This window comes from Abrus precatorius, unplaced genomic scaffold, assembly GCF_003935025.1.
Source record: "Abrus precatorius isolate BTA unplaced genomic scaffold, Abrus_2018 Scaffold8, whole genome shotgun sequence".
NCBI lineage: Eukaryota > Viridiplantae > Streptophyta > Magnoliopsida > Fabales > Fabaceae > Abrus > Abrus precatorius.
In genome coordinates, this window is record NW_020874428.1 from 34,454,340 (window position 1) to 34,576,611 (window position 122,272).

Genomic DNA, 122,272 nt, shown 5'->3' on the forward strand with positions numbered 1-122,272 from the left:
AACTTTTCTCTTTACATCCTCAAATTCCTCATCCAACCTTATTCAATCACAATACGTATTTACTCTCTGTTGTCCCATTTTCACATTCTTAACTTATTAACCTTAGCATGTTTTCTTGGGCCAGAAGATTCCAATTCCACCTCTCTCTACGGCATAACACAAGGCCGTTCTGTAACCAATCACAACGCTCCACATCGTCATCATCGAGCTCCTTTGATGGGTCCAGATATGGTGACAAGAGGGTCGGAGACTTGGAGTCTTTTCTTAGATCAATCACTTCTGGTGTTGTTGTTGTTGGCTCCACCTTAGGCTTTTGGTATTGGTCATCTTTATCTTCTCCAGGTGCCAATTCTCTTCGCTCTTTCGCTGATTATGCAAGCCAGGATCAACTTCAAGATAACTATCAAACCAAATCCAAGTTTTTGTTTAAGGGTAACCCTCCCTTTTAAGTTTCCCTCATGATCTAATGCACCCTGCTTTATATTGCATTGATTTTTTTAGTGCTTAAAATTAGTTTTTTTTTTTTAATTATTTGAATCTACAAAGTATTGAAATGGAAGAGAGAAAAATAATATATGTAATGAATGATTGGATGTGACCAAAGATAGAGAGACATGATGGGTGTTAAATAAGGTGTTTGCAAATGAAAATTATTTCTTCTTAAGCTAGTCTTTAATCGACACTGCCTACTTGGTTTAACGTTGAGCAAAATTGATTTTTTGAGTAGTTGAACATAATTACGATACATGTCTAAATTGATCTGAATAGTATATTTTTGTTAAATCATGTGTTTTGCATTGAATAATGTGAGAAGGCCATAGTCATATGTATCACGGAATAAATAATAGACTTACTAGCTTGTTGGGATTGGATAGAACTTTGCATTCCATAGATATTAGGGATATGGACATAGGATTACTGTAGTTTAACTTGCAAATACTTAGATTCATGTGTTTCTCATCTGATGCAGATGGCTATAGAAGAAGAGTCTTCTTCAATTATGAAAAACGCGTACGCTTGCAGAGCCCCCCTGAAAAAGTAACCAATCTTGAAATTGTGTTTTTGTTTAATGATCAACCGTGTTTTTCTTTTACTTAAAAACATGGGAATTGTTACCATAGAATATTTCATTATCTAGGACCATGTTTAACTGCAGGTCTTCGAATACTTTGCATCTGTTCGAACCCCTAGTGGTGAGGTTTTTATGACGCCAGCAGATTTGATGCGTGCCGTTGTTCATGTCTTTCCTTCTTCTGAATCAAACCGTGTTAGAGAGGGTTTTCTAAGAGGGGAGCAGATTCCTGGCCAGTTGCATTGTGAACCTTCTGAATTTTTTATGCTCTTTGACACTAACAATGATGGACTCATTTCTTTTCCAGAGTGAGCGTTTATTGTCTTTTTTATTTGTTTGAAACTTTTCTGTCATGGGAACTTCCTTTTTATTTTTTTAAAGATAGCTATGAACCACATTGATTCAGAGTTCAAGTGTTATATAATTTGGATAACAAAAACTTGTCTTTCTTGACACACTAGGTACATCTTTTTTGTTACTTTCCTAAGCATACCGGAGTCCAGCTTTTCAGTGGCTTTTAAAATGTTTGATATTGACAATAACGGGTAGGAATCATCTTTCCTTCCAGAATACAAATTACATGAATCTTCAATTAGAATAGGACTAGTAAGAATTTGGACTTTTGTTTTAGGGTTTTAAACATCTGAATCTTTTAGCAAGAGTTTATCAACAGGGAAATAGACAGGCAAGAATTCAAGAAAGTGATGGCCTTGATGAGGTCCCAAAACAGACAAGGGGCGAACCACAGAGATGGAAGACGCCTTGGCATTAAAGCTTCTGTAGAAAATGGGGGCCTCTTGGAGTATTTTTTTGGCAAAGATGGAATGACTTGCTTACACCATGATAGATTTGTTCAATTCTTAAGAGAGCTGCATGATGAGGTGTGTGTGTGTTCCCTATTGCCTCTTAATCTAGTGATTTTGCAGCACATTCTGCAAGATCTGCTACCTATTTGTGGCTTTTATGCTTTATAATGTTACATTGATATGTATTGCTATGTCATGTATGTTACAAATTCTACTCTGCTAAAAATTCTACTAACTTCACCAAAAGATGTAGATAACTTTGCGAAATTTTTAGTTGGAGTCAATGTATTATGCATCCTGAAAGATTGCAAAGATCTTCTATGATTCTTAAGAGAGCTGCAAAATGAGGTGTGTGTGTGTTCCCTATTGCCTCTTAATCTAGTGATTTTGCAGCACATTCTGCAAGATCTGCTACCTATTTGTGGCTTTTATACTTTATAATGTTACATTGATATGTATTGCTATGTCATGTATGTTACAAATTCTACTCTGCTAAAAATTCTACTAACTTCACCAAAAGATGTAGATAACTTTGCGAAATTTTTAGTTGGAGTCAATGTATTATGCATCCTGAAAGATTGCAAAGATCTTCTATGATTAACATTGTGAATGTTACAAAAGATCTTCGCAACTGTAGAGCTGTGCTCTTATACTTTAATTTGCAGATCTTGAGGTTAGAGTTTTCCCATTATGATTACAACAAAAAAGGAACCATTTCAGCCAAAGATTTTGCACTGTCCTTGGTTGCATCAGCAGATATCAATCACATAAACAGACTGTTGGATAGAGTCGACAAATTAAACAGCAACACGGATCTAACAAACTTAAGAATTACATTTGAGGAGTTTCAAGCTTTTGCAGAATTGCGCAGGAAGTTGCAACCCTTCTCTCAGGCCATATTCAGTTATGGAAAAGTTAATGGAGTGTTGACAAAAGCTGATTTTCAGAGAGCAGCATCTCAAGTACTAATATTCCCTATGCCAAACTAAATGTGCAGTAAGCTATTGAGCATTTCTTATTCGAGAAAAAACTTCTAACGGTGTTATGTTGTATATTCATGCAGGTATGTGGTATCTGTATTACAGATAATGTGTCTGACATAATTTTTTATGTGTTTGATGCTAACCGTGATGGAAACTTAAGTGCAAACGAGTTTGTGAGAGTTATGCAAAGTAGAGAAAACAATTCAACATGTTATGGCAGTTTAATATCTTGCTTGTTGAACTGTGCAACTAACTGTTCATCAGCTAAGCTTCTATTTTGATGGAGTACGCTCAATATGCATCCATCTTCACCCCTCAGAAACTAAAGGTGGGGGAGATATGCATCTTATTATTGTAATGAATTCAGTTATATGCAGCATCACTAGGGAAACGAGCAGAAGATTCATTCCTTAGCAATGGAGATTTGCTATGACACTGTCACACCATGCAATGGCTGTTGTCTACTCAGAAATGTACAGTGTTCAATTTTGTTGTCTAATAGCATTTTTTGGGGGGCTAAGTCTTCATGTGTTGATATTTGTACATACCCACATTCTGGATATTATTTCTTGCTTTTCATGGCTTGGTTTTTATTTGGCCATCTTACGCAGTAGTGTTAATGCTTGTAATATGAGTTAATACTATAGTAAGTAATGACTAAATTAATTATGAGAAATTTAATTATATTTTTTTTCTTTGTTACTTTAAAACGTTCTAAAGTCTTTTTTTTCCTTGATGAATACAACAGTCTATATTTGTTTAGCGTGAATAAGGGAAAGCAAGTGTTTGGAGAGAAATGAAGAAGATGACTCTAACAAAAAAATAAGTACGAATCACCCAGGCTTAGATATTTAGTGTCTACGCCTACGCCAAGAAAAAGAAGAGAGTTGTCCTTTTTTTAGTTTACTACTAATGCCCTCCTATCTTTTTCGTACTTCTCTGCTCAGGATCTGACATTGCCCTGCCATTCTCATTACTGAAGGAAGGATACATTGACAATATCTCCATGTAAAATTTGAAAATAAGATTATTATTATTATTATTTGAATGATTCAATTGAATACATACATAAATTGAAAATTAGATTAAGAATGAATTGAAATCCTCTTAGATCAAAGACAACTGTTCATGATAATCATCAATTTAGCAAAAATGTAAGACTTTCTACGCTGAAGGATACCTCTTCCGCGGTGATGCTAGATCTTAGCAAGAATGTAATAAATGGCAGGATTCAAGATGTAACTGGTGCAGGGTTTCATTTTTATTTCTCTTTTGGCTTTTACAGCGTAGATGCCAGTTAATAATTTATTCTTCCAGTTTCGAAAATCCAAGCATGGGTAAAATGCATCCTCAAATTTGCTACCTCTTGGCCCAATTAAGCTATGGATATTAAAGATTTGGAAGAACAGCACCGTTTTAAAAAAGCAGACTTCACTAATCACTTCAAAGAAAATATCCAACATACACGGGGCTAAACATCCTAGCTTTTATGACTTGAACAACAATTTATGGTAATATTCCACCCAAACTTGGAATTATGACAATGATATGAGCAATGAACACCTGTTTTACAACTACCCAACAGACAAATCCAAGCCACATTCTCCAATTTGAAACAATGTGTTTGGATATCTTTTATGTAACAAATTATTGAGCAGAATCCTTCCCCATCTTTCTGGATTAAGAACCCTGGAAGAATTTAATGTGGCACACAAGTGACAACTTATTAGGTTCAGCGCCTGACTTGAAAGGCCAAGTCTTTGATGTAAAGTAGTTAGGAGAGCAACCCTTTTCTTTGTGGACCTCCACTGCACAAAAGTTGCACTTTTTTTGAGGGGGGCAACCTCCAAATGACAAGGATGGTGAAGGAGACACCAATGCTGATTTCTGCGGGCTTTGCAGTGTCTTATAAATCAACTTAGTTGGTAATTGCACATATTCAATACATAAATCCTCATTAGAATTTAGAAGCGAAATTGATTTTACTTGATAGAATTGATCCTCATCAACTGCTGTTACATAATAGAATTGGAAATATCTAGCTGTATCTGAATGCTTGTTTGTTTGCTCACCGAGTTTAAAATAAAAGATGCAAGCAAGCCAACAATTCAATTATTATGTGCCAAATTTTCAAAATAACTCATCAGCAATAAAGAAATATGAATTTCCAGAACCTATAATTGAAATTTTTATGTTGATTACAGATTTCGTTCTATTCATGCACTTTGCTTAACTCTGTTACACCTCGGCCATTCAAAAAGAAAATTTTGATAACTTACTCCTAACAAGCCGTGGTTTGTAGCTCCAAGGATGGTTTCCAATGAATGACAAGTGACAACATCCTATCATTGCTATGTAAGTAACCAATGAATCCAACTTAGTCGAACCCATAGTCATACATGGTTTCCAACTTGTAAGTGACACTTGCCAGCAATTCCCAAACATGTTCACCAATCAAAACGCCTAGAGAATCCATTAGTTGTACAAAAACAAAAAGATAAGCACCTGGTTCCATATCATTCATCTTCTCATGCTCACCCTACTCAAGTGCAAAGCAAGTGCATCCCTTATCCTCATAGCACTCTCATTCACCATTCCATCAAAAGCAGCAAGACCCTCTTCCTTTACCACAGAACTAGCTCCTTTATCAGGAATTGGCTCGTTACACTTCATAAGAAAATTATGCAACAAACAACCAGTAACAATCACAAACGGCAAATACTCAACACACTCTTGTTTCCATCGCCTTGAAGCAGATAGAAGCTGCCACCTAGTTCGAAGCCTCCCAAATGCATCTCCAACGAACCCCATTGCATTACTATGTGCACAATTGAAAGCCCTTTCAGCTGAACCAAAACTATCTTCCTCGTTCACCCTGTTATAGGGTGTCAAAAGCCAAGGCAAAAGGGGAAAACAAGAATCTCCCAATATATACTGAGGAACCAAACAACCATCACTGAGCTTATAAGATGGTCCTTGCAACAACTCCTTCGATTCCTCAACCCCAACATAGAGCTTACTCTGATGCAAAACGGTTTCAGGTTTCATCGTACTAGGCCACCCTGCTGACACATCCAAGAACCTCCCTTCAGAGTCCACCAATGCTTGAACCATCAAAGACCCATTTTTACCCAACGAATCGCTATCAATCCCAAAACTAGCTAACCCCAGAACCCCAAAACAATTGGGAAGCGAACTCCAACCAAAACCCACTACAACCCTCTCCGAATCAGTGCGAAGCTGGAACAAATGCCCCAAACTACCAGTGACCGCCTTGCACACCGAAAAGAAGGCTCGACAAGCCTCCCCCGGGGAGATCCCAAAGAAGCGCGCCACAGAGCCGTAGGTGGCGCCATGAGCCAAGCGGAAAATGGCAGCGCCTAGGGCACAATCTGGGGTAATATTGGGAACGGAAGAAGAGAGGGAGGGAGAGAGGATATTGAGGAGGTGGGAGAAGGAAGGCTTGGACATGCGGAATGCGTGAAGCCATTGGGAATCGGAAACGGAACGGAAACGGTGGAACCAGCAATCCCGTTGCGGCAAAGAGAGCGAAAGGGGGTGCGAGGGTTTGGGGAAGAGAGAGAGGATTGCGGAGAGAGAGTGAGAAGTTGAAGAGATTAGGGTTTGGAGAGTGAGAGACTGGGAAGGGAGAAGAACGAGGTCGTTGTCTGAGAGGAAGGAATGTGCAGTGAGGGTGACTGTGGAAACTAAGTCAGCAAGGTTTTGGTGGTTCAATTTCAATTTGTTTCCGTTCTGCGATTTCTTAGCTTTCCGCGTTCTAACGCCGCCTGCAACCATGCCGGTTTCTTCCAGTGACTAGATTTTCAGCTGTGTTTGCTTCAAACTTGTTTCTCTTTTCTTTTTTACTTCGTTTTTTAAGGTCTTTCTTGAGCTTTTGCTATTATATCTAATAAGAAAACTTTAACTTGTATTATGGAATAACTTAACTATCAATATTTCATCAAAGTTATAAATACAACTCTTTAAAAAAACAATTAGCTTTAAAATGTGCATAATCTCCTTAGCTTCACTCGTTCTTCCCTTATACTTCTGATAATAACAGAGGCGCAACCATCCTCGTCAAACTTAGGAGACCTTGCTGTCGCTGATGATGCATGGACAAGGCACTTGTTCACTTGTTAACTTCTTCATCGCTCTGATACTTCTGAGTCATTCGCCATTAAAAATGAAGTGAATTTATTTAAAAAAATGTCGAGTAATTGATAAAAAAAATTTATTGAGAAAAACATTTGTTTAAAATAAATAAAAATATTATATAATATATTTACATAATGTTATGATATATTTTTTAAAAATTATCTTTATATAAAAATAAATAAATAATATATTATATATATAATTTAATTTGACTCAATTTAATTTACATAATAAAAGTAAAAATAAGACTGAGTTGCATCATAAAATATAATATATTTCATTTTTAATTAAAATAAATTTATTTTAACAATTTTTTAATTTGTACAAAATAAAAATTATAACATTGTAATTCAATATATTAGATGCATTATATATTATAAATAATAAAAAATTATATTTAATAATAAAATCTCATTTTTAAAATTATTTAAATTAAATTTTTTGATTTTATAAAATATTGTTTATTTTATTTTTATATAAAAACAATAATACTTTATTAAATTAAAAACTAATATTATTTTAAATTTTAAGAACTATAATGTTTAATTTATATAACTTTAAACACGGACTTGAATTTTTCTTAAAAATGTTATTTATCTTCTTCTATAAACTTTTCGATCATGATGCTCTTTCTTCTCCCATGAATGCCTTTGTTTTTTTTAAACCCATACCCCAAATAAAAAATTTTCTTATTTAAACTAAAAAAAAATTTAATTAAAGACTTATTTAATAATAATGATAATGATATTATTAAGTAATTAATTTGTTTATAGATTTAATTATAAAGTTTATTAATATAAATATTTTTTTAATAAATTATAAATCATTTTTATAAGTTATTCCAAAAACATTCTAAATCAATAACCTTATATTGACTTAATATTCTTAACATTAGTAGTTAATCAATAAATAATATATAGCACACCTAAAATAATAAATGAGTTGAAAGCTCAAGCTTTATATGGAAAGTTGAGGGAGGCTTTAAATCCATTTAAAAGCACAAATAGTTAAAAATGCTCCACGTGTATGTAAAAACTCGATAATTATTATTGACACTGAAGACTAATCTCACACTTAAAAATATTATCTAAATCATGATTAAATTATAAGCAATAGAAAAAAGTAGTTAAATAATAAAAAAAACCATCAGAATTATCATAAATAAAAATAACATGATTAATTATTTATCATTCTCATTTAATATTAACCATTATTGATTTTCTTACTTTTCTTTTTAAACGCATTAGGAAACTTAGCTCCGAAGATAAGGAACTTTAGTGATCTATAACATTGTATGTTGGGTAAAACCAAAAACAAGAAAACACTAAAAACTAAGTGATGGGGAAATTGAAGATTGGTGGGACATGGAGTGGGGTGCTAGAGGCAGAGCTAGATACATGGAGTGTAGCCATGTTGAGGGAAGAAGTGGCTAAGCGATCAAACTGCAACCCTGACTCCATCAAATTGATATGTGGGGGCAGGATTCTTAAGGATGGTGATGGTGATAGTGATGCCCAACAAAATTTGACTCAATTGGGTATAAAGAACAACGCCAAGATTCTTGCCACTCCTATATGTGCTGAACAAGGCAAAGCCATCAAACAAGAGATCATGGCAGAGGAAGAACGCTCTCTCAGGCTTGCCAGGGTCAAGTATGTGTTCTTACATTCTTCTGTTCTACACTCTTTTTAATCTGAAAGTATTATTGGAAGTTGAGCTCACCAACTTTGAATTTTTCTAGCACTTGTAATTAAAATTATAAAGTTTTTATTAGAAATAATGTTGAAATCTGCTACAAATTATGGTAACTACGAGAGAAGGTGGATTGATAATATTTTTTTTTTATTTCTTACTTCGTAATTAATGTCTTCATTAAAAAGAAACAAATCTCTTTCACTTTAAATCAAGAAATATTTTCCTATATAATGGGGCAGCGTACACTATGTTTAATTTAAAGCAGATTGAAGATAGAATTTTAATAGAAGAGAGAAGAAAATTTAAAAACTAGTTACGCTTGATTAATTTAGTTAAAAATAAGAGATGAAACTTTATTTATTTATAAAATAATGTTTAATTTAAAGAAGATTGAATTGAAGTGAGAATTTTAATGGAAGAGAGAAGGAAAAACAAAAATCAGTTCGTTTGATTAATTTGATTGAGAAAAAGAGAAATGGAGCTTTATTTACTTGTAAAATAATATGCAATATATCTGTGTAGGCATACACATATATTTGTAAATATTGAATGTTGTAAGAAAAAAATGAGATAAAATATTGATAATTCACACTGAGTTATAATTAAAAAATATTAAAATTATTTTTTAATGTGTTTAAAGATATATAATACAAAATTATATAATTTTTTTAAAAAGAAATAACATAATTACATTAAATGTCATATATTTTTAAAAATATTCATTTTTTAAAAATATATAAGATTTAACAATTAATATACTGAGTAAAAAGATTAGAAATTAACAATTATATTTAAAAATATAATTTTATTAATTTCAATTCTTAAGATTGAAAATATACAATTAATAATAGTAAAATTTTATTAAAAAGAGAAGTATTTATAATATTTTTATAACTTCAATATAATAATTATATATTTTTTTATAAAATTTTTTTATTTGTGAATACTTAAATTCATCCCTAAAATTGAGGTTAAACAAACCTTAAGAATAGACTATTTTTGTATTGTAAAAAGACCCACTTAAAAGGATTACTCCCCGTAGAAACCACTACTACTAACTCATAATCCTTAAGCAAAGGGGGATATTTGAATCTATGTACTTGCGTTGGTTGAATATACTATTTTGAGTGAATTTACTTTCGACTTATTTAAATTGATAATATTTATTTTATCTATATTATAATACAGAAAAACTCATAAATATATTAAATCTCATTATTTCAAATGTGTTCTAAATATAGATTAACTCCAAACTTGATAATTATTTCTAAATTAATTTAAATCCAGTTAGTTTATTCAACACATAATGTTCCTTAATCTTTAAATTCACACCATATAGTCTTATCATAATTGAAGTTCATTAATTTAAATCTTTTTAAAAATTTTAATTTGATCAATTTCGAGAATGCAATTTATGGAGGACTACAACTAATAGTGTTGAAATAAATGTGAATTACCTCCATTCAGATATGAATATAAACTCTTAATTAATCCAATATGATATCTAATGATTGGTAACTCATGGGGGTGCAAATATTGGTTGGCATCTCTATATTTAATCTGAAACAAAGTTATATTGGCTACAATCTTTATAAATTTGACCTCTACCATTTTCAAGCCTAGTAGTTTTGATTTGCAAAATGAACATTTGAATTTTGCCTTCACTTTGATGCTTTGTCTGCATGCCTTTTTCAATTTAAAACTTAGTTGCATCATGCAAACAGGGCTGCTGCTACTGCACTGGCAGAAAGGCATGCAGATGGTTTATTACCTGTTGAAAACTTCAATATAGAAGTTGAAGATCAAAGTGGAAAGAAAGTAAATTTAGGTTCCGAGACTGATCAGAGGTATTTATCTGCCGTCACATTGTCATACAGGTGTTTAAGTTCTTGCCATTTTTAAGTAAATTAAGGTGACATTTGGCATTGGCAGGGCCATAATGATGGGACTAATGTTCGATGCAAATGGAAAGCGTCTTATTCGACAAGGAAAATACAAAGATGCACTACAAGTCCTCACCATGGGAGAGGTCAGTTCCTCATAAATTTCCACATATTTTTTAACTCAAAAGAGTTATATAAATTTGCTATTTCAGAGTGGTGTAGCTCCAAAGGGAAATAATGCTATCAATATACCTGATCATGTTTAGTATCCTTAACATTTATACTTGTTTAATCGTTGAGCATCTTGGTAACAAAGTCTTTTAAATTCATTTACTTTATGTGTTGCTGTGCCTGGGTTCATGAAGCCACATACATGATCTCTTCTCTGTCTTATCATGTTTAGATTTTTCTTTTTTCTGAAACTGGTTATTTTAATTTGGGTCATGCTAATCAGTGCCCTTAGGAAGTTAAGAAATTGGTGGAATTTTTGGAAAGTGTTGAATTGAACTATACTAAAAATAACAAAAAGAGGTATATTTTTTATAAAAAAATTCGACTTTTAATTCCTAAATCCGTACCTGTTTAGCATTTTCCTTTTAATTTTTAGCCATGAAGTTGATATTCACATGATGTAGCAATTTCCTTATTATTATCTGATATGACAAATTCACAAAGTCGAACCCCACTTTGTTTTGCAGGAAGCATTCTCTCTATGTGATCCTAAGGTCCTTGAGGTGAGTGATATAATAATCCATATCCACATTTGATCATTTGACAGAACTTATGAGAATAAGTAGGCTGTTCAAAATCATGGGAGCAAACTCTTGTAAACCCCTTCACTTCCAGAAGCATAAATTGCTTATGTATAATTGCCTAAAAGTAGTGCAATAAACTCTATTAAGTTGTAAGCCGCAGGAATAGACTCTTGGTAAGTGCTTTGGATAACCCTGTATAAGGTCATAAATTCAGTTAATTGTGTACCTTGCTCTTTCAAGATTATAAAAGTGATTCCTAAATCCTATCTTATTTTCTAATTATGTAAGTTTGAACCAATTTGTGCCTTGCTATGCATTCAGCTAATTGACAACGTTCCAATATTGCAAATAAACATGGTGTGGTGCTACTTTATGATCCGAGACATTAGTTGGTTATCAGAGGCAGGAAGGCGTCTTGAAATGGCTAGGACAGGAATTGAACGGGCTCATGGCAAGGATTCTCTCCGCCTCAGACTTTTACTGGGTGGCCGCTATCCAGAACTAGCACTGTGAGTACTTATTTTTTGTGTATTTAAAAACACATTGAAAAACATGAATTTAAACATGCCCTTGTTTTTATGAATTGTCCTACTTAGAAAATCTCATTGACATAAAGCTTCAATTCAACGTAGATTAACTTTTAGCAATGATTTCTTGAGTTGAGCATATTATTGTTAAGATTTTTTTTAGTAAATAGTATTTGGACTTTGTATATAGGCATTTGAGATTGGAGCTGCTTGAAGGAGTGGTGGCCTATCATAGTGGTCGATTGGACAATTCAAGAGAAGCACTGACTTCTGCAAAAGCAAAATTTGAACAGGTAAAATGAACTAAGAAGGTCTGTTGAGTAAAAAGAAATCTGAGTATCATATTTGTTTAAAATATGATTAACTTTAGCACTTATGGTTGAATTTAAACATCTAAAAATAGTAAGTTTTTATTGAAAAAGAAAACATTTATTAAGATGTAAATTTGTAATAAACAATTTCCTTTCTAATAAAATACTGCAGTTATTAGCTTCTGAAACTCAATTTTAAGGGCAAAGGTTAACATTATTTTTCAAAATACATAATTTCTATGAGAAAAAAAAAATAGTGAAGCCCAAGCTGCTACAGCCTTAAGAAGCCAGCATTAAATGTTGAAGATTGTTTGTAGCATAACATATATTCTTTTTATTTGTCTTTGGTATCCTTGGAAACTACTCTATTTCAGCTGCAAGTTTCGGATGAAGCCTTATCCTCTGTCATGAGCATGGGCTTTAAAGACCGTGACGCAACGAGAGCATTACGAATGAACAATCAAGATGTGGAGGGTGCCATTGATTTTCTTATTGAGGAGGAGGAAAAGAAAGAGCAAAAACAGAACGAAGATATTCAGAGAAGAAATGAAATTAGGGAGCAAAAGCAGTATGGGATGACACCCTTAAAGAAAGCTGTGGATCTGGAAAGATTGAAAGAATTGACCTCATTTGGGTGAGCATTATTTTGTTATTGTTCCTATTACTTTGTGATTTAAAACAAAATATTTGTGTCTTGTAAGATGATCAAGATCTTATTAGTAAGTAGTTATTACGTGCCATTGTTTATGCTGTGACATTTGTTATACATTTATACGGTTAACATATAATGATCTATGACTATGAAGTTGCTCTGAAGAACATGATATAAACTAGACAAACATTATACTCTTGATTCTATCAGGTTTGAGAAGGAGCTTGCTGCAGAAGCTCTTAGAAGAAATGAAAATGATTTTCAGAAATCATTGGATGATTTGACAAATCCAGAAACCAATTATTCTTTACAGGTTATAATTTATTAATAGATGTCTTACCAAAGTTTGATATAATTTAAACAATATTTATTTTTTACTCTCGTGAACATGAAGACTCGCATCGAGTCAAGGAAAAGGAAGAGACAGAAACAAGCAACAGATTCTGCAATTGAAAGATTTTTACGGATGGGTTTTGAACTATCAAGAGGTACTAAAGTTGTTTAGAATTGCTTATGAAATTAGCTTACTCTTATAAGCTATTTTCAGCTTATTCAAAGAAGTTTTATGGTTAAATTATAGGACAAGTTCTCATATATTAATCGTTTATTGAATAAATGCTTAATTAAATTGTATTTCTAATTGCATTCTAATTCTTATTTACAGTAGTTGCTGCTTTTGAGGCCGGAGGCACCACAGATGAAGTAATGCAAAGGCTGATTGCACAATCTGAAGCAGATCCTAACATGCAACCTGCAGCTCCCTACAACGCAAATTCATCATCTTCTTTACCACACAATGTTAATACTCAGGGCTTAATTGGTGATGTTCAAGGCCCATCTCATCCCAGTAAAGCAGAAGAGAGAGATGTGCAAATGGAAGATGAGCTTTCTGCAGATATAACTGAATCAGATGCCTTGGCTGACTATGACATTGAAGTTAACATAGAAGGGGAAGCTATAACTGAGTACTTCTCTTTGTTGGAGTCTGCAACAAGCAACCTTCAGTAATAAGAAAGTGATTCTGTTGAATAATTATCTATTTATATATGTAATTAGCAGAATGATATATGATCAATCATATAGGTGACATATGGTCTATCATATATCATAGAGTTCCATTAAATATTTGATTAGAACTTACAACTACTGATAAAGAATTGCTCACTTGACAATTTATTAGCACTGAATATTTGTAGAAAGAGTTTAGAAGGTGTGGCTTTGTTTTATGAGAAAAAAATAGAAAATTTTTAAGGCTATAGACTTTAAGTGTTGTATAAATTATAATCCATTATTTCATGTAGTTGTTGATTTCATTTTCATTAGTGGAGTTTGAATCAATAAACAGTAAGTGTGCAAGAATATTAAGACATATATGATTTGTTAAAAATTAAGGAACAAGACCACAAAACAAAAATTGTATTTCATATTAAAAGAAATACCAAGGAACACAACAAAACTTTAATAAATTAAGTGACAAGAGTTTTGTTTGATACAAAATTTGCAAGTAAATATTTAGAAAATGATGAGCGGATAACGATATATAATTTAATTTTTCCATCATCTCCCTCTATGTGTAATTTTTAATTTTCATTTATTTATATGTAAGTTATATTATTTTTTGACCTTTTCTCAATGGAATGCAAAAAAATAAAAAAGAAAAGGAAGAGAAGAAACCAATGTTTCCCCTAGCTACCCGACACCCCTCCTCCACACGTACACAGTAAACCTTAATTATATATGAATAATTAAAATTAAATAAAACTAATCTAGTCAAGATTTGTTATTTCCATAATAACAAATAAAAATAATTCTAATTTGAATCGTGTTATGTGAATGTGAGGATAGTATATTATACACACAAGGTCACGTAGATATAGGATTTGTGTTGGGTTGTATTCTTTTGTTGCTTATTAATATTATTTTTAAAAATTTAAAATACAAAAATATTCCATTCAATTATAAACCCTCATTTAGAACTTCGTAGTAATCTTTAATACGAAATAATTTATAATTTTTATGAAGTATTTTGTATTATTATTTACTTATTTTTAATAAATAAAGTTGATAAAAATTTAAATTAATAAAGATAAGAGTTTTGCTTTTCTTTTGTCTAGTTTTTTAAATAATTTTCCTACTATTTTATAGAGTAAATATTTTTTTTGGTTATCTTTATAAAGTAAATATTAAATGAATAAGTGCATATATTTATCATCTTAAAAATTTTTAGAATATTTAATATTTTTTCATTTAATAATTAAAAAATTTGTAAAAAAACATAAAAAATAAAAATTTTTAAATTATTCACCTCTTTTAATGAGAACGTAATTTATAAACTAAAAAGCAACAATCTTGGGAAAGACAACATATTCAACTTGTTTGACCTCGTAAAAATGCAACGATTAGCCCAATGCAATTGTTCTGAGTAGAACACGAGGCAGCAGTGGACACAACGTATGAAAACAAAACTCTAATCTTATAAAAGAACACAGCACAAGTGTCTGAACAATTTTGGTTCTTCAAAGTACATTTATTACTATACACGAGTGTATGATATTACGAGTACATACAGGCCCCAAATATTAATCTAAGAAAGAAATAGAAAAATTAGAGAATGGCTTCATGGCTTCATCTTAGTTGATATTGGGTTCTTTCGTGGAACAAGGAAAATGGAAGGTGTATAATGGAGAATGGTATAGAACTGTGAAGTTAAGTGAAGTTATTAGTTATTACTTACTTTAGATGGAAGCAAGCATTCACATTTCACAGACGCGATGCAGAGGTACAAGGTGGGATGGGTCCCATCCATTATCAACCAACATTGTTACAATGTTACCACTGTGTCTATATTTACTTACTTGGTTGGCTCCCTTTTCTCTTTCTCACCTCATCACTCATGTGCCTTTCAACTTTTCCCATCTTTTCCCTTTTTTCTTGACATGTTTTCTTATGCGTGGGGTCTGAGTTGGGTTCCAAAACCTTATCCACCAACCAATATTTCTTTTCTTTTTCTTTGGCACCACTGAATAATCCAAGAAATATTAGATTCATATTTTTTATTATATTATTAATCATATTTCTACTTTTTTATTTCTTCTTTCCTTTATCTATTTTATACTAAAAAATGAACATTAACATATATATCTCTTTACAAGATTCAGTGAAGAGAGACAAGGAGATTGAAAAAGAGTTGGTGTCCATCAACTCACCAATGCGTTGAGAATGTCTGTCCAGAAATATAAATTTTGCTTGGAAAAAAAAAACACTAGAGTACGAAAATTTTTGCTGTTTTTTTTATTTATTAGAATGATGTGTTATGTTTATTAAATGTTAATGTTTACATGGGTGGGTAATTCTATCACTCTATTCGTTTTTTTATTTTGTCAGAAGTTTAACATTTTTTCTTTATTGCATGGGATTATATTTTGTTTGCTTGTTTTTATGTCTTGTTATTATGTCACAATCATTTTGTCTTTATTTTTTTTAGTTATTCTTTGATGTTATTAATATCAATTTATATAACTAAATTTAAACATACTATATTTTTTATTTAAAAACTGTTTATGTTAAAAATATAATAAATATTTTTTAAAAAAAGTATTAAATGGAAGGAGGAGAACTACATGAAATCATTATTACTACAAATTAAATGGAAGGAGGAAAAGAACAATTGTACACTTTATGTGAAACACTAACCGCCATGAATCCCCTGTGTTCTTGTCACTTCCCATGATGGTGATCAATTACTGGTTAATTCATTAACACTTAAAATAGGGCCCACCAAACACTATAAAGGGTTTGGAATCACATCAGCAACTGAATTAGCGCAATATATTTTGTGAGTTTTATAAAATGTATGTCTTTTTCTTAACGCATTTGTCCAATAATTGAAGAATATTTTTTGTGTAAAAGGTCGGCTAACTATGCATTTTTAAAACATTAGTTAAAACTTAATGAATAATTTTTGTATTATAGGTTATATTTGAATGGGTTAAAAATTATAAAAAAATTATGTATTATTGTAATATATGTTTTAGTTCTTTAAGTAAAGTGTTAGGAATATTTATTAAAATTTCAACTGATAAAAAAATGGAAAGAAAAAGAATAATGTATGGGCATGTGGGATTTCAGATTCTCTGTCAGTTGAGATACCAAGTTCACGTTATGTGACTTTTGTCCTCTGCTTTTGTGGCGTTAACGTCAAGGATGTGAAAAACCGTTCTTCTACATTACAAAAGGACAATAACACCACCACTTGTTCTTCCAACTTCTTGCTGTTTCATCGTGTTTGCGTTTTCCTTGCAAAGTTTGAAGCTTTTTCCCATCACCCAGATAAGTTTCTCTCTCTTGCCAAATTCTGGGTTCTTGTCTTTTGTTTTCCTTACAAAACCAGAGCTGAATTTCCTTCTCCTTCCAATCCCTTTTTTGCTGTCCATCTCCCTCTGTGAAATAGGATTTGTATTAGCATAAACACATCCTAATCGTGAGAGAAGGACACATTTGTGTTTTATGTGTTCAAATTCTCCGACTTGACCCATTATGGAAAGAGAACAACCTAGTCAATCTTCAGTCACACCACTTTGAGATTTTGAACTTGTTTCAGTTAAGGATTTTGTCCTTTAACTTCCATTTGGGTTTTGTATGAGCCGTGTTCTATGTATAAAGTTGGCCAGCTTGGTTATGATAAATACTTGTTTGTTGTATATCTTATCCACCATTTCATTGGCTTTTGGACACTGTCAAGTTAATTATATCTGAAGTTATTTCCTTTTAAATTGTCTTTCTTTTTCTTTGTTTTGGAAGGCCTTGTGATTGGTTATCTTGTGCGTGCACCTGAGTTGTTATAAAAAAAGGTATCTCTCTTACTTCTTGGCTTGACTGGTTTAAGCTGAGTATTGTGGTATAAGAGAAGTGGTTGTTTGGATTAGTTTCTGTACTGTTGGGGGTGAAAATGGGGAAGAAAAAGAAGCAACTAGGAGACACAAGGGAAGATAGTAAAGACGGAGTTAGCTACCCTAGAGCATATGACAATGATACTATGGTTTTTATTTCCATGTCTCGAGAATTGAAGAATGAAGGGAACAAGTTGTTCCAGAAGCGGGATCTTGAAGGAGCTATACTAAAATATGAGAAAGCCCTCAATTTACTTCCCAGAAATCATATTGATGTGTCCTATCTTCGAAGTAACATGGCTGCATGTTACATGCAGATGGGACTGAGTGAGTACCCTAGGGCAATTCATGAATGCGATTTGGCTCTTGATGTAACACCCAAATATAGTAAAGCTCTGTTGAAGAGGGCACGGTGCTATGAGGCTTTAAATAGGCTTGATTTAGCTCTGAGAGATGTCAATACTGTTGTGAAGATGGAGCCAAATAATGTCATGGCATTGGAAATCTCAAACAAGGTCAAAAAAGCACTTGAGGAGAAAGGATTACAAGTAAATGATACAATAATTGAGTTGCCTCCAGATTATGTTGAACCTCCTTCTACTTTGCCTCTAGTAAAGTTCACACGCAAGAAGAAGGGCAGTAAAGAGGAAGAGAAGGCTCCTGATAACAAAATTCTTGAAAAGCAAGCTGAGGATAGTGTTGTAGTCATAGAGAAGAGTTCCAAAAAGAAGAAGGCCAAGGAAAAAAATGATGAGAAGAAGGCTGATATTAAGGAAGTTATAGAGGAAAGATGTACTGGTAGAAGGGAAGATGTACCTAAAAAAACAGCAAAACTTATTTTTGGTGATGATATAAGATGCGCTGAAATGCCTAATAATTGTAGCCTCTTCCAGTTGAGAGAAGTTATTCATGATCGGTTCGCAGGCCTAGGAGCTGTTCTTGTCAAATACAGGGACCAAGAAGGTGATTTGGTCACAATCACTTCTGATGATGAATTAAGATGGGCTCAAAAAGAATCACATGGTTCTATTCGCCTCTACATAGTTGAAGCCACTCCCCAGCAGGATCCATTTTTCGAGAAACTTAAAGTAAAGGAAGGGGAAATGGTTGGCATTAATGATGCAATTGAGAATGGTTGCGTGAGAAAAGCAAAGGATATTATTAGCTCTTGTTGTGTTGAGGATTGGATAATTCAGTTTGCCAAACTGTTCAAGAACCATGTTGGGTTTGAATCTGACAGGTATTTGGATTTTCATGAACTTGGAATGAAGCTCTATTCTGAGGCTTTGGAGGAGACGGTTACAAGTGAAGAAGCACAAGGCCTATTTGACATGGCAGAAGATAAGTTCCAAGAGATGACTGCTCTAGCATTGTTCAACTGGGGAAATGTGCATATGTCTATGGCAAGGAAGAAAGTATATTTTACAGAAGATTCTTCAAAGGATTATGTATGTGAACAAATCAAAAGTTCTTATGAATGGGCACAGAAAGAATATGCAAAAGCAGGAGAAAAATATGAAGCAGCCATTAAAGTTAAGTCAGATTTTTATGAAGGCTTCCTGGCACTAGGGCAGCAGCAGTTTGAGCAAGCAAAACTTTCTTGGTGTCATGCACTCAGTAGTAATGTAGATTTACTGACATGGCCTTCCACTGAGGTTCTTCAGCTTTACAACAATGCTGAGGATAATATGGAGAAAGGAATGCAGATATGGGAAGAATCAGAAGAGCAGCACTTGTGTAAAGCTTCTAATTCAAATGATGTTAGATTACATTTGCAGACCATGGGATTGGATGGGCTTTTTAAAAATATATCCTCAGATGAAATTGCATCACAGGAGGCAAATATGAGGTCTCAAATAAATCTCCTATGGGGTACCATGCTATATGAACGCTCAATTGTAGAATTCAAATTAGGGCTACCAATATGGCATGAATCTCTGGAAGTTGCAGTTGAGAAGTTTGAACTTGCTGGAGCTTCTCCAACAGATATAGCTGTAATTTTGAAGAACCACTGTTCAAATAATACTGCAGTAGACGGTATGTCTTCAAGATAATTAGAAACTTTAAGCCAAGTGGTAATGATATATTATATATATTCACATATGTTAAACTTTTTCACTGACAGGCCTTGCATTCAAAATTGATGAAATAGTACAGGCATGGAATGATATGTACAAAGCTAAAAAGTGGCAAAGTGGAGTTCCATCATTTCGTTTGGAACCATTATTTAGAAGGAGAGTTTCAAAAATTTATCATGCCTTTGAGCTTGCATGAGTTTGCGTATTTTCCTTCTAGTACTCAAACAGTGACAGAGCTAAATAGTCACTTAGGCTGCTTCCGTGTCTGAAATGCTATTGTCATCAGAAGGTAAATGAGAATTTTACACCTAAACTAATATCGATCATTTTAGTGATTTTCTCTAAGTAGTATATTTGGTTGTCTATGTCTATAAGATTTTATAATTTGCTTCATTGGTTTACCGATGTATCTATTTGTGTAGAATGAGTCTAGAAATAGATGGTAAGTGTATCTTCAAATGAATGATATCTGCACATTTTTAAGTGGTAGTATCATAAATAAATACTTCCTTTTTGTACTGTTGACATTGTTTATGGTTCATTTCTCTGTTATGGACCTGAAATTGTGTCACACTTGTTGAAGTGATGTTCGCCACTTGATTTCAACTTAATGCTCACAGCTCAAGCTTTAGTTATCACATGACTGCCATTACTAATTTATATTATTTACCCTCCTTCAGTCTTATGCTTCTTTTGTTCATAATATTGATGATAGTCATCTTTCATGACAACCTTGGTTTGTCTATTCTGCAGGTCATTGTTGCTACTTTAAGAAATTGGGTTCTACATTATACTTAGAGAAATTATTCTTTTAATTGCGTTTACTTTTCCAAGGACACAGGATTCCTTCACACATAGGGAAGATGGCGTTGCGGGAATTACCTTTTACTTAGTTTCTGCCTTTGCTCATGTTGCCTTCCCTTTAATTATTAGCTTTATAGTTGCTGGTAGGATGCTGAATTTGTATCGAAAGCAGCGGGAGATATATGTTGGTTTTTCCTTTTCTGTTATTTATCCATTTGTAACTACTCTTTGAGCGTGTTCTTTGTTAAGTTAGTCTTTCTAAATGAGTTTTCTTCGTATAAGTATTAAACTTACTAGTTGCAACTACCATTGTAACTACTTTTAATTCTGATTGGTTCACGGTGTTGATGGGAGTTGTTTGTTTAAAGTAATTTTACATCAGAATAATGTATATTGAACAGAGAAAATTATCTATGCCTTCTGTTTTTGAGAAAAGTCATTACATTCGCTCACCTTACTTTTTATGTGCAATTCAAAAAATCTTTATTTAGTAACATGGTTAACATTGCAACAACCTATAAAAGGTTCCGTGGTTTAATTTGCAAATCTCTGTTACCTGTAATGTAAAGATTTGAAACCCAATGGAAGCAATTGTAAGAAGGTTCGAGTCCATGAACAAACATAAGTCTCACCCTTTTGTGACAATTTGCGCTTTACTCAAGAGTCCAGTGGTCCCATCTGACTATGTGCTTGAATCAAATTCATCCACTCGGGTTCTTGTTTGCATAGTTTTGCAGCTAGGTGACAGGCAAGTTGTTACACTACTTCAGAGCTCTACTACGCATGCCAAAAGACTGGCATCGACAAATTGATTGACAGGGTAAAGTGAACAATCACGAGTCAAATGATAAAGTATCAAGGTCCAAACTGCCTCACTATTGTAAATATGATTTTCTCAGGAACATGATTATCATTCATGAGCACACAACACAATAAAAACCAGTCAACGTACACAACTCTGTTCTAGGAAGATATAATTATCAAACAATAAATTTACACAACTATAATGAGCCCCGTCACTCTTGTCCGCATCTTCATTGGATCCATCAGAATGTTATGACATAATGCACATCCAATATAGATAGCCTCACCAGGCTGGATTTTTTTTTTCGGGGGGGGGGGGGTGTAGAAAAATTCATGTACAAATATTCTTAGACGGGGAAAATACAAACATGCAAATAGAGTATAATTACATTCTTGCACGACAGTTGTATGTACATTTTCTAGAATCACTCCTTCTATTACTTAAATTGTTATTTATAACTACCCAAACAGTAGCCATAAATATGTACAGAGAATAGTTCCCCAGGCAGATAACACAATTTTATTTCTCCTGGTCTATTCTGGTTCTGGCCGAAAGCTTATCAAATTTGGAAGATCAGCTGACTGAAGCTTCTTAATTTCAGAAGCCGTGACCTTGCAAAACTCCAAGGTAAGAGAGCGTAAATTCTTCAAAGGCTTCAAATACTGCAGCCCCTCATTGGTTATACGAGAATTTGAAACATTTAGTGACCTCAATGCAGTCATTCCTGTGTTCAGATAACAAGATTTACGAAGATGTGTTACAGAAAGAACAAACTTTTATTTCACCCAACTACAGAGCAAGGACAGGAATCAAAAACCAATACAACAAAATAATATTTTCCATATAATTTTCTTCTCTTTCATATTTAATTCTGACTATCCAGGTACTCGGCTGCCAATGATCAATGGATTGCCTTTGTTCCTGTGGTGCTTACAGCTAACAACCTTTTTGCACAAAATTGAATTGAATGTCCTATTGGTATACAAACTACACGTTCATTATATGTGCCACATTGAATTTGAATGCGGAAATAGATCATTGACTAGGCATTCAGGTTACAGTCTTTCGTCTGTATTATATCTGCCAAACAGTTATTTTCTAAAAGAAGTTGCAAGGGGAATAAAAAGTAATGAAGACAAGCAGAAAATACCAGATATCAATTCCAAAGTTTTATCTGTCAAGTTGCAATTCTGAGACAGGTTTAGCTGTGTCAGGGAGACAATTTCTCTGATATTTTTTATGCCAGCATCAGTTAATCCTCCACCACATATTTCGAGGGATTGCAACTTCTTGAAAGCTGCAGGATGAGAAAAAAGAGGAACTAAAATTTAAACCAGCAAGATAATTTTATTTTAAGCAAAAGGTTATGTATATTCATAATTTCTTAATATTACAATCAGCACTCATTTTGTATGATATACCAAATCAAATGAAAAATAATCAAAAGGTAAGCTGGTTTGAATGGGATTTTTGAGCAGTAGTGTCTCCATTTATTGTTGCTTTTGCATTGGGTCCTTGTACTGTCTACTCTCAACTATAGGCACCAAAAAAGAAAAAGCCTGAATTTATTAATGATTTTGGTAAGTTAATGATGACATTATAATAACTAAAAGAAGAGAATTTTTAAGAAAATTACATACACACCCAAGAGTTTCCATCAGATTTAGATCAAGTCTAGAGAACATGTAAAACATAAGACTGTCATCAAAGTCTAAAGGAAGAAGAAATTTCAATATTAAATGTGTAAGCACAAAGGAAAACATTATAAAACAGAAACCACTTGTAGTTGTAGATGGAAGATTGCTTGGGTTGGCAGTGGCACTCCTAATTTGGTTAATAATTATTTTTTAGAGTTTTCATATAACATAAATATATAAGAAAAATGCTAGCAACACACTCTCTAACATACTTTTTTTAACACAATTCTAACTATTAGCTAAAATTTATTAAAAACTACAAAAGTTTAAGAAAAAAATTAATTTAAAAAAGAAAAATGTGAAACTTACATAATTTTTTTAGTTTTCAATAAATTTTAACCAATAATAATAATTAAAAGCGTGTTAAAAAGAGTGTGTTGCTAGCATTCCTCAAATATATAATAAAGAACAGAAGCACGTCACAATATGTAGATTCACTTATTCTCTTTACTGATTATATAATTTTCATGTGACAATCAAAATACAGCAGCCCAATAAATACATGAAAATCCTAAAAAAATAGACCATGGAGAAATGCCAAGAACAGCCATTGTTACTCAAGCATGCCCATCTCAGATGTAGACTACTCAGTTATATACAAGTTAACAAAGTCCACTTGCCATCAGTTGGGTTAAAGAAATCTCCTGTTAGCATACACCAAAATGAACAAAGGAAATCAGCTTTAGGCTAAAATTGATAAACACATACATCGTAAATATGCAGTTCCAGGGTCTGAAATGCGTGCTCCAAAGAGATCCAATGTTATCAATCCAGTCAGACCTGTAACATACGAGCCAATTAGATGGCTAGATTTGCAGCTACTGATAGAAGCAAAATTAATTACAGATTGCACAAATTACATATTAATATGGACAATCAAACAGTGTAAAAAAACAATATATCTTACCACTGGCACCAAATACAAAAGGATAGCATGATAGCTCAGGGTAAACACAGTATATGGTTGGTTAATTTGGCATACAGATTTGGATTGCATCCACTGTATACACGGTTGTGTCAAAATTAAAACCTTTATTTCAATCAACAATCTAATACGGTTAAGTAGAAGAGTTGCACCTTGGAAAGATCTAATACTGATGCTTGCTCACCACAAGGTACTCTATACATGTACAAAACCATTCATACAGCAAAAGAAGAATTTGAAAAAGATCCCAAGTGCCACATTTATGAAAATTTTTGAATTGATACATGAATATACAGAAGGAAATGCTTACTTGTAAGATTTTGAAGTCCATCATCAGAAATTTGTCGGGCATCCAAATTAAGTGATTTAAGATGTGTCAATCCTGACAGCCTTTTCAGGCCATTATCAGTTACTGAGGTGAATGACAAATTTAAATCTTCCAGTTTGTTTAAACCTGGATGAAAGCACAAAACATATAATCAATACATGCATTTAATGTACTATCTGTACTCTGTAACTATCTCCGACCACACACAATCAGATAGATAGCTACGTGTGTGTGTGTGTAGATGCAACTACATTCATATTTAGACAGTGAAGGAAGAACTCATGAAACCATGATTGGTTCAAATCAAATTGAAAAGTCACAAGCAGCAATCTCATCAAAGCACTGGAGGGGGGAATTGGAAACAGAATAATTAAAAAAAAAAAAAACACTTATATTTAGCTTACTCAAAAGGTTTTCAGAAACTTATCTTCCAACACAGCAGTCTGGTCACATTCCAAGACTGAGCATCAGATGTAACGCAATAATCATAGATTAAAGTATACAATTTCAATTTTCTTATTAGAAGCTGGCAACATGTGGTAAGAAGGTGCTGAATAATATTATATGAAATATAGAAGACCTCATAGTAGACATAGCACTAGCACTTCAATATTTTGTAGCAGTGAAGCATTAACCAACAAATATAGTAACAAATCAATGATCTAATTTGAACTCGCCTGACAATAAATTCACAATAAGATTGACTTTAAATTCTTATTTGATAACCACATCTAGGATTGGGTTTATCAACCTGAAATGTAACGCAGCCCGCTATTCCCAATTTCAGTGTCAGACAAAACTAGGCTTTTCAAGAGAGTGAGTCCTGAAAGAACAAATAACTATAAATTTCATACCATATGTAATACTTCAGATCAAAATATTTTATTCCTAAAATCTCATAAGATTTTCAGAAGAATCAGAACACTTCCCCCCCAGATAAAACATTATGATAGAACATATTATGTTAATTAAAGGAAAAATCACAAGCAACACTGAATTAGTACCACCACATTAAGCATTGCAGTTATCTAGATTCTAAACACAAGGTCAAGGCCAAATGCTAGCTTAAATTCCTATGGTAATGTTGTAAATCCAAGTCAAATATTCCAGTTGGTTTATGCCAAGTTCTATATGACTCTGTTCCATCCAACTTTTATGGTCTCACAAGACAGGTGGATTTGAATCACCAAAGTAATGCCATTCAGCAAGGTATAAAGCCCCAATGCCTCTTGTCACACATCCCCCAGCACAGATCAAGAAATATTGAAAAAAATATAACAATTCTTTATAAACTTTGAAGTTTGAACAATGTAACGGCCATTCAAATCTACAAAAGTGAAATCTAGTAAAAACCTGTCAAATTGGCAAGCCCTTCGTCACCTATCTTGCAAGAATCCATATTCAAATACTCCAAATTTGTTAAACCTGTCAAAAAAATTATTGATATAAAGGACAATTGGAAAAAGTAAAATGATAAACAAGTTGCAAGTAGCAACTTGCATGTATGATGATGATAGTCAATGCCATAAGAACATTAATGACCCAACTTGTGGAGTATGAAGCTAGTTGTTATCCCAAAGGCACTAGAGAATGTAAAGAGTCAACAGCTTTAGATACCAAATGATCAAAATTTTGAGAAATTTGAAGACTGTTTAAATAATATGGACCTAATAATTTCTAGGCTTCTCTACTTTTGTTTCCTTTTGTAAGAGAGTAAGTACAGTATGAGAGAAGGATAAGACATCCTCCAAAACAGATGTACTTGTGGCAGGATATTGTGCTAGTGTTTTAGGCTCAGCTTTTTTTGGACTTCTCTTCACCTTAAATGAAGCTGAGTCAAATTGAATTTTAAGAAAATGAGTGTTTAAAAAAGCAATCTTTTTAATGGAGAAAATTATAGAAAAAAGGAACTTCTAAAAATTAGTTTTAGTTGCTTTTGGCTTCTACTCCTCTTTTACCTTTTTTATTTCAAATCCAAAGATTCAAGAATACACTACCCAAGAAATTTAACTTCAACTTTTAAGATTAAATTTTATAAATTACCAATCAACTTTAAAGTAAATTTTAAGCTTCCAAAAAGTCAGTCAAAAACTCCCTAAAAATACTAATAAAATTAATGTACCAAAACAAAAAATATAGTAATGTACAGTTAAAAGGGATATTTGAGGATAACAACTAGAAAAACTTATAGTTTTAATACTTCATATATATTTTACATTTACATAAGAAATTTCATTAATCCATGTAAAATCTATTAGTACATGAAGGAATCTTCAAGAAAATTTAAAATAACCAGTCTCATGTTTTGGTAGCAAAGATTTTCTTTGACTCCTTTTTGTCTGTATCTAATGATAACTTAGAATGCCAACATAAAATTATTGAAACCAAAAGGAATTAAAAAACAAAGAAGGGAAAAGTCCATCTCAAACAGTTTTCAGCATCTGAAAAAGGGAAACAAAATTCAAGAGATAAATCCACAGAAGTATTTTACAAATCAAGAGTCTTCTCAAATTAGGGAAGTAGCATGTGGAAAAAATAGTGACATTTATAAGATATTAAGGGCTTATGTACCTTTCAGATGAACTAAACATGCATCTGTGATCAAGTTAAAAGCCAGACTTAACCTCTTCAAGCTTTTAAGACCTGCAGGAAAGGAAATGCATACTGTAAAACCACAAATTTGTTGCTTTGTCATCTTTAGAGCAACAAGTGTGAATATGACATGGGAAGTCCTCAAATTTGGTCATTATATAAGTTACCAGAAATTTTCTCAAATCCATCATCAGAGAGACCACATCTGTTGAGATTTAAGCATGCCAAGGAAGCTAAACCTGCACCAAAAATAAATATATAATTGAAGAACTAGCTCAGAAAACTTTAGGCAATGGAGTGATAAGCAAATATAGGTTTCCAAGTTCAAACATAGTCTTAGCAGGTATAGCAGCATTTGGTTGCATGGTGGACTTGTCAAACCCTTAATTTTCCAAATAAAATATGACAGAAAGTTCATGCATTACATAATGACTTCCAAAACAAAAAAAATAAAATAAAATTGCTGTCTAAAAATAAGAATAAATAAATGAAATGGAAATTTAAAGAATAAAATGAGATTTTTTTTTCACCAGAAATAGACTCTAAACATGCAGCAGTGATATTGCATCCTTCAACATTTAATGTGGTAAGCTTCTCCAAACCTGTAAACCAGAGAGCCAGAGAGGAATACCCAGGTAATGTAGACAGTAGAGAACAGAATAACACAATATATGAAGCAAAATATGCTATGAACTTATTCAATAAATTAAGTCTATTTTGATGATAGTAAGAGAATGATATTAACTATTGAGTGGACATTGACACAATTAGAGATGTGCTCATGTTCTTAAAATAGAAGCATGCTAGTCATGTTAAGAAACTTGTAACGGATGACAAACACTATGGAATATACCTCTTAAATAGGTAATCCCAAGATCAGTGATATTGCTGTTGGAAATTTGTAAATCCTTCAAATTTATAAGCCCTGAAACATTATACACTGAGAGTCATCTCAAACATGTCATGGCCTAGCTTCCCACATCTAATAATGAGGAGAAAGAAATTGAGAATAAATAATTTCATGCATCTATTGATTTAAGTTGCAAAACCACATGTTCCAGTAAAACTCAATTAAGAAAAATAGGATCAACCTCAATAGCATTTTACTAACCCAAACATTACATAAGAAATAGCAACCCCACAGCCAAAGAGACATCAATGAATATTAGAGTATTATTTTGAAAAATACGGAAGACAATATCATGGATTGTGTAGTTTAAGTTGTTGTCTGGTGTATTTGGTTGAAGCAAATTACCCACATCTTCAAGGGCATTTCTTCATTGCAGAACATATAATCAATAGATTTTTGTTTATGGTTTCTCTTTAGTGTTCCACTCATGATAGCCCTTTAAGGGGGGCTACTTGTTGACTTGCAAAGAGATTGGACAACTTTGAGAAAGGAAAATATCAAAAATTATTAAGAAACTTAAGTCTACCTCACTCCCAAAAGTTAGCTTATAGGAGTATTCTGACTCTATTCTTAAGAGAAGGACTATTCAAATCCTTATAAGGAGTATTCTGACTCTATTCTTAACCAATGTGGAACATCTTAACACACCTCTCTCACGCCCAAGACTACACATCTAGTGCGTGAAATTTACAGAACTGAACATTTGCATGAGTGAACCCAATAGGATTGGACATCTATGGGGCAGCTCTGGACATCTATGGGCAGTCCAACGTTCAAACTAAATAATCTCTTATACCATATTAAGAAACTTGGTCCTAACTAAAGTAATTGGAGAAAAGCATTCCCCCACCCAATTTTTGGTTTAGCCATCTCAAATTTGCCATTGGGAATAAGAACTAAAGCAAGTAAGACACTGGATATCATAAATATCATACGAAAGCTTACTTCAGATAATTAACTCATGAATAATACACAATGAAGAGAAACAATAATACTGCCCTTTTACAACATAAATAAAACTGAAATGCAATAACTATGATAAAAGTCATGCCATTTTATGATCAATACCTGAGATAGACATCATGTCTGAATCCATAACACATTTACAGCATCCAATATTAAGAGACTCAAGCTTTTTCAAACCTGTATTTAAACAAAAGCCGAACTAAATTCATTACCTAGTAATTCCAAAATCAAGTTTCTGTAAAAGGATACTTTAAGCAAGATAACATTTGATAATATCTACATAATAATTTCCTGCCTTGACTCAAAGGTCTAGGGATCAATGCCTAGGTCAACCTAGCCTCCCCAAAAAACATTTTTTGTAGCTAAAAAACAAGGTTCATTGAATGAAATTACAACTTATTGTCACCAAGCACAGGCAACAGCACCAACCAAACATCCTCAACCCCCATTAACCAATAATGATGAAAAATCATCTAAAATCAACTTCAAAGACTAGTGTAACTTTAAGTAGTTGATACTATCTACTCAAACAGGAGCTATAGATCCAAAGACCACAGTAAATTCATCAAATGCATTTATAACTGCGATATATATATATATTGGTAGGAGAGTGTATACAGTATGAAAGGAAAACTTAAGATAAAGTTTATAAAAATAATGATCATATTTGTCTTCTAGCCTGATGAAGTCTCCACGTCAGGCCACCCAGTCAGCCATTCATGTCTGACACCTAACTATATATTAACAAATAATGGAATTTGTTTCAGATCACCAGATGCGAGGTTGGTTTATAAAAACATCAATTACATTAGGAATAAGTTTACTTTTAGCTTATAACTGAGCAAGACAGCAACGATAGAAACCTTTAAGATGAACAAATCCACCATGAATCTCTGAACACCTCTCAAGGTCCAACTTCTCCAAATTAAGTAAGTTGGAGAAAGCACGCATTCCATCAGGTTTGACTGTACTGCTCTTCTTGATACTCAAGGAAGTTAAGTTTGAAAGACCTACGCAAATAGCATGAGCATTTGATATCAGAACAGATAATGTTAATATTATGTTGATTGCACATAACTCCAACAACAGTACATATTGTTCAATTTGGGTTTCATTTCAAAATTTAATTTCATTATTCATAATTTCATATCACAACAATTGCATGAAATATAATAATAATTGATCCCTAAGAATATTTCTCCACAGTATGCGCACACTGGCACAAAAGAAAAGAACAGTGAGAAAATTTACATAGCAAAAATCATCCTTTAAGAAAGTTTCCACGTGCCAGCTATGTAAAATAACTCTATATTTGGCAATGCAATCACGATATACTGGTATAACCATTGATTACTTTTGGGGCATGAAAAGATCAACCCAATCATAATTAAGGTGAACTCTATTTTAAACATGAATGAATTTCTCCAATTTTCTTTTGTAATATATACTAAAATCTAGAAGACAATAGAATTGGTTGTTCATGTGAAAGAGAATGATGAAACCAATAACAAATGATTTATAGTTTTTATACAGATAGAATGCAACATTGATATTAAATACCATTAACCTCAGCACAAAGCCCACCTCAGCACAAAGCCTGTCTCATTTGTGTGATTTTGCTATGTTCACAAAATAACAAACGCATTCTGATCAGAAAATTCCAATCATAAGAAATAGTAACTATACCACTAATGTTTTTGAGCCCGTGTTCTGAAAATTGGTCGCAATAATTTAGAGCCAATGCTTGAAGATTTGAGCAATCCTTTAGGAGTCGCAGTCCATTATCTGTCACGTGAGAACCAGAAATATCAACTGAAAGTAAAGACAACCCTTGCGAAGAGATGACATCCATCCAACCATCATCCACTCCAATATAATCACCCAAGTAAATATCCTGCCACGCACAACACGTATTTGATAAGTAATGTCATTATTATTGTAACAGAAATTTGAGTACTGAGTACTCAAACCTAAGCAACACCTCCAATTCCACCAAGCCTCTTGTTCAATACCTGAAGAGCACAATCTCTAAAAGCTTCAAGAGACTCTTCCGTTAGGCAATGAGAATCCACCAATTCATTGAATATTTGCTGACTTATGTCTCTTGGAAGAATTGAAAATGAATTGTATCTATGAAAATCCTGTTATAACTCAAAACAAGAGGATCATGTACCATGTGAAAACAAAAAAAAAAAAAAACTAGAGTAAAACAATTAAGCCGGATAAAACATGTACCTCGCGTATCTTATTTATGCATAAATCCATGAGGGAGGGGCAGGTACCCCCTCCAGGGCAATGATCAGCCCTAGAACGTAAACTTCTTGCACCCAACCATTTTGTGCTGCCACTTCTACAATACATTCCAGAGACCCCTCTGCGCAAATCATCTTCAATGACTTGTTGATTCCTCTTCCTAGAACAGATACCCCCCATTGTTGATACCCTTTATCACATCATGGATGCATGCAATACGACAGAAAAAGTCAAATTTCCATTTCAGAGCAAAATGCTGTTGGACAGAACTGCATGAAGAAATAAATAATAAATTAACAGTTCAGTAGTTAAAGTTTTGGGGGAAAAATCATTACGAAATTGTTCATACTAATCAAGCAAACTAGGCGACGATTATCATCAAACAAATAGAATGCCATCATCACAAAACACTAACAGTAAACAACAATTAGAAAAAAAAAAAAAACCATGTTGATTAACTTTGCGGTAGCAGAAGATTTTTTAACACTATTTACTCATACGAAGTTCTGTTACAAGATAGAAACACACAGTGTATCATGTAACCCACCTGCATATCCCAAATTGCACGATCATATGACTACTTCATTGAGATTCCTTTTTTTTATTAATTTTTTATTTTAAGTGTACACGGATAGTGAACCTCTCTTTCATGAGAAACTTGAATCGTTTTACGCTTTATTTATTGATCAAGTACTAGTGGAAAAAAAAAAAAAAACGAAACAAAAAGTATGGATAAACGAAAAAACCAAAAAAATTGCATGGTGGCTTTGATCAGAGACCTTTGTTAGGACACGAAGGAGAGAGAGAGAGAAAGGTGAGTGGTATTGATGGTAGGGAGAGAGAGAGAGAGAGAGAGAGAGAGAGAGAGAGAGAGAGAGAAGCGTGAAGGAAGAAAGAAGATGGAAGATGGAAGAAGGAAGAAGGAAGAAGGAAGAAGGAAAAAAGAAGCAGAGAGAATGGTGCTGAAAGACACGTGGCAGTGAGAGCGGAGTGAGAGTGGAGATAAGAAGAGAGAGTGACGAGTGGGGTCACGCATGCGGGTCCCACGTCCGCTCCTTCCGCTGCATTCCCTATCCTTCTTCTTCTTCACCATTCTTTTTATCTTCTTTTAAGCGTATTTTCCTGTGTAATCGACCCCATTTTTAAGTTCCAGTAAATATAATTCTTTTTTTTTTTTTGTAGTTTACAAATTTTCATTTTTTTCATTTTTAAAATTGAATTTTTTATAATATGACATGCATTTAACTATTTCACATCACTTCTTTTTTCGACAATATTGTTAATATAACAATATTAAATGTATCACGTGTCATTATTAAATAATGATAAAGATTTAAAAATTTATAACAATTACAATTTTTAATTTAATTATATTTATAAGAATTAAAATATATTGATTCTTTAAAACCGTTGATTCCTTCTTAAGGATCTAGCATCTTCGCACATAGTTTTTCCTTTTTTTAAGTTTGTTGTCATAAAATGGGCAACTTAAATACTTAATTATATTTAATTTTTATAAATTAGTTAAATTAATTTTTAATATGAAATTAGTTAAGAGAATTTATTTACTACCCACTTTAATCTTTTATAAAAAAAATATAATAAAATTTTGAGAGTTTATTTTGTCAATCAAATAAATTTAAATGAACAATTTAATATACAAATTTTAAAAAAATTAATGCGATTACAATATAATTTTTTAAAACATTAATTTAATAATTAATATTTAGATAGTGCATGTGAGTTTATAATGTTTTTTATGCCTAATAATTAGGTTAAACATGAGAAGCTTTGAATTGTATATTTAGTGTAAGTTAATATTCTTATATAGGATAACATGACATCATATAAGCAAATAAGCTTATTAGCCTAAAAGTTTTTCTAATTAATAGTTATTTGACAAATGAAAATATTTTACTATTTTACATTATATTTTAAAATGACATTTCCTGTAAAATTTAAGTCAACGAAGTTTTTAATTTATTTTTTACATTTTTATCGGTGTTGTATTGTAATTAAATAAGATTATATTTCATCAATAAAAGTTGATGATTACGTGTATGGATTTGTTAAACTTAAAAAACTGCTGATGTGTCTAAATATCTTAACTAACAACCCTAAACCCTAATTATTAAAAAAAAACATGTTGTCATACATTCGCATCTTAAATATTCAATTATATTTTGATTTGTTTCTAAGTTAAAATATTACGTTTCCACTTTAGTCTTTTATACAACAAATAATAATAAAATTTTAAGTTTATTTTATTAATATATTAATTTTGAATTAACTAGTCAATAGCATATATAATATATAACTATTTTATTTTTAAATAAATATATTTTATTTTTAAATAAATATATTTTAATAATTAAATAATATAAATTTTAATTTTAAATATTTATATATAATTGATTTTTTTTAATAGCATTTGTGAATTATAAAAAAATAGAATTTTATATAAATTAATAAGAAATAATTAAATAATATATTTATTTTTAACATTTAAAATCGAATTAACAAAAAATATAAATCAAATATATTTCACACACCACTCTTAATCAATTTTAGACTTAAAATAATTATGAAATAAAGTAAATATAATAAATGTCCCACTTTCTAAATATAATACAGGTATTTACAATATAAAATTTGATTAATTTAATATATTTTTTAAAATTAATGCAATTATAATTTTAATATTTAAAAAATTATTTTAATAATTAAAAATTAGGCAATAAATGCAAGTTTTTAGAGTTTTTTATGCTCGATAATAGTTATTTGATGTAACAGTGAAGTTAATAAGACTCTAATAAATTTTTTAAAAATTATCATTATTACGTTATAGTAGTAAAAAAACATTTCACTAAATATGGTCAATCACACAATATTATAAAACTTAGTCAAAAATTACATTATATAAATATTGTTCAGCCTTAAAAAAATGTCAATTTGTGTAATTACTTTAAATAATAAATATATACTTTTAAATTTTTCAAAATCATAAAAAATACTCACATATCTAATAATCTTAAATAATAATTCAAATAAAATAGAAAAACATAACATAATATTTTCTTAATTATCCTAAATAGAGAGTAATTACATTCATTGAACAATGAAAAGAAAAACATATAATTCTTCCAAAAATATTAACTTACTATATAAAACAATGTTTTTAACTTACACAAAAAAGGTTAAATTAAGTTTATTCACATCATGACACAAGTTCCTTATTTATGTAACATTTGACAGGTTTATCTTTAATCAAAGCGATAATATAAATATTTTTAAATTTAAACTTACCCAAAGTGTCTTAAAATAAGTTTATTTAACTTTTATTTTTAAAATTTTAACTCCTACTGTTATGGTAGGTCACTCAATTTAACTTATTCCATTTAATTTTTTGCAATCTTTAAGTAGTTTTAACTTTTAATTATCACTGTATCAAACATGCTCTAAGTCTTTCAAACATCAAATTGACCTTTATTCTTGATTTACAATAATTTAGTATATAGACTATTTTTATGTCATTTAAATTCTCTATTTAGTATTTTTATTAATAATTAAATAGGCCTTTATTCTCTATTTAAATTATCTATTTAGTGTTTTTATGTCATTTAATACTAGTATTTTTAATAATTAAATTAATATCAAGTAAAGTTTTAAGATACTAAAAAAATAATTCAATATTTATTTTATTCAGTGAGTTACAACAGTCTCTTTGTTAAAATATAAGTACCAATGTAATTAAAAAACTATTTAATTATACTGTTAATAAATTATGAATGATTAATGATCTAAAAAAATTAAACATATTTTATGAATTAATTACTCATGCGAATATGAAATTTAATACTTATATTAAATGTTTATACTTATTTTTAAAAAAACTAAATATGAAATATTTTGTTTCAAATTTAATTACAGTTAAAATTATATAAAATTGACAAAGACTTGAACTAACACTTATCTCCTACTTTTTGTTTTAGTTTGAGATATAAAAGAAAGAAAGAAAGAAAAAATTGAGTAAAAATAAGTAGTAAGCAAACTTTAAAAAAAAAAAAAACTGTCTGGCATAAAAAATACAAAAAAGAAGAAATGAAAGTTTTGTTTTCATAAATAGGAAATTATATCATTAAAAAAGTAAGTATTATAATACAATATTAAAGCTTTTCTTTATTTTAATTTAGTATTTTTAGTATAATTGAACAAATAATAAAAATATTATTTTAAAATTACAAAATAAAACAGTATCTTTAATTAAATAAACAAAATAATAATAAAAATTACAGATCTGCAATGCACGGAGGTAAGACCACCATTAACGATGAAACGTTTCTTATGATAAAACTATAAAACACACCCAAAAAAAAAAAAAAAGATTAAACATATTTTTAGTTAATGAATTGCTTATCTGAGAATTTGAAAAAGGTTAAGAAAAATATTTTCCTCCGTTTTTTTGGCATAAATGTTGAGATCAAGATTTTTATAGAATTAATATATCTATTTTCTCTTATACTTTTCTTAACTATACCAACTTAGAGAGAGAGAAAAATTACATTTTCTTTATTTATCGCATTATTTTATTTCTAAAAAATCATTGGCACAGACCAGATTCGAGATTTGGTCACTTCTAATGCAAGAATGTCTCCATATATTTATTAAGAGAAAAAAAATGAAGTGTGTATTTTTTTTTCCTACCACATGATGGCGAAACCAAAATTGGGTTTTTGGATTCAGATCCGAATCCATTGAATGATGAATGATATATAAAATCCACTTTTTCCCTAACTTTGAAAAAGGGTGACTGCGTAATCTACACTGCAGAGTGGAATGGCTTAAAAGTCAGAACTTTCAAACTGGTCATTATGCTTTTCCCTTCCTGTTCGGTGCATGCGTAATATGTTCATTTCTTTTATTATTTATAATAATGATACATATGCGTTCTTCGTTGACATTAATCATTTCATTTGTGTATTCTTTTGATCAAATCAATTCAGTTTTGAAGCAGAAAATATCACAATATTACTTGGTAGAAAGTAGAAACTGACCGGATTTTTATAAAGTAAAATCTTGACAGCATTTTGTCTACATAATCAAATTAATATTGAGATCCTTATAGCTTGTCATTTTGTCTATAAATTGTACATTTTGATTTTTTTTCTTTATTGTTATTGAAAAAATATATATCTTATGAATAATTAATTATAAGAAATTTTAATTAAACAGTTCATGCCAAAGTGGTCTAATTGTATGTAAATTTTATATGATTTTGTTAACTACAATCTTTAGGACTCATTTTAAACATACAAAAATAGCTTTTTTAATTTAAAATGTATTTTTTAGATTTATAATGCAATAAATATTTTTTAATAAAAATTTATTAATTGCAAATGTTTAAAATTAATTAAAAATAATAATATTAACATTTAATAAAAAGTTTTAAATTTTCAACATTTACCTAAGACACTATAAAAACTTATATAAAATAATTTTTTATTAAAAATAATGATATAAAAAAATTAATATATCAACAACATTAAATATTATAATTTTTAATAATATTTATCAATATTTTGATTTATTAGCACGTTTCTTTAGATATATATTAAAAAAATAATTGTTAAAATAATTGTTCAACATTTTAGAAGGAGTGAAAACAACAATGGATCATTTCAACTTTTTCCCAAGTACTCTTGCCAGTGGGCACTGGCAAATGGAAAAGTCACCTTCACACTTCATGATGCTTGAAATCAATGTCGAAATAATTATTAATTAGTGATTGAGCATGTTTACACTCTTAGTTCAACAAGTAATCTAACTTGTTATAACTTACACATTCACGGCAAATTTTATTGAGACCTTACCTCAAAATTTTTCATGATATTCAATCCATCTGCGCTAATAACTCCAACTTCGAGTGTAACCTTAGGATGGATATATGTCTAGAACAATTTTATTGATAAGAATGTAAAATACTGATAATATCCACGTCTTAGATACCTATCATTGTAAGGAATGACAATCGATAACAGCGACACCCCAAAGCGGATAGCAACAAAAGGGCCGCAACAGTGTACAGAAAGAGACACAGCGTCAAATAATCCGGTATTACAAATTTTTTTTCTAGCTAATTCCTTGTTATTTCTTAGGAGCTTATTAAAGTTTTAAATAATTTATAAATTTTAGAAAATTTTATTATGATCTATATTCTTTACAAATTCAAATTAAGTCACTGCTTAATAATTATTATGATTTTATTAATTTCTATCCAATTATAAGAACATATTTGAAAAATTGAAAGAACATTAAAATTTTATTTGACAATTAACATAATTTAATATGCTCTTATAAATAATCTAAGGTTTAAGACAAATCTCTATACCGTAGTCAAAAAAATTACTGTTCATAACGAGGGACCTTTTAAATATGTACGCATACAAGAAAGAAGACAAAATACTTAAATACAACATTGATGATAAATATAGTTTTATGTATGGGTATGTATGTATAGAAATTAATAGGAATCGGATCGAACTTCGTTCCTCCGTCAAGGGAAAAGGGCAGAAGAACACCTCTAGCAAAATACATATGAATTTCATATTAATTTCAAGGCTTAACAGCTTTTAAATGCGACTCTAGTTACAAAGGTACAGAGAGAGAACGAGGGAGAGAAGATGGCTAAAATGCAACACCACAAAATTGCACATGGGGATGGTAGAAAAGAGCCACAATAAATTGAATTAACGTAAACTAACCCAGATGTGTGCCTATGATACATTACAGGTTAGGTTCAGCCAGACATGTAGATATCATGATGAGGATGCAACAGCTCTGGTGTTCCGTCCAAGGCCAAGACCTAAGCCCAAAGGAACGTTGTCATTTCTGGTTTTGCCATGGTTACTATGGCTACAATGCGAAGAATGAACATGACCATTGATATGACCATGATGTGTTTTGGAGTTGGTATTGTTGCAATTCACATTAATAACATGATGGCCATTTCCAGTGCCCCTTGCATATTCAGAATGAGTATGCGAGCCTCCATTTATTAAGTTTGTGCTCCTTGCAATGTGCGTCATTCCTATACCCTCCTCTGAGTGACCTAATTCTTCAACGCACTCCACATCTTCATTGTACCCATTGATCAAGAAATCAGAACAGTTCTTCTTGATACCATGATCATACGGGTTTCTGAATCTACCACCTGGGCCTCGGAGATAACTATACCGCATTGCATTTGCCATTTCATTTGTTGTAATATTGCGAGATATCTGGGGGAAGAAAGGAAAAAAAGGGCACATGCTTCAGATCAGAGGAGAGAATTTCTGGTGCACCAACTCACCCCAACCACTAAACCCACACACACATATATAAAAAGCTAAATGAGGCTTTCTTCAATGACATACCTGACTAGCCTGTACAACCGTCAAAGCAAACACACCGAAGAAGAGGAAAAAATCAGCAATTAGAAATGATACTGCACCGATGTGATTCTTACCCACATACTGAATCCATGCCCCAAACGAAGGAGGAGCTATCGGATCAGTTAATACTCCTGCACGGAGAAATTTAGTTTCTATTAGCAGTTTAAATTGCAGAAAATGAACAATGTAATTGTCTCAGCACACACACATACTTGCAAGACAAACTCCACCAGTAACCAGCATTGCTGAAACTTCGAGAACAAGAAAAACAAAGAAATCCCATTTGTTCTTCTGCAATCATAAAGAGTAACAAAACCAGGTCAAATCAGATCAATTCAATCAGTCAGAAAAAGAATGGTTGCTTAATTAAAATTAAGGATAATGAAAAAAATATGGCAGTGAGATAGGATTAGTAACCATCATAACTCTAGGAACAAAGTGAGATAAGATTAATAGACTAACTAACCTATCCTACAAATATGATTTACTGAATATAAATGGAATTGTAATTTTTATGAACAAACTCTAATAATTCATCTTAGACAAATGGATAATTTTATTTGAGGCTTTAAACTAAACAGTCACTAGCACTTCTACTCAATCAAGATTCAAGACCGATCAATATAAAATGTTTGCACTATAAAAATCCCCATGACGCATGTATCACCAAAGATGGACTTTTGTTTGGCATAAAGAGAAGCATTTATTAATACACGGCAGACCACATGCTTGAGGTTCATGAGGTGGCATGCTCCACAAATAGGGAAGAGCCCAGAGGGTAACAAAATAAATGTTACATATTAAATTCCTCCCGTCTTTTTTCCATTAACGTAAATGATAAATTAATTACTTAATATATTCATTATTCAATTAACAGTCAAATGCAAAACATGTAAAACAAAAACTCATCCAGAAGTACCTTGCCAATGCAATTGGATACCCATGGACAATGATGATCAAATTGTTCCACACAACGATCACAGGTAGAACAGTGTTTTGCTCGAAGAGGCCTGACAATCTAAAGAAAAGGCAATATGAAATTGTGCACAAAATAATTCGTAGCAAAGAAAGATGGGCGTGTGTAATCTGTGTATGCAAGACTATGATCACTGGTGAAAATGACTTCACAGAAAGAAGTCAATCATAAGAAGCCAAGAGAACCTTGCATGTTGCACAAAGCTGGGACCAATTTCCAGCTAGCAAAGCAGGATCATTTATCCCAATCTTCAAGAGAGGCTCCTGCCATAATCCATTCAATCTTGTCAGAGCTGTATACTATGCAAAATGAAATAACAGTGATAAAATCATGGGGACGAATGCTGAGTATCAAGGTAGAGATTAGGTGGCGGAACAAAACTCACATCATCTTTCATATTCTGAGTGTCATGCACATTCATACGGATATAACCAGGATCCTTGCTGTGAAGAGATAGACAGAGAAAGATTACAAAAGCAAAAGTAGAATAATTAAATAAAACAAAGACTGTTTTCAAAGAATATGACAGGCATTTAGAAACAATCTGAAACTAGATAATCACAGAATCAGCAACAAAAAATTAACTATGATAGACAGTGCATGTGAGTTGAATAATGCGTAAGCATGATTAAACTTAAATATGGCTACAAAATAATAGTTGCATGGTTCAAACCAACTGAAGTCAACTAATTTCAAAATCATGTCATATCATTCAAGAATCCCAGTCTCAGAGAAATTTTACATAATAGCACTAAAAACCTAGAAAAGTCTCTTAAACCCATAAAACATTAATCAAGGTTCAGAAAATAAGATCTAATCCTAATACATATAATGGCCTAGAGGATATTCTTGAGAATCTATAACGCTTCAAGTCCATATTAATTACCTGCTACACCTGTAAAACATCACCAATCCAACAGTTGCAAGTAAAACACCAAACCATGCAAGAAGGCCGGCTGCAGCTGTCAGCTTTGGCATATTTGTGGCTACAGAAAAAAGTAGCAAAAAGATAGAAATGATAGTAAGACAACCAACAAATAAATGGATAAAAATGTATGCAAGTGTTCACACACATAAGCATTAGTGATTCCAAACATGAAAGGTAAGATAGATACCCAAGATGACTGAATGAATATAGGTGACCAAGAGCACAAAAATTATGCACCAAAGGATAGGAGCAAGTCCTAATTTGGAAATTTTTCCAAGCCGGCTGTTCCCATCACAGCGTTTGTCAAGCAGCCTTCGGGCATTTCCCTACACAATAAATTTGGCAAGAAAGAAAAGCATCTTATCCATAATTGATCAATAAATGAACCTAACATAGAGAAAATGTTCAGTAAATCTGCAATCATTCATTATAACAAAGGTAGCAGTATTTGTAAAGTGTATCTTCAAAATCAGCAAAATTGTATAAGCCATAAGACAAATGTAGATGTACCACCAACTAACTACGTGTTTACCCACATGAAGAAGATATTCTATTATTTAGCATATGCACTTTCAGCAATTACTTCTTTTAATTCCAGAACAGCAAGGCTGTATATTTTCTAAAGGTTGAGTTAAAACACCATAAAAGTTTTTAGTAAATTTTGTCAAAAACATAATCAATATTCATCACTTGCTCATCTAAACAATAACTTTTAAAATGGACAAGGTTCATGTTGTGATATGTGAATATTTAATAGAAGAATTTCAAATTTTCAAATACATCATCATTATCAGCGATTCAGATGTCAATGTGTATTGTGGCAGAAGGATGTATGCATTGCTAAAACCAGATTATGAAAGGATGTCAAGCAGAATTAGCACATCAAAACTCAAAGAACATTTCATCATAAGGGAAACACATAAAAACTCTACTCAAGCACCTATCCTTATAAATTCAATGAACACAAATGCTTTTCAGGAAAGCAAGCCAAAGCCAGTCCAATTATTGAAACCACTGGGGGAAGGAACATTTGGAAAAGATGGAGGGAAAACTTGGAACTTCCATTCAAATGGTATCACTATTCACTAATACTAAATTGATTATAAAACACCTACAAGGAAAAAAGCAACTTGTCTGTGATTCTTATCAGAAGCAAGCTGTGCTGGGGTAAGGCCAGTATTATCAGTCACCATCAGGTCTTCCTTCTTGCCAGCCTGTACTAACACAGTGCAGGCCTCCAAGTTACCCCTAATGGCAGCCCAATGAAGAGGAGTGCAACCTGAATAAATTAAGGAAAATAATAAACTAGAATAATGCTCTGAAAATCAAAGACCAATCCATTGTATATATCATTGCATGAAAAGTTTGAGGACAAAAACAGAGTTCATGATAGAGCGTTAGAACATACCCTCTTTATCTTGACGTCCCCTATGTGCATCAAGAAATAACAAAAGACGTATACAATCGGCAAAACCTTTGTAAGCAGCCCTAAAATTCAAGTCAGAAGGGGAGAATAAAAAAAAGCACTTAAAAAGTGAAATAATAGACAAATGTTTCACCTAGGCAGAACGATTTGAAACTTCAGTTTGAAGGGAAAATAGATATGTGAAATATATAAATGGCATAAAAGAAACTAATTTATTAACAATGTATTTATTAAAAAAAATCAATTACAGAAAAAAATCTAAAAGGAAAATATTATAGTAACTTTGTATGATATCATCCTTAAAAAAAAGACACAAGCAGAATTGGACAAGATATGACCAATATATTACTGAGAGAATTCCAAGAATAAATATAGTGAACATAGCTAACTAATTCAAAAATTATCCATCATGATGGGTAAAATTTCAAAGACAATATCCCAGTGGAAATTACATGATGTGCATAACAAACATTCTCATATTAGATTAATTTTTCAAGACCAATTAAACATCAAAAGAGTTTCCATGTTTTCATTTTCAATTTGGGAAAATCGGGGCCAGTTTTAGGTTCATTTTCTGTTTTGAAAGAACAAAACAATCACTTGCAGTTTGCTTGAGAAAAAGAAGACATCATAAACCAGCAAAAACATGCCAGAAAACACATAATCAACAAAGAATTTGTCAGTGTCTCATCTCACATGCAGAGCAAAGTGTTGCAAACAGAAAAGGGAAAACATCCATTTCAACAGAATGGTTGGTTGAATTACAATTCTTGTTATTACCAATGCAAGGGGCTTCTTCCGTCGTTATCCGCAACATCAGGGTCGGCATTCCATTTTGAAACAACGTGGTAAAGAAAAGCTGTCTGGCCATATTGTGCAGCAACGTGCGTTGTCTGCATCCAAGTTAATTCAAATTAGTAAAGTCAACGTTTTATAGCTGCATGCTCGTGCTTCATGAGACAGGAGATTCTGAAACTACCAATTTGACATACATAACCACATACAGACAACCACGACTAAGGGCCAATAACTTACTTGAAATGCCTTACCCCAAAATGTCTCGAATAAAGGGGGGAAAATCATATCATTCTAACCTGATATCCATTCATATCGGTAGCACCCACTCGAGCACCCTCCTGAAGCAAAAGCTCTGCAACCTGGATAGCACCCCGGACTGCACTCCAATGTAATGCTGTCTGACCAGTATGATGATCCGTTGCATTTACATCCCCCCCATGCTGCCAACCAATCAATTTTGCACATCACATAAACAGAAACAAACTACAATTCCACACTTACTGCCTCGACAAATTTTGATACATCCATTCATTTTCAACACAACTAAACAAATCATTCAATTTCCATTTCCATAACACAAACACGACCAACAACCGGAGGTAAACATACAAATCCGAACCACAAGCAAAACGTCAATTATTCCCTCTTCCTTAAACAACAACAACAACTAGCTCTTACATTTATTTTTTTTTGGAGTAACCAATCCGCAATTGAGAAAGTTCTAAAACAACGAACACATTCAAGAAACAAACAAAACCAAAGCAACGGCGCGATAGAAACTCGAAAGAGCAAAGTAAGCAAACGCAAATTCAACAAACCGATCAAAGAACCTCAATGATGTACTGAGCAGCCGCAGTGCGATTGTTGAGTGCGGCCCACTGAAGCGCGTAGTAACCCAACCCATCGGGTTCGGAGACAGGGCAACCCTCTTGCTCCACCAATCGCTGCAGCTTCTCCAAATCCCCGTAAGCCGCCGCCGTGTAGACATCGTTGCGGAGGCTATCCTCGGAGGCTTCATCGGCGCCGGCGGACGGCGTCGATTGCTGATCGCGGGATTGAACCTCCTCAACGACCTCGATCTCGGATGACATAGATCGAGAAATTAGAAATCCGATTGATTGGGGCGTTGACTTGGAAGGGGGAATTGAGATTGAGAATGTTTGGGGGAATGATGATTAAATTTCTAGGGTTTTTCTGAGAAGGGAGAAGGAGAGGGTTTGGGTCATAGGCGTCCCTGTTGACCCTCTCTCAGGACGATACGAAGGTATGAAAGGCACAATACAATACAATGCAGCCTCGATAAGAATGTAGATATGTTAATTCATGACGAGGGTCTACGCTTCGCCACTTGGTGTCACTTGATGTACTCTTTCCGAATACCCTTTTTTAACTTGTTTCCTCTGTTCTCTTAAAATACCCTCACCATTTCTTCTCCTGTTATTTTTGTCCATCCACTCTAGACACACATTATAAACACTTCCATTTTTTAAAGTGATAATTTCACACAACCAAAATCAATATATAACGGTCTCTTGACTAACCATCCAATGAGCCAATGAGTATAAATTAAACTAAAAGTGTTGAATTTTTAAAATAAATAAAATAATATAAATACTAAATTAAAATACACAAAACAAATTATGTAAGTAAACTTTTAGATATCACACCAAATCCGATACCCCGTTTGAGCCAATCTCCTTAAAAACAAATGAGGAATTGTGATTGATGCATCAACAGTTATAAGCATATTTAGATATCTCATCCAAATTGAAACATTACAATTTTTGACTTGTATGTTTTTATTATTTGTATTTTATTTAACTTTTATTATTATTATTATTGATGCGAGACTTTTTTACTCTATGTTGAACCTTAATAATATAAAAAATTTAATTTTAAAAAATTAAAACAAGTGAGTTATATATCATTTATTACCATATGTTTTAGCACGAAGACTAAATATATATATTTAGGGAGTGTTTGGTAGGAAGATTTTAAATTTTTTCTAAAATTCTTAAATTGAATATGTTAATTACTCATGTTTTGTATGAATATTTAAAAAAAAAACATTCTAAAACATTTAGCATTCGCGTTCGTGCCTTTTTTTTTTATTACATTTTGAAATAAAATATTTCAATAGAAAATGTGATATTTTAAATATTGTGTGAAGATAAAAAAAAATATATAATATATGACTATTGTCACTTTTATAAGAGATATAGTTATAAGAGATAATATATATTTTTTTTAACCATACCATTCATGAAGGGACAATGTCATTTAATATCATTATTATTGTTGTCGGTGTCGAAGTTGTTTCTTATATTATTTTTTATTTTAAACTTTATTTTTCCAAATAAAAATAAACTCTATTAATAATGGATATAAATTTATCAATTGTTAATTATATAGAATAAAAAATATATATAAAAAATACAACAGACGTTAATCCGAATGATAAGAGGCTAAGATCCAGATTAAACAGAATGAGAAATAAAAAAACTATATTTATGAAAAATAATATTTAAAATAAAATAAAGAATGAAATATTCTCTTAAAATATTATATAATATTTTTAGAAATATATAAGACATAAATTCAAAGTATATTTTTTATTAAACATGTATTATTTGTTAAAAAAAATTATGTTCCAATTAATGTATTGATTATTATGAATAAAAAAAAAACAAGTATTTAATACACAAGTAAGAATGATAAAATTCTTCATGAAAAATATTTAACTTGATTATATTTAATAAAATTTAAATTTAAGATCATAAATTAAGTTAAAATAGTTTCTTATTAGTTAATCTATATGTTCCATAATCACCTACATGTGCACAAAATAAAATTTTTAAAAAGCATAATTATTTTAAACTAAAAAAAAAAAAATCACACACAAGATGCTTCCTTAATATAATTTGTTTTATCAAGACTAGTTCAATTATTTATTAAAGTCATTTTTTTTTAAATTGAACACATCATTAATTGTTTGTATACAGAACAAGATAAAGTTTAATTTTAATGTATTATTAGAGTTAAAAAAATTATATTCTTAATTGATCAAAATAGATATTTTTATATTAATTATTTAGAAATTTTGTATTGATATAATAATTTATAAATAGATAAAAAATATACTATTAATATGTTTTAAATAAATTTATTAAGATAAAAACTTATTCTATTGATATATATTTTTCAAACAGAGATTGTAGTATAATAATCGGTGGTAGTAAGAAAATTGTTTTTTTTTATTAATTTGCGGTGACTAGCAATTTTGGAAACAAAAACCCTAACTGGACCAACCCAAAGGGTTTACTTACCCTAACCGGACCGAACAGCATCCTTCTCCACTTCTACTCTCAGTATCTGTCAGAGTCAGATACTCCAACGTAACGTAACCTCTTTTCTTTTCTTCACTCAGATAATTGCTATTCTCTCTTTAGGGTTTTATTTCACTTATTATTTTCTTCATTCAAATTTTAGTTTAGGAATTAGCACTATGGAGGAGCTATCTTCTTATTCTCTTAGCTTCACGGAGAAGAACAAGCACATACTCTCTGTTGTGGAAGCCATAGCGGTGGACACTGTTCTTGCTACTGCCAAATCTTTCCTCTGCCTTTTCATAGTGGTATTGCTTTCAAACCCGCTTCTTTTATTTTTCAGACTTATATACCTTAACCATGCTGTGTAATTCTCGTTAATGGCGTTACCAAGTGGTATTTTTGTTCTTGAATCTTATGCTGTTTCATTCTGGTTTCATCAAAATTACGTGTATTTTTGTATAGGTCTGGTTTTCAATTGCTCTTTATTCGTTTATTCATTGTGTGGGAAGAATTTAAGATTATTTTGATACCTTGTCGTTGTATATTTTTTGGTCAACTTCAATAGGCTGTTTATACCTGGGGAAAATTTTCCTTTAGGTAAAGGAGAAAATAATGTGAAGCATTGCTTCTTTGTACAGATGGAGCGTTGATTTGGTTGTAGCAAAACTATTGTTTATATTGTTCTTCCTTGAAGTTTCTAGGCTGCAGGGTGTGATTAATTGCAGAGGTTGCCCTGTTCATTTGTGAGCAAAAACTGTTTCTCAGTTAGCTGCTAGAATGGTACTTTGTTTGTTGTTTGGGTAATTTATCATTGTTTTTGCTAATTTGGAGCGTTTCAGGTGCTTCCGTTCTTTCTTATTTGTTCAGTTTGAAAACCATTGGATTATTATTATATTTTTATTGTTTTTTATGTTTAAGCTTATTTCTTCTGCACTGATTGTTCTTCTGCTTAGTTCTCTTAAGTACTGTGTATTTGTGACCTTGTGTGTTTGTTTCTGTGCATAAAAACTTTATTTCTCCATGCTTAATGATACATTAGAAGCTGAGTTTTCATATCAACATTCCATTGGCCAAATTAAAATCTATGCACTTTGAGAAATTAACCACTGATTCAAGCAACATATTTTGGCTAACTTTAGGGGTAGAATAGTTTTGCTAATACGAGGTCTCGTCATCTCATACAGATTATGTCTGCATTTGTTGCTTTTTTGTTTAAGTTTCTTCTTCTTAAATGGTGCAAAATTTATGTCCTGTGTTATAGGCTTAGAAATGGACATTGTACTTGCTTTCCCTTTGTCTTTTTGTCTGGGTCTTGACTCTTGTACTTGAGACTGGTGTTATAACCTGAAACTGTTGTCTAGTTGGAAACTGTGTTTTAGAGCTAAGTTTGCGTCATTTCTACTTGCTTGTGAAGCAATTTATAGAGCTTCATATTGCAATAATAAATCCACAATGTAATTAGGTTGCATGTTATGATTTTTGTGTATGTCACAGGCTTAGTTTGTTTTGGTTCATTTTGATGAGCCTCAAGTAAAATACCATTAGTATAGCACTAGCTTTCAGATGGAAGTGGGTACAAACTACAAATCATTATGTCTTTATGTTTGTTTGTAACCCAGACTGGATCTCTGCTGACTGGCATCAATCATTTAGTACTGTCAAAATTGACCACCATGGATGGAAGGTGAGAATAAATTTATGCTTCTCTTTGGAAGGTATTGTGCTTTATGATTGGAATGTTTTGTAGTTCTGATGTATGTTGATTCTTCCTTGTCAGATTTCCCTTCGATGATCTCTGCAAGGGGAAACATACTTACCTTAAGAACAAGGATGCTGCTGATTCAGATGAAGATGAGGATGAAGAAGATGAGGATGCAAATGATCAAGATGATGAGGGAGATGAGGACTTCTCAGGTGATGAAGGTGAGGAAGAGTCTGACCCTGAGGATGATCCTGAGGCAAATGGTGCAGGAGGAAGTGATGGTGAGGATGGTGATGATGACGACAATGATGGTGATGAGGATGATGATGATGGAGGAGAAGATGAGGATGAGGAAGAAGACGAAGACGAAGAAGAGGAAGATGAAGAGGAGGTTCCACAGCCACCTGCCAAAAGGAGGAAGTAAAATAACAGTAGTAGGTACAGTGTTTTCTTTTTCTACAATGTAATGCACTAGTCAGTCTTAGTTTTTAGAACAGGATTTTCTTTCAAGTGAACCCATCTCTCCATATAAAAGTTTAATTTGTTTGTCGTTATTTTAGTTAATTTTCGCCAACATTATTCAGTGATATGCTGTGGTAGTTAGCATCATTATATTATTGTACCCTGATTGTAGAAAAAGAAAAATGAACTGACATTGGCTCAAGGAGGCAGCGATCATTTTATGAACCAATATAAATACGATTGTATTTTAATACTATAAAGTCATTTGCTTGGTTGTTCAACATTTGCAAACTTCCCAAGGTTTGGTTGAGAAGGTTGGGTACTTAATAGGTGTCGAGGATAGCTGATTAAGATGAATACTAGTTACCTAGGGTATGTTTGTTTTCAATTTTTAAAAGAGTTTTCTCTTTTTAAAAACTAAAAATATAAACTTATAGCTTTATAAATAGCTGATTGAATTAGAAATGTTTGGTAAAATTAACTAAAATTTATTAAAACTCTAAAAAAGACATGTAGTATTATTAATATAATATAATATTATAATCAAATGCAGAGGGAGATAGTTATGATTTTCAACTTATGTGTACTTTGTTTAAAATGATAAGGATAAAAATAAAATAAATATTAATAACTATTAAATTAAATGTAACTTCGACAGGTTTTTTAATAGCTAATTTTTTAAAAGTTATACTATTTTTTTTTTGGTTATGTTATTACTAAATAGTTTTTTTAGCTTGTTTAAAAAAAAGTTATAAGCTTTTAAATCAACTACAAGTTCATGTTATTAAATACAGTTTAAGGCTCTATTTGGTAAAATTAAGTGAGCATATAATGTATAACGTGCATCCGATAAGTTAATTGAAATTATAATTGTATGGTCAAATTAGTTAGAATGATTTAAGTGATTGAAAAAGCATATAATATTATATTAATTTAATATGAATTATATGAAAGAAACATTTGAAATTTATTTAAAAAGATAAAGATAAACATAAGATAAAATTTTGGTAGCTAGAAGTTAGTTTTGAAAATTTATAATTTTGTTTTCTATTTTTTTATTACTAAACAACTCTATTAATTTATTTTAAAAAAAAATAGTAAATAGCTCATATAATGCATAAATAATTTATTTTAAAATAAAATACACATATACAATTTAATAATTAAAAATATATAAAAAATAATGTAACTAAGTACATTGATATTATTAAATGTTGTATTTTTTTAAAAAAGTTATTATATATAATTTCTGTGTAATATTAATCATGATAAAAAAAAGTGGTTATTATTCAAGATGTCCCTTCTCTGAGTGACGGAACGCCGTGTTGCCTATTATTTACTGTTTAGGCTCCTCAAACCGATTAAAAATGCTGCCGTTGCAGTATTTTCTCATTCATTGCTTGCAATGCCTCCAGAGCTATAATGGAAAACCTTCCGAAAATAAACAAGGAATAATGTCTTAGTAATGTTTTGTTTGCTTAGTCTTTGCTAATGAATATCTTATAAACTCCATGAGATTTGTTTCTACTTGAAGAAAGAATGACTTTCAGTCCAAATAAAATATGGAAACAAGAATATTAAATTATTTTTATAACGAACTCCGAATGCTCGACTCGATAAGATGATTACTCCATGAGCGAGTAGATTGTACATACGTCACTAGCATATGTATTAATGTTGAAGGATACGATGCAACCCTTCATGAGTCAGCAATTACAACTACTGATATCTTGGATATCACCATAATTGTAAACCTTGTTCAGCTGATTTTTCATATTAGTTTAAAATGTACATTATGCTTTTACGCTTGAAAATTAGAACTAAAGCAACATCATATATTGCCAAGTCAACATATATGTAAGCACAATTAGAGGGAAGTTCGCTTTAAGAAATCAAGAGACCCATATTATACCGTCACTCGGTTAGGGAAGACCGAAGACAGTTAACTTACCACAAATTGCTAAGCAATAGTGGATATAACATTTGAGAGCTGAGTGCTTTGCCAAAATCATAGTGATAGTCGCATATACACTTCATTGACATTCATAACGTAGCACCCAAATCCAAAACAAATGTCAAATAATATATGTACTCCTTATTTACTTTAGACACAGTTTTTTAATTAGAATGAGACATATCAATGGATTGCTTGTCAGAATATAAATATAGATATAAATGGTTCTGTGTAAGAGTTGCAGAGCACTTGCCTGTCTAGCTATCCATTCAACCAACGGTGACCTACGAAACAGACCATCATCACAACAAATCATATCGGCAATGTCACAATATGCTCTAATGACAAGTTCAAATACAGGGTTGGCTTGATAATGAAGTAAGACAGATAAGCCAAGATTTGTTAAAAAATAATGGGTGTCTTCTCTTTATCCCAGTTAAAATAACGTTTGCATATCAAGATTGAAAAATGTGTGAGGAAAGAAGGATAATGAAGAGTAGACTAGGGAATCATTTGTGTTACGATCATTAGCCTGCTAGTTTATTCACCTGATTTCCTTACAATAAGTCATACAGACACAATGAAGGACCCGAATGGCTCTTTAACTTACCGAATGTAGTTTTCTTGCTTTACGCCATTAGATCAAAATTCTTTTATTTAGTTATGGCTGTTAAAGTGTCCTTAGATTGAACATCGATCGACAAGACAAATAATGACATCAAGACCCATGAATCTTGTTAAATTTTGTTTGCCTCTACACCTTAAAATAAATTGTATTCAGCAGTCTGCTGAAGATCGTTTCTTAATCAACAAAAATATAAGACTTTTTCTTAAAATAGATAGCTGCAATGATGCCTACCAAGGTCATTAGTTACCTAAGATTAGCACACCATCAGGTCAATCTAATGACAATGACGCATTGATACGATAAATCAAACATATGTAAACAAAAGAAATAGGCAAATCAGATTAGCATTAACAGGAAAGTGATAGGTGATAGATCTAAACCTTAATTACGCTGCTAACTACAAGATCATAAATTATGAGATCTCTCTCTCACAATTTCAAACCCTTATACCAACGTGTCCCATTGTTATTACGAGTGAAGGTGTGATTAGGAATTTAGGCCACCACAAAGATGCAATAGCTATTGATGATCATGGCTCCAAGGATGAAGTCCTTGTTGTTAATTTCATAATTGTGCTTTTATTGCCATGATGCTAACCACAAACTGATGTCTTAAGAGAATAATAAACATCAGAAAACTGTCTTCTATTTAGTAATGGTCCGAGATAAATCTCCCAATTATATAAACGTAAAGAAAGCAAATAATAAAAAGACCAAATGAAATAGGATACTTTCAAAGTTCAAACCAAATTTATAATTGTTGAGATAAAAGATAATGGAGCTAGAAACACAAGATACCACATCCCAGAAACAAAATAGCCATGTCTTAATACAGGATGCAGAAGACTAATCACTACGAATATAAATAGCATCCGAACCACATCGAAAAATGAAAGAGTATACAGCAAACAAAACAAGCTCAATAAAAAATGACTCACTAGGGAAGTTTCCCAGATCGAAAGATCGCAAATTTAGATGCAGTAGAGTAAGAATAATCAATGCCATTTTCCTTTAAGAGGTCCTCGAGAAGCCTCTTAGCTCCTTCAGGATCAGCACTCTCACACTCGATCTCATACAAAGTCCCAGAATCAAACTTGGTCTCATCCACCTCCAATTTCAAACCTTTCCACTCATACACACTCCTCACGTTCCCAAAACCCCCCAAACCCACAAAACCCCTTTCACCCACAACCCCAAATTCATCCTTCACCCTCCCCAAAACCCTAGACTCCACCGAACCCAACTTCCCAGGCTCCGCAACGCACTCGCGACCAACTGTGGGCTCCAAATCCTCCTCATCTTCCTCCACGCGGCTCACGCCATCGACCAGAACCGCCTTGGCTTTGAGCGAAACGACACAGCGTGTGTCGTCGTCGTAGAAGCGAAGCCGAAGAACGGCGCGGCGCGAGGAGAGCTCTGAATCGGCGCCGTCAAAGAATAGGTTTTGCTGGCGATGGGTTGTGACGTGGAAGGGAGAGAGGAGGGTAGTGACGTGGCGGTGGGCTTGGGCGTTTGCGAGACGGAGCTTAACTTCGACCTCCATTTGAGAAGGGGAGTGAGAGAGGATGGCCAAAAAGGTTTTAGGAGGAGAGCCCAATGCGATGCGCTTTGGAAGAGGGATCTTGAGCGCGATCGAACTGACGGAGGAGAGTGGCGGCGCCAGAGGTGGTAGTGGCAGCGGCGTTGCGGCGGCGAGCTTCCTCGAGTTCTTCTCTGTCTTCGATCTTTACTTCGATTTTCGATGGCTTTCTTCTAAGCATTTTGTGACTCTGATTAATGATTAGTGATTCCTTTGCAGTTTTCACGGATTGGATTGGCCCCTTTAAGTTAACCCAATATCATTCACACTCGGGTCGGGTCCAAAAAATGTTAGCAAGTACCGTTGGCATTATTGTGGAGTTAAAACATAAAATATAAATTTAGATATAATTTTTTATTTAAAAATTATTCAATTTAATATTATTAAATAGTATACATTTTTTATAAAAATTTAATGTTTTAAAATTTTTAATTTGTGTGATTAAATATGCATTTAAAAAATAGTTTAATATATTATTAACTTGTGAAATGAATTTTATCTCTTTCGGAGGACTTGTAATTTATAAGATAAAATACAATTTTCAATAGTTAGAGAAGTAACTTAAAAAATCTAAAAATTAAAAGGTTAAAAATTATAAAAATAAAAAAAAGTAAAAATGTCAAGTTAATAACAGAAAATTAAATGAAATAAATTCAATTTAAAAAAATAAAAAATTATTTGTCAATATTGATAGAAGAATTTTAAAATTATATACATATTAGAATTAAGGTACTTAATAATCTTAATTCATTTTAAATTAATGATAAATTCATACTTACATCTTATTTTACAAAGATATTCAAGTGTTTATATATATATATATATATATATATCTTAATAAAACGTGTATAAGTGTGTATTTAACTCAATTAAATTTAAAAAAAAAATACTTAATCGTTCAAAATTGTCTTAACAAATTTTAGTGTATTGGTTAAATGCAATAAAAAATATTTTAATTAAATTTTTATTTTAATAATATATATATATATATATATATATATATATATACATATACATATAATTGTTAGTATTAATTATTGAACCATAGATTTTTAAAATTTGAAAATTTAGACTATATTTAAAAAAAATGAATAAAAAGTAAGTTTGTGTATTAAAATTATAGAATTTATTGTTTAAAGCTTATAATTGTATAAGAAGTTTATATAATTAAGATTATTTTAAATAACTTAAAAAGATATATAATATTATATTAATATAATATTAAAATTAATTAATTAATAATATAAAAATATTATATATATATTTAAATATAAAATATTATAAATTATATATATTTTTAATATAAAATACATTGATAAAAAAGGAAAAAAAAACAAATAAAATGTTTAGTGTATTTATCAATAAAGTATAAGTTACCAGTTATCTTTAATGAACGTTGCTTTAAAGTAAGTTCGTGTAATTATTAAAAGCTGGACGAAAGATGACGTGGAAGGAAATAATTTGGTGTGGCGACATTAATTTGAATGCGAAAACCCTAACAGCACAGAAACCAATTTCCCGCATACACACTCACTTTGTCTGAGTCACGGTATAGCAATGGAAGTTCCGAGTCTGAGCTCTGACGAGAAGACGACTTGCGTAACCTCTTTTGCTGTGCTTCACACTCTCCTTCCTTCTGCCATTTCCCTTGCTTCCTTTCTCATCAAGGTATTGCTTTCAAACAAACACAATATCCCCTTTCCTTTCTCAGTTGCACAACTTAACATGTTGCTTGCTAGAATTGGTGCCATGTAATTATGCATTGAGTGATTTGTGATGTATCTTCGTACTTACTAAATCTACTGTGCCCTTTTGTTCATCACTAGTCGTATATTTCCAGTTTCAGCTTCACAAACAGGGAACCTTTTAGTGGGTCATTGTCCCCCATTCTCCTTCTGTTCCTCTCTTTTCGTTCCAAGTAGAAAACTCTTTCAATAACTTTTATTGGAATTTACAAGATCTATTTCTGCATCATTGATCCTCTGCTTGAAGCTGCGCACAGATTATCAAACTGCAATGATGAGATCATAGTGTAAATGCACCTCTGCTTTGCATATGTCATTAGCTTTGTTACTGATCTGTGTTTCAATAGGTTAAATCAAAACGTTTTCTTCATTGTACAAATTACATTTGCATGGAGTAAAAGATTCTTGTTTGTTCCTTTTGCCCAGACCGGATATCTTCTTGCAGATGTCAATAATTTAGTGTCACCAATGGATGGAAGGTAACAATGAACATATATACCTTGCTTGCTGGTGTTACTCTGTGGTTGTTTTGATTTGGATAATCCAATTGTTTTGATTTGTTTTAATTCTTGGTTAGGTTTCCTTTGGACCAACTGTACAAAGGGACACATACTTCTGAAGAAAACAGGGATGCTAGTGAAACAGAGGATGATGAGGATGAAGAAGACATGAATGATGGAGATGATGATGATGGAGATTACGAGGACTCCTCTGGTGATGAAGGCGAGGAAGAAGGAGATCCTGATGATGATCTTGAGGCCAATGGTGGAGGAGGAAGTGATGACGACGAAGAGGATGATGATGAAGATGATGATGGGGAGGATGGAGAAGACGAGGAAGATGATGAAGAGGAAGAGGACGATGACGAAGAAGAGGAGTCTCCACGACCACCTTCTAAGAAGAAGAAGAAGTGAGAATTATACTAGTAGGCTAGTTGTTCTCCTCCTACCTTTGTAATGCTTTCTAGTTTCTAGTCAAGTTTAATTAGCAGGATAGAGATTTGCTAGCTTGGACCTGTCATCTCATCTTTTTGATGTCTAGTAATTAGTATCATATTTTGTAAACGTTATAATTGGTATGTTCTCGGTGTTACGATGATGTTGTTAATGGTGTATGGTGGCAAGCCAAAAATCGGGTATCAAAATATTCATTGCGATTTATGGCGGAATCATGATGGTTATAATAAAAAATATAATAAATATACAAAAATATGCCAAAAAGAAATTACAGTATATATTAAAAGTGGTTAAGTAAATAATGGAGAGAATAAAGAGAACGAGGAGAGGTTGTTAGCAACAATATTTGGAAAGAAATTAATGTTAAGCGATAGAAGGTCATTAGAGAATGGAATTTGTCAGAGATAGGGGGTTGTTGGCTGAAGGGGTTGAACGTTGAAGGGTTTAACGGTTGAACAGCGATGCTGGTTATTAGTATTATCTTATATATAAACTAGATGCATGATGTAATCGACACACTGAAATTGGAATCGAACTTGTAATAAACATGGAGCACAACTAATTATGCTACAAGTGCAAAATTGAACTACGATGAGAAGCACTTCACCAAGTTTACCAAATCAAAGTTGGGATTTCTTTTTTACCCTCATTTTTATTTTCAATTTTGAAGTCCTTTTCAGTTTCATTGTGGTAAAATTGAGTGGAACACAGAAAACATAAAAGCAAGTGATATATTGTTCTTTTTCTGAACTGATAAAGATAAGCAATACTAATAATTTGAATCAATATAGGGAGGTGATTTACCACAGATAATGACCTTTAAGAGTGGGGTTAGATGGAAGAAAACTAATGTAGATATTTGAATTGATGTGTCTAGTTTTAATTGGAAAGACAAAATAAGGAACACAAAGAGGGATAGGGTATTTCAAATCCCATTTGCATAGATTACCGTAAAACAAAGAGAGTTTGTTGGAAAAAAGAAATCCTTTCAGAAATATTACATCGGGCCATCTATCTTTTCTTTTTTGAATGGAAAATGTATAGAAGTTTGTTTTTGAAAAGAAAAACAAACGTGGTTTGAAAAAAGTTAAATAAACATGTCATCAATCTTCAAGGAAGAATGCTGAGACACAATTTTTTTTTCCTAAAAAAAGACTTAGCAATATAGTGAATAGATCATTGAATAGTTGCATGCTCCCAGATAGGTTAAAGTCTTTCTTTTTATCAGCACTAAATAGGTGAAATTCTGCTTCAGTTCGGATTGTAGAGCTATTTTATCTCCTACATTTGAATAACCATCAAGCCTCACGTACCAAAGTCAATTTGGCAGAAGAGAGGACACCATTTGATTTGAAGTATAGTATTTAAATTTATTTATGCTTTTCAATCATTTTCAATTTCATTATTTCATATATGGTATAACCGTGTTTAGCTCTTTACAACAGGTTCTTTCATTAATGAATAATGTAATTCATACGTTACAGTAGAAGCAAAATCAAAATATGAAATTGAGTTTGAACAATCACAGGGGAAATAGAACTTCCTGGCACATGACAATGCAATCAATATCAGAATAAATTGCGTATACAACGCTTTCAAATGATATTAATATCCCTTCTTTATCTATATGTCTCTCTATACACACACAATCAGTCAAAGAAAAAAAAATACTAATAATACCATTTGACTCAAATGCTGCATTTGCCTTGGTGTCATGCTACTTGTGATTTAGGTAGAAACTATCACTCCCCATCTGTGCCGTAGGCAAGATCCTAACATTCAGGATCCGGATTCAAGAGTACCTAGAATTCCTCAATAGCGTGCAGAGGTGTATCCAAAAGGACTGGGTGGAAATTTGATTGGAATTCTCTTAAGTCTATTATTAAGTAATATGATATTATTATGTTCCAGGGAGAAAGATATAGTTTTTATTAAATCTAATAAAAATCAATAATTTTAATAGATAACCTAATGAATTTTTTACTCTCCCTAAAATAAAGTTCTCACTTAAAAGAGTTTAATAATAAAATTTAACAAGTTCTTTCCATATTTTAATACTTATTCCATAACCATCACAATCCGCTACTCTGATTAAGTAGCAATCTAAAAATAAAAATATTGCTACTTAAAGTTTCGATTAAATTTATATTAAGTAAATGATTTTTTTTTTCAGATTTTTCCCTAAAATTTAATGTATAACAAGACATGTCTTCTCTTGCGGGCATGTATGATTTATTTTAAGCTAAATAATTACTCATTAATTTATGTTAAGTTGTTACGATTTAAAGGGGTTAGTATCAAATTTTTTCATCATTATTTTTAGTTAAAATTTCTCTTTTGTCAATGGAGATCAGTTTAGGGAAAGAGTTTAATGTCTCCTAACGTAATCAATTATAATTTTTACTCACAATTACCTTCTCAAATGATCACAAAGGTGCCGAGCTTCATATGGAGCTCGTGATGTAACTTAGATTCAATATTCATTGTAACTACCTTGTAATTAGAGTTAAATAAGATATAAGAGGGGTTTTAGTTTCACCTTTGGAATTTTTTTTCAGCAGAGTTTCACTGTTGGTCTTGGACTCTACCCTTTACCACATCACCCTCATAACATGTTTTTGTAATGGATATTGGAGCAATAGAGAAAGTGCCTAAGCTCACATACCTGTTGAAAAATAAGTCTATCGCCGGGAATTTCCCTCTTAAGTTCTAAATTAATATAGTAGTAGTCAATATCAATGTAGATTGGAGCACAAAGTTGAAAGATGTATATATGTATCCACCCCCCTTTCCTTTACTTGAAAACCCCAATTTGTCTCGCTCAATGGCTTTAGAGCTTAAGCAAAGAAAATTGTAATTTTTTTTTTTATTAGGTGAAATTTGTATAATTTTTTTTTACTAAATCATGTCAATCACACCCCTTATTCAGTAAAGTCCATGTAAATTTATTTAATAATAAATAATAGACTAAAAACCAACATCAAATTATGTTAAGATAACATTTCTCATAGTTTTAAACTTATGTCATGTGTCAAGGAAATATGCCATGATATATACTTTTCCTTAATAAATTTTCACCTTTTCCTGAATATTTCTGGGGTCTATAGTTCTTCAATTCATTAATTTCCTCGAGGTATTGGTTGAGAATAATGCTTCCAAACAAAGTTAACTTCAAACACAAAACTATTGTGTTTGCATAAATTGCCCTCTCAACTAGAAAGTCAATAAAAATGATTGCTGTCTTCTAGAACCGGTTAACCCTGAGCGCCATGACAAGCATTTTGGTTGAAAAGATTTTTCCTTCGAAGTCAAGTTTTTTTTTTTTTTTTTAATTTGCAAAATAAATAAATAAATTGAGGCCTTTATTTTTTACTTTTTCTAAACATCAAAGTATATACTAGTACCTAGGTCACTGGGCAGCTGGCACAAATAAAAATCTAATTAACTCATGGGTTCCCCCAAAGTTTCTCCTTTTGGGTCAAAGGTTTAAAAAACCGATCCTAGAGAAAGGGAAATAATGGGTCTCCAAAAACGGCAAGCATTAATATGCGTTTTAGATACGATACTGTATATTGCTGTTAATGTAAATTTATGATTTATGAAGCTTAATGTGGTTTAGTGGGTGACAGGCAAAGTAGGAAAATGAACCATAATTTTATTCATTTTTTAGATTGTAACTTTCAAGGTCAGATTGGAATGAACTAATACTTCACCAAACAATGATACCTTTTTATCTAATCTAAGAAAAAAACAATGTGTGGTTGATTGCCTAGGTCTTTTTCTCATTCATCCTAATCCTGAAAGTGTCAAGTTGCAGATATGGTACCATATGGACCCCCATCAACCAATTAAATCCATCAACTCTAGTTATATAGATGTTTATTTTAGGGGGTGCATATGAGAAAGTATAGTAGCTCAACAAATTAATGATTTTGACCTCAAACTAAGGGTGACGGAGTGATAGCTGCATTTTCTGGCATGCATAGTTGCGAGTGACACATACTAAACTTGATTAAATTTGCACACTTTTGGGCATATAATTTCCACCAAATTAATTACATTTATATCTTTGCATTGATCCTGCAAAACAACAAACTTTTGGTGGGCACGCCACAAATTGAGCACTTTGTGTTTCGTGGGGCGTTAGCTTTGTTGATATTTTGAAGCATTACGTTTCTGAATTATTGATTGGTCTTTATTCTATGCCAGCTAACTATTGTTCAGATAATTTGTATGTTGCTGAGGGAGGCATTTGGTGTTAGACACATGTGAGGAACGCAAATAGTTTTAGTTTTAAATCTATTCTACAATTATAAACAAATGCATTAAGGTGTTTGCTTTCAGATAATTTTATTTATTAGTAGACAATTTGTTTTTTCCGTACGTAATACTGACATCACGTTAATCATTTGCCATACTTTTATAAGTTTCCTTTGAAATTTGGCATGCAACCACCAAGAAAATTATATGAACTGCATATTACAAAACAAATTTAAAACAAGCAGTTTATTTTGTTTAAGGGTTTTTTAGATCTCAGTCTCACTTGTGAATTGAATAATGACAGCTGGGTTACAAACTTTAAAGTTTAGTGGGATAAGGAGTTTAATTAACAGCTTCCTTAAAATTATTTTACAGAAAAACGTTTTCCGGTGGAAACGAAGCAAAGAGTGGGTACGAAAGCAATGTCTGAATCTAAAATGGAGATTGGAGAGTGGCTATGAAAGCAATGGCCGAGTCTCAATTAAGCTTTCCTCGCTTAGTTCATCCCTAGTCCATGTCATTACCAGCTACTGACATAAACCGTTAACCCCAGCCCCCTTTAAGCCTACGTATTATCCAAAACTATAATTAAAAGCATAAAGAATTTTTTAAGTCACTTCAATACCGGCCAATAAATAAATAAATAAAACTTAAATAAAGTTTTAATCTTTTAAATATATAAATTTTTATTTTTTTATATAGTTTTTTATTAATAATGATTATTTTTTATTTACTTATATGGTACTTAATTTAACTCATATAATATGACATAAATTTGATATAGATAATATTTGAAAATATATTCTTTTTATGCTTTTAAATTTTAATTAAAAGATTATACCTTTATAACCTAAAATTTCATTAAAAAAATATAAATGATATGATATTGTTAATAACACTTCATTCATATCATATTTCAATTAAATTATATAAGTAACTCAGATAACAAATTATTAATGAATAAGCTAAATAAAAAAAATATTTATTAGACCCTAAATTTAATAAATAAATCATATTTTTTAAAAAGTAAAGAATTTATTTAATAAATACAACTAAAACTATTACATACTAATAATTCAGAGGAACCATCATATCTTTACAACACGCAATTATTTTCAACTTAGAAAGTCAAATGCTTAGACTATAATATCATTAAAAATGTATTTAAAAAATTAAAAAATAAACTTTTTAAACTTATTTCAATAAAATTTATAATGAAATTAATGCTATAAAATTGTGTATAATTTTTAAAATAAGCATTTAATCAAGCTAATTATCCCAAACTCATAAAAAAAAAAAGACAAAAACGATAAAATAACAAAAACTAAATGCAGGACACAAGTTGCCGAGTGAACTATCATTGATCTATTTTCCATGCAAGTGGTCTTCTTGTTGTTTTCGCTCGGATTGTAAAAAGAGAAACTTTCTGTGTCCACTGTTAACCATCTTGGTACTTATTTTCAGGAAAGCAGATCCTTACCCCACTAGCAACAAACATCTCCAAATTCTAAGGTTCCATTATCAATATTTCAAATTAGAAAAAAAGAAGTGATCTTCCTCCAACCAATCCCTTTTCCTGGTAATTAAAAAAAATTCAAATATCCAGCTTACTTTCCTTTATATATATATATATATAACTCTTAAATTCAATCTGAGTCATTCATTTAATTTAAATTTAACATATTATAATTTATTATTTTACTCACTTTTATATTTAAGTTAAATAAAAATTTCAGATTAAATATAAGAATTTTTAGATCTACATTAAAAATTCTTTCTTTTTATATATATATATATATATGATTCAATGACACTAAACTTATATCAAATCTATTTTAACTGTACAAATCAAATAATCTAATTATTAAAAAATGACCTAATTTAACTAAAATAATAAATAAAAATATATAAAAAAAGTTAACTTTTTAACATTTATATTATTTAATTTATACACTCACTGTAAATAAATCTATACTCTTTTTTTATATATTACTTGATAAATATAAGTGACGCAAATAGTAAGATTGGATTACATGAAATCCTTACTTACTGTCCAATTTTTTCTAATGCTAATATGGAAAATAATTATACTCTAATGAATGCATTATTTTAAAAATAACTGTCCGAAATATTATTTCGACTTATTAAATTGGCTTAAAAAAAAGGTTATTTTGAAAACCAGAAGGAGGAGAGGGAAGCATTCTCAAGTTTATAAGTACCAAATGCTTTAGCCTGCAATGTAAGTATATACATATGAAATGAAGTGTCTTTCAAACAGCCATCTGTACAGACATAACTTTCCTGCGAAGGAAGTTTTATGTCATTAATTTATCAGAACTCGTCTTTGTGGTCTGCAACTGCCAGCAAACTCTGCTGCTGTAACAAAACCTCAGTCGTCACCTTTATCTCTATGGCTTCATAGCCCATTTGTGAAAAACCAAAAAGATCTTGAATTTACCTGATTCAGGAAATGGGTTGCCTGGTAAGGCTTCTGGGTCTGTGTTTATGGATTTACTTGGTAAGCTTAAGCTTCATTGGAGTTGGTGCTGTGTATGGAAGAGGAGGTGCTGCTGTGAAAGGGATTGTTTTAGTTCATGGGAAATCTTCTATTGGAAAGATTGATGATGATTTTGTCTGTGCCACTCTGGATTGGTGGCCTCCTCAGAAATGTGATTATGGAAAATGCAGTTGGGGTCATGCTTCTCTGCTCAATCTGGTATATTTCCTTTCTTTTTGTTCTTTGGTCCTTGAATCTGTCAAAAATAACTTTTTTAAATGTTTCATTCATTCCTGCAAAATATTCCAGAATAATAACATGGTTTTTGCTGCTTTTTTTTAAAAAAAATAAAAATTGTTTAACATCCTCTGCATGGTGACGTTCTTTTCCTTTTCGGCATGATGCTCGAATCAATCTAGAATGCATGCTTAGGATGTTCTAGCTAAGCTGCAAAATAATTCCTTAAAAAACAACTTTTATGTTCTTTTTTTTAATTATAATTTCCTGACCACTTAATGATGAAATATAGTGTAAACCCCCCTCCCCGCTTGCAATTAATAAGAGGTTCTAGTCATGTCACAAACTTACAGAGTCTTGTACAGTTAGTAAAGGTGAGAGAGTTTACATCTTATAATTTTCATCTCATGCAGGACCTCAACAACAAAATTTTGTTGAATGCAGTAAAAGGTAAGGAGAATTCACATCTTGGTTGTTTACACAGCAATTGACTTCATTTTGCATCACTTTTGTTGGACGATTCGTGATTGGTTTGAGAGTTTATTAAGTATAAATTATAATTTCCTTTGAATGTTCTGCAGCCTTTTCACCCTTAAAAATTAGATTAGGTGGGACTTTGCAAGATAAGGTCACATATGGGACAGAAGATAATCGGCAACCCTGTACTCCTTTTGTTTGGAGTGCTAATGAAATGTTTGGTTTCACTCAAGGGTGCTTACCAATGCATAGGTGGGATGAGCTAAACAGCTTTTTCCAAAAAGCAGGGTAAAAATCAGTTCTCCCTTTTGAGTTGTTACCCATGTATTTGTTTTAGGACTAAAAGATTCATCTTGTTGATTTGGTAAATGTGTTTTTAACAAGTTTAACATTAATGATAGGTATATTTCAGGGCTAAGGTTATCTTTGGATTAAATGCTCTTGCTGGAAGGTCTGTAAATTCTGGTTCTGCTGTTGGACCTTGGAACTACACTAATGCTGAATCTCTTATACGATACACCGTAGGAAAGAAGTACACCATTCATGGTTGGGAACTTGGTGAGTGTATGCTGCTCTCGTTACAAATGCCAAAGTAGTAACTAGAAAGTGCTGCTGGCACAATAAGACTAAAATTGAAAATAGGATTGTCTTTTATCACAAGCTAGAGTTCACTTCACTATGACAACCATTCATCCACAAATTTAATTTTTTTATATAAATATCTTTGCTTTAGTTATCAAATGTTTTTTGTTAAAAGAAAGAAAAATGGCAATTTTCGTTCTTCAGAATCAATGTCCTGTTGTATTAGCCATAATGAATAAACCCGTCTTTATTGAAGTGTAAAGTGTGTAAACTAACTCCGAGGAGGTCTTTTTTTACGGGCAGGCAATGAATTGTGTGGAAATGGAATTGGAGCAAGTGTTACTGCAGATCAATATGTTTCTGATGTAGCTGCTTTGAGAAACATAATTCAAAATGCATATAGAGGGATTGAGCCGAAGCCACTAGTCATTGCACCTGGAGGCTTCTTTGATTCAAATTGGTTTGGGGAATTTGTAACCAAATCTGGTAAATCTGCAAATGTGGTCTCCCACCACATTTATAACCTTGGGCCAGGTATCTACTACAAAACTGGATAAAAATTTATGTTTTCCTCATTTCCTTGTATTTGATTATAACTGAAAGCTACTATTTACAGGAGTTGATGACCATTTAACTGAAAAAATTCTTGACCCTTCCTATCTGGATGGAGAGGCTAGCACATTCAGCAGCCTCAAAAGTATACTTCGAAGTCCACGAACCTCAGTAAAAGCATGGGTTGGTGAGGCAGGAGGGGCTTACAATAGTGGCCATCATCTTGTGTCTGATGCATTTGTCTACAGCTTCTGGTTAGTGTAACTTCCTGTGCTTTCTCAATATATCAGCATGGATTCTTTACAAGTGTTTTCTCTAATATGATCATATTATGCGCAGGTATCTGGATCAGCTTGGTATGTCAGCTATTTATGACACCAAAACATACTGCAGACAGAGTTTGATAGGAGGAAACTATGGTTTACTAAATACTAGTACTTTCATGCCAAATCCTGACTATTATAGGTACCAAATATTGAATTTCGTAGTTTAAGAATGGGCAGCATAAGCATTATTTTATCATTATTCCTGAGATGATTTATCAGAATTTGTATTCCCATGTGTCATGCTTACTTCATTAATTGCTTGCCATTTGGTTAAGTAACCTATTTCTAATAGAACAAGGGGTTTTATTAAGGGGTTCCATTTGAGGTATTAGATTCATAGTGCCATTTTATAACCATTCTCTGATTGTGTTTTCTTCCTTGCAGTGCTCTTCTTTTCCACCGACTCATGGGAAGACGTGTCCTATCAACTAACTTCTTTGGGACAAAGAAGATAAGAGCTTATGCACACTGTGCAAAGGAATCCGTGAGTGACATTCTGTATCATGTGTATTATTATATAGTTGATATATTATTTGTGGAATCTGATTTGATACTGTCTTACAGAAAGGAATCACAATACTATTACTGAACTTGGATAACAGCACCACTGTTCAAGTCAGAGCGGCCTTAAAATTTAACAAGTTACCCTACCGTCGTGTGGGAGAACCCTCCAGAAGAGAGTATCATTTAACAGCAAAGGACAGGGATTTGCATAGCCAAATCATGTTACTAAATGGAAAAATTTTAACTGTAAACTCAGCTGGTGAAATTCCTCCTTTCGAGCCTCTATATGTAGACTCATCAAAGCCAATAATAGTTGGTCCTCTCTCTATTGTATTTGCCCATATACCAAATGTTGTTCTTTCAGCTTGCAGCTAGCTCATTGACTCTAGGTGAAACCAAAAATTGGTTTCACTTGGTGGTTGATAAAATAAGAGAGAGAGAATACATGAAAATTCTATTTTAAGTTTCTTGGTGATAGATGCTAATTTTTTTAATGAAGGCTATGGGATTTTGATTTACTTTGTTTTCCAATGCATACCATTCTGTTCTTACGACAGTTTTTAAATTTATACTATCTTTATTTCTTTTAACAATTATTTTTTATTTGATTGTCGTTTTAAAATATTAATACTTTTTTCTAATTTTATCCTTAGAAATTGATTAATGTATATTTTTTTATAGAAATTAATTAATATGAAATACGAAGAGTATAATAAATAAAATAGTAAACAATTTTCACAAAAATACTTAAATAGTTATTATTTTTCTTATTTGCCTTGTAATGTCAAACAAAAAAATAAAAAATAGAGGGAGTAAATTGAAAAGTGGCATTCGATTTCGCCTTAGGAAGGTTAGACATTTTTTCCTTTACATTTAATGCTTGATAGCTTAAAAGCTGTTATGAGTTATGAGTTATTCTAGCGGAGTTTTATTTTAGTTTATTCAGAATGAAAGTTTCAATTTCCAAAGATATTCCATGATCCTTTGTTAACAAATGAGGGTCAAAGAGAACTGTCAGAGCCACCAAAGATAAGGCCAAAAACGAAATACAAAGAAAAACTATTGCATGGGGAGTTTGGTGAGATGTTAATGGCTGGAGATTATTCAAACGGTCATAAATATGGTCATTTTGTAGTTAGAAACTTGCAACAGAAGGATCAGAGCACCAAAAGTTGGTACAAAACAGATTGTTGACTTCACAAGATTTACAATACCCTCAATACATTTTTTGGTGACCAACCAGCATCATCTATTAAAAATATAAAACGGATACAATAAGCTACAAATAATAAAACAAAATATACAGATCACCTAAAAAGAACAAAAATAAATACAGTAATATACCTATACTATCATTTCTTTGTACTTAAATTCTTATTTGTATGTCAAAAATCAGCCTAAAATGAAGGTTTTATCAAGTTTCTGGGCTGTTTTCAGATTCTTCAGAATAATGAATGATTGGAACATGGATCAGTTTTGCTCAGAAAAACTTTGAGGCTTACTGCTGGCCAATGCCAACCATACGATGGTACCAGTCACATAGAAGAAGATTGATGGCGCAAAAAGTGACAACTGCATGGCATAGAAATGAAATATAAATCAAATTCACATCATGATCATACAATAAGAAAAACACCAAACATTTCATGCAACTTACACTCCATGAATGAGTTAAATCAAGAAGATAACCAGTGAGAGCAACACCCACAATTCCAGGAATAGCCCCAACTGTATTAGTTATACCCTGAGAGAAGACACAATATAATAGAAAGTTAGATGCAATTAAAATCAAATATATATTTTACTTTTGCCAAAATGTATGGATATGGCTCCAACCTCTCAGGAAAAAATGGAGTTGATTTAATCTAGAAGTAGCATTTTCAAGCTAGTCCTAGACAGGTTACGTGAAAAGGAATTTTTTTGGTTCAGAAAATTGGATAGTCTTTAAACTTGGGATTCGGGCAGAAGTCGTCAACAGTTTATCTTACACATTATAACTCACAAGCTAACAACATGAGCTGGATAGCTGAAAGATTGAAATTCTTCAATCAGAAAATTTTAATCAATGCAGTTTTTAAGATGCAGAGAATAATTGTGTCCCTTTTCTGAATTTGATGGGAAAATGATGCTACAATGTTTAAGATTTTTAGGCTTTATGTCAGGGACTCAAAAATAATGACAGATATGCAGAAGCTACAAAATGAAATTAGTGCAAACAAGCATTTGAATCAACATTAGCCAACCAAGGATCTTGTTCTTCCGGATATTTCACCAGAATACCTTCTCACAACCTTCAATTATATGATATAAGAACAAGAAGTGTAAGCACACATACCAGAAGTATACTTGCATATTCTGGTGACATGTCTTGATGGGTACAATAGAGTCCTGCAGAAGCAGATAAATACACAGTCAAGGCAAAGAAAAGTATATGAATCAAATAGGGTATATTTGATGGATTAATTAGTACCTGATAAGGCAAAGCTTGAGAGGGCTAAACCACCTGTGAGAATACCCACAATTTCCCAAGGCGGTAACCCTAGATCCAGCGAGGAAAGAGTCATGCAGATTGCAGGGGACAAAAATGCAATTGATTGGCAGATCTTTCGAACCTATTTATATTTTTAAAAGAAATTCAGGCAGCCAAGAAATTACGTATTAAGGTCAAGACAGGCATATGACAAATAGTTTGTAAGCTGTCAGTGACATGTCTGCATTGGGTCTAGAGCCTCAAATCTACTGTTTCTACATCCAGCAAGGCATAATCTTGTCTATACCATAACCTGTATTTGGTCTACAACCAATTTGGATGCAAAATTTAGCATTACTGCATTAGAGAGGGTCATGGACTCATGGCTCCAAACCATGAAATTCCACTCCTCTATTATTATGATGTCAACAATATAAGGCATTTGATGAGAAATGTTAGCAATACATTCTCTTCCACATTTTTTCAAACATTTTTTATTATTGACTAAAATTTATTAAAAATTACAAAGATCAAGTAGTCTCACTTCTAATTTAATTATTATTATTTATATTTTTGTAATTTTCAATAAATGTGAAGTAATAATAGAAAGAAAGTATATTAAAAAGAGTATTCTTATCATTCTTATACATTTGATATCAATATCATAAGCAAACGGTATTCATATAATAAACAACAAGAATAAGTGATTTAATGATGTTTCAGCAGCTCTCATACCGTAGTGGTTTCAACTCCTCTTGAAATCAAGTTATCAGCTAATTGTGCAGCAAGATTAGTCACAAATATTGAAGTCAGTGGCGGAAGAATAGACACCTGAAATTATGAAGAACCCCCACTTGTTAGTGCCTTGTCATAGTCTTGTTTCCTTTCCTCACAAAAGAATACTTTTAAGAAATATTTTGAAAAAAAAAAAAAAACTTCATTGATAGGAAAAGTTGCATTCATCAAGGGCAAACCTTGACAAAATGGTAAGGTTGTTACCTTGTGACCTAGAAGGTTATGGGTTAAAATCCTAGAAACAGTCTTTATGCTTGTGGAGATATGCTAAATATATCTACCCTCTCCACAGTGTCCACACCCTCACCAAGTCAGAACGTTGCACATTGGACCACCCCTTTATACATGTAATGCTCCTTTCCTCTTTAAAACTATAAATTTATTAAGTTTAAATAGCTTAATTTTATTTAACATACATAATTTTCAATTTAGTACTGCTATTTTTTATAGGTCAATTTCTGTTGGGCCATGTGAAGGAGATTACCTGAGGCCATTGAAGATTTATGTTAGGAAAAATAAAAGAAAGATTGAGTAATTCAGTAATAGGTAGTTATATTTTATGGTGTGCAATTCTAGAGTTATAGGTGTGGTATGACAGACTTGTGAGAAGTAGTTAAAGAGTCAGTTTGTGGTGTTATAGAGGAGGAAACTCCTTGTTAGGAGGAAATCTAGCGTAGTTGTATTGTTCTTCAAATATGGTCAATAAATAAGATTATTCTACTAACGGAGATTGGTCCGAGTGGTAAGCAGCTTAGTATCGTTTAAGTAAAGCTTTATATTTGAATTTTTGTGTATGTAAAAAATTTTCAGTGATTGACTCACCCACCACATTTAAGTACGCGACCCGGATCAACCGGATGGAAAACCAAAAAAATAAAATTAAATCAGATTATTCTAGCAAAATATAACCAACTCTGTGGGTTCAATTCTTGAGCCCTTATATATATATATATATATATATACTTTTCTCTCTTCGAGATGTGAATAAACTGGTTAGCAAAAACAAGAAAGCAAGATAATTGTCTTACCCATGCAGCTTCTGTCAGATTTAGGTTCAGCTCCTCACTACATAGCATATAGATGTACAAATTAGATTCTCCATTGGGCTAAAACTAAATTTTCTCTACAAATTTAAAACTAATTTTAAGAACTGATAATCATGTAAACCACAAAATTGTCTAATTCCTCACAAGAATTTTTCATACATAACTAGGCTTAATAGTAATTGATGGTCAAAATGGCAATCAGTAATCATCATTATGCACCGATACAGTATGTACAAAGTAATGCTGAGAAGTCACAAACTAAACTTTGAGTTCTTAAAAGGCATTATAGAGGTTTTCCATGGTTCAGGCAGTTTCAACCACAAGGAAGTTCAGATTTGATGCATAAATATGTTAAAACCGTCACCAAAGCACCATAAAATTCTAAATTCAAAACTACTTTCATATGAGAAAATTCCAAAGCTGAAATTCATTCATTCAGATCAAGGAAGGAAAAAAGACAACTTTATAACTTCAAAGATTCCAGAAGACAACTGTGAAACCTTATTTATAATTACTTTCCTTTCCAAAATTTATCAATATTAATAAAGGAGGATATTTTAATAAAAAGGAGCAGAAAAGTATGGTCAGCAGACAAACATTGTATTGCCTCATCCTAAAGCAACATGAATTATGTAAAGTCAAAAATTTCATATTGAACTTTCCTCACAATGTAAAATTCGAAAATGCAAAACTAAAGTTTGGTTCCACCTTATGTGTAAAAATTAAAGGTGAGTCCAGCTTCTTTATATAAAATTTATGATATGATAATTTAATTAAATATCTGTACGTAAAATATGTCACAAATAAGAAAATGTTAAAACGAATTTTTTAAAAAAAAAAGATCAAATCATTAGTGCGAAAAGTCTCAACCAACTTCCAGATAACTTGGTTGCAGTGAAAGCATAAAGTAGAAACAGGTAAAGCATTAAATGCTCATAAGTACCTAAAAAATGTGGGAAGCCATGATAGACAGTTATAGTGACCCCAACTACCACAGAAATGAGCATATATCATTGCCCACACAGCACGATTTTGGAAGAAGGCCTTCCATGGTACATCCTGTATGTTTAGAGCAACACACAAAACAAAGTTCCATTGCTGATATTGTTAAGGATTCAGTAAAGAAAAAGAATCTAACCCAGTGTAAGTCTTACAAACACACAGAGAAGCAACATGGGTTCTACTATTTCTGAAGTTAAAAAAGTAGAAACTTGTAAAAGAAGAAAGTAAAAGAAGATACTATTAGGGAGTGTAACATCATGCAAAATGAAATGATATCTAACACTTGAACTCATCAGAATATGTTGAATTGCTTGAGAAAATTCCTCTCAGGCCCTGTGAATTTATATTTAAATTTGACTACAATTAAACTCTTTTATTAAGTCCTAAATTGTAGGAAGAAGAGATAAGGATATTATTATCAACAATAACTAACACTGGCATACAGGTATCAAAAAATAAAATACTAGAATATCAGAATCCCAGCTATTAAGCAGAACTGCTATGTCATTCCTAGGACACTTGAAACTTTGACACAATAGAATGAGCTCCCAAACTGTCAAAGGTTTTATCCATACCTTCAAAGAGCTATTCAATTCTTTTAGAGAAGCTTTCCATGACTGTGTCAGGGTTTCTTGGGCTGCGGCGAGACAATCAAAGTCAAAAATGAAAAACAACCAATTAAACCACAAGGCTCAATGTTAGACTGTTAGTACACTAAAAAGAATGAGAAAGCCTTGAACTGAACAGCAAAGGCAATTTATATACAAATATGCAAGCTACCTTCAACGCATGATGTATGAAGCATAGAAATAAAAGTATACATTATGAGGATTAATCCACTTATTGACATGTCAAAGTAAGAGTGCCAAACTAACATTAATTAACTCCTTAGTCCATGAGAATGAAAGCAATGTTCAGTTGAACTTTCCATTTCAGAGAAGCCAAATTTAGAATGATTGGCATTGACAAAAACAACAGCAAATATAAGCCGGTGCATCAACTATCATTTCACAGCAGTGTGGATGGAGATAGAAGTGAAAGTAACACCTCTGTTGTGGCCAAGGATTAAGCAGGAAGATTAGCCCCAAAATATTTTTTAAAGAAAAGCAAATGTTTCCAACAAATTGGATGATAAAGAAGACATTTACTTAACAAATATCAATTCCAACAGCTCATGAAGCTTAATTGATTGTAAAACTTTTTTCAACTAGAAAGGCATCATCTATCATCATTCATTTAACAACAATCTATTTTTTAGCTCAAATCAAGAAAGCACAAAAAAAAAAAAAAAAGAAGATTAAGATCTCACATGAAAGAGGTTCTGCATTTAACTGTGTTTCACCTCCTTCAAGAACTTGAAACCCCAAAAACCTTCAAAATTCATGGCAATGACAGAAGTAATTTTAATCAAACAACCATATTTGCAGCTCAAGATGCCCACTGGAGGAACTTCATTACTTTAAACTAATAGGCATGTGGAAACTCTGAAAGATTAGTCATTTCTACTTACCAAGCAATCCCCAAGAGACCAAATACATAGAATACTGATTCCCAACCAAGATTTTGGATAAGAGGTGGAGCCAAAAGAAGCCTGACAAACATTACAGCATTAAAATTCAGAGTAGATAATTAAAATGAAATTACAATCATCGGTGACTCCTATTTCTATCTGTATCTCACTACATGCTGGAAAATGCATACCCCATGACACTTCCAACACTCAAACCACCAAACACAAAACCTACTGCCCGTGAACGCTCCTCCAATGGTATCGACCTGCACATGGCAACGAACTTTACCAATCAAAAAGGTGAAAAATACTATAATTGGATGAAGAAATGTATAGTATTTGTCAGAACAACTCCTTTGGCCTATAACTTAGAGGACTAAGAAGTAGAATTGAATACACACACACACAGGACCAAGATCTAGAATTGAACATAAACACACATATACGCCACCTTAATTTTAACTTAATAAATACTTGGCGGAGGGAGGAACCAACTATTTTACTCAGACATTGGGTTTTACAAAACATTAATTTTCTCCACTCAAATTGCAGTTAGCAAAAAGACTTCTTTTTTATAAAGAATGGCCTTATAAGGAGAAAAGGCATGCTCATGAGGGAGCTAACCTAAAATCCTAAAGCAAGAGGTTTTATCAATTTTGGGAGGGATCTGAGTTAAGTGAGTGAAATGATTAAAACAATTTTGCCCAGCTTCAAACTATTCTTCTTCGTGCGTTGGACTCAACAAACAAAAACAACAGATTCTGAAAAAATTATAGAAACAATCTAGTTTTTTTTTTTTTTTTTCACATTTTAATACAAACATCAAGAAACACATGGTTTCCCGCTAACAAGGAGTTTCCTCCTTCAAAACACAATCTAACACCTTAACTGCCTTCTACGCGTCTATAACACACCCTATATATCCTTATAACCATCAAACCATAACCTATGACAGCTTAATGTGAAATTAATTAATAAAAAAATAACTGCCCAATAACTTCTTAACAGAATTATAATAATTCAGAACTTGGACTATCATAGTCTTCTGCATCTTCATTTTGCTTTGGATTATTATTTTCCAACAAAAAAATTCAGTTTCCACCAAAAGACTTTAAATAGTTTTAGTTTAAAGGGAAATAATCTAAAAACTTAACATGCGTACTATAAAGTAAGTAGAAGATAAGTAAAAAATCAAGTCATAAAAGAAAATGAAAATCAACAAAACATCAATTTGAACCCCAACATATTTGGATGTTTACATGCCTTGCAATTAGATCAGTAGCAGCAGACGGTGAAACACCTTCTCCTATCCCAACCTAGATATGAAATGAAAAGGAGAGCTTAATAGTGTTGAAGAAGAACACGTTCAAACCAGGGTTATTAAATAGCAATAAATGTACAAAAAGAAACACAAAATAGACACTAGTTGTACAAAATTCCATGGAAAGATAAATACAGAAAAACATTTTGTGAGACAAAACAAAGAATCATGCATATAAGTAGACATTAAATCTGCAAAGTAAGGAGAAAAAATGCATTGTGGAAATTACTGACCAAAATCCTTGAAAATAGTAACCCAGGCATATATCCAGAAAGAAATGGAACAAGAGCTGTAGCCACTGACCATATCAATACTCCAACCTCAAGAACATTTCTGAAACATAAAGATAGCAGTATAAGATCATAAGCCTGACAAATAAACTGAAATGTTTAGTGCCAACACTGAATGAGGTAATTGTCTAATTACTATTCTTTCTTTAAGACTTGAACATGAGTTGCTCAATTGACTCTCATTTAATAAAAGGAAGTTAAAAATGGATACATTTGCCGACCATAGATAAAAGAAGGTTCAGTCAATGGTTTGATTAATAATATAGTAGGTAAATCCGTAAATACCATCTTTTAGATATCTTAATTTAAGCTTGAATCTGTTGCTAAGCATTTCAAAGATTTGGTTCTTTCAAAGTTGGTCAAACTTTATCTCACACAAGGAATGGATGCCCAAATTTGGCATTTTGACTGCTCTGTTCCTTCTACAATATAAATGCAGACACGACAAAATTTTCTGAGTAGAAAATAATAAATTAAATAAAGAAAGGAAAATTAAATATAAAGCAGAAATAAATGCAATATTCTTTTGACAATTCTACATTGATCAAATTAAAGTGGCCAGCTTGATTTATGCTTTGATCTCTTAATTCCCTACTAATTCTCCAAATAGTTTTCATTTTATTTTGGCAAAGAAAACCTACAACACCTAAATAAGCCATTTAAAGCCATCAAGTTCACTTCTCATCAGACCCGTGCAGTCATACTTTATATAACTACATGAGTTAACTTAGTCAAGGATAGAGAAAAAAAAAAAAGAGCAATTGTATTGATTCTGGTGACTAACCCGCCACCAAATATCTTGGCTAGCCAACCCCCAGGCAATTGACTCAATGCATAACCCCAAAAGAATGAGGACTGAACCAATCCTGCTGTTGAGGAATTCCACCCAAATTGATGCGACATTGGAATTATTGCAACACTCAAGTTCACCTGCACCCCATTTAAATAAAATCAAATCCCATGCATAATTTAGGCCTATTATACTCAAAAAGATGCTTATTATTATTATTATTATTAAAACCGTCACTGTGAGTCCAAATAAAGTGCTTCCATTTATGCTTATATTGATCAAGAACCAGCTTTTGGTTCAGGGGTTGCAATAAAGAAACAAGAAAAGGACCTTATCCATGTTACAAATTACGAAGGCGAGTGATGTGGTGCCGATGAGCTTGTATCTTTGGGGAAGATTCTTCCAAGGTGGCCAATTCCCAGACATGTTCTCAGGTTGCTGTTCCACGTCATCCACTTCAAGCTCTGATAGAGCCTCGGCCTTAGACACTCTCCTTGTTTCTTTGACATTTTGTTGAGCGCTAGAAACTACTCGGAGCCTGAGGGTGAGATTGGAAGGTGTGAGCTGAAAGTGAAAGCGTGGAAACGAGGTTCTGATAAAAGGGGTGTGGGAGTGTGTTCTGTTAGTGTGAGTAAAGAAGCAGGAACTATCTGGTCTTAGCGTGAGCTTGGACATGTTGGGCAAAATATTTTTCAAGTTGCAGTTACAGAAAGAAAAGGAGAAAAACGGAACAAACAGAGAAATAATATTTGGCCGTGCCGTAACAAGACACGCAGCATGTGTCTAATATTTATGCTATACTAGATGGCCACGGAGGTTGTCGTGCTTGTGGCTCACAAATTCGAGATTTGGAATGCACAAAGCGTAACGTTTTTATGTTCAAAAGCATTATATGGTCTCTTTTTTTTGTCATGATTTGTTAACGGTTGGGCAGGATGGGCCGGACCATATGTTTCAAGCCACCCAAATTTGGGCCGACCCTGGCACTCATATTGTGATAACAGTTGTGTTGGCCCAACCCGTTTGCTTGTGGAAATCTTTGAATTGGATTATCAAACTCACAGTTTTGGCACCAAAAAGAACTGAGATTTATTCAAAATGCATTAAAACAGGTCTCTCGGCATACTCGACAAAATAAATTCGACATGCTAAGTTAACTCACTGGGCACAGATTTGGTAAAAGACTTTCTGGTATGAAAAATAATAATTTAAAAAAATTATACATGTGAACCTATTGACAAAAAATTGTCTCAATTTCGAATTCAAATTTCAATAAACTTAGTCATAGTAAAAAAAAAACTTTGCTACTTATAATAATCTTTATTTGATTTGGATATCTTGGAAAAGATATTTATGGTATAAGTAAAAAAGTTTTAAGAAATAATCATTTGACCAATGTGCGTATATTAAATCACTATTTTGCACAACGTAGACGTGAAGTTGAACAAAAAAATAAATTTTCCTTTCACGTGTGGAGTTGAAGGGGTGGTGAACAGCCAAGCTTTGGACGGATAAACAAATTAGGAAAGAATTGGCAGTGTCTCAGAAGTTATTGTTTTCTTATCAACGCTTTCATCTGTTGGTTAGCAATTCACAGAGACAGAGACAGAAGAGATGGCCAGAAATGTACTGGTTTCGGAGGAGAAATCAGTGGCCAAGAGCGTCAAAGAAATGTCCATGGATGGTGATGAACCACCTTCAAAATATGTAGTCAACTTAAATAGCTTTGGATCCAACGATTCTTCTACAGTCATACCAATACCCATCATTGATGTAAGTCTCCTCTCATCACAAGGGGAGCTAGAGAAGCTAAGATCTTCTCTTAGTTCAGTTGGATGCTTCCAGGTACGGTTTCATAAAACCTTAAACACAACAACTTCGGATAGTAGATGTTGTATGCTATATAACTGGTAGTGCTAATTGAACAGTTATTAAGACCCAAATAGTATTGAATCTTATGTCAGCACTTCTAGACTTGAGGGAAAAGGGTCACATCTACTTGAAACAATTCTACAATATGTTCCATGTTAAGATTATAATTAACAACCTCCATAAGTGCAGTGTAGTATAAACTGTATTAATTGCATATCTAAGAATTGGAGGGGTATGGCAAATCTTAACAAGGGCTCCTTCGAAGATTTGAAGATAGGTTTATGTAGATAACTCTATGTTTAACTCTTCCTCCTTGGACTTGGTTTTATAAATCTTACCAACAGGCAATTGGTCATGGAATGTCAAGTGCATATCTGGACAAAATACGTGAAATTGCAAAACAATTTTTTGCACTTCCAGAAGACGAAAAGCAGAAGTATGCCCGAGCTGTTAATGAATCTGAAGGGTATGGGAATGATAGAATAGTTTCAGACAAGCAGGTTCTTGACTGGTCCTATCGCCTAACTCTTGGAGTGTTTCCCGAAGCAAAACGAAGGCTTTCTCTTTGGCCAAAAGATCCTTCTGATTTTAGGTACTGCCCTTTTCTCATGGTGAATTTAAGTGTGTAATAACTCTTGTCTTGTAAAGATAACAGATAAGTGAGATATTGATGAATAAAATAGTGAGAGATATAATAACAAGTTAAATAATATTCTTTTAACTTGTGTAACATTATACATATATAAGAAATCAATAAAATTTCAGTCACTCCTGGCATTCCTAAAATAATTATTATCGAATTATGCTAAATTTATCTGCTAGTTGGAAGGTTTCTTAAGAATGTTTTTTACTACAATAATCTGAGAAATTGTTATAACAAACTCGTATAGAGTAATTAATTATTGAGCTTGATATTCTCAATATTATGCATATGCAGTAAAATGTTAGAGGAGTTTTCTACGAAAGTGAAATCAATGATGGATGATCTCTTGAGATGCATGGCAAGGTCACTGGATTTGGAAGAGGGTAGCTTCTTGGACCAGTTTGGGGAACAACCAATAATGTTCACAAGGGTCAACTTTTATCCACGTTGTTCCAGGCCTGATTTGGTTCTTGGAGTCAAACCTCATACAGATAGATCAGGAATCACAGTCCTATTGCAAGACAAAGAGGTGGAAGGTCTTCAAGTTTTGATAGATGACAAATGGACCAATGTCCCCTCATTACCTGATGCGCTTGTTGTCAATCTTGGCGATCAAATGCAGGTAACAAGGCTCTATCTTATTTAGTACCCTAGAGGTTGATGCTTAATCGAAATTCATTTAGCATAGAAATTATATTTTTTACTTATTTTCTTGTGATTCATGATATAAGACCTAGTTGTTATTTTTTTTACTTACCCATCATAAACTAGTTTTTGAGGTGAAATTAGTGTTCAGTTTGGAGAACATTAAATGTAGTTGGGCATTGTTGCAGATCATGAATAATGGAATATTATGTACTTATTTTCTTGTGATCCATGTACCCAACTTCACCTAGTAAAATAATACTTACTTGTTGTTTTTTCTTATTTATACTTCATAAACTAGTTTTTGAGGTTGAATTAGTGTCCAGTTTGAAGAATATCTAATACAGCTTGGCATTGTTGCAGATCATGAGTAATGGGATATTCAAGAGCATAATGCACAGGGTTGTGACAAACACAGAAAAGTTGAGGATGTCTGTTGCAATGTTTAATGAGCCACAGCCAGAGAACGAGATTGGACCTGTGGAAAGTCTGATAGATGAGACACGGCCGAGGTTATACAGAAACGTTAAGAATTATGGTGACATCAACTACAGGTGCTATCAAGAGGGAAAGATAGCATTAGAGACGGTCAAAGTTACAGATCATTCTGATCAGAAGTGAAAGTTTGATGTTTGCATTCCCAATGACAAAAGTAGAATTAACACATTAATGTTGCTGCTAATAAGTCAACGTATTAAAAGAGGTGGAAAGCATGTTAGGCTTAGTTGCTGTGAAACCTAGTCATATATTTCAATGTAAAGTAAAAGATTCGAATTCTCAGCTGCAACCTACCATTTAAATTTGCTTAATTGAAATTATTTTTATTTAAGTGAATTTCACAAAAAAAAAATATTTATTAATTTAAATAAAAATTATTTTTTCACTGCATTTACTTAAGCAAATTTTTTTAACTTTAAAAAAATTATTTTTTATAAAATTCACTTGAACAAATTTAGATATCAAAAAATCTAAATCCCAATTAAAATGATATATTACCTTACTTTTAAGTTATTCTACTTAATATTTAAATCCGTTTTATGTCAATCCTTAAAAGTTATAACAGAAAAAGTAATATCTTACGTTTTTCCTCGAGTCCGAACATTGAACTGCCACCTAAAAATTAATTAAAAATGCACCAGGCTAATATAAAATATGCCTCTTTAAAATCGCCCTTAAAATGCAGTGGGCGGATGAAGGATGATAAACATTATTTCAACTAGAATAAATTACATTTTCATGATCATGGCATCATTTGGCAAGGCAATTTTTCCACGAATTTCATATCCACGTAGATCAGTCGGTCACATGGTCAGTATCCTCACTCGTATCACAAGATGGAAACGTACAAGTTGGTATAAAACTCAAAGAAATCCAAAACCAGTATTTAATTCACGCCTCCAGCACTCAGATCTGAAAATTTTCTTCCACTCTAATATAGCTGGATCAATACCTCCTCATCAATTAGCTCAATGATGTTATCTTCCTTATAAAATAAACTACCAAATGATCTCCATTGGCCACCCGCGGATTGCGGCAATCGCTCAGTACAGGGACCACAGATCTGCTAACCTATCTTAAAAGAGGTCAAACAAAATATTTTTAAAGTAGCTCCTTTCAACAACTTTAAATACTCCAATTTTTTTTTATTTTAGAAAATATTATAAGGGCAATAGGAGGTTAATCACGTTCGCATCACAATCACAAATAATGTTCTCTGAACACACACAAGCAATAAACTGCATTAATCAAGGTTATGAAAAGTCACAAAAATGTAAAGAGTTGCTTTTAGCAAGGTATCTGAAATCAAATGAACAAAGATATAAGGCAACCTAAGGTCCTAAACTAGCGATAATTAGATAGAAGTAGAACTATTGCAATAGAACTATTGCAACTGAAATTTGGTATAAAATGGGCAAGTTAACTCGCTATAATGTATATCAAAAAGCATGAATTCGTTTCTACCAGAATACAAACTAGAAACAAGAGAACCATTAGTTCAGCTTGATAAAAGAAAAATGGGATAAAGCCCTCTGTAAAATAAAATAAAAGACGACTACATAATTGAGGAATTATTCCAAAAAGAACAATAAACACAAGTAGAGATGAGCGCGCACACGCACACCGAGACAAGCAACTGGAGATAGAAATCATACTATGCACACTTTGGCCTCTCAAATAGATTAATTTTGCCAAATCCAAGATACATACTGCACATAGAATCTTGGTGACCATGTACTGCAAGCATGAATAGCAGCCTTTTATCAAAAAGAAAGGAGGGGAAAAAATCTTGCATTTTTAGCATTGTTTCCTCGGTCTCCTGTTTAAACTTTATATATTCTTTTACACCAGCAATGTGCATGATCATACCAGTTTAAAAGATCCTATATAGCCTTCAGATGCACAACAACAAGTGAATATTTTCATTCTAAAATCATTCCTAGAGTGATCAAACATTCTTCATATTTCATATATTCATAACTCTGTTTCCTCATTGATTATCTCTCTTCAGATTGAGAACTTCCAAGTCTACATTCATAGCCATAAATAACAATGGGACACAAAATATGAACACATGAGCTCCCCTTTAAGTGCCAATCCAGGAAGCTAGAAATAGAAAGTAAAAATTATTGAAAAGTCAAATATCTGACAATTAAAGATGTATATCCAAAATTTCAAAATCATTTTTTTTTTTCATTTCAATTAAACAGATCAGCATAACTTTTAGAAAGACTGGATATGAAATTTTTGGAATGACAAATATATTTAAACCTACTAATGAAGTAAGCTACGTCTACAATAATTACCAATGAGAGGCAAATCTGGAAAATCGTTTTCATTTAGTGTCCACAGTATTAGAAAAAGATGATACTGCATTACTATCTTCAGATATCTCAGGTAACAAAGACCTCTCGGGCAAATCATGGAGCTTTTCTTCATGTTGAAATACTTGCTTTCGGTAGACACCATGCAGACGGTCAAAAAGCTGCTTCTTCAATGACTCAAACGCCAGATCGAATTTTTCTAGCTGCTCCATTGCATTTATATTATACAAGAACAAACCATAGTACAGATCAAAACTATCCCCAGCAGTATTTTCCACCAAACTCAACAAAGTCTCATAGCCCTTTGTGTCAATTGGTGTTGCCTCCAATTTCAGCTTTTCTAAAAATCTTCCCGTGGTATGTGTGATAAACTGTGATCCAGCTGCATGACAATCATGTTCAGCACATGACATTTCAACCATTCGGCACCCTTCGCTAGAAAAAATGTCAAGAAACCGATCACAGCGCGATGTTCTACATTCATCTCGTCCCACCCTAACTTTATCATAAACAAAAGGAAGACCCTTCCACCCATTTTTTCCACTCTCTGGTCCAAACATAGGATGAGTGCAAAGAACATCAAAATAAGGTGGCAAATGTTGAAGAAACAAGTTTCTAGGAAATTCCTTGACAGAAAGTACGTCAACAAACAAAGTACTTCTCTTCAATCTCTGCACAGGCAACGATTTAAGAACTTTCTCCGTGGAAAGGATTGAAGTGCAAAGTAAAATCACTTCCGGATGCTGTTCACAAAGATCATCAGCATCATTGAAATAAGAAACCCCTAATTCCTGAGCCACCTGAGAGTAGTCTGATCTAGAGTATGCCAACACTTGATGACCATGACGGGCAATAGTTTTAGCAAGAAACTGACCAAAGTTGCCAAAACCAACAATTGCAATCTTCAGCTTTAAGTTGTCATCAGATTGGCTGGACCCGTTTGACTTGTATTTGTCAATTTTAGCAACATCACAGGATCTGAATATTAGCATAAAATGCAATTATAAATTAAACTTGATCAGAGATAGCAACCCCAAAGAAAACAAAAACATAGTAGTTTCAGTGCTTGCTGCAATGTAAATGGCCATTACTCATTAATCAACGCATTGCAAGAACAGTATTTATCCTCACACCATCTCACGAAGATTAAGCCAATTCAAGATAACAAAACAACAGAAATCAGACCAACAAAGGTAAGTTACCCTCACCGTACACTCCTCCCTACCTACCCACAAAAATAATAACAATAAAACCAAACCCATGTCCATATAATGTACTAAACAACATTGAGATTATAGTAAACTTTAAAAACAAATAAACACCTCTGATCTTTGGAGGACAGAACCAGTGCAGATCCATTCTGAACATCCTGCGGTACTGCATAGGTATCTTGGAAACACTGCACCTTTCCAGCATTCTCAAACAACTGCTTCCTCACAACACCATGCAAACGCCCAATGAGCTGTTTCCTCAAGTCCTCGAAAGCAAAATCCAACCTCTCCAACATCTCCAACGAATTCTTATTAAACATAAACAAACCATAGTAAAGATCAAAACTATCCCCACAAGTGTTCTCCACCAAATTCAACAAAGACTCATACCCCTTCGTATTAATAGGAGTTGACTCCACCGTCAACATCTCCAAAATCCTACCAACAGTGTGCGTTATGAACTGCGACCCCGCCGCAAACCTATCATGATCCGCACAACTCATCTCCACCATTCTACACCCTTCTCTCGCGAACACGTGAAGGAACTTCTCACACCGTGCAATTCGGGGCTCCTCGTTCCCAATTCGAACCTTTTCGAAGACGAAAGGAAGGCCACTCCATCCTCTACTGGCACTCTCGGGTCCAAACATGGGGTGCGAACAGAGAATGTCGAAATCAGAGGGAAGCATTTCCAGCAAAAGGTTTTTGGGAAACTCTTTAACGGAAAGCACGTCGACGAACAATGTGCTACGCTTCAATCGCTGAAGAGGGAGCGTGAGAAGCACGTGCTGCGTTGAGATTATTGAGGAACAGAGCAAGATGACTTCGGGGTGTTCCTCGCACAAGTCGTGAGGGTTTCGGAAGAACGTTACGCCGAGTTCGCGTGCCACCTTGGTGTAGTCGGAGCGGGAATGGGCCAAGACGGTGTGGCCCTGATTGACGAGGGTTCGGGCAAGGAACTGCCCGAAGTTCCCGAAGCCTACTACGGCAATCTTCAGTTTCTGAGCGTCGTGGAACTGTTGGGCCACTTTGGATTCGTAGTCGAAAAGTTGGGCCGCGTCGATGGCGTGAATGCGGAGGGGTCTATGGTAAGAGGCACCGTTTGTAGGGGAGAGGCTGAAAGAGAAGGGAAAATGGGGTTTCAGACGCCGGAAAGTGGAATGTGACGAAGGGTTGAGTTGCGGTGGCTGAAAGGTTGAAACGCCGAGCATGGTTATGGTTATGCTGATGGTGATGGTGATGCTGCGAGTCGCAAACTGTGAAAGGGACCAAACGAGGATCACGGAATTCGTAGAACATGAATGAGTTCAGACTTCAGATATTAACTCAGGTGTTCGGCTTATCGCTAAGTTACACAAACCATCTTTTAGGTTTCAAAAATCTACAACAGTACATTCGAATACCCCTCATAATTTCAAATCTTTGGATCTATCTATACACACTATGTGCATTGATATTTACTGTTACGTTTATTACGTATAATATATAATAATTTAACATGAAAAATTATTTTGAATGGTAACAAAATGCCATGTTTATTAGATAATTATTTTTACATTAAATATTTATTACTAAATAAAGATAACTGTTAAAACATCAATATTTTACATAAACATAGGCAACGCATAGATATTACATTTAGTTGTTTTGAAAAGTCATATGATTGGTTTAGGGAAATAATTTACTGCCTCGTAAAGAACTTTTCATGTCAACATTTGTCATGGAAGAGATAAATAGGTTATAATAAGACACCTTATTTTTGGAAGTTCGAATAATGTTACTTTTACATGTGTTTTTCTCTCTTCCAACATAATATTGTTTTAACATGAAATAACTTGAAACATTTAACGATGAATAAAAGTTTTTAAAAGGTTAACTTAGTAACTAAATTTGTAGAAAATTAATTGTAATAATATTTTCATATTTTAAAAATAATTTAATGATTAAAAGAACTAATATGATAGAATTAAGTGTAACATTAAAAAACAAACCATAAATTATAAAATGAAGATTTATCTCCTTTAAAACGTGGTATTTACTTGAAGAAAAAAAGTAAAGGTTATCACTATTAAATGAAAAAATAGCTATTTTACTTTAAAATTATACTCTCAACATTAATTTATGACTCATGTCTCACGAGGTTTGTTTTATATTTAGTATATGTAGTTGTAGTGTTTGATTGTTGGCAGGCACGTCAATAATCTCTTGCATACAGGCTATAGCATCATTGGCATATTGACATTTCTAGACGAAAATCAAAATTAGAAGGTATTTGGGGAGGATTTCAGCACAACCGTTTTCGAAAGGGGAAAACAAGTGTACAAATTAAATTAGTTTATCTTAAGAAAAAAAAATTCAGTTTTTGGGGAAAAAAAAAACTTATTTTGCCGAGTTTAAACCAAACATGTGTAGAAAAATATCCAATTTATCAATTTTAATTATTATTATGTTAATTTAATTTAAACTATATAATTTGTTCAATTTATTTTGGTTTAAGTTAGATTAACTTTTTATGTGCAAATTGGATTAACTTTTAGTTTTTATTAGATTTTTTCACATGTAAATTTCCAAAATATAAAAATAAGAAATAATTTTATCAAAACATATTAAATACAAATTTTAATCATTTCATCAATACACTGAATAAGTTCAAATTAATTAAAATATTATGGAAATAAACTTTAACTTTGAATATATGTTAAATAGTTACTAATTTACACACTACATGTTTGAATTTAACTTATAAGTAAATAAAAAATTTCAAATAGGTACCAACAAACAACTTGACAACTTTTAAGAACTTTAAAACTACATAAAAATAGAAAATATATAACAATAATTTTAATGATAATTTTAGTAAAATTTAACATAAATAATTATAATTTATTAACTTATGGTAATTTATACCAGCATATACTAATTCTTCCTTAAAAGCATGTGTATATTTCAAGTATTATTTGAATTACAAATGACTTCGAAATTTAAATCCAACATTCTTTACTATTTAGTAATTATTTTCAGTTTTAATTGAATTAGTTCAATTGCAAACACCGACAGAAACAGACAACATAATAAAAAGAAATGGTAAAGAAATATAAAAAATGACCATATCGATAGCCTAGCTGTTCTAATGAAGCAACAGCTAAGCAGAAAATTGTAAATATCATCATCATCAACAACAACCTCCACTTTACAAGGAAACTTTTCTCTGCGGATTCAGCCTAATTAAGTATCTTAAAGCTACATATGAGAGACAAAATACTACTGTTTTTTTAAGGTCGGGAAAAGAGGGAGGGGAATTGACATGACAACTGAGTTAAGACTAACAAATAAAAAGCATGGTAGTAAAAGGACGGTTTTTCCTTGTTCTGCCATTGCAGGAAATTGATGGACGATGATGCTCTTTTCTATCAAATCTTAGATCTTGAAGAGTAAGCCACCGTGTGTAGCAAAGAAGGGAGCAAACACAAGAGACTCAACGGCCATCAACTTGATAAGGATGTTGAGTGACGGTCCAGAGGTATCCTTCAATGGGTCTCCAATGGTGTCACCAATTACAGCTGCCTTGTGACAATCCGACCCTTTTGGACCAAGGGTTCTTGCATGCTCAGTAGCACCAGCCTATCACACCAAATATATCCCATAAAATAAACATCACTAATTTTATTAGACATAATTAATAATACAGCTCAAACTACCCAACAATATATTTACCTCAATGTACTTCTTGGCATTATCCCAAGCACCACCAGTGTTAGATGCAGAGATAGCAATCTGTAAACATGGCACACAATTAAGCCTTAGAAGTAAATAATAAAAGGGAGAAAGAGTGAAGGACAAAGAGAAACAAGTTGTTGAGTGAAAACTACTAAAATAATAAATCGGGGGTGTGTGAAACATTACCTGTACACCAGACACCAGAGATCCAGCAAGGACACCAGAAAGAGTTTCTACACCAAAAAGGATCCCAACGACAAGGGGTGTGAGCATGACAAGAGCACCAGGTGGAATCATTTCTTTAATTGAAGCATCAGTGGAGATCTTAACACATGTAGCATAGTCAGGCTTAGCAGTTCCGTCCATCAAGCCTTGAATGGTATTGAATTGCCTGCGTACTTCCTCAACCATCTTCAGAGCAGCACTTCCCACACTCTTCATGGTCATGGCAGAAAACCAGTAAGGAAGCATGGCACCCACGATCAATCCAATAAAAACCTTTGGAGTCAGCACATCAACTGTTGTAATATTAGCCCGGCTCACAAAGGCACCAAACAGGGCAAGAGACACAAGGGCAGCCGAACCAATCGCAAAGCCCTAAAACAGAACAACAAGATATCAGGCACCTAGCAGGAAAAGTGATGTTTCCATGAACTCAATGAATTGGGTCTAAAGAGAGCTTTTAAAAACAATCCACACCTTCCCTATGGCGGCAGTGGTATTTCCTGCAGCATCAAGGGCATCAGTTCTCTCTCGAATTCTGTGACTCATCCCAGCCATTTCAGCAATACCTCCAGCATTGTCACTGATTGGACCATATGCATCAATAGCCAGTCCGGTGGCTATGGTACTAAGCATTCCAAGTGCAGCAACGGCAATACCATACATTGCAGCAAAACTGAAACTAACAAAAATACTAATTGCAATAGCAAATATCGGAATAATAACGGACTTGTATCCCAAGGCAAGGCCAAATATAACATTAGTTGCAGCACCAGTCCTGCAGGAGTCTGCAACATCTTGTACAGGACTGCAAAATCAGACGAAAAAAAGTAAAGTCAACTTAAATATCTGATGGTACAGATGCAGAGGTAAGAATGTAAAATATGACCCAAAATCACTTACCTATACGCATTGCTAGTATAGTACTCAGTCACAAATCCGATAATAAGCCCCGCCCAAAGACCAACAGCAACACACAAGAATAGCTGCCTGCAGGCCAAAATCAATCCCCCATGGTATGAGTCCTCAAAAAAAAATTTACCATTCATTATTCTATAAATAGACAAGAACCCATCCTTGAAAGTTTGCTTCGCTAGAAAGGTGATTCCTAACAGTAGTTATGAAACTTACCAGTTCTTGACGACCTTTTGAGCTCCAAAATTGAAGATAGTGAATGACGACGGGAGTGCAATCCAACTAACAATTGCAATCCCAATAGTCATCAATGCAGTGGAAATAATGAGCTGCTTTTTCAAAGCTGGTTCAATCTCCGTTACAGCCTTAATCTCAAAAAAGTCAGTTGCAAATAAGGTGGTGAGCAAACAGACGAGGATGCCCACAGAACTGATGAGCAGAGGGTATAACATAGCAGTCAACTCATGATTCACCCCGAAAGAAGAGATGGAAGCAACAACAAGAGCAGCACAGGATGACTCAGCGTATGAACCAAAAAGATCAGATCCCATACCAGCTATATCCCCAACATTATCCCCAACATTATCAGCAATCACCTGAGTACACAATTATTTATTCAGACATAGGCAAATAATAAAGAATGTTTGATAATCAAATAAGGGAACTAGTTATAGGGGTTCTATTCTTACAGCTGGATTTCTAGGGTCATCTTCGGGAATGTTTCTTTCAACCTTTCCGACAAGATCAGCACCAACATCAGCAGCTTTAGTATAGATACCTCCACCAACTCTTCCAAACAAAGCCATAGAAGACCCACCAAGACCATAACCAGTGATGGCCTCAAATAGACCACCCCAGTCATCACCATAGTAAATCTTGAACAAGTTGATGGCAATGTAAAGAACCAATAGACCGTTTGCAGCAAGGAGAAAACCCATAACTGCACCAGATCTAAATGCTGTAATGAAAGCCTTCCCAACTCCCTTTCTTGCCTCCAGGGTGGTTCTTGCATTGGCATAAGTTGCAATTTTCATTCCAAGGAATCCAGAAATAAGCGATGTGATGCCACCAAGCAGGAAAGATACCGTGCTGAATAGTGCAGTGGCAAGAGCTGGCTTACACATTTTAGTCTGATCATAGGTGCAAGGCTGGTAGCTAGTGCTGAACCCTTCCACAGATCCAAGGAAAAGGAATATCAAAACGGCAAAAGCCACCATGAAGATTCCCACGTACTTGTATTCAGTAAAGAGGAAAGAGGTTGCTCCTGTTTACATTCAAACACCAGAAATAAATGAACCAGCAGCATAGAACATATCCAAAAAATTACAGGTCGAGTAAAATGCAGAGTTCTAGCTAAACAATGGATGCAACCAATAGCAGCTCGATTAACATTAAATTTAAACTGATTAGAACTAAGAGATTATCGGGCAAAATATTGTAAATTATTGGGAATGACAGGGTAAATATGGAAAAAAGTCAAAAAAACTCGTCTAGAAATAGGGACTGTAAGGTCCACTAATAAAGCACTCATTTAGAGTGCCTCTTTTGTCTCTAATAAATTCAAAATCTTCAAATTCAAAAACAAGGATCGTAGAACCTCCAGTCTAAGACAAATAAGATCGCAGTATCCAAGACCACACAAACTTTTTCAACAAAGCCACCAACAGGTAAATAAGCAGCACAAACACTGCTCAAAACGGAAGATCAAATCCAATTGCAAATGAAATGTTATAAAAAACAACTTCACAAGGCCAGCTTATTATCAAACAACACGTACTTGGTCTCATATACGATTTTTCTTGCTTATGAGCCAAAAACTTTTGTGAAGCAAAAAGGGGAATAAGAAAACCAGAGGAAAACAATACTGCACCAAACCAATTTGATTGCAAATTACTTACAACGGGACTGAAACGTGTACCTCCAAATTCCATAACCAAGATAGATCTTTTAATAGTTAAAAACATAAGATTTTATCCATGAGATGAACACAGATGGCACGTTAAAAAAATCACAGTAGAAGCTCTCGCAGTCGAACTATAAAAGAATTTTAACCCATTAAGGAAAATTCAAATCAATAACTTCTGCGATCAAAATCCAAACAAACCATGCAGAACCACAAGAAGATCTACCCACAAAATTTAAAACCGCACCGACTCAACAATTTTCAATTTTTAAAATATTTTTCGAAAAAAGAGAGGGAAAGACAAAAGACAAGACACGAGGGTAGATCTCAGAACCCCAAAGAGAGAGAGAGAGAGAGAGAGACCTTCGGAAATGGCGTTTTGGATTTCGGAGCATTTGAGAACGACGTTGTGGTCGTTTAGGCCTTCTTCTTCTTCGATGAGGTAATCGTTGTAGCCATTTTTACCGGCGGCGTTGGGGGAAGCGTCTCTGGCGGCGGAGAGTTTGACCTTAGCGACGAGCACCCACTGGAACAGGGCGAAGCCGATTCCAATGATGGCGCAAACCGGAATCAAAATCTCGGTTCCGAGATCTGGGAGTATTGCTGCTCCCATGGCTGGTGCTGAAAGGAATGAGAGAAGAGAATAAGAATGAGGAATGGTGTGTATGTGTGTGTGCTGAAGTTGGAATTGGGAGGGTTTTATATGTGACAGAGAGAGAAGATAGGGGTGGGAATGATGACTGGAGATACACAGAAGATGGTGTGTGGTTCAGAATATCATTTTTTTTAACCAATATCTGTAATTTCACTAATTTGTCTACTTGCCAGATCTTAATTCTAGGGTGACTCGGCTCTTTCAATTCCTCCCTTTTCACTTTCCAGTTCCCATCCCTATCCATTTATTTGTGCAATTTACTATTTCTTTATCAATATACATAAACCATGTTAAAAAAAATATTTATTATTCATTTATAAATATCTTAATATTTTAGAAATACGTTTTCTTTGACTGATTAATTATTTAAAATAAAATTAAATGAAAGCTTATAAAATATACATCACATTCGCATATCAATGATTTTTAAAATTACATTATCTTAAAAATAAAATGATGGTAATAGTTGTCTCGCTCTGAAAAAAATGACAACTCATGTTTATTATATAAAAAAAATTCCTTTAGTGTTTTTTATGGAAAATAACAATTCAAATTTTTTCTATATAATATCTGTGTTTGGCTAGATTGTTTAATGCATTGTCTGGACATGTTGATAAAGTATGAAATTGTGAATGGAAAACTCATTGTCCATCTTTTTTATTGCTTGCTCCTTTTCCCTAATTGAAAATATCAAATAATATTAAAATTTAATATGAGAGTTCATAAAATGAAAAGTACTCATTGTTGTACAAAAAAGGAAAATACGTATACAAATTTATCATATTCTAAAAAAATGCACATTCAAACTTCTATATAGGGATGATTGAATTACATAAATATTATAGGAGTTTAATTCTGCATTGATCACTAACACGTGTAATGAGTTAAGAATGTTTTTCCCAGTGTATGTGACTCGGGCTTGTTTTTCACTATTGATGCGCTAGTTTTTTTTTTTTTTTTTGGCTTATTCAATTTTATGAAATTACTCTCGAAACAATTTTTTTGTTGGGATTATTCGTAAATTCGAATAAAAATTGTCAGAGATTAATCAATATTAACTACAAGTAATTCGTTGGTAATAGACCAACTTAAACTTGCTTTGAGGAACATTTGAAAGATTAAACAAAGGTATAAAACATTTCAGGTTACTAAAAAGTGCAGTATTGAAAAGCATTAGATCCTTTTAAAATGATTGCATTAGTGGCTAAGGTTTCTGATTTAATCTTAGTGACTGGATTACTAGCAATTATTAAAAATTATTGTTTGTCTTTTATTGGTTATATTACCTTTTTTTATCATTAAATCAGATATAAATCGATACTGGTTTTAAGTGGTCGTTAATTTCATTGCTAATCCACTGTTTTCTTATAATGAAAGGACGCGATAAACTCGTTGAAGTGCATCGAGTTTCAAGCACGTGATGCCATGCAACATCCTTTTGGTGTCCATTCCTGGCCTAAATTTTTTTTTTTTTTAAACTTAAAAAACATAGGAAAATTAACAAACTAAACAAATCCAAGTTATTTTGATAACAGATTGAGTTTGAATTTAAAATCAAAATTACTTGACCGGTAAAATAGGAAAATCGTTAAATTTGGATAATATTTTTTAAAATGATTCAATCTAATGTTCAAAAAAATTCCAATGTATATAAATACTTCTCTTGCAATCTTCAATGTTATTGAGGTTTTTCAACCACTAAACTCAAGCTTTCCATACGAAGTAAACATTAAATATTTATTTATAATATGTTTAATTTCCTTTTTAAAAACAGTTTTATATTTTTAAAAATAAAATATAATATAAATTTATATTTTTTTATTTTTAAAAATATTAAATTATTTTTTTAATCAGACATATTATTAAACATTATTTATCAAATGATGAAAAAAAATATATTAAATTCAACTTTGTATGTGTTTATATGCACAAACATACGAGGTCAAGAGAATTGAGTAATTTGTCAGCGTCACAAAGTTCAGATTTTATTATTATATAAAACGATCTTAATTTTAATATACTATCAGTATAGTTTTTTATCCTATTATTTAATTAAAATTATCATAAATATATTTTTTAAAAACAATTATTATAAAATTAATGATTGTCAATAATATAATAAATCATGATGGACTTAAAGTATAAAAAGTTATATCAAAATGTTAATTAGTACCGTGTTTTTTTAATACGATTATAATGACACAGTATAGGTAATTAACGAATAATATTTTGTAAGTATAATTTTAATATCATAAATACATTAATTTTGATTATATTATAAAAATTGTATGATAACTTATTATTTATATATTATGTATTATTAATACACATTAAAAAAAATCAATCCAAGTAATAAGTAGTTTAATATTACTTAAGTAAAGTCTTAATTTAAATTTTTATGTATGTAAATTTTTTTTAATAATTTATTTTTATTATTTAAAAAAATCATACGCGATAAAGTGAGAACTCAGTAACTACGTGTAAAATATATAAACGCGTGAAACATTAAAAAATAAACGGAAAGCAAAGATGGAAAATGTAACTCAAGTAAGAAAAGAAAAAAAGCTAGTTATGTCAATATTTTCTTTTGTGTGAATTTTTTTAATTCAATGAGTTTCTCTAGAGGAGTAAAATAATGTTTTGCAGTTGCATGCTTGGCCGTGTTTTTATTTTTTATTTTTAAGTTAAACAAATATGCAATTTTAAATGTGTGTTGAAATATACACAATAAAAATTATGTATACCAACTTTTTACTAAAATTTATATAATACAATTAAAAATAGTTTATTAATAATATTGAATATCATAATTGTTAATAAAGAATTTTATTATTAATCTTTATTATATATCTTTAATTACACATAAAAATTGATAAATATAAAAATTTTACGAGTGTTATCAGGGGCTCATAAGAAACCAAAAAACAAAACAGGAATACCACCTTTCTTTTGTAAAATTTTGTGTACCAGAAAAAATGAATCTTATTCGAGTCTGGTTACATGATGTAATTACAATTAAAAATTCACTTTTTATTTTATATATATTTTACAACAAATACATATAAAATAATCAACCCTGTATTTAATTTCAACGTGTGGAATTTTTTTTCTTAACGACACTCTTTAGTATTTATATACATATAAAAAGAACGAGTAAAACAGAATGTGATGGGCAGTGCAGTATAATAATCCCCACGAGATTCGAAAATTGGATTACCACCTTCCTGACAGTTGGCAACCTGACCAAACATTATTCATTATAATATAAAATAATATTGGATTATTACTGTTACTTAGCAGTGCTGTTACACTTGCCTTTTATCTTTACACAACTTTAATATATAACTGCTTAATCATCATTAATATGCATCTCCTTTTTTTAATTATATTACATTATTTGTTATACTTTTTTATTTTACTTTAATGTAATCTTATTTTTATATTTTAATGATTTTTTAATTCATTTCATTTCGTTTTTTAATTTTGTCACTAACAAAGAAAATAAAATTCTGATCAATTTTCTTAAAATAGTATTTGAAAAGAAAAATGAAAAACATTTAATGAAAAAAGTTACCATAAATTCCATCTGTTTCTTATTGTTTTTGTCGGTTAATGTTATAACATAAAATTCTAATAAATTTTTGTGTATTTTTAGTGAAATTTACGTCAATAATTTTATTATGTATTTTTATATTTATATTAAAAGATTATAATTTTTATACATTTGACATAAAATATTAAATAATACCAATTAATAAATATTTATTGAAATTTAAACTTGAAAAATCACGTGTTGGAGGTGAAACTTTTGCCAATTCATCTATAAATCGATAAATAAATACATGATAGCATATAAAATTTTAATATCAATAAATCTAAAACAGATTAAAGAAAATACAACAAAATTACCCATTAATTATTGTAATAAGTAATTAAATTCCACTTCAAATATAATCGAATGATTGCATAAACAGTGAATGTATGTTTTTGTAATAATAATATTTGCATACACGGGCGTATACGTATATGGGATATATATTGTAAAACACAAATTATTTTAAGGTTATGAAAAATTGAAAACCAAAAATATATAATAATACATATTACTAGACTTATATTATACTCGTTACAAATTTTAAAAACTCACCCATTAAAGGTAAACAACCATGACGCAGCATTTTTCACTTTTACTTTCACTTTTTTCACGTAGAAACACATTTTGCTTTTAATTAACGTTTACAAGCTTTGTACGTTGTGGAGGAGAGGGTGCATATGTAACCAGTTTTTTCCTTCTTTCTTTCTCTTTTTGACGATTTTTTTATTATTATTATCATTTTATCTATACAAAATTAGAATAAAATATCGTTCTATTAAAGTAATTATTAAAATATTAAAAAAATTAAATATTTATTTATTATTATTATTTTGGTTAGCCTGGGTGTTTTGATGATGAGGTGGTACCTATCTGAAGCAGCGTATTTCGAACGCATCCGCTGCCCGAATCAGCTTTTCTCCTTACCACCACTTTACTTCTTACTTGGGAAAGCAAATTTCATATTTTAATCAATTATCCTTTTTTTTTGGGGGGGGGCCCACCAATGACACAAGAAAAACATAGTTTTTATTACTGAATTTAAATTATTAATAATATTAATTATAGTAAAAAATAAACTAATTTTAATAAAAAATTATTTAAAAATATTTAACATTAATATTAAAAACTGAAGTTAGCGGGAATGCATAATAAAAACATAAAATTCCGATTGACGAACTTTCGCTGTCGTTCAGTTCGAATGACACAAAAGATGCAATTACGATATGGCCTACCATTTATATTCTCTCAGATAGGAGCTAACGGCTGATATTGACCCTTTCTTAGATTCGCACAATGACCTTTTTATTTACATTTTCTTTCCTTTTTTTAAACTTAATATTACGAGTTCTTTTTTTAAATTCTAACTAATTAAATTCTTTTATTTGAAATTTTAAAATTGGTTCCTTGTTTATTTTTATATCTAAATTTCTCAAGTTCACATTTTTTATTTAAATAATTAAATTTTAAAAATAAAATGTGAAATAATTATACAAATTAAAGAAAAAAAACGGTGAAATTTTATTAAAAATTGAAAGATACAGTATAAGATTATAATTTGAGTAGTGACTTTTTATCTGGAATAATATTTTTTATCGTTGAGTTTTAAACAAAAAACTAAATTAACCTATTTGATTTATATTTTAAAAATATTCAAAAAGTGAGAATTTGAGGGTTTAAACAAAAAATTAAATAATTTAAATTAAAGTTAGAATTCAATGTTCTTCAGCAATTAAGTTCCTGGATGCGTTGTCTTTTTTTAGCATTACTTGTATGAAAATTAGTACATTGTTTGGATATTTTAAAATTTAGATAAATCTGATATATGCATATATCCAACTTATAAATTAAAATGTATAAAAAATATTATTATTGATTAATAATGATAAAATTAATATGTTAAAAAATAAAGTATGATAATAGGTGTTTTTATTAATAATGAATATTTTATTTTATTAAAATTGTTGAATAAAATACAATAATTATATTCCTTAAAATATTTCTTGATTTATTTTCTAGCAATATCAAATATCATTACTTTAGTCTTATAGCAGTGGAAATGTTTCAATTTTTTGTGCATCGCACAATACTTTTACATTTAAAAAAAAATATATATATATATATATATATTGTTATTAATAATAAAATTTTAATATATTAAATGTAAATTAAATTAAAAATTTATAGACAAAATATTATAATTAGGACATATAGTCTTTATTGGTATAATATATCAACATTTTAAATCAATATTAATTAAAATTAATTTTATCTTAAATTTTAGTTTATCAAAAAAATATATCCTTGACTTGAGATAATATATCACGATTTTATGTTTAAGAAAAGTAAAAGTTGAAATTATTATGACTATAACTTTTAAAGTGATTATTATAAAAATCCGACAATTCAGATTGAATAATGGTATAAAAAATTTACACTATTAATATATTTTAATTAAAATTTTATTATTTAAAAATAAAAACTCAAATTTATAATACAAACTTGATTAAGTCAATAAATAATAACTGAAAAAAATGAATATGAAAAAATTGTGACTTGATAATTATAAGAGGTTAAATTGTTTTATTTTAAAAAAGAATTCGAATTTATAATATAGAATGAATAAAATTGAATTAATTAATTTATAAACTAAAAATCCATCACTCTCGCCTCTCGTAGGTTTTATAAAAAAGTAATAAATTTAATACTATTTAAATAATCAATAAACTAATTAACAAAAAAATAATTAAAATTTAAGGGAGGCCTTATATACGTGAACAACGAAATTAAATTTTGTTAATGTAAAACAACATGGAAAATGACTTAGAAGCATTTGGGACTTGGTAGCTTCAAACTTATGACCCTTGTAATTCAAATCTAACAATATTTGCTATTGACGTGATAAAACCTAATAACATACATCACCAAAAATAATTAAATAGAAAAGAGTTAAAATCGTCTCCAAATCCAAGTATCAAATACTACATTTTAAAATATAATATTATAACGAGTGTTTTATTTTAAACTCTCTAAAAAACGAAATTTTGTTGCCATGGAATGGAACGCTAAAGTAACATAATTTTATAAATATAATATTATAATTAAAAATAAAAGTATTATAAGTTACAATTTCATCCATTAAGTATTATAATTCGTTAACTAACTACAGAATTATTATTATTTTTTGCTAAATTTGAGTTTTTCAAATGAAAAAAGAAGAGTTGAACAAAAAATCTGGCTTTAAGTCAACATACAGGTAGATACATGATCCAATAGCGTTAGGAAGTCATCGTCCAAATCAGCGCTCAAACATTTCACTAATATTATTTGCATACCATTCATTCACTGGTTAGTGTTCCCCATCACGCAAAGACAGCTTAACCATATAAACAATGTTTATTGCTTCAATTAAATTCCTTTTATTTCCAGTTAGTTTGTACTTTGCAGTGTGATATACTCCAAACCATACGTAACTAATATTATTCATTGAAATAAAATTAAAAAATGGCTTCAAACTTCATTAATACCTGGCAATAGGGATTGAGCAAGCGAAGCTAAGATTGTGCTGTCATGGGTGGTGGAGGGTCCGAATGGGACCAAAGGTAGCTTTCGAAGGCACATATATGTGTTAGCTTTGAAATTGGTAAAGGTAGATCCAAAATCATCATTTGTGGAAAAGGATTATTGTCGTCTTTTTAAGGTTTGGTTGGAGGAGGTTTTCGAGGGGATCACTAGGAGTTGTTTGAATCAGCATTGCATGTGTTATTGTGCGAATCTAATATTCCATGAACTCGGTCGGAGCATTATTTGGTTATCATTTATTAATTAATCAATAACTTGCCAACCATGTAACTCGAAAGAAAAGGATTTCATTCCACATTATTGTTTGTATGTATAGTTACTAATCAATTTACATGCATTGGCCTTGTTGGGTCCCCCATTCAAACTCTATGAACATCTCACTGCCATTTCTAGTGTGAAGTTAAATAATGTCTCGTGCCCCACATCCGTGCACATTTGTATGGTGCAGTGGCTGTATCCGTGGTCCAATTTTTCACAATCATGTTATGATTGAGTCATTAACTCAGTTAATTGGATAATTTACATTCATTAAAATATGTTAAAAAACACTTATTGTTTATTAATTTGAACGTTAAAAACTGTAATTAGCATGGGTTGTGTTAAATAATAAAATGAATAAGGGACGAGAAATGACAAAGAAGATATATGGTGGTGTTTGTACTGAAAGAGCTAAATTTACCTTTTAGCATCCCTTTCCTTATCATGGGAAATGGAACCTCATTACTTGTCGACATATCAGTTGGGACTAAGGGCCATGTTATGGACTAAACCATAAGGTAATGGGAGAGATATAGAGAGTGCATAACATATGAACATAATAGAATAAAATAGATTATAGAAATGTTTTTACTTATCTACCGTCCATGCAAAGTCCACGTGGCATGTTCTGCTCGTTCCATTAGACTGATTCCATATATATTCTTTGAATGTCTGGATTACATCCTTCTCACACCTACCCAAATAATAATAATAATTTCTGATACGTTCTTAATGTATATATAATATAAATAGTAAAAAAGAAATATGTCAAAAGACCCGCTGATTTAACAGGTGAATAAATCTAAAGAAATCTATTATATCAGTTAAATGTTTTAAAACTTATATAACCAGCAGATCATATTATTGATATAATATATTTTATTATTAATAGAAATTTATAATATTTATACTAACGGTTGAACTTTTATTTAAATTTGTTATATTATATATTTATATTAATAATAATTGTGATATGATTGTCATATTCAGAAGCAACGTACATTTCCATCCTTTTGAAAAGAAAAGAACCAGATTGATCTAGAAAGAGTATCCACGGGTTTAATTTCATTGCACCACTGATTAATCCCTCCACACAATAATATTAGTTAAGAATTTGCAGAGCAACTTTATCATCACTAGTTTGATAGCTTCGTTAATGATATATTAATATATTAAACCCATTTTATTAGAAACGATAGATATTACACGCGTTATAATCCTCAGGATCTCACGAAAGATGTGAACTTGAATTGACAGCACCAACTTGATGGTCAATTCGAGCTAAAATATCTCCCAACTGCTCAGTGAGAAAACCATTTAAAAATATGCTGAGTGAAACTGTGCATTAATAAACGAAGAAATTTCTTTCACGCAAGCTTATGATACATATTCTTAAAAACAAATAACTGTGGGAATACAAGAAGCACATCGTATTGTTGTGACAGATTTCATATAAGATAATGTTTTTTTTTTCATCCGTAGAGAAAGTAAACGGTTCAAGTTAAACTGTGAATCATATCTTGGTGTTCGGGGATTATTTTATTGTGTAGGATGAACATGTAATAAATAAATAGATGGTGGCATTTACGGTTCTTAGGTACACAACGAGGTTTTGGGATAAGATTTGGTTTTCAGATAACCAACCACACAGTTTGCGTCAGAAAAACTGCTTAGAAATATAAGAAATTTAAAAATTCATTACACAGATCAGTAGTAATTAATTTTATTTTTCAGATTGCGAAAGGGTTATTGCTTGTCCGCATGTTACGAATTGAGTGGCTATTGATAATTTTAAAGAGTTTGTGTGGACGCCGTTTTATGCTTCGAGGTGATGAAATGGAGTGGACATGAAGGGTTTTTATTGGCACCTAACCCTTATCCACACCAAGGTAATTCAATTCACGTCAGTTAGTCCTTTGCTTGTATCAAATAACCATGTTTCTCTAATCCAAGATGGTTCAAAAATAACACTAACATGATTCAAAGTTTAACAAATAAAAATAAAGAATGCAACTTTCTTTTTATATAAAAACATATAGTAGTTCGTGTGAGGATGACAACAATGTTTTCCCAATTAAAACACTGTAGAGTTGTACTACCAATTTTAAACGTGTCAAACTTTATAATTGGAAGGTTTATTTCGTTGTTTTTTATTTCATGTCCCCGCATTTTAAGCTAAAGCCAGTGAATTGTTTGAGTAGGTTCTTCTTTATATAAGCTCTATATTGGTGTACAGTGTCACACGTTCATAGAACTATGGGGCAGCGAAATTTCCTTCAATTGGATATTCTCTTTGGCTCCTTTTGGATCTTTCCTTTTGATCCCATCTTCACGACGTATTTTGGATCTGGACTCTGACGCTGAGAGCTACCAAGTTTTTAGGGTTCACCTATTGTCTACTTCCTTGTGTTACTTGTTTTTATGTTTTAAACTTAAACTTCTGGTTTGGTTTTTATGATTATTAACCTCATTTTACTGCTATATTGTGATATGTTTTAGCAAGATACGAAAAGAAAATTGAAACTCTTCCGCAACTTTTGATGTTTACTTCCACTTTATACGATTTTCATTTTTAGTGATATTAGTTGAATCTCAATGCTCGGCTAAAAAAGAGTTCTCTCTGCATATAATAAGGTGCTTCGGCAAGTGTCGGGCCTGGCCCAAAAATTGATCTGGGCCATCTAAACCTTTTTGTAAATTTGCGTAGTTAAGTAGGACCGTACACTTGTTGAGCTTAGCTGGTTTTTGGGCATGAGCCCCTCTCTTTGTTTTCCCGTGATAAAAAGTAGGGCCCTACAAAACTGCATTTTTTTTGGTTGAAAGATATTTTTTGTAAAATTATCTTCATATAAATATATGATAGATAAATAAAGAAGTGCAAGCACATGCTAAATTCTAAAGAGTCTTGCATTCCTAAAGTTCCAAAATAAATGTATAAAGAAAAATTCTAAAAAATATTCACAATTTTTCTTTACAGGAGAACATCATTGGAGCTGTAAAAAACAGATTGGATTAATTTTTTATTTTTCTTCTTCTCAAATAGCATATAGTCTAATAAAAGGTTAAATCAACTTGTGGAAAATAATTATTAGCAACTTAAGACTCTATTTACGCACACAAAAAATAAATTTTGGACCAAATGGGGAATTATGAAATAAATGTTGGGTGTAAAATAAAAGCTCTGTTCGTTCGGTTGTAACAAAAAAAAAAGTGACTAAAGAAACCCAATAGATGAAAGGATAGAGGAGGAAAAGATAATAGAGACAAAAAAACTTTCACTTAAAAGAAAAAAAAATTGTATGAGTAAAAAGTCTCATAGAAGATAGATTGAATTTTATGAAAAAAGAAGAAGAAGAAAATTAATCCTCAAGAAAACATTAGAATGTTTATAGTTAATTGGCTTGTTTCTATGGAGGATAGATTATGTTGAGCTTTTTTGTGTAATTGGGAGAAGAGGAAGAGAATGTAAGGATTTTCAAATTTTAAGATTCAAACTTTGGTTTTTATGCATATATATGCTAATTCTCACCACTTTAGTCATATTATAAAGTTTTGTTGAGGTGTATTATAAGCATGATTTTTCTCATTAAAGTTAGGCCATAGCTTAAGACTTGGACTTGTTCATGAGTTTATTCCCAATATATTTTTTGCGTAACTTAAATTAAAATTTTAAAATACAAGTCAAAACTCAAAAGACTATAAAAATAATATAATTTTAAAAATAAATTATTTTGTCTTTGCTTAACATTTTTTAAACATGCATTTGGGAGTTGAGCCTAATACTAAAGACTAATAAAAAAACGTGAAAGAAAAGAATATTTTTGGTTGTATATGCATAAGAACCTAATTAGAAAGAGTGTAGAAAGGAGAGTGGGTGTGAATAAAGGAAAGCAGAAGGACAAGGAGGTGGATTAGCACCACCCTCTGATGATGTTGCTATACAGATGATACATACACAGGGTGGTAACAGCACAGCACTTGAGTGTTGTTTATAACTTTTTTTAATTACGTCTATCTTCAAATGAAAATAATATTATTTCAGTGGAATAAAATTATTATCCAGAATATTTTGTAATATATTTTTTAAAATTTAAATTATTGAGTAAATTTCAACAATCTTATATTAATTGATTCATGTGTTTAATAATAAAACTTATTTGTTCTGTATTTGAAGAAAATACTTTTAAACTTTATAATAAAAATATATAGTTTAAATTTATTTAAATTATAAGTTTTTTTTATAAGGTAATTTTTTTATACACAGAATTTAACTTCATATTTTTTAACAATAAAATATAAATTATTTAAACCAGTAGCCTATTAATACTTATATACGTATCGTTGTCATATTTTTTTAATTCAACTTTAATTTTAATTAAAATTAAATTAACACTCATACATTAATATGCATTAAAAATAATTTTAGGGTGATTTTAAAGATATCATATAACTTAATTAAGAGTTCCGTTTTTGAAAAAATATGGAAAAAATTACATTTCTCATAAACTCTTTTTAGTTTACTTATTAAAATAAAATTTTTATTTAATTTTCATCAATAAATTTCATATTTAAATTTATACCACAATTTATTAAATAAATATATAATTAAGGCGTGTATTTAATCACACTAAACATTTATTCAATGAGTTATTATAATACGATTTAATCCTAAAATTACTTAAAATATATTAAAAATTATTAAGATAAATTATATTAAAAAATTAAATGCTTCTATTAAATTTCTTAAAAGCTCTTTTAAATAGTTTAAACTAAATATTTAAATATAAAATTTGAAGGTATAAGAAAAACATAACAGAGGGCTTTGTGAAATTTGGTGCCATGACAAAAATCTATGATGGTCGGTCACAGATTGAGTTAGTGCTTTCCAAATTCCAAGTTAAAGGAGTGTGGAAATGACAAATCAGTCCCTTTCCCCTCTTTCATTTCATTCATTCCAAAGAAAGCCAGAAACTGCTCCACACACACTCTCTGTAAAAATCTCTTATTGACCGTTCATTCTTTGTTTTCCCTTTGCGCAGAACCATAGACGCACTTCATAAACTCCATAATTGCTCGCTCTTTCTCAGCCATCAACTCCATTCGCAAATTTCCCTTTTTTCTATTTTTATAAAACCAAATTTAATTACTATGGGCAAACGCAAACGAATTTCTTATCACACCCACTCTCGCAGGGATCATCATCTCCCTTCTCCTTCTCCGGGTACCCTCTCTCTCTCTCTCTCTCTCTCTTCAAAAGGTTCCATTGATCATGAGAAAACGTCATAGGTCTGCAAAATGTGTTATAAATTGAAACGCTTGATTAACCCATCTAGATTTTTCTTTTTCCTTTTTTCTTTTAATGTTTCCCCAGTAGATGGTTTTTAGTTTTACCACCTGTTCAGAACTTTGGAAATTTTAGAGTGATGTCCTACAAGTTAAATAAAGCATTCAATGAGAAAAAAGGAAGTATGTTTTACACCTTTATAGCATAAAAATAAAAAAATTAATATATTTATTTTTTAATGAGTAGAGGGTTGGTAAGAAAATGTTGTAAGAGGAGAGGATATAGAACTATTTATCATAATTTAAACGGACATATTTAATGGGCATTTTTGCCTCTCTTTTTATGAACAGATTTTGTGTTTACTTTAACCTCGTACAATTGACTTAGAAAATTAGTCCTCCTTTGCTCTTTGAAGAATGGTCAGTTTTCTTTTTACTTTAGCATAATCGATCTTAGAATGGTTTAGTTTCACCACTTCATAATCACATTGCATATTCTTTTGCTATTATTTGTACTGGTGGACTGGGATTAAGACTTAGCGCGATGTTAATCACGGTGCATGAGTGAGTCAGATTATGTTCCATAAAAATGCAGTTAAAGATTAGAATTTGGAATTTGATGTGGTGTGCCGTAATTTACATGTTATGGTGTTGGGAGCTATGGTGGGAATTGGTTAGCCTTTGTTTGTTATATGCGGTTTAGATTAATTTAGTTACATACTTCAATTACATTCAACAATTTAAAGTCAATTTCATTAAAATCATTTTTACCAAACTATAAACCAAATGGAATTGTAATCCTGGCAATGACATTTTGATTGCGTTGAGAATCAAGAAGAAATAAGAAAATGGTCCCTTTATCTTTTTTCCTACTGCATTTTGTTCTTAGTTTGTATTCCTTGACGTGCATTATGGATCAGCCATTACTAATGATCAATATTTTTTTTTGTCTTAAACCAATATTGCAGAAGCAATTCAATGCACTTCCAACATGGAGCTGTTGTCAGATGAGGTTGGCTTTCTTCTTCCATTCCTTCAATGATAAATAAAAATTTCCTCCAATATTAATTGCTTTTTTGCTTTTCATCATTCTTATTCATTTTTCTTTACATAACCGGTTGATAAGGTCATACATGAATAAACTTGTGCAGATACAGAATGTACACTTCTGCTTATCTTTGGAAGTAGTATGAAAGTAATTCACAAGCATCCATTGCTTCCTTTTGATATCATATTACATAATTGATGAGATTGACTTCTGTCATTTGTCCCCTTTCTTTGCTTCTTTCCAAAAGCCTTCACATTCAGGCGATCCCGGTGCCCACCCTCTGCCAGCTGCATTGGATATAACAGATGGATCTATGAAGCTACTAAATACGCATACAACTATGGCAAATCATCATCAGAATCTTGGTCGTTCAATATTTTTGAAACGTTCACGCCATTACTATGGCCACCAGTATTCTCGACGTAACTCTGCCAATCATGCTAGTGCATCTTCTTCTCGTGGCAAGGGTATTTCTTCATATGATGATAGACTTTCTTTTAAGTTGGCTTCTCAACCAAACTCACAATCCAGACAACACGCAGGTGTGTCTCTAATACTTATTCTCACTATACGAATATTAATTTTGAAATTTTTGTGGTAGTGTCAAAGTTAGTTTACATTCTTGATATTTTGGTGGAGAATTTCACTGGCAATATTATTCATTATATGATGTCAATGATGTCTTTGTCCCATGTTCGGATGCTTTGTGTTGTAATACTAGCATTCAATTTCAATCATAGGGAATGCTTTCTGTTTCATTCTATTTTGTTTGAGAATCCATTTGGTCATCCATTCAGTGTTTCTACATTTTCCAATTTTTCCAGAATATAGAGAGAAGGTGTTTTCCAGGCCAGAGAGAATCCGGTCAAGTTCCTTAGGGATGGATGCAGTGTCACAAGATGTAGCGAAGATGGTCTGTGGGATTTGTGAGAAGCCACTGAGTCGAAAATTTAATTTTCTGGGGAGTTCGGTGTCTTGTTGTGAGCTTTCAGTTGTGGCAGTATTAGTATGTGGTCATGTTTATCATGCAGATTGTCTGGAGCAGAGAACTAGCCTTGAAGAACTACGTGACCCACCATGCTCCGTGTGTGCAGGTTTACTCTTGCAGGCTCAAGACTCTAAAGAACAGGAATAGTTTCCATGTAGATGGATTTTACAACTTGAAGTTGATCATCATCTGCTAGTAAAGGGACATATAAGTGTGGAGATAACAAAACTAAAGATAGGTCATTTTGCTGCTAATGGACTATGGTAGCTAGGATAAAGATCTTGTAGACTCTGAAGATCTATGCATTATCTGTGGGATTTGTGGATTCGGTAGAGAGCTGTGTAATTTCTTCTGATACTAATTCTGGTTCACCAGGCGCATAGGGGATTACCATATATGACAGCCTAATGCTTTGGTTACCTGAGCCATGGAGTAGAAGTTTTAGTAGTTGTAAATGTTTGAGAATTTCAATGACATTCTAGTTGAAATAATTGTTCGATCTTCATCTTTCGTTGCTAGTACGTTTTTCACAGCTCCATCGTGTGGTTCTTGAGAAAAAACCTTTGCCAAGAAGATGGTAGCACAAGTCTTCCACTGGGATCACAAGTTGCATGTCACTTCTTCTTGCCATCGTGGGTTCCTAATATGGCTTTAATTTCTAGAAATGTTATGTTTTTGTATTATTTCAGCCTACAAATTTATTATTTACCTAAAAGTAATGCATGTTTTTAAAAAGGATAAAAGGTAATATTTTTCAGAAGCTACATGTCACTTTTTTTAATAAGGTGGTCTTTGAGAGTGACTGATGCAGCATGTTTATTGAATTCCATCATTCTTGTTTCGAAGGAAGGAATAGTTTTGCGGAAAAACCCAAGATTTTTTCTATTTCTACGAAGAACTTGGAATATAGGTAACTAGCGATCCCATTCTCTAAAAACATATTTTAGTACCATACAATCTGAAATCCATTTATCAATGCATGAACGGTTACATAAAAGGACTTTTAAAATATTTTGGGTCATCCCTTGTGACAAGCTTGGGAACACTGCCAGGATTTTCCTCTACCATCACCGGTGATGACATCTTATCTTTCCATGATGCAACTGAATTTCCAAGTGAAACATCATCAAGCCAGCAGGAACAGGGAAACTATCTTAATTGTCTACATAGAAAATAAGATTTTCGTGCTGTTTTACATTATAATTATAAGTAAATGCATCATTATCTTGATTTTCTATTTATTTTTCAACTAGTGCAGTAACTGTCCATGAAGCAGCGCACCTTCACTTTTTTAACAATGTTTTCAGGAGTCGGATCATTTATCGACATTGATCAATAAGATTAGTTATGATAGATTGAGTCAGCAGCAACAGAGGTGATAGATTAAATTTCCTTGCCCCTACTTGATGGGCGAGTTCTTTTTACCATACGATAAATGAAAAATGTTAACAGTATAATTTTTAATATACTTTTTAATAATTAACTAAAATTTATTAAAAATTACAAAAATATATTAAATAGCAGTGAAAATAAGTGAAATTCATATAACTTTTGTAAATTTTTTATAAAATTTAGCTAATAATTATAAGCGTATTAAAAAAATGTGTGTTAGAGAATATGTTAACAACATTACATTGATAAATTCCATAATTATGGTAGCTTTGATTTCGAATCATCAAAATTCATTTCGTGATTCATTTCTACTTCATTTTCTTCACCTCCGATACATGACACAAGCCTCACACTTGTACCGTGCTACATCATATACTACTATTTAATATCATATTCATATTTTTTTTTATTTAGGTGTCCTTTTTTTAGTGGATGAGATTTATTAGTTCTATCTATCTCTGACGGTAAAGATAATTAATTCACTTAAAAAGAAAACTTCCAAATACTTATAACCTTTATATTTACATATATATTAAAAATTATGTAAGTCTTACTCTTTAATTTATTATTTTTATAGTTTTTAATAAAATATAGCTAATAATTGTATATTTAAAAAAGTGTATTTCTACCGCTTTTTAAAAAAATAGATATTTGTAATCAGGCACAGGAAGAAAATGATATTTGTAACTTGGGCAAAGCTAAGTAAGTTCCTGGACTCGTGAAATGCATTCCTGATACCTCTGCAGAACTAACCCTCACGTGTTATCGAATGGTGTCACTTCTCTGTTATAATTATTAAATTTAGATGTCGTAGGGTAAATTTAAGTCTAGGGACTGAGGTTGACTAATATAATCCATCAATTTATTTTATTTTTTACTTTTAAAGCTATAAAATTATCTATAAAAATTATATTTAATAAATTTAACAAATAAACAAATAAATTTAATAATTATATTTTTTTACTTTTAAAAAATTCTTTCCATTGTAGCTGACAGTTAAGGTATTATAAATATTATTCAAATATATAAGTAACGTGTATTTAGAAAATAATTTAATCTCATGATATATTTTAATATTTTTAATTAAAATAATAAAATATCAATAATTTTTTTTTGTTGGTTCCGTTAAAAGTTTTTATAGTTTTGTGCTACATGTACCGTTAGTCGTTGTCTCATTTTTAGATGTCTGACACTTCTTTATCTTTTTATTTTATTTTATTTTTTTATATTTAAAATTTTATTTTCTTGCCATCAATACCGCATCTTCTTAAAAAATAAAATTTTAAATATTAAAAAATAAAAATAAAAAAGAGGGTAAAGTATAAATTTTAAAAATAAGATGATAAATATTATATATGTCATAAAATAACAATTTTTTTTAATAAAATTAAAAATAAAAAAATTATTTAATTTTTTTTTAAAAGTTAAGTAATATAGTGAACGAAGAGAAAACTTAAAAGAAGAAATCAAAATTTAACGGATAAAAATACTACTTTTATTTTTTTTTATGTTAAAAACGTGAGACAAAAGATTATTTATTATTTAAATAATCGGGGGAAGAGAGATAGAAAGAGGGGCAAAGCTCACCTATAGTCTTCTTGAACCCCTCTTTTTTTCTTTGGTGAGTAGTCTTGAATCGGTGTCTGGAAATACATAGAATCCGATAATAAAACACCATGAATTTCAGTATCTACGAAAATAAGATAAATACTCTTCTTTAGGTGATTATAAGGTAGAATGCTTGTCCTGAGAAAACATGTTCATTTTCTAATGTATTGCGTCACCTTTGTTTATGAACAGAACTGGTTTGCTTCAATATAGCAATTCCAGCTTGGCATGTCCGACACGGTTACATCGCCAGCCAAGCCCGACGAACTTTAAGATGGAAACTGAATCATAATGCTGACGCCACCATCTACAATGTTAATTATTTTTTAATTTATTCTTTTATTATTAATTAATTTTCTATATTGAAAATAAAATCTTTATTTTTAATAAATATTATTTAATAAATAAAAGTATATTTAAAATATATTAGTAACATTTCTCTTATTTAACTTTGCATAAATTTTTCTTTTTGTTTTTATTATTTAAATAATAAGATATATATTTATTATTCTCCTCGGCACAATATTTATATATTTTTACTTTAAAAAAGAACGCGTGCGTATATAAACTCATATAAGGTAGAAGTACAGTTGAAAATAGTAAATTAAAGTCCTGTAACTGCTAAATAAAAAATCAAGTATAAAATTTAGTTAAATATTATAATTTATGTATTTATACATGTTAATTATATTTTTAATTGTTGAGTTTAAAAATTTTACATAACAACTCGTTCATTAAAAATTCATAAACTTGTTTGCATTGCAATCCTTTTATTTACGGGGTATTATCTTTTCTCGAGATCGCAGCCTTTTTTTTTCCCTTATGTTGATGATGATTCTAGTTTGCTTCGAATAATATATTTGTTTAAATATCCATAGTGTGTATTTGTTTTTTGGTGCTTGAAAGTCCACCTATTACTAACAACAATGGTCAAGTAGCTTTGAAAGCTTTCAACTCAAGGGACCCTACTTGGTCCCTCACAATACATTGAATAAGTTCTCAATTCCATGGGATATTCTACACTTCTATTATTATCATCAATGTTTTGTAATGAACTAACCATGTCAACATTAATGTTAAAATTAAACTTAAAAACAAGTTGAACAACATATTGATTGAATTTTTAAAAATTGATTTTGAAAAAAAGTTGTACTTGTACTATAAAAATTACTTGAATTTATCAGTGAGTTTGATATGCAGTTTTTTTAAACAAAAATTATTTAAAAATTAAATTATTAATTAAACTACACTCACATTATTAAAAAAAACATATACACACTGATCATCACAAAACGTTGTATTAATTAAAAATTAATATTTTTATAAAAATAAATTCAAAAGTTATACTTAAATATGTTGTTAATGTTATAAAAAAAATTAAATTTTCTATGGATTGAACAATTTTAAAAAATATTTATCTTTAAAATATTCAATCCACTTGTATTGAATGACAGAAGTGGAACCTCTTGTTGAAGAATTAGGTGACAACGCTAAGTGTAATTTTCTTGCAAATGAAACGTCACCTATTTTCCCCAATGTTAGCTGCATAACGTGACATTGGCACAATGGAGCACTGACTTAACCTACAAAAATTAATGTCACTCCAGTCAAAATTTTATTTAAGTAGCGCTTTATTCTACACAAACACCTTCTTTCATTTCATTATCAATTGCATAAAAAATCGTCATCAAACAATGCCCACTCTAACAAAATTCTAGGTACATAAAAAATGTTATTCTTAAACAAAAACAAATTAAAACTAAAACTAACCACATATTAATTCAAGTGATTCAATTGTTTGCTTGTTTAATTGGAATATTTTAAGTCACTATTTCACAAAATAATTCATTATTTTGCCTAGATTATAAATTAGGTATAGAGTATATTTGAATACACAGTTTATTCAAATAATTTTTTCATACTTTAATTTAAAATAACAACTTTTGTCATAAATTTAAAGATAAATGTTATTAAAATATCTTATTTTTATCTATAAATGATGTTTCTATATTTTGAATAGACACTTTTGGATGTCTCTTTTATTTTATATGATGTATTTTTTGAGATGTATTAATATAAACGAATTGTACCCATCTATAAATTTTGTTTTCGAACGGAATCAGACCTCGTGGTTTAAGAAAGATAATTAACATAAGAATAAAAAAATTAAAATTTATCTCAATAAGTTGTGATTAAAAATATTTTTAAAAGCTCACCTAAATTTGTCTTTAACTAAAAATTTAACATTTTTAATAAATTGTACAAAATCACACATAAAAAATATAAAATAAACACTTAATAAATAATAATGATTAAATACTATAGTTTTTAATACAAATTTATTATTTATAATTTTATGCAAAATGTGAGGGAGACAACAATAACATCTCCTTGTATCTAATTTCTTTCAATCTCTTTACCCATTAGCACAGCAACTTGCATGGACAAAGATCTGATTTGATTAATTAAAAAATGTGTTTCTAGCTTTCGTATAAGCAACCCAAAATAGGACTTACTTTTAAGCGATGGCGAGGCATGAACATAGGGAGGGCAATGCAAACGAGTCGAAGGCTCGAAGCAAGTGTTGTCAACACCAGAGAACCCATCCTTTTCAGCAAACGCAAATACCCAAAAGCAAGAGGGCATAAGAGCAAAGCTAGAAGACAAGAATGATTGATTGAAGAGAACAACTCAACTCTACTGTTCAAACAACGCAAAGATTCGAATCTTCCAATAAGAACATTCGATCGGAAGAAGAAAATCCAACGGCTAAGATTCACCGAAGCCACACAGCCTCCAAAAATTCCATGGCATAATTCCAACACCCACACCTTATAACACACCAACATTAGTAACCTTTCTTTCTCTCTCACCCTTGTATTTCGCCATCTCTGCACCAATCATTCCCTTTCTCTTTTCTCTCTTCCCTTAACCACAAGCACTTCCACTCTCTCTTCTCCGGTGAAGCCTCGTTTCAGTGGTGGCGGGAACGAGGTTTGACCGTTAGGTGAACACCTCATTTTCTGGGACATGGAGGTTTCTGTCGGGTCGCCCAGAAAGTCCATAGCGGAAAAAGTGTTTGGATATCACGGGAATAACAGCCAAAAGAGGCGTGGGAATGACTCTCACAACGTTCATGATGATGACAGCGATGGAGGCATGGAACTCATGGAGATTGGAGCTGAAAGAACAAAGAACGTGTTGATTCTCATGAGTGATACCGGTGGTGGACACAGAGCCTCCGCTGAGGCCATTCGTGACGCCTTTCAAATTGAATTCGGTGATGAATACAGGGTAATGAAATCTATCTTTTGCTAAGTTTCTTTTTCCGTTATATTTGACCGTTGGTTCTGGATCCGTTTTTGCTTTTCTTCCATTTTTTTCATAACATTATGTTACACAAGTTTTTTTTTTTTTTTAATTTAAAAAAAATAAGTTTATTTGTTTCTTAAGATTTGTTTTGTACAGGAGTTTTCTGGTGTGGGATATTTTTGTTGTGTTCTTCGTATGTTTTTGTCATGTCTTGCTTATTGGTCACGAGGACTTTGTCGCTACGTTTTGTTTTCTTGGAGTTATTTGCGCGGCTTTTTTTTCTGGAAAAAGTAATTTCATTTTGTGCCAATATCAAGTGTAGGTTATTTTATGTTTCTGTGCTGATTATTGAACCTTTTCAATTTTCAGATATTTGTTAAGGATGTTTGGAAAGAGTACACGGGGTGGCCGTTGAATGACATGGAGGGGCAATATAAATTCATGGTTAAGCATGTGCAGCTGTGGAATGTTGCGTTTCATAGTACTTCTCCTAGATGGATTCACTCTGTGTATTTGGCTGCCATCGCTGCCTACTATGCTAGGTACATTCCTGTTCTAATTTTTCTCTTTTTATAATTAACTTTTATCAATGGTTTTTTCATCAAAATCTGATATAACTTTTTTGGTTAAAAGAGAATATGACTTTATGGACAACTTGGTCTTTACTCTTTTATCATTATTCAATTGTCAATAATTGCAATAAAGGTTATTCCCCTTTGCTCAGCAAAATAGGAATAACTATTCATATCTGTAGCTGTAAAATCTTCCTACTTTTTTAGTCTGTGGTGGGTAAAGGATTTTTTAAATTGCATTTGTTTTCTTGTATTTTACTAAATTAAGTGGTGTTTTTCTAATTGGTGCGTTTTCTCATTTTGCAGGGAGGTGGAGGCGGGGCTAATGGAGTACAAGCCAGATATAATCATTAGTGTTCATCCCTTGATGCAGCATATTCCATTGTGGGTTCTAAAGTGGCAAGGTTTGCAAAAGAAAGTGATATTTGTCACAGTGATCACAGACCTCAGTACATGCCATCCTACTTGGTAAGTCCACTTTGTTAAATTTTCTTGCTTAATTAATGTTTGCATGCTCTTAGTCTAAATTCTAACCTTTATTCTGCTTCCAGGTTTCATCCTTGGGTGAATAGATGTTACTGCCCTTCACAGGAGGTTGCCAAGAGAGCCTCACAAGACGGTCTCGAGGAATCTCAAGTCCGTGTTTTTGGCTTGCCCATTAGGCCTTCTTTTGCCCGGGCAGTTCTTGTGAAGGTATGCATATTGAAGGTGTAAATGCATGTTTGATTCAATTTAATTTGAATGCACAGTCACTTAATTTTATGAGAACTTTTAAAAATTTATCTTTCCCAAACATACACTAGTGTAGTTTTGCTTTCATTGATGGCACTGATTTTGTCTTACTACTATAGGATCAATTAAGAGAAGAACTCGAGATGGATCCCAACTTGCCAGCAGTTTTGCTGATGGGGGGTGGTGAAGGAATGGGTCCTGTCAAGAAAACAGCAAAGGCTCTAGGAGAATCACTTTATGATAAAGAAGCTGAGAAACCAATTGGACAGTTAATTATCATATGTGGTCGTAATAAGAACTTAGCATCTACCCTTGAATCTCTTGAATGGAAGATTCCTGTAAAGGTAAGTGGCTTCACTCTTCATAAACCTCTGATATCTGAATAAGTGAACAGCCAATTTCAGAATAGCATAATAGAATGCCACCTGATAAAACCTTGTTTCTTGGTTTAATAGGTTAGAGGATTCGAGAAACAAATGGCCAAATGGATGGGAGCCTGTGACTGCATCATAACAAAAGTAAGTTACACCAATTTGCTCATTGTGTGATACCTCACATGCTAGCATAGGCTCAATGGTTCTATGAAATTTTCAGGCTGGACCAGGTACAATTGCAGAAGCATTGATCAGAGGGCTTCCTATAATCCTCAATGACTATATCCCCGGACAGGTGAGTGATTAAAATGTTCTCCTCAACGCTATTCAGTCTTTTTTTTCTTTTTAAAGTGTCTTATATTGATTCTTAGCTGGCATGATGGCAACAACAGGAAAAGGGTAATGTGCCTTATGTGGTAAACAATGGAGCTGGTGTCTTCACTCGTAGTCCTAATGAAACTGCAAGAATTGTGGCTGAATGGTTCAGCACAAAATCAGATGAGCTGAAAACAATGTCAGAGAATGCACTTAAATTAGCTCAACCAGAAGCAGTGTTTGACATCGTAAGGGACATTCATGAACTTGCTCAGCAACGAGAACCAGCAAATTTTCCATACTTGTTGACCTCATCATTTACCAGCCTAATCTAATTCATTCATTGTGCACCTTTTACATTAGCTTTTTTGCATTAGAATTGACATGTATAGTTAGCTTTTCAAATTATATCATTCTTTATCCTTGTAGCTTGGTTTAACTGTCATTAGCTACAAAATTGTGGTAAACAAGCTCTGGTTTTATAAAATGGGTTGTCTGTAACTGCAAGATGGTTTAACATTCTACTATGCATTTCAGTCAAATGATTTTTTTTTCCCTCAATTTTTGCTCTTTGGAATTATATTTAGCACTTGATAAACAAAATTTTGGCTATGTAGCGGCCTTCGTTTACCATGCAATATATTTTGTCTACAATTATCCTGTGAGAAGCGCGTCATATAGATCCGTTGTCTTTGAAATTTGATTGGCTTGCTGCTTATAAGATAGCTTAAAGTAAAGAATCAAAGTAAAACACAAGTTGATGATGCGCATAATCTTGGCCAAACTTAAAGAATATTAAACCTGAAAGCATGACCAAAAATAATACATTCCATAAAGAAAAAATTCAACATATTCAGCCCAGGTTTAAATTTGTTGTGTACTTGACAAATTTTAAAATAGAAAAACGAAAAAGAAAGGGTAAAGATTGACAGTGTATCTAAGCAATATATATGCATTTTGACGTAAATTTTTATTTTTATTAATATGCTCATTTAGATATTGTTTGGTTGGAATTTGGAGGGGAGGAAAGGAGAGATTTTTATATCCTCATTATGTTTGGATCAAATATTTTGTGGGGAGGAAAATATAGAGGAGTAAAATTATTGTTAACTCAAGTTTTGCATCTCCCCAATACATCATATTGTAAAATTAAAAATTCAAATTTAGTTTTTTACAAAAAAAATTAAATTAAATTAAACAAAGATTGCTCAACTTCGCTTTTCTATCTTTTAGTTTTTCCTCTTATATGATTAATTGATACTTTTTTCCACACTGTAAATTTAAATATTTTATGTTTCGTTTCAAACTTAATTTAAATAATGATTTTTTTTAATGTAGTATGATTTTATAAAACTAATGCCAAGTACGTTTTTCAATAAATTATATTTTTTTAACACATCATAATCTTATTTATATATTTTTTTTACAAGTACTTTCAAGAAGATTTTAATAATTTTTATAATATCTACCTCAAAGTTTACGCAAAATATTTATTATTATTTTGTTATTTGTTCATAATAAAGAAAGCTAGTGAGATTTTAAAATGAAATCAATCAAAGTAAATGTTAATAGTAAAAATATGTTCTATAGTATTAAATAAGAGTAAAATTATTTTACTAATATAATTTACGATCACAAGAAGGCACATACCATGCAACGTTGAGAAGTTGTTAGACATCACGCTATCAAAGGACTAGTAGGTTTTGACACTATCAAAATACTGACAAAATTATAATGCCATTTAAAAAAAAAAAAAAAAAGACAAGTAAACGGAAAGAACTTTACTTTAGTGTCTTGCCCTAAAAAAATCTGCTAATGTTAATATATGATGAGATTCTTGGGCAATAAGAAATGATGAGTGGTCTCTGTTATACATTATACATATATATTATTTATTTTAAAATAAAACATCTATGTAATTGCACGAGCTTGTTAAAATAAAATCTATAGCTAAAAAATTAAGTTCAATCAGAAACAAAGACGTAACCATGTGGACCATTTTTTCTTGTACTTGAATGTATATAATATAGGGGTAAATGGATTGCTAGATCTTGTTGGATTACAGAACCATTCTTTTCTTCTACTTGCAAGAAACATTGGGATATTTTAAATTTGCTATAGAATTTATAATTAATGAGCTGAAAAATGTGTGGTTGACGTCTTTCTCCTTGTCAAAACCTAAGTGGGGAATAATATACCATATTTTGAGAACAACATAAGATGTGTTGCTAATAGTACACATAAATACCAGCAATGAAACCTTGGACTATTGAGAATAAATCGAGAAGAACAAGTTGCTTATTCTACATCATAAAAATTTATATATAGCAATATTTTAATAAAAATTATTATATTTTTTATGTAGCACAATATTGCAAAAATTAAAAAAATTGTATTATTATTTAAAATAAAAAATGTACATAATATGATTATTTATCCATCACATCAACGCATATAAGAACTTGTAACTAACAAAAGCAGAATCGTCATAAGTTTGAACCTCGCATTAATTATTCGCCATTAAGTATATCTTATTTTAGAAAAAAAATAGTAAGATGCAAAGTAATGCAAAAAGAAAATATCAACCTTCGTTTATTATAATCACAAAAATATGTTACATTTCCATTATTTTTTTAATTATAAAAAAATGCGAAAAGTGATACAAGTAAATTTAATACACAAAATCCATTGAAAAGCAATTAATGGTTTTTCGTAAATCAGTAACAAAGAAAATGTTGTTTTTGATGTGAAGAACCTCACTGGGCCGTACAGAATTTCTTATGAGCTGAATAGTTTTGGGCTTTGTTGATGGCTGGCCCACATTAAATTATCAAGCTTGTCTTACTTATCTAGTGAGTGTGAATAATGACGGCACCACCAGCCCAAAAAAAAAAAAGTGTTAACAATGTAATAAAGTATCATAATTCTCAGATCCCATTTCCACAAATTACTTTGTTCACAATCTTGATTCCACTCACCTTCACATCTTCTAACAATTTGGGTATCTTAATCCATCAATTTACTCCAAGTTTCGCGATTTTCTTATACTATTTATCAATTTGTTTTCCCCATTCCAAACAACTACATATTTACGCACCTGGATTGATCTTTCCCATCATTTCGCGAAACATTTGGGGTTTACAATTGAATTCTTCTTAGCAAACCTCGTTCGTATCATCGCCACAAAGAGACATGGTACGAGGATTCAATTCAATTCATGCTTATTCAAAATTCATAATTTTTACTGTCAAATTTTGATTCCCAATTGAATATAATTGTTGAGGTTGTTGTATGGGAAGGTTTACCACTCTAGTTTTGTGGATGAAGTTGGAGTGAGTAGAGCTTGTGGATGCCCTCTTCTTCCTCTCAAGAGTCACATTAAGGGACCTGCTCCTGTTTCAGATCAAGGTTTCTACTCTATTCTATTCATTGCTTTTTGTTTTGTTTTGTTCTGTTTGATTTTTGGGTTTTTCAGAATGTGTGTTATGTGGTGTAGACAGAACTGATATCGTAGATGAAGCCATCACCTTCTTTCGAGCCAATGTGTTCTTCAGAAACTTTGACATCAAGAGCCCCGCTGATAAGCTTCTCATATACTTGACCTTTTACATTAACGTTGCTCTCAAGAGGCTTGAAGGTTGCAGAACCTTAGCTGAAGGAACCAAGGCAATCATCAACCTGGGCCTTGAAAAGGTTCCTGTCCCTGGAGAGTCTGGCTTTCCTTTTCCGGGTCTTTTTCCCCTTCCTCAATCACATAAGGAAGCAGGTGAATCGTGGTCGCTATGCCTTCACCTAGATGATATTCTTATGAGTATTCACATATGCTTAGTTTAATCATGTATATTGTATTGTCAACATGTTAATTGGTAGTTTTAGTTGTTTAAGAAGCTATTTAATTGAAGCCCACCTCCCAAGAACTGTGATAAATTATTATATTTCGCTAATTATTTTACTGAACATTTGATACAATCTTCACATTTGGTGACTTAGATTACTTTAAAATCACATGACAAACTGAGTGTGTCTATGCCTCAATGGGTGTCATTATTTTGAAAGACAACAAATTATGTCACTGCTTTTTCGTTTTGAATTTTGAGTACACATGTAATAACAAAGAATGTCAAGTCTTTGGCAAAAAGATGAACCATTCCTTGTAGTATCTATCTTCCTTCCTTGCATACCCCTAGGCGTGGAGGTAGGTAGGTGTTTGATATGATAATTGGGGAACATAAACATGGAACGGAGTGATACCAAATGCTAATGCGTTGATCTTCAGGGACCTAAATAGATAACTCAAGTTTGGAAAACTCATTCAGAGAGGTTCATTTTAAATAACTAACTTTTACTTGGGGACTTTAATACGGCCGTTGTAAACCAAATTTTGCAGTGTTTCTCATGTGCTCTGGTGCTTGGATTTCAACTGAACGAAATAAAAAGAAGAAAATTACTTTCTAAAATGGAGTATGATGTGTTTCCTTTCTGCATCCATGCAGGATTTTCAGCTTGAATTTATGCCGGTAGTAGATGTAGGCTTTCTTATTCCGTCATATATATTTATCATGAAGCCTTTTTAAAGAGCCAATTCAAGTGGCTTTGTACTTATTTTTTCAAAAACCTGACAAACTTCCATTGACCGAAGAGTGTGCTGAAGCTTTTGGGTTTCCGTTAAATATTATTGTAATCAATGTTTCTGGGTGATATTACCTTGCTTTTCATCATAGATGATTAGAAAATTGAGATTTCACACTGCGCTCAACACCTTACATTGAACATTTATACTGTTGATTTGTTTACTCTGTCTGATGCAACGTTGCAATTTAGATAATTTGTTTTTATAGACCATATAAATTATTCTTATATTTCAACTCTTGTGATTCCAACAATGCAGAATTGTTCAGAAATTATTTGAAGCAGATACGGGAAGAAACAAGTGGGAGGTTATTGAGCGTTGCATACAGACCTAATGGCACTCCAAATAAATGGTGGTTGGCATTTGCCAAGAGGAAATTTATGAATATAATCATTCCTTAAACTGTTGTGGAGAACATGCAATTCTTGAACCATAGCCTGAGATTGTGAAAAATACACTTAAACACTGTTGATCTGCTAATAAAAAAAATATAATGATTCTTGAAAGGCACGCTGTTTATTGTCTGTTTTGAAACTTTGATTTTGAATATTCTCAACTACTGCTAGCTAGGGTGGCACTCATTTTCACCATTCGTTTGCTGGTCACGTCTACTTTGCCCCTCATAAAGAGTCCATAATCATAATCAGGCTATGACCCCAGCCTTGCTTGTGCTAGTGATGCTGATTATGTTTAGTTGTTGTGTTGTCAATTTTCAATTATGCATTGCAAAACTGCATCAGTCACACGTCAACTCCACTTTATTATCAGAATTATGAATGTGCATTATTATAGCTGCAAGTTTTATTTCAGGTTTTTTCCCCATCTTATTGACGAGAACACTAAAGATATTGATTAAAGAAATAATGAATGGATAGTTTTTGTTAGAAATTATACTATGATATATTAAAAATCATGTCAGGAGCACATTATAGCATTTTTTAAATATTTTTTATTTTTTTCTTTAATTAATGTTTTAAGGACCCTAATGAATATTTGCTTTTGGGCTGTATTTCTCTTTATGTTCTCAATTAAAATTAAAATTTTTCTTTGATAACTCAACTCAACCTTAAATATTGACCTTTATTATTTGAATTATTAAAGTGAAATTTTAATTTTAATTAAAAAATAATGTGAAACATATCGAAAGAGTTGCAGCTAATCTTTATCTTTTGTCCTCTTTTTAGATAAATCCTAATATATCCATTTTTTTGTTTTTGATATATAATTTCATGTTGTTATCTAGGTGTTTGTGTCCGTTCCTTTCTTCAAAAAATGTAACCTTTCAAAATTGTTTTTACATTTTAAAAATAAAAATGAGTTTATATATATATATATATTCTTGTCATTAAGCTTTTAAATTGAACAATGAATCTATTCAGGAACATATTCTTAATAAAGGATGTTTAATATTGAAAAATATTTACTTGTTAATTTTAAATTTCAGGATTGGATGAGTTGTAAGTTTTGGTATGGGACAACTTTAAAAGGCCCAACATTCTACATCAGTGAATTTGTGCGGGTATTTAGCGCTTCATACACATTTGCTATAGGGTCATGCTTATAACTAGAAGAATCCAGAGTCTTTCAGGATTATTTCACTTTGTTGTAGCATGTAGTCCCACTCTCATACTATTACTTCATCACCGTCAACTTCACACGTGTTCTTTGTTGGATTACATTCGGCTAATAGGAAAACATCCAAGTCAAGTTTTATTAAGAAAAATTAAAATCATTCCAGTTATTTGATTGGTTTTCAAAATCACATTTATTTTAATAGAAATGATAACAGAATATTTTTTTAAAAACATTTTTATTATTACTTCAAATTTATTGAAAATGAAAAAAATAATGTGATTTTACTTTTAATTTAACAATTTTATCCACACACTTTTATAACTTTTAATAAATTTCAACTAATTAATATATGGGTTAAAAAAATATGTTCTTAATACTCTTCTTATTTTTAACTTGCCTATAAAATGAGGCTTTTTCAGAATAAGATTTTATTAAAATAATATTTGAACTAATAAATTTAAACATTAAAAAATAATAATTTTTTTATTAAAAATATATTTATTACATTAAAAATATAATAATTATATTTTAATAAAATTTTATTATTATTTGTCGATTGAAAACCATCAAATTTTCCTTAATAACAGAGAAGGACACATCAAGTTTTGTAAACAAGAAACTGTTACAGGCACTTCCTGCACAAAAACAAAAAAACGATTAGAATATGGCGTGGAAGTAAGAAAATTGGGAGTGGTAATAGAAATAAGAATAGCAAATTCGTTGGTTCACAAAAACCCTAAAACGGTGGAGAGTGGGGTTTACCCTAATCCGTAATCAGATTCAGACCAAAGGCATTGACTCTTCTTCTCTGAGGCTGAGCACAGATAGTGTTTTGGGAATGGAGGTTGAGGTTCCAATTCTCAGCGTCTTCGACGTACCCTCTCTTCTCCAGGCTCTTGCCGCTGACACTCTTCTTGCCGCCGCCCAATCTTTCGCCTTGGTATTTCTCTCTCTAAATCCACCATTTTTCTTCTTCTCACATCATTTCCCCCCTTTAATTCCACATTTTTACTTTTTCGTTTAGCACTGAGTAACCTTTTGAGAATTTAGGGTTTATTTGTTTCACTTATTGCAAGATTGGAACACCGTGCTTAGTTTGGTCAAAGCAAGGAATGTCTTAACTATAAGGATTGTTTGCAATTGTGTTTCATGTAACTGTGTGAGTGAATTGTTTGCCAATTTACTGCTCAAGCTCCTTTTTGTGCAACATGTGTGTCTATTTTGCTGTTTATTATTAGTAAATATGCTATCAGATCAGATGCATTGTTTTTGTTTGAACAAATCATTCTCATAACAAGAAGTGTAGAGGGGTTCCAGCATAAGATTTTGTACAAATGTTGGGTCAGTTTGCTTCAGTGGGCTCTTAAATGGTTGGTTTTTGATTAATATGTGTCTTTGGATATTATCAGCGGCTTTCCATTTTGTGGCTGGTAAAAGAGCTTTCTTTGTGATTCTTTTTTACTCTCTGTTTTGGATGAAGCTAGTATTCATTAAGAAAAGAAGTGTACTGAACAAAATCATGAATTCTCCTAATGCTTGTGGAAACAACAAAGTAACAAAAGAAATCGTAATGCACCAGTTCAGAATATCAACAATCCACTTATTCCCTTGTGGTTTTCTATCCATTAGTTCTTCTGTCTTTCCAATGGTTCAATTGTATTTCTTAGACTTCAAGGATTGAAAGAAACCGATGACAAGTTTCAGTATTTGGATGGCTATAATTTTACACTATTGTTTCTTTCTTGAATATGTACATTATTGGGTGATTTTAAACTAGAATATCCTTGGAATTTATTATAATCTGTTGCATTGAATTCAATAAATATTTTTTATTTACTCCTGTTTGTTTTTCTCCCAGATTGGGTATCTGCTGACTAATGTCACTAATTCCGAGTGTCCAAATTTGATCTCAATGGATGGAAGGTAAAAATAAACTTGTATGCCTCATTTAAAGTTAATATAGTTATTAATTATTGTTTTTTCTATCTTAAATCCTGGTCAGGTTTCCTTTAGAGGACCTATGTGGTAGGAAACATGCTTATCTAGAAAACAAGAGTGAAACAGAGGATGATGAAGATGGAGATGATGATGAAGATGGACATGACGAGGATGATGATGGAGAAGAGGAAGAATACTCAGGTGATGAAGGTGAGGAGGAAGGGGATCCTGAAGATGATGCTGAGGCTAATGGTGCCGGAGGAAGTGATGACGGGGATGAAGATGACGATGATGATGATGGTGACGAGGAAGATGATGAAGAAGGGGTAGATGAAGAGGATGATGAGGAAGAAGATGAAGAGGAGGAGACTCCACAGCCACCATCTAAGAAGAGAAAGTGAGAATTATATTCGCAGGAAATTGTTTCCAGCGAATGCATTTAAGTGGAGCTTAGTGATTAGGACAGATAAATTAGCAATCTTCTTGAGTAGACCTATCTTGCTTTATTTATATGTCACCGATGATAATTATTATATTGATATTTCTCATTGTTTCTACTTCACTTTCTTCCTTCTGGCCAGTTCTTACCGTGAGTGTCACTCTCAAAAAAAAGAAATTAAAAGCCTTAATTCCCCTATTGGATCATTGGTTGTTTGCTCATTTAATCGTCCAAAGTTAGGAGCAATCCTATTTTGGGGAAGATCTGCAAATACCGCAGAAAACGCTGCATCATTTTTTTAATAAATAACGACCTTTAAAATTACGTATTCATCATAAATTTCAAACGAAAGTGAAAGATTCCCATCACTAATACTTATATTTTCAATGTATGTTAATAAAAAAAAGCATCATAAATTTTGAATTTTTTCTTTTGGTGCTTTTACTAATAATAGGAATGCTCTGATCATCATTCTGGTCAATATGTAGTGTTTCGGAGTCTATATGCATAAGACATTTTAATTTAGTCTTTTTAGCTTTCTTAACTTTTATGTGATTAGATTGTGCAAGACATGCTACAGCTGATGTGATGGAACTGCAACTACTGTACTGTCTCCCTCTATATATTTTTTTAAATTATTAAAATTATATATAGTTATTAGCAAGTTGTGTATGGCTACGATTGAGAAAAGATTCACAAGAGTTCGTAGGTATGTGCAGTAGAGGGAATCACTAGCAGGTCTTATTTTTGTTCAAGATATGTTTCGTGGTTCCCAAATCAAGCGACTTGATGATGGATAACATCATAAAAAATGATGTTGGGTAAAAATATTCGATTAGAACACTCCACAATTAGGCATTGGCAAATACACTACTAAACAAATATTGCAAATAATTCATTAATTTATATATAGTAGTAATATGATGATAGTTTTCAGTTAGATAATTTATTAAGGTCCTATTTAAGTAAGTTCATGCACAAATAATTATAAAATAAAATAAATCTTCTAAATTAAAATAAGCTATATTCTTTAACTTTTTAAAAGCTTCTTAAATAACTTTTTTAAAACATAAATTAGTTAATTTTAACTTAAAAATGTTTTTCCCCCTGTAAATACTTCAATCCACTGCAGAATACTCTCCTGAATCTCCACATTATTATTCAGAATCGTTGACAAAACAGCGTACGTGGTTATGTTATGAAGGGGTTTAGGTGGATTATCCCACATGGCCCCAAATCCTTCACAGTGCACAGTGCACAGTGCACAGTGCTTTTCATTCGATATGAAAGAAAATTGACAAAAAAGAAAGTTATATGGAAGAAAATATAAATATTCATCACTAATGATTAAATCAAAAGTTTACTTTAATGTTCAGAAGTAAACTTTTAAAATTTGTCATAATAGATGATGCCTTATTTTTATTTCAATTTTTTAAACCTGACTAATATTGTGCAACATAATAAATTTTGATTTTAGATCTTCTATAGCCGTCCCGTCCACTCCAGCATAACCATAATCAATCATGATTTCTATTAAAAATAACTACAAAATATTATAGTATGTAACATTCCTTGAATATAAAACTAAAAGTCATGATCTCTGTTGCAGAGGCAAGACTGCTGCAAAGAATGGGATCCATAAAATACATATAATAAAAGTTGTAGCATTTAGTTATATTAATACATTTAACTATACTAAAATTTATAATTTTTATTCAAAATTTATTATATATATAACTTCTTATTTTTATTTCATGTTACACGCATTAAAAAAATCAATTTATTATAACAGTATTACGATGATGACAATAAATCATATAAAAATTATACAAGTATTTGTGTTGATCCGGATCGCCTGTAATTTTGGTGAGAATTGCAGTCTGCAGTTTTGCATTCGCTTAAGTAAAATTTTTTCACTTAAATGAATTTTGTTAAAAAGAGATTTTGGCTTAAGTTAAAAAAATTCATTTAAGTCAAAAAAATTTGCTTAAGCTAATTTAAAAAAAATGACAAAAAAATCAAAAGAAAAATAGAGAAAGAAAGACTGAGAGGGAGATTAAAATGAAGACAAAAGTACAAGGGAGAGAGAGAGCGGGAGAAGGCTAATAGAAGAAAGGAAAAAAGGTTAGATGAAGAGAGAAAAGGATGGAGATAAATGGGGTGAACGGAAGGGGAGGCGAGGAGAGGAGAGCTAGATAAGGAAAGAGGGAGAAGGAGATTGGGTGGGCTGAAGGAAGAAGAGATGGGAAAGAAAAGAAAAGAAATAGATTGAGTGAGAGGGAGAGAAGAAGAGTGTGGCTGAATTGGAAAGAGAGGAAGAGAGAGAGAGTTGAAGTAACTAAGAAAAGAAAACATATTTTTTTATGCTG

At 31.8% G+C, this 122,272-nt stretch overlaps 18 protein-coding genes across 38 annotated transcripts; 11 read left to right on the forward strand and 7 right to left on the reverse strand.

Moving 5' to 3' along the window:
- Positions 1-107: 107 nt before the first annotated feature.
- Positions 108-3,466, forward strand: LOC113847443 (calcium uptake protein, mitochondrial-like). The gene is made up of 7 exons (XM_027476557.1): positions 108-432; positions 971-1,038; positions 1,157-1,380; positions 1,534-1,617; positions 1,746-1,953; positions 2,544-2,840; positions 2,942-3,466. The coding sequence occupies exons 1-7, from the start codon at positions 108-110 to the stop codon at positions 3,140-3,142; spliced, it is 1,407 nt and encodes a 468-aa protein (XP_027332358.1). The 3' UTR covers positions 3,143-3,466.
- A 1,548-nt stretch (positions 3,467-5,014) lies between these two features.
- LOC113847592 (protein ALP1-like) lies at positions 5,015-6,742 on the reverse strand. Its single transcript, XM_027476790.1, has one exon. It carries the CDS (start codon positions 6,657-6,659, stop codon positions 5,382-5,384), a length of 1,278 nt encoding a protein of 425 aa, XP_027332591.1. The 5' UTR covers positions 6,660-6,742; the 3' UTR covers positions 5,015-5,381.
- Positions 6,743-8,311: 1,569 nt separating this feature from the next.
- On the forward strand, positions 8,312-13,897 carry LOC113847642 (NEDD8 ultimate buster 1-like). The gene is made up of 10 exons (XM_027476871.1): positions 8,312-8,671; positions 10,439-10,561; positions 10,647-10,743; positions 11,296-11,331; positions 11,674-11,861; positions 12,070-12,172; positions 12,565-12,824; positions 13,053-13,155; positions 13,237-13,330; positions 13,507-13,897. The coding sequence occupies exons 1-10, from the start codon at positions 8,358-8,360 to the stop codon at positions 13,848-13,850; spliced, it is 1,662 nt and encodes a 553-aa protein (XP_027332672.1). The 5' UTR covers positions 8,312-8,357; the 3' UTR covers positions 13,851-13,897.
- A 2,333-nt stretch (positions 13,898-16,230) lies between these two features.
- On the forward strand, positions 16,231-20,845 carry LOC113846932 (protein PHOX1). Of its 2 annotated transcripts, XM_027475698.1 has the most exons (3): positions 16,231-19,768; positions 19,857-20,098; positions 20,563-20,845. In XM_027475698.1, the coding sequence occupies exons 1-2, from the start codon at positions 17,791-17,793 to the stop codon at positions 20,003-20,005; spliced, it is 2,127 nt and encodes a 708-aa protein (XP_027331499.1). In that variant the 5' UTR covers positions 16,231-17,790; the 3' UTR covers positions 20,006-20,098; positions 20,563-20,845. The 2 variants fall into 2 exon arrangements, with proteins under 2 accessions (XP_027331499.1, XP_027331501.1); XM_027475700.1 differs by lacking the exon at positions 20,563-20,845 and having other exon boundaries at positions 19,889-19,968.
- A 615-nt stretch (positions 20,846-21,460) lies between these two features.
- LOC113874908 (F-box/LRR-repeat protein 14-like) lies at positions 21,461-32,067 on the reverse strand. 6 transcript variants are annotated; one of them, XM_027513179.1, is made up of 16 exons: positions 31,869-32,067; positions 31,072-31,358; positions 30,849-30,977; positions 30,523-30,730; positions 29,700-29,846; positions 28,939-29,013; positions 27,814-27,885; positions 27,491-27,562; positions 27,128-27,199; positions 26,940-27,011; positions 25,722-25,793; positions 25,120-25,191; positions 24,351-24,494; positions 23,824-23,895; positions 22,569-22,715; positions 21,461-22,142 (listed from the first exon to the last, which is right to left on the reverse strand). In XM_027513179.1, exons 2-16 carry the CDS (start codon positions 31,267-31,269, stop codon positions 21,952-21,954), a joined length of 1,743 nt encoding a protein of 580 aa, XP_027368980.1. In that variant the 5' UTR covers positions 31,270-31,358; positions 31,869-32,067; the 3' UTR covers positions 21,461-21,951. The 6 variants fall into 6 exon arrangements, with proteins under 6 accessions (XP_027368980.1, XP_027368981.1, XP_027368983.1 ...); XM_027513180.1 differs by having other exon boundaries at positions 21,465-22,142; positions 31,637-31,910; XM_027513182.1 differs by lacking the exon at positions 25,120-25,191 and having other exon boundaries at positions 21,465-22,142; positions 31,072-31,279.
- A 5,471-nt stretch (positions 32,068-37,538) lies between these two features.
- Positions 37,539-44,033, reverse strand: LOC113874876 (protein S-acyltransferase 24). 2 transcript variants are annotated; one of them, XM_027513105.1, is made up of 13 exons: positions 43,478-44,033; positions 42,944-43,087; positions 42,630-42,742; positions 41,832-41,911; positions 41,539-41,702; positions 40,611-40,749; positions 40,382-40,481; positions 39,881-39,938; positions 39,681-39,758; positions 39,439-39,537; positions 38,732-38,810; positions 38,502-38,650; positions 37,539-38,366 (listed from the first exon to the last, which is right to left on the reverse strand). In XM_027513105.1, the coding sequence occupies exons 1-13, from the start codon at positions 43,736-43,738 to the stop codon at positions 37,905-37,907; spliced, it is 1,926 nt and encodes a 641-aa protein (XP_027368906.1). In that variant the 5' UTR covers positions 43,739-44,033; the 3' UTR covers positions 37,539-37,904. The 2 variants fall into 2 exon arrangements, with proteins under 2 accessions (XP_027368906.1, XP_027368905.1); XM_027513104.1 differs by having other exon boundaries at positions 37,561-38,366; positions 39,681-39,794; positions 43,478-44,027.
- Positions 44,034-45,914: 1,881 nt separating this feature from the next.
- Positions 45,915-48,383, forward strand: LOC113847017 (nucleolin). 2 transcript variants are annotated; one of them, XM_027475840.1, is made up of 4 exons: positions 45,915-46,047; positions 46,130-46,281; positions 47,596-47,660; positions 47,754-48,383. In XM_027475840.1, the coding sequence occupies exons 2-4, from the start codon at positions 46,153-46,155 to the stop codon at positions 48,100-48,102; spliced, it is 543 nt and encodes a 180-aa protein (XP_027331641.1). In that variant the 5' UTR covers positions 45,915-46,047; positions 46,130-46,152; the 3' UTR covers positions 48,103-48,383. The 2 variants fall into 2 exon arrangements, with proteins under 2 accessions (XP_027331641.1, XP_027331642.1); XM_027475841.1 differs by having other exon boundaries at positions 45,921-46,042.
- A 1,498-nt stretch (positions 48,384-49,881) lies between these two features.
- LOC113847920 (triphosphate tunel metalloenzyme 3) lies at positions 49,882-52,511 on the reverse strand. 3 transcript variants are annotated; one of them, XM_027477252.1, is made up of 2 exons: positions 51,660-52,497; positions 49,882-50,378 (listed from the first exon to the last, which is right to left on the reverse strand). In XM_027477252.1, coding segments are annotated over exons 1-2 (606 nt in total). In that variant the 5' UTR covers positions 52,265-52,497; the 3' UTR covers positions 49,882-50,377. The 3 variants fall into 3 exon arrangements, with proteins under 3 accessions (XP_027333053.1, XP_027333052.1, XP_027333054.1); XM_027477253.1 differs by lacking the exon at positions 49,882-50,378 and having other exon boundaries at positions 51,595-51,899; positions 52,005-52,497; XM_027477251.1 differs by lacking the exon at positions 49,882-50,378 and having other exon boundaries at positions 51,464-52,511.
- Positions 52,512-53,809: 1,298 nt separating this feature from the next.
- Positions 53,810-55,182, forward strand: LOC113848408 (nucleoplasmin-like protein ANO39). Its single transcript, XM_027477897.1, has 3 exons — positions 53,810-53,968; positions 54,472-54,524; positions 54,623-55,182. The coding sequence occupies exons 1-3, from the start codon at positions 53,858-53,860 to the stop codon at positions 54,957-54,959; spliced, it is 501 nt and encodes a 166-aa protein (XP_027333698.1). The 5' UTR covers positions 53,810-53,857; the 3' UTR covers positions 54,960-55,182.
- A 6,417-nt stretch (positions 55,183-61,599) lies between these two features.
- Positions 61,600-64,864, forward strand: LOC113847674 (heparanase-like protein 3). Its single transcript, XM_027476913.1, has 9 exons — positions 61,600-61,977; positions 62,409-62,445; positions 62,577-62,760; positions 62,885-63,030; positions 63,358-63,588; positions 63,671-63,860; positions 63,946-64,071; positions 64,317-64,416; positions 64,497-64,864. Exons 1-9 carry the CDS (start codon positions 61,732-61,734, stop codon positions 64,809-64,811), a joined length of 1,575 nt encoding a protein of 524 aa, XP_027332714.1. The 5' UTR covers positions 61,600-61,731; the 3' UTR covers positions 64,812-64,864.
- A 678-nt stretch (positions 64,865-65,542) lies between these two features.
- On the reverse strand, positions 65,543-74,526 carry LOC113845907 (probable anion transporter 6, chloroplastic). Of its 2 annotated transcripts, none has more exons than XM_027473601.1 (15): positions 73,991-74,526; positions 73,655-73,800; positions 72,814-72,913; positions 72,523-72,575; positions 71,451-71,525; positions 71,260-71,340; positions 71,059-71,120; positions 70,325-70,386; positions 69,691-69,806; positions 68,730-68,766; positions 67,642-67,737; positions 66,907-67,048; positions 66,772-66,824; positions 66,094-66,180; positions 65,543-66,008 (listed from the first exon to the last, which is right to left on the reverse strand). In XM_027473601.1, exons 1-15 carry the CDS (start codon positions 74,333-74,335, stop codon positions 65,907-65,909), a joined length of 1,557 nt encoding a protein of 518 aa, XP_027329402.1. In that variant the 5' UTR covers positions 74,336-74,526; the 3' UTR covers positions 65,543-65,906. The 2 variants fall into 2 exon arrangements, with proteins under 2 accessions (XP_027329402.1, XP_027329401.1); XM_027473600.1 differs by having other exon boundaries at positions 65,582-66,008; positions 70,325-70,389; positions 73,991-74,484.
- Positions 74,527-75,096: 570 nt separating this feature from the next.
- Positions 75,097-77,645, forward strand: LOC113847898 (probable 2-oxoglutarate-dependent dioxygenase ANS). Its single transcript, XM_027477225.1, has 4 exons — positions 75,097-75,505; positions 75,877-76,124; positions 76,470-76,797; positions 77,184-77,645. Exons 1-4 carry the CDS (start codon positions 75,275-75,277, stop codon positions 77,439-77,441), a joined length of 1,065 nt encoding a protein of 354 aa, XP_027333026.1. The 5' UTR covers positions 75,097-75,274; the 3' UTR covers positions 77,442-77,645.
- Positions 77,646-78,681: 1,036 nt separating this feature from the next.
- LOC113846444 (arogenate dehydrogenase 1, chloroplastic) lies at positions 78,682-82,258 on the reverse strand. 4 transcript variants are annotated; one of them, XM_027474730.1, is made up of 3 exons: positions 80,965-82,258; positions 79,625-80,620; positions 78,682-79,055 (listed from the first exon to the last, which is right to left on the reverse strand). In XM_027474730.1, exons 1-2 carry the CDS (start codon positions 82,062-82,064, stop codon positions 79,654-79,656), a joined length of 2,067 nt encoding a protein of 688 aa, XP_027330531.1. In that variant the 5' UTR covers positions 82,065-82,258; the 3' UTR covers positions 78,682-79,055; positions 79,625-79,653. The 4 variants fall into 4 exon arrangements, with proteins under 4 accessions (XP_027330531.1, XP_027330532.1, XP_027330530.1 ...); XM_027474731.1 differs by having other exon boundaries at positions 78,733-79,424; XM_027474729.1 differs by lacking the exon at positions 78,682-79,055 and adding an exon at positions 79,281-79,424 and having other exon boundaries at positions 79,727-80,620; positions 80,965-82,201.
- Positions 82,259-83,881: 1,623 nt separating this feature from the next.
- Positions 83,882-88,411, reverse strand: LOC113847663 (pyrophosphate-energized vacuolar membrane proton pump). Of its 3 annotated transcripts, XM_027476897.1 has the most exons (8): positions 87,974-88,411; positions 86,397-86,971; positions 85,924-86,303; positions 85,696-85,782; positions 85,270-85,600; positions 84,757-85,167; positions 84,568-84,627; positions 83,935-84,474 (listed from the first exon to the last, which is right to left on the reverse strand). In XM_027476897.1, the coding sequence occupies exons 1-8, from the start codon at positions 88,221-88,223 to the stop codon at positions 84,271-84,273; spliced, it is 2,298 nt and encodes a 765-aa protein (XP_027332698.1). In that variant the 5' UTR covers positions 88,224-88,411; the 3' UTR covers positions 83,935-84,270. The 3 variants fall into 3 exon arrangements, with proteins under 3 accessions (XP_027332699.1, XP_027332698.1, XP_027332697.1); XM_027476898.1 differs by lacking the exon at positions 84,568-84,627 and having other exon boundaries at positions 83,882-84,298; positions 84,905-85,167; positions 87,974-88,340; XM_027476896.1 differs by having other exon boundaries at positions 84,568-85,167; positions 87,974-88,342.
- A 12,249-nt stretch (positions 88,412-100,660) lies between these two features.
- Positions 100,661-103,537, forward strand: LOC113847802. 3 transcript variants are annotated; one of them, XM_027477090.1, is made up of 5 exons: positions 100,661-100,918; positions 101,949-101,992; positions 102,132-102,175; positions 102,276-102,570; positions 102,853-103,537. In XM_027477090.1, exons 3-5 carry the CDS (start codon positions 102,170-102,172, stop codon positions 103,161-103,163), a joined length of 612 nt encoding a protein of 203 aa, XP_027332891.1. In that variant the 5' UTR covers positions 100,661-100,918; positions 101,949-101,992; positions 102,132-102,169; the 3' UTR covers positions 103,164-103,537. The 3 variants fall into 3 exon arrangements, with proteins under 3 accessions (XP_027332891.1, XP_027332889.1, XP_027332890.1); XM_027477088.1 differs by lacking the exon at positions 102,132-102,175; XM_027477089.1 differs by lacking the exons at positions 100,661-100,918; positions 102,132-102,175 and adding an exon at positions 101,525-101,544.
- A 5,027-nt stretch (positions 103,538-108,564) lies between these two features.
- LOC113846505 (monogalactosyldiacylglycerol synthase 2, chloroplastic-like) lies at positions 108,565-111,878 on the forward strand. Its single transcript, XM_027474865.1, has 8 exons — positions 108,565-109,310; positions 109,698-109,870; positions 110,207-110,368; positions 110,452-110,593; positions 110,752-110,976; positions 111,088-111,150; positions 111,227-111,301; positions 111,399-111,878. Exons 1-8 carry the CDS (start codon positions 109,047-109,049, stop codon positions 111,654-111,656), a joined length of 1,362 nt encoding a protein of 453 aa, XP_027330666.1. The 5' UTR covers positions 108,565-109,046; the 3' UTR covers positions 111,657-111,878.
- Positions 111,879-114,256: 2,378 nt separating this feature from the next.
- LOC113846506 (actin-related protein 2/3 complex subunit 3) lies at positions 114,257-116,566 on the forward strand. Of its 3 annotated transcripts, none has more exons than XM_027474867.1 (4): positions 114,257-114,516; positions 114,621-114,729; positions 114,818-115,087; positions 116,210-116,566. In XM_027474867.1, the coding sequence occupies exons 1-4, from the start codon at positions 114,514-114,516 to the stop codon at positions 116,350-116,352; spliced, it is 525 nt and encodes a 174-aa protein (XP_027330668.1). In that variant the 5' UTR covers positions 114,257-114,513; the 3' UTR covers positions 116,353-116,566. The 3 variants fall into 3 exon arrangements, with proteins under 3 accessions (XP_027330668.1, XP_027330669.1, XP_027330670.1); XM_027474868.1 differs by having other exon boundaries at positions 116,236-116,566; XM_027474869.1 differs by having other exon boundaries at positions 116,220-116,362.
- Positions 116,567-118,195: 1,629 nt separating this feature from the next.
- On the forward strand, positions 118,196-120,021 carry LOC113846507 (nucleolin-like). Its single transcript, XM_027474870.1, has 3 exons — positions 118,196-118,466; positions 119,385-119,449; positions 119,529-120,021. The coding sequence occupies exons 1-3, from the start codon at positions 118,365-118,367 to the stop codon at positions 119,863-119,865; spliced, it is 504 nt and encodes a 167-aa protein (XP_027330671.1). The 5' UTR covers positions 118,196-118,364; the 3' UTR covers positions 119,866-120,021.
- Positions 120,022-122,272: the final 2,251 nt, after the last annotated feature.

Excerpts from the sequence above, each read along its gene's own strand:
- LOC113846507 (XM_027474870.1), top strand. The coding sequence starts at position 118,365 with ATGGAGGTTGAGGTTCCAATTCTCAGCGTCTTCGACGTACCCTCTCTT. Across the intron at positions 118,467-119,384 it reads CCGCCCAATCTTTCGCCTTG|ATTGGGTATCTGCTGACTAA; the intron begins GTATTTCTCTCT and ends TTTTTCTCCCAG. Across the intron at positions 119,450-119,528 it reads TTGATCTCAATGGATGGAAG|GTTTCCTTTAGAGGACCTAT; the intron begins GTAAAAATAAAC and ends AATCCTGGTCAG.
- LOC113874876 (XM_027513104.1), bottom strand. The coding sequence starts at position 43,738 with ATGTCATCCGAGATCGAGGTCGTTGAGGAGGTTCAATCCCGCGATCAG. Across the intron at positions 42,743-42,943 it reads CCGATATGAATGGATATCAG|ACAACGCACGTTGCTGCACA; the intron begins GTTAGAATGATA and ends ACTTGGATGCAG. Across the intron at positions 38,811-39,438 it reads TATCCAATTGCATTGGCAAG|AAGAACAAATGGGATTTCTT; the intron begins GTACTTCTGGAT and ends TTATGATTGCAG.
- LOC113846444 (XM_027474729.1), bottom strand. The coding sequence starts at position 82,064 with ATGCTCGGCGTTTCAACCTTTCAGCCACCGCAACTCAACCCTTCGTCA. Across the intron at positions 80,621-80,964 it reads CTGTCCTCCAAAGATCAGAG|ATCCTGTGATGTTGCTAAAA; the intron begins GTGTTTATTTGT and ends GCTAATATTCAG. Across the intron at positions 79,425-79,726 it reads CTCCATGATTTGCCCGAGAG|CTTCCTGGATTGGCACTTAA; the intron begins GTCTTTGTTACC and ends TTCTATTTCTAG.
- LOC113847898 (XM_027477225.1), top strand. The coding sequence starts at position 75,275 with ATGGCCAGAAATGTACTGGTTTCGGAGGAGAAATCAGTGGCCAAGAGC. Across the intron at positions 76,125-76,469 it reads AAAGATCCTTCTGATTTTAG|TAAAATGTTAGAGGAGTTTT; the intron begins GTACTGCCCTTT and ends ATGCATATGCAG. Across the intron at positions 76,798-77,183 it reads ATCTTGGCGATCAAATGCAG|ATCATGAGTAATGGGATATT; the intron begins GTAACAAGGCTC and ends GCATTGTTGCAG.
- LOC113847663 (XM_027476896.1), bottom strand. The coding sequence starts at position 88,223 with ATGGGAGCAGCAATACTCCCAGATCTCGGAACCGAGATTTTGATTCCG. Across the intron at positions 85,783-85,923 it reads CAAAAGGTCGTCAAGAACTG|GCAGCTATTCTTGTGTGTTG; the intron begins GTAAGTTTCATA and ends TTTGGCCTGCAG. Across the intron at positions 84,475-84,567 it reads ATGCCAAGAAGTACATTGAG|GCTGGTGCTACTGAGCATGC; the intron begins GTAAATATATTG and ends TTGGTGTGATAG.
- LOC113847443 (XM_027476557.1), top strand. The coding sequence starts at position 108 with ATGTTTTCTTGGGCCAGAAGATTCCAATTCCACCTCTCTCTACGGCAT. Across the intron at positions 1,381-1,533 it reads GGACTCATTTCTTTTCCAGA|GTACATCTTTTTTGTTACTT; the intron begins GTGAGCGTTTAT and ends TTGACACACTAG. Across the intron at positions 1,618-1,745 it reads TTTGATATTGACAATAACGG|GGAAATAGACAGGCAAGAAT; the intron begins GTAGGAATCATC and ends GTTTATCAACAG.
- LOC113847674 (XM_027476913.1), top strand. The coding sequence starts at position 61,732 with ATGGGTTGCCTGGTAAGGCTTCTGGGTCTGTGTTTATGGATTTACTTG. Across the intron at positions 61,978-62,408 it reads ATGCTTCTCTGCTCAATCTG|GACCTCAACAACAAAATTTT; the intron begins GTATATTTCCTT and ends CATCTCATGCAG. Across the intron at positions 63,031-63,357 it reads CATTCATGGTTGGGAACTTG|GCAATGAATTGTGTGGAAAT; the intron begins GTGAGTGTATGC and ends TTTTACGGGCAG.
- LOC113846932 (XM_027475698.1), top strand. The coding sequence starts at position 17,791 with ATGGGGAAGAAAAAGAAGCAACTAGGAGACACAAGGGAAGATAGTAAA. Across the intron at positions 19,769-19,856 it reads AAATAATACTGCAGTAGACG|GCCTTGCATTCAAAATTGAT; the intron begins GTATGTCTTCAA and ends TTTCACTGACAG.
- LOC113847017 (XM_027475840.1), top strand. The coding sequence starts at position 46,153 with ATGGAGGAGCTATCTTCTTATTCTCTTAGCTTCACGGAGAAGAACAAG. Across the intron at positions 46,282-47,595 it reads TCCTCTGCCTTTTCATAGTG|ACTGGATCTCTGCTGACTGG; the intron begins GTATTGCTTTCA and ends TTTGTAACCCAG. Across the intron at positions 47,661-47,753 it reads TTGACCACCATGGATGGAAG|ATTTCCCTTCGATGATCTCT; the intron begins GTGAGAATAAAT and ends CTTCCTTGTCAG.
- LOC113874908 (XM_027513179.1), bottom strand. The coding sequence starts at position 31,269 with ATGGGGGGTATCTGTTCTAGGAAGAGGAATCAACAAGTCATTGAAGAT. Across the intron at positions 30,978-31,071 it reads GCATAAATAAGATACGCGAG|GATTTTCATAGATACAATTC; the intron begins GTACATGTTTTA and ends GAGTTATAACAG. Across the intron at positions 27,886-28,938 it reads AGACATGATGTCTATCTCAG|GGCTTATAAATTTGAAGGAT; the intron begins GTATTGATCATA and ends ATAATGTTTCAG.
- LOC113846506 (XM_027474867.1), top strand. Across the intron at positions 114,730-114,817 it reads TGCTCCTGTTTCAGATCAAG|ACAGAACTGATATCGTAGAT; the intron begins GTTTCTACTCTA and ends TATGTGGTGTAG. Across the intron at positions 115,088-116,209 it reads TCAATCACATAAGGAAGCAG|AATTGTTCAGAAATTATTTG; the intron begins GTGAATCGTGGT and ends CCAACAATGCAG.
- LOC113847592 (XM_027476790.1), bottom strand. The coding sequence starts at position 6,659 with ATGGTTGCAGGCGGCGTTAGAACGCGGAAAGCTAAGAAATCGCAGAAC.
- LOC113845907 (XM_027473600.1), bottom strand. The coding sequence starts at position 74,335 with ATGTCCAAGCTCACGCTAAGACCAGATAGTTCCTGCTTCTTTACTCAC. Across the intron at positions 72,914-73,654 it reads GCCAAGATATTTGGTGGCGG|AAATGTTCTTGAGGTTGGAG; the intron begins GTTAGTCACCAG and ends TTTATGTTTCAG. Across the intron at positions 69,807-70,324 it reads AATTGAATAGCTCTTTGAAG|GATGTACCATGGAAGGCCTT; the intron begins GTATGGATAAAA and ends CTAAACATACAG.
- LOC113846505 (XM_027474865.1), top strand. The coding sequence starts at position 109,047 with ATGGAGGTTTCTGTCGGGTCGCCCAGAAAGTCCATAGCGGAAAAAGTG. Across the intron at positions 110,977-111,087 it reads AATGGAAGATTCCTGTAAAG|GTTAGAGGATTCGAGAAACA; the intron begins GTAAGTGGCTTC and ends TTGGTTTAATAG. Across the intron at positions 111,151-111,226 it reads GTGACTGCATCATAACAAAA|GCTGGACCAGGTACAATTGC; the intron begins GTAAGTTACACC and ends TGAAATTTTCAG.
- LOC113847802 (XM_027477088.1), top strand. The coding sequence starts at position 100,846 with ATGGGCAAACGCAAACGAATTTCTTATCACACCCACTCTCGCAGGGAT. Across the intron at positions 101,993-102,275 it reads TGGAGCTGTTGTCAGATGAG|CCTTCACATTCAGGCGATCC; the intron begins GTTGGCTTTCTT and ends TCTTTCCAAAAG. Across the intron at positions 102,571-102,852 it reads ACAATCCAGACAACACGCAG|AATATAGAGAGAAGGTGTTT; the intron begins GTGTGTCTCTAA and ends CAATTTTTCCAG.
- LOC113848408 (XM_027477897.1), top strand. The coding sequence starts at position 53,858 with ATGGAAGTTCCGAGTCTGAGCTCTGACGAGAAGACGACTTGCGTAACC. Across the intron at positions 53,969-54,471 it reads TTGCTTCCTTTCTCATCAAG|ACCGGATATCTTCTTGCAGA; the intron begins GTATTGCTTTCA and ends CCTTTTGCCCAG. Across the intron at positions 54,525-54,622 it reads GTGTCACCAATGGATGGAAG|GTTTCCTTTGGACCAACTGT; the intron begins GTAACAATGAAC and ends ATTCTTGGTTAG.
- LOC113847920 (XM_027477252.1), bottom strand. The coding sequence starts at position 52,264 with ATGGAGGTCGAAGTTAAGCTCCGTCTCGCAAACGCCCAAGCCCACCGC.
- LOC113847642 (XM_027476871.1), top strand. The coding sequence starts at position 8,358 with ATGGGGAAATTGAAGATTGGTGGGACATGGAGTGGGGTGCTAGAGGCA. Across the intron at positions 10,562-10,646 it reads GGTTCCGAGACTGATCAGAG|GGCCATAATGATGGGACTAA; the intron begins GTATTTATCTGC and ends TGGCATTGGCAG. Across the intron at positions 13,156-13,236 it reads AAACCAATTATTCTTTACAG|ACTCGCATCGAGTCAAGGAA; the intron begins GTTATAATTTAT and ends GTGAACATGAAG.